Source organism: Sorghum bicolor, chromosome 3 (genome assembly GCF_000003195.3).
Source record: "Sorghum bicolor cultivar BTx623 chromosome 3, Sorghum_bicolor_NCBIv3, whole genome shotgun sequence".
Classification (NCBI taxonomy): domain Eukaryota; kingdom Viridiplantae; phylum Streptophyta; class Magnoliopsida; order Poales; family Poaceae; genus Sorghum; species Sorghum bicolor.
This window is the reverse complement of record NC_012872.2, coordinates 52,729,200-52,873,378: the sequence shown is the minus strand read 5'-3', so window position 1 is coordinate 52,873,378 and position 144,179 is coordinate 52,729,200. Positions and strand designations below refer to the sequence as shown.

Sequence of the window (144,179 nt, the reverse complement as noted above, 5' to 3'; positions counted from 1 at the left end):
CTCCACCACCTGCCCCGGCTGCGACCAGGCAGGCACCTACTCAGGGCACACTCCGCAAGCCAGCTGTGGGAGCCACCCGCGGCCGTCTCACACACCTGACAGCGCAGGACGCTCAGGACGCCCCCGACGCGGTGTACGGTATGTTTTTGGTACAGGGAGTTATGGCATCAGTTCTATTTGATTCTGGTGCAACTTGCTCATATGTATCCTCTAGATTCGCACGAGAGCACAACCTACCCGTGTCACCACGGAAGGTACCTATAGACACCATATCTCCTTTAGGCAACCTCAGATGCACCCAAAAATGTTAGGGAGTGAGTATCACCATTGAGGGTTACCCTTTTCTAGCCGACCTCACCTTACTTCCGTCAGATGGACTGGATGTCATCTTGGGAATGGATTGGCTGACCCAACACAAGGGAGTGATATCTTGTTCACCGAGGTATGTGGAGATAACGCACCCGAGTGGTCGTGTGCTTCGATGTGAGCCTAACCATGATAAGAAGGCGCCCATGATATGCGCCTTAGAAACCCAGTCAGTTGAGGAGGTGCCTGTAGTGAGTGAGTATCCTGACATGTTTCCTGAGGAGTTGCCAGGTATGCCACCTGACAGAGATGTGGAGTTCGTGATTGACCTTCTGCCGGGTACGGGTCCCATTGCTAAGAGGCCCTACCGCTTGTCAATCGATGAGCTGGAAGAGCTCAAGAAGCAACTCAAGTTGGCACATAAGGGGTACATTAGACCCAGTGCTTCACCATGGGGTTCCCCTGTCTTGTTCGTGAAGAAGAAGGATGGTTCCATGAGGATGTGTATTGACTACCGGAACTTAAATGTCGTGACGGTCAAGAACAAGTACCCTCTCCCAAGGATAGATGACCTATTGGATCAGCTAAAGGATGCCAAGTTCTTCTCAAAAATTGATCTCCGATCCGGGTACCATCAGATGAAGATCAGACCGGAGGATATACCTAAGACAGCCTTTGTCATAAGGTATGGGCAATATGAGTTCACCGTTGTGTCCTTCGGACTCACGAATGCCCCGGCTTACTTCATGAATATGATGAACAAGGTGTTCATGGAAGAACTAGACAAGTTCATTGTGGTGTTCATTGATGATATTCTTGTCTATTCAGCCTCTGCCGAAGAACATGAGCAGCACTTGAGAGTAGTTCTGGAGAAGTTGAGGCAGAACCAACTCTATGCCAAGTTCAGTAAGTGCGAGTTCTGGCTTGAAGAAGTCGCCTTCCTTGGGCATGTTCTCACAGCTGAGGGAGTTGCAGTTGACCCAGCCAAAATAGAGGCTGTGAAGGAATGGGAGCAACCCCGTAATGCGACTGATATCCGCAGTTTTCTGGGTTTGGCCGGGTACTATCGCCGATTCATTGAGAATTTCTCTAAGATCGCCAAGCCAATGACCAACCTCCTCAAGAAGACCAATGAGTTTGAGTGGACACCTGAGTGTGAGAAGAGCTTCCAGACCTTGAAACAGAAGCTTACCACCACCCCTGTGCTAGCCTTGCCTGACATTCAGAAAGACTTTGTAGTCTACTGTGATGCTTCGAGACAGGGACTCGGATGTGTTCTGATGCAGAGTGGGAAAGTCATAGCATATGCGTCGCGACAGCTGAAAGACCATGAGCAACGCTACCCCACCCATGACCTTGAGCTAGCAGCCGTAGTGCATGCCCTGAAGATCTGGAGACACTACTTGATCGGCAACAAGTGTGATATATACACTGATCACAAGAGCTTGAAGTACTTCTTCACTCAAGAAGATTTGAACATGAGACAACGTAGGTGGTTAGAACTCATAAAGGACTACAACCTGGAGATCCACTACCACCCGGGGAAGGCAAATGTAGTTGCTGACGCCCTGAGCCGCAAGAGTTACTGTCATAGCCTGTCCATGGAAGCCATACCGTCAGAGTTATGTCAGGAGATGGGAGACCTACAACTCAAGATCATACCAAAGGGTTTGCTCAGTGAGTTGCGGATACAATATGATCTAGAAGATCGAATCCGCAGAGCCCAGCAGGACTGTCCTGAGATCGAAGAGGTCCACGAACGCATGGAAGGGGGAAAGTGCCCTGAGTTCCGAATTGATGACAGAGGGACATATTGGTGCAAAAATAGAATTTGTGTACCTAGTGACGAGGCCTTGCGTGAACAGATCTTGTCGGAGGCACATGACTCCAAGTATTGCATACACCCTGGTAGTACTGTACGCTGATCTGAAGAAGGTTTTCTGGTGGAAAGATATGAGAAAAGACATCGCTGGGCATGTTGCTCGATGCGACACATGCAATAGAGTTAAAGCCGAGCACCAAAGGCCAGCTGGGTTATTAAAACCACTAGATGTACCAGAGTGGAAATGGGAAGGCATATCCATGGACTTTATCGTGGGTTTACCCCGATCCCCGAAAGGCCACGACTCAATCTGGGTGATAGTTGACCGACTGACCAAGGTAGCACATTTCATACCAGTCAAGACAGTCTATCGTACCGAGTAACTGGCAGATCTATACGTGGACCACATTCTGAGACTCCATGGTGCACCTACCAGCATCATATCAGACCGAGGGCCACAATGGGTATCCAGGTTCTGGCAGAGTCTGCACAAGGCCATTGGCACCCGTCTAGACTACAGCACCGCATACCACCCGCAGACTGATGGGCAGACTGAGAGAGTGAATCAGATCCTTGAGGACATGCTCAGAGCTTGTGTACTGAAGTATGGGACAGATTGGGAGAAGAGTTTGTCTCATGCAGAGTTCTCCTACAACAACAGTTATCAGGCCAGCATCCAGATGTCACCTTTCGAAGCCCTATACGGAAGAAAGTGTAGAACCCCGCTGATGTGGTCACAGGTGGGAGAGAGAGCGTTCTTTGGCCTTGATAAGATTAAAGAGGCCGAAGAAGGAGTCACCCAGGTGCGAGAGAACTTGAGGATCGCTCAAAGTCGACAGAAAAGTTACGCTGACAATAGACGGAGAGATTTGGAGTTCTATGTCGGAGACCACGTCTACCTCAAGGTCTCACCACTCCGCGGCACCTTTAGATTCCATGTGAAAGGGAAGTTGGCACCACGGTTCGTGGGCCCCTACCGAATCAGCAAGAGAATTGGGAAGTTGGCTTACAGGTTGAAACTACCCGAAGAAATGTCGGGAGTGCACCCGGTCTTCCATGTCTCCCAGTTGCGTAAGTGTCTGAAATTGCCCGAGGAAGAGGTACCTATCGAGACACTAGACTTACAGGAGACCCTGGAATATCGAGAGTATCCAGTTCGGATCCTTGACCGAGCAACCAAGGAGACAAGGAGTTCCACCATTCCCATGTGCAAGGTACTGTGGAGCAACCACACAGAAAGAGAAGCCACTTGGGAGAAAGAGTCCGAGCTGCAGTTACGTTACCCCTACCTCTTCGAAAGGTACGTCACACCTTAAATCTCGGGACGAGATTCCAATGAGGGAGAAGGACTGTAACGACCCAAAAATTTTCACAAATTACCAAAAAGACCACCTGAAAATTTTTTCTAAAAATAACCTTTGTTTGGTGAATTCATACTAGGAAAATCCCTTGTAGACGCACAAGTAGAGCCTATTTAATTTTTGAGCATATGCATATTTAATTCGATATGTGATTTGGCTCTTATTGATTTTATGTGATGATTAATAAAATCGACAACCTTTATTTAAATAAAGATTTCTCTTCTAAAGCCATCTCATGGCTTGTACCCATGAGAACCCTAGACCCCTAGAGGGCCCCCTTCAAGGGTGAAAACAAGTTGGTAACTAATTTATGCAGATTAGGGAACCAAGGAGTGGATAAAAGACTTAGCAGAAAATGGAAATAAGAATTGGGCTAGAGCTGGAAAAATGAAAAGCAGTTTCTGGCCCGAGTGCAGCTCGCAGCCCAGCTCGCAGCTCCATCCGTGCGCACGGCCCAGCACGCGCACCCCACCCACGCTCGCGTTCGCCGCGGCCCAGCACCGCCCGCGCGGCCCAGCACCGCGCTCCACACCGCGCACGGCCCAACCGCAAGCCGAGCAGCCGGCCGCGCCCAGCAACCACCCCGCGCGGATGACAGGTGGCCCCCGCCTGTCATCTCCCACCTTTTTCCCCCTGCCTCCTCTGCTTTTCTTCCCCCCCAACACCCCCTGCCATGGTGACGCCACCAGCGCCCCGTTTTGACCGGACGAGCGCGATTGGGAGGCGCCAATGCGTTCGCAACCACCCCGCGACCCCAAGCCCTAACCTAGAGAGCGCAGGCACCCTACACGTGTCCCGATCGCGCCCCTGCCGTCCGCCGCGACGCCATGGATGGGGATGGCTATAAAAGCCGGCTTCCCAAGCCCTAGCGCGCCCCAACCACTCTGCCACCACACCGCGGCTCAGCCGCCACGCCCCGAGCGCTGCGAGCAAGGGAGGAGCAAGGGGGAGAAGGGGCGACCGCGCCGCCAGGGACGCCCAGGACGCCGGAGCGGAGGAGACCGCCGTCGCCATCTTCTTCCTCTTCTCCGCGACGGTTTCCCGGCTCGACACTGCGAACACCGGCACGGCCCCGACTGGCCACGGCAACGCCACCCGTCAGCATTGCCACCACCGATATGCCCGCGACCACCGGCTGCGCTCACCACCGAGTTCACGTGAACACCGCCACGGCCACCGTCACAAGTGCACCAAGGCTCCGCTTTTCGCTTCCTCGCGTCCATCTCACGTCCGCACACCGCACGTATCACACACTCGGGGTTGGGAGCACCCCCCGACCCAGCTTAGCCACCACGGGGCACATCGGACACGCCGGAGCACGGGCGCCACGAACACGCCCTGGCGCCCGCGTTGCACATTGGGGAAGGTCCAAGACGCCACCTTGAACGCCCTTCGCGCCTGCCCACACGCCGTTTTGCGCGAACACCACCGTGCACACGACTCGGCGCGCCGCGCGCGCCTAGATCGGCACGTCCGTGCCATGGACGCCATGAACACGGGCACCCACCGCACTCACCCCGTTGTGGCTTAGGAGCAACGTTGGAGAATCCCGAAACCCAGCAAACGAGTTCGCCACACCCTAGAACGCGCCGTGCGCGCACTTCTAACAAGGAGAGGGACACGGAATCGCCGAGGGCAGGGCACAACCGCGCGCCGCCATGGCTGGTCTCCACCGCGGCGCAAGGCACCCCGGTCTGCTACCATCTGCAGGTGGAGAGGGAGCCCTAACTGCACTTGGTGCACCGCGAACCGAAGGAAGAAAGAGAGAGGGTGGTCCGAGTCCACCTAGACAGACCGACGGTCCACCAGCCCCTGCCGTGGACCGCGAACGGCTGTGCACCGCACCAGCGCCCCGCTTCCTGGCCGACTGGGCCGAGCCCAGCGCCAAGCCGCGGCCCAGGAGCGCCATCAGCAGCGAGCAGGCCCCCGCCAGCAGGCCGTCCGGCCTGTCCCGCCAGCCCGCGACCGTCGCGTCCCCCCCTGGCCGCTGAGTTGGGCCGAAATGAGGCCCAAGCCACAGAACCAGGTCCCTGAATTCTTTTCCTTTTTCTTTTCCAAGACTAAAACTTGCATAAATCATTTAAACCCCTAAATGATTTCAGAAAAATACGAACCAAGTATCTAAATTCTTCTAAAAACGAGCTCTACGTCTTAGGCCTATTTCTGAGTGCATTTGGTTCTTTCGGTTCTTCTATTCAATTTTTGTGATATCTATAGGGGTCGCTTATCGCTACCATATGTCTCGTTTGACAGACCCGGAGGAGCCGACGACTGAGGAGTACGACCCCAACTACACTGAGGAGCTCGAGGACGACTTGCCAGGTGCCACGTCCCACCCAACCTCGTAGAATCATATTAGTCATGCCATGAATGTAGAGGCTAGCGCTTTACTTTTATGCAATAATCTGAGATAGGATGCATGGTAGAAATGCTTGTGAGCCGTTACCTTGTCGCAACCTACTACCCTTGCTTACCCGTAGTTAGGTTAGAAGCTTGCATCTTACTACTGGTACTCTACTCTGCATTATATCTGTGATGTGATGCTTGGTGGACAGTTGTTGGGTTGGTCAAGGCATGGAATGCCGATATCGGAATTTGGGGGAGATCTTGGCGTGTGTTTTGGGTGTGTGGTGAGGGTTGAGTCGATCGAGCAGGAACGTACGACGAGTCTTGGGACGAGTCTTGCCGGGAGATGCTACCTGGGCGTTTCCCAAGAGAGATGCCTGTGGCGGGCACATGTGACAGGGAGAGGTCCCGGAGTGGAGTGTCTTCGTGGGACGAAGCGCCGGGATGGGAGGTGCTGTTTAGCACGGGGTGACTGGGTGTTTCGATGAGCGGGGCATCAGCCGACCCCACGTGAAGTTGTCCTGTTCGGTCCCCCTAAGGACTCATGAGTTCTGGGAACCGGTTCGTAGGAATCCTTACACCCTCACTCGCCTTCATGGGAGGGGGACGGATGTACGGCCAGCTAGGGCAGTGCCACTACTACTAGGTTGTTAGCGGATAGTGTAGGGAGGTACGGGCATGGGACCCACACCCTCCTAAGACAGCGTAGTGACCCTGGGGGCCCGGTACTACGTCTCACAGTCTCAGCATGCCGGTGGTACTCCGGCATGGCCCCAGTTCTGAGTGGTAGGGTGGCATCGTGTTTAGTTGGAAGGCAGCCCGGTATCAGCCTAGACGATGTACAGCGTCGATGATGGTGATCTTGTGGGTGGTGTAAACCTCTGCAGAGTTTCTAGTTGATCGATCGATACATATGCCGCTCGCGGCTATGGACCTTTCCTATGTTTCCGCTTCACTTAACTAGAGAGAGGAGTCCTTTCTACCTTCCCCTGGGTTTGTGTTGGATCCGGCGATGGCCGCTGAGGCAAGGTACGAGCGGGAGTCGTCCTTGCCGCCTAGAGAGTGAGAGTGTGGTGAGATGTGTGTGCTGGGATGGGAGAATGTGAGAAAGGAGTTGGTTTAAAAGTTGACTTATTATTATAAAATTTGGACTTATTTCGCATAGGAAGCTACAGCCATATATTAGGTCTTTTGATTCATCCCCTTGCATTCCACCTACCACAAAGCTTCGCAAAAAGCATAGGGTGGGAGCCAGTGGCCAGTACAAATCATACTGATACTTTGGCAGCAGGTTCTGAGCCTGAGTACGACTACACGGGCGACGATTGGGAGGAGTAGATGTCTCATCCTACGCTCAAGTTTGGAGGATCCGGAGTTCGCGCCTTCGCTATCTACCCGATGCTGTTCCGTATGCTGTGTGTGAGTGTGATTCCGCCAAGTGGCGATGTAATAATGAGTAAACCCCTCTTGTACTCTCTTTTGTTCGTGTATGACTTGTATAACAGCTGAAATTCGGGTATTTCGAATTGACTCCTTCGCGCGTTAATTCGTTTTACAATTCGAATCTGAGGATTTCCCTTCGTGGAAATCTAGATCGCTTCATACCAAAACCCCACAAGTTGAGAGGAGGAACCAGTCCTGACATTGCCGATGCCAATAGATCTGTAGTGAGCCTAATCTGCTCATCTGAAGTCGGTGGATTGGTTGTCATCGGCGTAGATTGTGTATTGGTGACTCCCAACGTGCTTGGAGGAACGGTAGTCTGTATTCCCGCAGCGGCTGTAGCAGCTGGTGGAGCTGTGACCACCGGTGACCCTGGCTGGTGATAAGAGGGGCCCACATAATCTGGTGGCAATTGTCCTTCCTTGAAGGTTCTGGCCACGACATTGAAAACCGTATTGGATAGTACACCAGCTTGGTTGATCAAAGCACGGTTGATAGCACAATCAACCATCTCTTGAAGTTTGCCAAGATTGGCTTCAAAAGTAACCTGCCGAGGCGTCGGCAGTGCATCCTTCTAGATCACTTCGCCGCTCCTGTTAATACTGAAGGACCTCAGGCATTGCTGCTTGTAATCCTCCATGGCTTTAGCAATAGCTTGCTTCTGGTCATCCTTGAGATTGGCTTCCGTCACGGGGATGACGTTCTCTTGATCAAACTCAGAAGTCGACATGTTGATCTTGATCTTGAATCTGTCCCACCGGGCGTGCCAAAAGATGTGTTGATGCAAAAGCTGATCTGCAAACACAAAGGGCTAATACCCGATTTAAACGTTAAGGCGTGCCAACCGATTTGACCTTACTATCGGCAAAGGTGGTAACTCGAATACTTTGGTCCCGACAACAGCGATGCGCCCGGATGTCACGGCCAAGAGGTATTCACGCGGAACTTGAGAACACGTCGAGCTTAAGTCGACGAATTCCTAAGAACTCGTAGTGAAAAGGAAAAGTATGACGAAGTCGTCGAAAAAGTAGATGCTTGGAATATGAGTAAAAACGTGTGTTTGATTGATTGATTGATTCATAGATTACAAGGCCCTAGGGTCTACATTTATACCCTGCTCAAAGAGCTACAACCAGACACGACTAGAATTCGAATTCCAAATTTAAACAGAATCCGTGTACAAAACGATCTAAATAACTAAGGAAAACGTAAAACCATCCTCACGTGACAAACTAGAACATCCCCACAAGCCGATCGGCAACTTCCAGGTTCTCCCTCTGTATCATCGGCAGACTCCTTTGTCATAGCCATCGGCACAAACACATCATCACCTATGGATTTGGTCACGTTCAACCATCCTTCCATCGGTAACCATCTTCATCAGCAACTCACCCTGTAGATCAAGCACTGCCGTCTTATCTTGCCGACCTACACTTTACCAATCATGGACACGTGCCCAAAAACGGTGTCAACAGCTCGTAACTGGCTCGGCTCAGCTCGACTTGGCTCGTTATGATAACGAGCCGAGCCGAGCTAAGATTTTAGCTCGTTAGCTATAAGAGCCAACTCGCGAGCCAAACGAGCTACAATATTAGAGGAAAAAATCATCATAACTTATATTCATTTTATATTACTTCATGTCTTACACTTTATAAATAGTTGATATGTTAGCTCATATGAATATTTTGTTGAACTTAAAACTATTGCATATATTATTATTATTGTATTATCAATGTTTTAAATAGTGGGCTAATGTGTTTAGCGGTTTATGTCTAAAACAACTAATAGCGGAGCTAAATCGGGCTATAGCGGCCATATTGTACATAAACACAAATAGCAACACCCTGTCTTAAAAGGCTATAGCGGGATATAGTGATAGCTATAGTAGGAGATTTAAAACTATGTGTATTATTACTATTTTCAAGTTTTAGATAAATATAAATATCATATTTTATGTACTTTTTATACCTGGCTCGCGAGCTTAACGAGCCATATAACGAGCCAAGTCGAGCTAGCTCGTTGTCCTAACGAGCGAGAACGAGTCGAGCCAAGCTGGCTCATTATCCCGTCTTACTAGGCATACAAAAGTTATGCCACTACAAGCTATACTAGTGAACTAAGCTACGCAAGGCAAAGCTAGCAGCTTAGACTAACTATATTAATTTGTGAGAATATAAATAGAGAGGATGTGATCTTTATACCGCCATATAGGGAATGAACCAATCATCAAGATATGAACCAATCAATCACCGAGATTGCTAATCAATCATAATTGAGACACATGATTTTTCTTCCAAGGTTCACGTGTTTGCCGCCATGCTAGTCCTTGTTGTGTCGATCAACACTTTGTGGTTCGACAACTAAGAGGTGTAGCATGAACCTTGTCCTCACATAGGACATCGCAAGAACCTACCCACAAGTGAGGTAGCTCAATGACACGAGCAATTTACTAAAATTGCCTTTGGCGCTCCACCGGGAAAGACACAAAAACTCTTCACAATCACCGGGAGATAGCCATGAACAGTCACCAACTTATGTCAATGCTCCTCCTTTGCTCTAATCTAGGTGGCAGCAACCACCAAGAGTAACAAGAACTCTGCAACCACAACGATCTCCAAATGCCGCTAGATGCAATCACTCATGTAAATGCACATAGAATCACTCCCAATCTTACAAATATGGTAAATCTATGAAGAAAATGAGTGATCTAAGCAGACAACTGACACACACTGGTGGAGAGAAAGATGGTGGGGCAGCAATCTAGCAACACTGGCTAATGGAGTTGTAGATTGACAAGTGGCGCTTGGCAGAAGTGGGGAGGACCGAGATGTGGGTGTGGACAAGAAAAGACACAAGAAGCTCGCCTCGGACCATTTACTGAGATGAACCATCTGGTTCATTTTTGAGAAACGTTTAAGCCATGTCTGGTTAGAACGGGGATTAATTGGGATTGTAGCACAACCCCAATGCTAGAAACTACAAATAGTTTGTATACTCATTAATTTTTATAGACACTATATATAGAAACTATGATCCCAATAGATAGTTTCTATAGAATATTTTTATATCCAATCACATTCGTTCTCTCTCTAATCTTAGCCAATCATATCACTTTATGTTTTGTATTTTGTGTAGACATGGTTTCTAACTTAGACCCAGTTTTTATGATTTTTACTCTCTCTCTTCAATAACTACATTGTCACATCAGCAAAATACTTAGGTGACACTGCAATTAATGTCTATAAAAACCACGATGGTTTCTGCATTGGGAGTGCCCTTAGCCCATGCATCGATCCTGCTCTAATACATTCTTGGCAAAACCCACTCACCCCACCTAGAATCAAGCCATTCCTAGGAATCCCCACAGAAGTGAGGTTGACGGCCGCACTGCTAGGTCCTCACGATGGTGAATCCCTATTTGCCCAAAATGTTTTGAGGAACAGGGGGATCAAGGGGAATAAACCCTACATCGATCAAGTGAGGTCACCGGGATCCATTAATTCTCTTTCTAAATTAAATAATCTCTTGGATTAAAGCTTCTCTAACCCTACAATTGTTCGCTTGAGTTTGTCGGCCAAATCTACCGGTTATTCAGCAGTGTATTTCTCTCACAAGAAATCAGCCAATGATACTTTCTGTCATGGCTTATCAGCCAAAGCCTTTTTTAGATGTGAAAAAATTTTGGATTTCGCTACTGTAGCACTTTCGTTTGTTTGTGCCAAATATTGTCCAATTATAGACTAACTAGGGTCAAAAGATTCGTCTCGCAATTTACAGGCAAACTGTGTAATTAGTTTTTGTTTTCGTCTATATTTAGTGCTTCATGCATGTGCCACAAGATTCGATGTGATGGGGAATCTTGAAAACTTTTTGGATTTTGGTGGGAACTAAATAAGGCCTTGTTTAGATGCGAAAAGATTTTGGATTTTGCTACTGTAGTACTTTCGTTTGTTTATGGCAAATATTGTCCAATCATAGACTAACTAGGATCAAAAGATTCGTCTCGCGATTTACAGGTAAACTATGCAATTAGTTTTTATTTTCATCTATGTTTAATGCTTCATGTATGTGCCGAAACATTCGATGTAACAGGGAATCTTTAAAACTTTTTGGTTTTTGGGTGAACTAAACAAGGCCTAAATCAGCCGTTTATCTTGATTCAAAAAAAAAGAAGTGTTTATCTGATCCCTGACATTTTTTGGGCAAGATGCCGGGCATAATTGTTGGGGTGGCGGGTGGAGGCCTTGTTTACTTTAAAAAAATTTACAAAATAGGAATAGTAGCATTTTCGTTTGTATTTGACAAATATTGTCCAATTATAGACTAACTAGGCTCAAAAGATGTCTCGTCAATTCCGACCATACTGTGTAATTAGTTTTTATTTTCATCTATATTTAATACTCCATACATACGTCTAAAAATTCGATGTGACAGGAAATCTGAAAAATTTTGCAAAAATTTTGGAACTAAACAAGGCCTTGGATGCTCCGATGGTTCGGTGTATGTTGGTTTGGTATTCGGATTTTGTTGGGCCACCATGAGCCACGAGATCAAGCACGATTAAGGCGTTGTTTAGATACACTCAAAAATCTAAAACTTTACAAGATTTCTTATCACATCGAATTTTACGGCATATGCATGAAACAATAAATCTATACCTATCTATAAAAAGAAAAAAACAGTCTGCCTTTTTCTATTCGTTCCTCTCCCATCGCGATGAGACAGGGTCCACGGGAACTTCACCTGGTTTACATTGAACTCACGCAGCCCCTCGTCTCTGCGGCGTAGGCAGGAGGACAGCTCCCTGCGGTCGTGGTCTGTCAGGACTCAGGAGCAGCTGGGCCACCTGCAGCGCTGCTATGGTTTCGAAGCAGCGGCCGCCTTCGTCATGCTGTATTGTATGGTGGTGATTTTTTATAGTAGAAAGATCTTGCGTTGCGTTGCACCCAACAAAAACCACCACCAAACAAGGAAATTGAATTGGAAACCGTACTCTGCTGCAGGCTAACCTTATATACAACGAGACGAGACAATGAAGATGGAGTTCGACATGGTTGCGGATGAATCCGTTTATTTTACTTTTTCTATGTGAATAAAAAAGAAAATGGAAAATGACAAGAGTTGTGAGAGAGAAAAAATCTGTGTTGAATAAAACATAATTATAAAAAACATATTTTTTAAAATTGTGAAAATTTTAGTTTACCAGTCTATCAGGTATTAGGTTCTTTAAACTTTCAGTGTTCGTATAAGACTATGATTATAATTACCTAAAAAATATATGGACAACTTTCGTCCAACCAAACATCGTGTGCGTGCCTCTCAGGAGTCCAGGTTAATCATGTGCATGCCTCCTTTATGGGCCCAACCACCAAGACTCCGAGACAAGTTCACATCGGTAAAAAAGAAAAATCATAGTGTGTGTGCTCCTCCAGGTTACTCGTGTGTATATGCCTCCATGGGCCCAACTACCACCTGTGCACAGGACCAAGATTGGGAGTCCGAGATGAGTTCACATCGAGTTCCGATAGCACAGAGACATGTTTTATAAAAGCCACTGGTCTACTGTGGTCGTGGTAAACTCATTCGTGTATTTACAAGATGCATGTAAGTCAAGAACTCAAGATCACCAAACCTTTTGCTTGTTCGTAGGGTTCAAGATAAAAAATTGCAAACAAGTATAATATAAGCAACAAATGAATAGTAAAAATCAATCTCAAAATTTACATAGACTTTAGCTTCCTAATAAAGTGTATTGTTGGCTTCTTGTCTTTTCATGAACAATACACAAATTAATAGAAACTTATACAATCTATGTAAAATCAAAATCAAATCTAGAAATTATAATTTAAAAGTTTATTAGGCTCCTTTCAACGAGAAAGTATAAGGTGACATTGCGCGTGAAATAAAAAATCCTAAAAAGTCTAAGATCATGTATATAAACTATATATGGACAGTCTACTTCAAAGTTAGTTTTAAAAGTTTAAAAATTGTCAAATTTAATACAAAGGATAAAATACAAATAAATATAACAAAATACTCATTTTCCACAAACGTCTATTTGCTCCTGTAGCAATGCACGGACATATTTTGCTAGTATAGATAAAAAAGATAACTAATTGCACAGTTTATTTGTAAATCATGAGACGAATCTTTTAAGCCTAGTTGCTCCATGATTGGATAATGTTTGTCAAATAAAAACAAAAGTGCTACAGTATCAAAATCTAAAAAAAATTTTGATCTAAACAAGGCCTAACAGCCCAAGGTGCCGAAACAAACTGCTGAGAGTGAGACGGCTGACGTGCCACGCTCGGATCTCACAAGCTGCTGCGGCAACGAGTCCCTTCTAATAAAAACGTCTCCGTGTTCTACCGCATCCGGAGACCGAGCGCGACCCCACCTCCCGGATCTCATCTTCGTCGACCTCCCTCCCTCCCGATCCCGCCTCCCCGCCGCCGGGCGCCGGCGCCTACCCCTCCGCCACTGCTGCCGTCTCCCCCACCGAGGTCTTGTCTCCGGCGAGCGAGCCGGAGCCCGCGGCGGCGACGATGTACGGGTGGGAGATGCTGTCGTTCAACATACACGATGGGTTCCTGGAGGCCATCGTGCGGGGCAACCGCTCGGGTCTCCTCACCGCCGCCGACTACAACAATCTCTGCCAGTGCGAGACCCTCGACGACATTAAGATGCACCTCACCGCTACCGAGTACGGGCCCTACCTCCAGAACGGTGAGATCCTCCTCAGGCCTCCTTGGGGTTTCGTTTGGGGTGGGGTGGGGAAGCTACCGTGCCGTGCGGCAGCTTCTCAGCCCGCGCTGGTATGCTAGGGTGTGCGATTCGCGATCTGGCCGGCGCGAATTGTGATCCCGGTTGGGGGTTTCGGGCTAGTGCTACTAGCATGGCTCATTCTCGCGCTAGAATGCTTCGCATTTGTTGTGACATTTTTTCCCCAATTCGCTGATCTCGGCAGGGAAGCAATCCAGATCACTTGCTGGTTATTTGAACTTTTGAACTACTCACGTAACACTAGGTCCTGTATAGCGAGACCAGCAGTCGGTCATTCAACAGATTGTTTGTGGAATCTTAGGTATACCATATCCATACTCACGAATTCTGTATTGATATGTTGTGTACATGTGAGCATACGAAGTTCCGATAAATTCCTGCAGATTAGATTACTCCTTCTGTAATGACTGTAAAAACACTATTTGACCTGCCTAAAGGAATTCGGCACTTAGGGGAATTAATTCCATGAATCCAGCACATTTTGGGTCAATTGCATCAGCGAAACCTGTTTAGCCGTTATGTTTCAGTCCTGCCTGGCAATAAAGTTCAACAATCTTCATCCCTTCACACTTGCTGTCCATATTGTTTTACGGATTTTGCAAATTACATTTTCATCTGTTTCTAGAAATTCATTTTACTGGGCTTCATATACTGTGTATAGAGGTTGTGCTACGTTCTTGCTTAGGGCTCTTTATCTGTATCATAAGTCTGTCTCTGTCACACCAGAATGTTAACATGTATAACTTATCTCTACCATGGTGATGTCGAATGTGTAAATTTTCAATACTGTACTATACTAAGGTATGTTGCACTCTATACAGTTTATTTGAACAACAATGTAATGAATTCTGCCTATTCACAAAGTTTTGTGTTGAGTAAACTTAATGTTGGCAATTGTTTTCATGAAAGTATTTTCACTGTATGCTTGCTCAATGCATTTTGAGACAACTGTACTGCAAACTTATTTTGGATGAATCGCAGAACCTTCACCCTTGCACACAACGACGATTGTGGAGAAGTGCACTCTTAAACTGGTCGATGAGTACAAGCACATGCTGTGCCAGGCCACTGAACCACTATCTACGTTCTTGCAGTATATAACGTAAGTGATGGAGTGTTGTTTTGATCCTTTCTTTTTTTTTTTATTGAAAATTGGAGCCGTTCTTCATATACTTCATTGATGCATACTAACATTTTCAGCTCTATTGCAGTAGTTTGATTCTAACAGAATGTTGTTTTTCACAGTTATGGCCACATGATTGACAATGTTGTCCTTATTGTAACTGGGACACTACATGAGAGAGATGTTAATGAACTTTTGGAGAAATGCCACCCATTGGGCATGTTTGACAGGTACTAGTGCACTGTAGTCTTTTTTTTCCTTTTTTTTGTCAATTGAGATGTGCGAAAAACACCAAATACTAATCATTATGTCTTGCTGATCAACAGCATTGCATCACTTGCTGTTGCTCAAAACATGCGTGAGCTTTATAGACTGGTTCTAGTCGATACACCACTGGCCCCTTACTTCTCAGAGTGCATTACATCTGAGGTAAACACTGCAGCTGATTATTTGTGCATTACATCTGTGCTCTAACAAATATCAACTCATCTTTGTTCTTACTTTTCTTGACAGCTAACATTGCCTTCGTAATGAGAACTGTTGGCCTTTTGTAGGATTTGGATGACATGAATATTGAGATTATGAGGAACACTCTCTACAAAGCATATCTTGAGGACTTCTACAAATTTTGCCAGGTAAGTAGTACTCGAGATGGTGGCTTTGATGATATTTTTCACAATAATCTTAATTGTTCTGTTGATAATTCGTTTATTCTCTAATTTCTAAATGACTATTTTGGTACAGAAACTAGGTGGTGCAACAGCTGAGATCATGTGTGATCTCCTTTCATTTGAAGCTGACAGAAGAGCTGTTAACATTACTATAAATAGGTAAAGACTGTTCGATTTTGCATTTCGAACTTCACATCTTCCAGCTTGTTGCATGCAAACTTGCCTTAAATGCTGTCCTAATTTCTATGTTATGTTTTGCAGTATTGGTACTGAGTTGACAAGAGATGACCGCAGGAAGCTGTACTCCAACTTTGGTTTATTGTGGGTTTTCTTTTAAAGAAACACTATCGGTATTTTTTCCGTTAATTAAGATGTCCAGTTTTCTCATGTGAGTTCAATTTTGTTTTGATGTCCTTCAGGTACCCATATGGTCACGAAGAACTGGCCGTTTGTGAAGATGTTGACCAGGTATGTCTCTAATTACGTTTGATGCATCATTCATTATAACACACCCTGCAATAATGTTTAATTCACGTCTTTTGATCTTTCGCGCTTGTTAGGGTTACCTTTTCCTTTTTGATGCCATATTATGGATTTTTCTTTACAACATGTTGTAGTTTTGTTTAAGATGTTACATTGTAGACTTCCTCACTTGAAAGTTAATGTCCTTCTATGGCCTGTTTGGATAAGAATATTTCTTTGGCAGTGTACTAGTAACATATATACATTGCTTTATGACAAATGTCATGCCTGTAGTGTAGGCCTCTAGCTCTCAACATGGACTGCATTTGCACTGGATGCCTGTGTAAATTGTAATTATATCTTTCATTTTGCTTGTTTGTCATGTAGGTTCGTGGTGCAATGGAGAAGTACCCACCATACCAGTCTATATTTTCCAGGATTTCATACGGAGAAAGCCAGATGTTGGATAAGGCATTTTATGAGGAGGAAGTCAAGAGGCTATGCTTGTCCTTTGAGCAGCAGGTATATATGTATATATATATTTTGCTTTGCTATGTTATAGCCTTATAGGAATCACTTCATGCTATCACAATTGTACTCCAGTAAATTCAAAACTATTCACTATTCATGGTGCTATCTTCTGACACATCTTGTATGGGCCTTGTAGTTCCACTATGCTGTGTTCTTTGCTTACATCAGGCTCCGTGAGCAAGAGATCAGAAACCTGATGTGGATCTCTGAATGTGTCGCTCAGAACCAGAAGTCCCGGGTCCATGACAGTGTGGTGTTCATCTTCTGAGAACCCCCACCGCTATATATGTACAAAATGCCTGCTTTGATGCTGGCACAATTGCTTGCCTATTATAAACCTGGGACTTATTATTATGCCCATTCCCTCTTGTTAGATGCCGACGAAAAAAAAGGGCAGACCTGGAGTCGATGTATTATTTGTTTTGTAGTCAAATAAAGGTGTGATTGTCTGGTACACAGAATAAAATCTTGTCTATTCTTTAGAATAAGTGAAATTTTGTGTATTTTGGGACAGACCTTCATTGTCAATGTGCAGTATGCTGTTAATCTTGTGTCGTTGCCTCTCTGCTTTGATATATGCTCCAGATGGTATTCTTAGTGTTGCAATGCAGCAGGATGTTTTGAAGCTAGTAGAGTAGTAGTATTGTTTATCTAGTTCTCGTCGGATTTCTCAACTAATAATGGGTGATAGACGCTTTGGTTGTCTGTGCAGTGGATGTGAGAAGCAGGTTTCTATATCTTTTTTCGTTTATGTTTCAGTTCTGGCGGTAGTCTGCGTTCATGTTTCAGTTCTGGCTGTAGTCTGTATTGGGCCTATTGGGCTGTGCTGCTGCAGTAGTTGCAAATAGAAGATGAACGACACAGACACACTGGGGCGCATGGATCTGAAATCTACCTGCTAAAGAACCCATTAGGTTCAATTTTGTGCCCAGATGCCCACTCAAGTCATGGGTACTCAATGTATCACTTGTACGTGCAACACAGCTAACCATCTAAGAGCAACTTCGCAACTTCGATAGATATGGTATTCATGTTATCTAGTCTATTTTTATATTTTCAAAGCAAAAATTAAAGTTCAATAGGTGTGCTATCTAGTTTGCTAAAATAGCAAGTTTGCTATTTCTAAACTTTCGTTTGTCATATATAGCATGTCGTACTCACTGCTATCCTATACAAAGGCTGTTGTAGAACTTTATGTTTTAAGTGAGTTTTTTATTTTATACAATGGCTAAATCTTGTAATTTAGAATATAGTTTTACCTAGTCTCTTGGAGATGTAAACACTTGTATTAAATACCACAAATGCATTTTTGGTTGCGTAGGCATAAGCATCCTTCATACATACCTTCGCTGCCGTCCGATCCCGCTCTGCACGTACCGTCCGTGTTTTAGGGAGACACGCCTCCCTCTCCACTCATGCCCCCAGCCTAGTCTTCTCTCTCTCCCAAAATTATATTTTATGATTTTTCTGTATTTAACTATGATTTTTTAAATATTTAGCCGAAATAAATAAAAAAGACAAAGACAAAATCTGTATAGTAAAAACTTTATACTAAAGCATACCATATTATATGTTCATTGTGTAGATCTATTTATGTGGAGTCCCACAAAATTAAATTTTCTATTTTATTATTTTCTATGATTTACTATGTTTTTTAAAAGATTCAGCCGAAATAATTAAAAATAAAAAGATAAAATCATCGTCACTATAGCAAAACCACTATTTACTGTAGCAAAACCACCTTCGAAACTGCTTCAGGGAGGTAAAATGCACGGTTTGAAAAGTTAAGGGAGGTGGTTTGCCTGGATTTGGAGTTGAGAGAGGAAAAGCGGACTTTCATAAAAGTTGGGGGAGGAAAAGTAGACTTTTTCCTTGTTGATATGGGATAAGCATATGCACGACTAGATGGATCAATGTAGTTGAGAAATTTAGGGTACCGTAAGTACATATGAGATGTTCTACTATGGTGGACCGGATTTAAAAAGTTCATAGGTTTATAGGTTTGGGTACTACACCTTCAAACCCATACCCGCCAACCCACGATGTAGCTTTTTTTATATTAACAAACCCATGGGTAGAGACATTGATCCATATTCTTATCTAATGGTAAAAGTCCATCGGGTTTTGAGTTTTGGTACCCATTGCTATCTCTCCGCACAACACAAAAGCTGATGTGGTAGTCTTGATAACAGTGTCATAAAATTCACCATTGAGACTAGCCTTAAAACACGTCTTTGCCCCCCTTAAAACATGTCATTTTATATCCATAATACGCTTGGAAAACTAAGATGTACACGCTGCATGGGCACAAATTGTGTGTCAAGTCCACGTTTCTGGAATCTACACCAAAACAAACACTAATGGTTGAGCCACTTTTTAGGAATGGTGGAAACTTAGAAACCTTGTTATTTTGTTATGATTATCCAGTACATGGAACTTACCTCCTTGGAATATACTTACCTCAATCTAAAGATATCTAAGCTTGTACCGCATGGTTCGAGGCAAGAAAAGCAAAAGCACCAATGACCTAGCCACCAATCAGTATCTCAAAAGGTTTTATAAAGCAACTCTTTCTTAGCTTATATAACTGCACTATACCAAACGTACGCTCATAGGCTCAACTATTAGTACTAGTGTAGGAACTCCGATTGGTTTCTCATAGGTTGGATCCAATAGTAAATAGACTTTATGGGTAAGGAGAATGAAGTTAGCAAAGCCAACCAGAGAGAGTTCTTCTTGATAGGAAGATCGAGATAAGGGCTTATTGATAGGAATAGAGAAGCACAAGAGGAGAACGGGTAGTTGGATAGTTATAGGTAGTTAAGTTTGGTATTATTCTTATGGGCAAATGGTCCTAGAATCTCTCTTTCCTTCTCTAAACTATAGCTTTATGAAACTAGAATATGAATAAATATAGAAATATAAAAATAAATAAGAATATTAAATAACCATGTATTAGTAAGGATAGGCTTTTGTGAGTAGTAGTTCTTGGCATTAGTAAGCTAGCTTCATTAGACTATCTATGATAGGAAATTGGAATGGACTTATCATTTCTACCGCCTGGGATGGGGGCCTTAGCAACTGATCCCAAGCAGACACAGCTAGTGGAGGGAGCTCCATTGGGCATCATTAGAGCTTGACAACTATATCTATGATGATGGCAGTTATATAGCAGCACCAGCTGCCAGAGTAGAGCAACAACAGGTTGCTGGTGATCAGCAGCAGGAGGAGGATAACAAAGCAAAGAAGAGTAGCAAAAACAACAACCGTTATGGTGGGTCATCGATGTACAACTACTAGATCAACACCAACAATAGCAACATGACAAAGGGGTAGTGTCCTACTGCTAGCTCCAGCCATAGGAGGCGAAGGTGCTGCTACAAACTGCCCCATCTCATCGATGTCCCACGTGTGAATTCTATAGCTTTGCATTAGTGTCTGTGATCTAAGTAGAGACAAAAACAATGTAGAAACTAAGATGCAAGGATGAACTTGATGATATGCCTATGGTACATGGTGTGTGTGTGTGTGTATGGATTATGTGTCCAACAAACTTTTCTAGATCTTACTCCAGAACAAATGCTAAAATGGTGGAGCCACTTTTTAGGAATGTCAGAATTCCTTCCATTGATCATCTAGTAAACGCATCAAACAATCAACTTGGTATGTTTTGCAAAAATTATACCAAAGTTAAACATAGTGCTTGTTACCATTTGAATCAAACAACAAAGGTTTGATGGATGATGGTATTATCAAATCTGCCTAGGATGGGGGCCTCAGCCACTAATCCCATGCATCTGCAACTAGTGGTGGGAATGAACGGTGTAGCAGGTGAGCTCTAGTGGGCATTATCAGAGCTTGACAACTACATCAACGACGATGACAATAATGCAGCAGCACCTGCCATTGGAGTAGAGCAACAGTAGGTTGCTGGTGATCAACAGCTAGAGGATAACAAAGCAAAGAAAAGCAGCAAAAATAACAACAACAACAACAACAACAACAATGGTGGGTCGTCGATGTACACCTACCGGATCAACACCAACAATAGTCATGGGGCATAGGAGTAGTGTCTCACTGCCAGCTCCAGCCACAGGAAGAAAAGGTGTTGCTGCAAACTCCCCCATCTGATCGGTGTCCCTTATGTGAAGAAAAGTGATATTCTATAGCTTCACATTAGTGTCTATGATCTAAGTAGAGATAGGAAGATGGTAGAAACTAAGATGCAAGGATGAACTTGATGATATGTCTACCATACACGGTGCATGTGGATTGTGTGTCCAACAAACTTTTCTAGATCCTACTCTAGAACAAATGCTAAAATGGTTGAGCCACTTTTTAGGAACGTGAAAATTTCTTCCCATGGTCATCCAGTACATGCATCAAACAATCAACATGGTATATTTTTCAAAAATAAGACCAAAGTTGAACATAGTGCATGTTACCATTTGAATCAAATAATAATGGTTTTTATGGATGATGGTATTATCAAATTCTAACTGGGATGGGGGCCTCAGCAAGCGATCCTATGCAAATGTAGCTAGTGGAGGGAATGAATGATTTAGGAGGCGAGCTCTAGTGGGCATCATTAGAGCTTGACAACTACATCAACGATGATGGAGGTTATGCAGCAGCACCAGCCGCCAGGGTAGAGCAGCAGTAGGTTGCTGGTGATCAGCAATCAAAGGATAACAAAGGGAAGGAGAGCAGCAAAAACAACAACAACAATGATTGTGAGTCATCGGTGTATAGCTACTATCAACACCAACAATAGCGATAGGGCAGATTAATGTGTCCCACTACCAGCTCCAACCATAGGAAGCAAAGTTTTTCTCTACAAACTCCTCCATTTGATTGATGTCCCATGTGTGAAGAAAAGTGATGTCATGTAGCTTTGTTTTAGTGTATGTGATCTAAGTAGAGACAAGGCGAGCATCAAAACTAAGATGAAAGAATGAACTTGATGATATGCCTAAGGTACATTTCAGGAATTGTGTCTCTAGCACACTTTTCTAGATCATACTCAACAAATGCTAAAATGGTTGAGGCACTTTTCAGGAATGTCAGAATTTCATCCCATGATCATCTAGCATATGCATCAAACAATCAACCTATTATGCTATGCAAAAATAAGACCAAAGTTGAACATAGTCCATGTTACCATTTCATTCAAATAACAAAGGTTTTTATGGATGCTACCTGGGATGGGGACCTCAACAACTGATCCCATGGAGATGTAGCTAGTCGTGGGAATGAATGATGTAGCAAGTGAGCTCTAGTGGGTGTCACTAGAGCATGATAACTACATCAACAATAATGGTAGTTATGCAGCAGCACCAACAACGGTGATCGGCAAAAGGGGTAGTGTCCCACTACTAGCTCTAGCCAAAGGAGTTGAAGGTGCTGCTACAAACTCCCCGATCTAATCGATGTCCCATGTGTGAAGAAAAGTGATGTTCTATTGCTTTGCATTAGTGTTTGTGATCTAAGTAGAGACATGAATAGTTTAGAAACTAAGATGCAAGGGTGAACTTGATGATATGCCTATGGTACATGTTGGGCATTCTTAACGTCACTACCAAAAGTAGACTTAGTTTTCTATTTTTGATAACGGCGCCAAAAATGCCAAACCTATCCCTCATGCCACTTAAGCCAAGTTGTCATCCCCAGCATGACATGAGAGACGCGGTATTGAAATATGCAATTGCTCTTCTAAATAAATAATAAATGAGATCTGCAAACGCACAGATTAATACCGATGTAGCATTTTAACTAGGAAGTATTCCAGATATCGTTATTTATATTTTTATCACTGCGAAGGGATTTCTAATCATCAATGTTGATTATGGAATGGAATATAGAATTGAGTATCTATCATTGCATGTATAATTGAGAGCATTTATCTATCTCTTTCATACAGGGATAAATGTCACATAAAATATAGATAAAGTATGAATGGTGACAAAGATAATTAATCTGATCAGCATAACTAGCCACATATAAATATGATAAGCACCTCAACAGATATTCTAGTAAGACATTAGCATGGAATTAGGATGAACTAAAAGAATATTTCCTAAGTTATTCTTAACTATAAAGTCTAGCATATCATAGTTAGTGCAATTATACTTGGCAATCATTGCGAGAAAGGACTACGCCCATGCATAGTGATATTATCAAGGAAGATGAGAAACATAGCAATCACTCCCCTGTAATAATGTTGCTCTGCCTGCCCTATACACGAGAGGGGGACTATATAAGAATCAATGGAGCTGTCACTGCCACGAACTACCCCGCGATCCGGTATATAGGGTACAATCGCAGATAAATACGGTATAGGCACCACGCCTACACAATACTTATCATTTACCCACTGTACACATGGATAAACGCTATACCATCCTAAACATGTATATAATTCTAATCTAACTAAGCCAAGCATATAACTATGATAAACTAAGAACGATATAATTGCAAATATAAACAAGTAGAGCAAAGTCATAATCAATATATTGAAGTAGAACAAAGTCATATTCATAATATTGAAGGACAATGATGAACAACTGAAGAACAGTAGAGGAATTACCAAGAATCCTCTTGACAGATCCGGAAACCAATCGAAGATTGACTCCTTCTAGTTCTAATCCTATGTAGCTATGCTAAACTAGAGATCTATTGATGTGGTGGCTCTAGGGCTTGATCAGAGACTTCTTCTCCCGAGATGGATAAATGAATTAGGGTTTCAGATGCTCTCTCCTCCAGGGGCCAGGGGGTCTGCTTATATAGTCCTTCCAAATGAATATGGACCGTCGGATCAAACCGACATTAATCGCACGGTTTTCCTTAATCCCTTAGGTCGGTGGAGCATGATCCGCGAGATTAATTCTGATTGGCCCTCAGGCCAGGGCGGGCGCCCTGCCCCCGGGTCCGCTCGGCCTCCCGCTCGTTCCCGTGGCTTCTGGACTCTTCTAGATGTTGGAATAATTGCGGTGCACGTTAATATCTCTATGTAAACCCGACGTGTGGGCCTTTTTTCCATAATTCCTGATAACCCCCTGCAGAAATAGACAAACACCAAAACTCGTGGAATTCTGTCAGATAAAACCCTAAGTCTAGATGTCGGTTGCATTTGGATCCTTTTCTCTATTTATTTGATGATTAAATTTGATACTTAAGGACCGTCAACAGTACACAATGCGTGTGTGGATTGTGTGTCCAACACACTTTTCTATTCTAGAATAAAAGCTAAACTTGTTGAGCCAATTTGCAGGAATGTTAGGATTTCTTCAATTGATCATCCATTACATGTTTCAAACAATCAACCTTGTATGTTTTGCGAAAATAAGACCCATGTTGAACATAGTGCATGTTACCATTTGAATAAAATAACAAAGGTTTTCATGGATGATGATATTGTCAAATTTTCCCTTGGACTGGAGCCTCAGCAAGTGATCCCATACATACACAGCTGGTGGTGGGAATGAACGGTGTAGCTAGTGAGCTCTAGTGGGCATCATCAGAGCTTGGCAACTACATCAACAATGATGGCAGTTATGTAGCAGCACTAGCCACTAGAGTAGAGCAGCAATAGGTTGTTGGTGATCTACAGTAGGAGGCTAACAAAGCAAAGGAGAGCAGAAAAACAACAATAATGATTGCCCATGAGACATCTTGCTCTAGGCGGTGAAGCCTAAATTAAGAGCACTTCACTCTGATACCAATTGAAAGGATCAAGATGCCCAAGAGGGAGGGTGAATTGGACTTCTCTACAAATTTAAGCAACCTATAAGCCTCATATTCAACCCTTGTGCCTATGTGTGTTCTAGAGAGCTACCCGATAAAATGTTATATGCTAATTTTGCTACCTCTTGGTTACCCCTTAGTTTCTTCGCTTGGCTTGGGTGTGGTTGATGGCCTAAAGGCTGAGAAATAGGTAGTGCTAATAGTCATCGGATTCAGGGACGAAGCCAGAAAAAAATTTAGGATGGGCTGAACAAAAGTTCTACATCAACTTAGCTCTACTATTACTCCTTGTAAATATAGATTAATGATGAAATTCACAAAGTATATCTAAAAAATAAAGTGTTCAGCCCACTCTATCTTATAAATTTGTGTCTAAAATTAGAAGGAGAGCACTAAAAATTCCACTGGACCAGTAGCGGTAGGGGGGTTGGAGCCCCCCTAGCCCCACTGCTGGCTTCGTCGCTGATCGGATTTGGAGGATTGATGTGCAGGCTTGCAATGCATTTATCTTAAACTTACAACAAGTACATACAATAGTTCACACATGTAGGATTAATCATTTACTATAGGGCTTGGAATTTATTTGATTTAAGGTTAGGGTCAAGCCCAATTAATAATACAACAAAAATAGTTAGCTCATTCATTTTTTTTTTGACGTGAAACAAGGGTATATTAATTAGCAGCAGGAAGCTGCGATAATGTTCGCCACGAACGCACTGACATGTTTGCTGCTAATTTTTTAAAAAATATATATATATTTCTTCCTCAACTATTCAAAGGTATTTCCAAGGTCCTCGGAGATACTACTAAGAAGATGGAAGCGTTATTCCAGCCTTGAACACGTTCAATAACAAGTGACAGGTGAAAGTACAAGACGCCCAAACGAACAAGGCAAAAGAATACGCACACCTAGTACTTCTTTAGTAGAATTTCCGTATATAAATAAAATGATAAAACCTACTGTAGAATACCAATTCGTACCCTATACGTACGGTGGAATGATAAATGGACGGAATCTAATCTTGACTGGGAGAAACAAGGCAAGTCAGAATTGCTTACCAGGAACAGGCCGACCAGAAACTCAACCTGACCGGCAGTTTGGGAAGTTTTCATGGGAAAGACCGAAAGAGGGAAGACGGAGTACGTACTAATAATGGTGTAATGCATGCTCCTACGTTATCCTTTCCTGTTCGTCAGCGCTTAACTACTTGCACCTGTGAGGCGCGAAAACAAAAACTTGACGACGACGATAAGCTGATGATCAACTTTTCATGTCGGGACAAAGTCAAATTCAGAGGTGAAAAAGGCCTCGATTCCTTGTACGTTCAGGGTTACAAGTCGCTCATCGTGACGTAAAACATTTTTGTGACGTAGACGGCACTGCTTTTACTTTTTGTTCTTCTGTTATTACCGAAGAGATGAAGACCGGCCGTAATATTATAGGTGCGCCTACCTAGTAGCTGCTAGGCGCATACTACATGCATGCACGTGTGGCGCCACCGACCGGGGTTCTATATATAATCTAAACCTTGTGCGGTTCGACTGTGACACGAAGAAGAATATCACGTTATGTTTGTACCCAGATTTGGTCAACTTCGTGCTCTAACCCAGAAGGCCACAACAGACCACGATTTACATTACATCAACCATCTTATACTCTTGACGACGACACGGGAAAATTCTTCGTGGCACCGTAACCGCAAATAATAAAATGTATAAGATGAAATAATTATTTATATCCTCGTTTCATTTATTTGAATGTCATGCCAAGAATTTGAATGTCTTGCCAAAACTTGCTGCCGGATGAGGACCGAGTTGACGAAGACCACATGCAAAGCAAAAATGCATGCATGCAGGCGCGCGCGTGCGCGATCGAGGATGACGAACCGTACCACATCCCACCAAACGTGCCGCGGACAGAAAGGAGAGAAAGCGTCAAACTCCGATGACCAAAGCAGTCACGTCTCCAGCGCCGAGATTAACGAACTAATCAATCGCTTAATAATACAAATTATACTAATGACGTTCGTTACCTTGCCGTGTTTTTTGCACTTGTTCAGGCATCTTCCCTTTCTTTTTTTTTTTAACTCAACAAGCAGCAGCGTGGTTACAGCTAAGAGTAGCTTATAAGTCAGCTTTTGACATTTTCGGGTACTATAGATAGGACCACACGGCACGGTTCATCTAATCTAACTGCCTATATATATAGACAGACAAGAGAGCCTGCAGGCTGCATATGCACAAAAGAGCAAAGCACAAGAGAAGTTACAAAGTGCTAGCTAGCTATATATATATATAGCTGTTCATGGAGCTCAAGACTTTTGTTTTCAAGGAGCTGATGAGAGGCGCAGCTGACAAGGTACTTAAAACTGCCAATATACCCATGTTTTCTCATTTTCTCTCTACAAACTTCACGTAGGAGTTGAGCTTTGTTCATGTTACTGAAAAATATATATGTGCATGTGTCCAGATGAAGTTGGGCGACGAACCGGCCGCCGGGCCATTTCTGTCACTTAGCCTCGGGCCGGCGAACGCGATCGGCGCAAGTCTCCGCACGAGAGGAGGGGAGGCGATCAATGCATCGCAGGCGCCACCGCACGCCGCCAGCAACGCCGACGACGGGATCGGTTTGGCCCTCGGGTTGCGCTGCGACAGCGATGGCGGCGGCGAGCCGGTCCTCGCCGCCGTCGTCGGCTCTGCTGCTGGCACCAAGCGGCAGAGGGTGGCAATACTAAGCGACGACAGCGGCGGCAATAGAGGAAGCAATAAGGCGCTGCGACTGCCGGCGCTGCTGGCACCACCGCAGCAGCAGAGGCCGGCGGGCCGCGTCACCTTCAGGGCGCGGTGCAGCGCGGCCACGGTGAACGACGGGTGCCAGTGGCGGAAGTACGGCCAGAAGGTGGCCAAGGGCAACCCGTGCCCGCGCGCCTACTACCGCTGCACGGGCGCGCCCGACTGCCCCGTCAGGAAGAAGGTGCAGCGGTGCGCGCACGACGCGGCCGTGCTGGTCACCACGTACGACGGCGCCCACAACCACCCGCTCTCGCCCTACGCCGCCGCCATGGCATCCGCCATGCTCGCCTCGTCGTCGTCCTCCTCATCATCTGCTACCGCCGCCAGCTGCGACGACGACGCGCCGCGGCTGGCCTTCCCCATCTCCGTGCTGCCACCGGCGCCGCAACGCTATTCGTGCAGCCGCGACGTGGCCATAGGCGCCGGTCCGCCGCCGGCTGCGCCTGCGGCGACGAGTCACGGCGACCTCGTCCCGATGGCTAACATCATGCAGAAGGCGGTCGGGGACCCCAACTTCCGCGCGGCGGTGATGGCCGCCGTCGCCAGCTACGTCGGTGAGCAGTGCGGTGGAAGAAATATCTCGACGACATCTTCACCTTGCCACCTCCCTGCTAATAACTGATGCATGGGCTCACAGATACTGCGTGAGGATAGGGAACAAAAAAATTGACTTGTACATTTATCCCATTCGATTTAATTTGTTCTTTGATTACCAGTAACCTACTTCAGGTTGTAACAACATTATTTTCATTTGCAGTTCTGAATTTGTCTTGTAATTAATAACAATTACTTTTCCGATGGAAATTTTCATGTTGGTATGAATTATATATAACATGAATCTCTTTTGGCATTAATTTATGTGATACTAATAAATTTGTCATCTACCTCAGTGAATTATGTTTTAGATTCATGAAATTTGTTAGGTTCTTCGTGGTGGAATTAAATCCATGATTCAACATGGAAACTTCACATCAATGACTGATTATTTTTTTTAATGTTAGGTAGCTTGCTGATTGACAGCAAAACACATAGCCTTTAGGATATGCTCACAGAGATAGAATAAGTGTGCACGTGTGTACATGAGTATTTGCGTTGTTCTTCGTTCATGGGCACAACCAAAATCTTCTGCTTGTGTGTATTGTTCTTAGATTTGTGTTGAAGGCAAGGTCCTCAATTGTTAACGATGACACGCTCTTTAGACGACTTAAGATTTTGGGTTTGGGTTGGGTTGTAGGAGTGGATTTTTCAATAGGAGCATCAGACCTCTAGAAAAGATAACCTGCGTGGTAGGGTTCTGGTGAAAAGCTATGTGCTATTAGAAATCGGGAGATGGGATGCCGCCAGGTATATGGTATGGTGAAGGATCAGTGGATTGAATGGTAGTATAGGATAGAGGTGCAATGATATGCTAGGTCAACCTATCGATTGGTCCAGGCAACAATGACAAATTTAGTGGCAAGAACGGGGAGGCAGGGAGCCACCAAAGACAATGAAGAAAGACAAGGAACAGTGCCAAGAACAATAGTGTCTTCAAGAAGTTCAATTGAGGAAATGAAGGGATAAAATGCCGGTGGCTCATCGGCTTTCGTATTCCTACTAGCAGAGGAGGAAGAAACAAGGATACGATTGTTATGAATTTGAAAATGTCAAATGAAATAAAAGAATAGTACTATCCAAACTCTACTGGCTAGGTAAAGTTCACGATTAATCAAAGGCAACTCTTGAATTGGTAAATGAGCTTTTTTCTAGACCAACTATGCTGAGGGGTCAAAAGTACTCTAGCTTCTTTTTTTATCGTATACAACTCGGATGTACACAACCCACACACTCTACAATCACAACACACATACACATGTGAGTGTGTTTTCTATATACACGGAAAGAAAACATTGGGAGACTCTCTAATCTCTAGTGCACGAAAAACGTATAGTACCACCGAACACGCACGCATGCGTGTATCCTATTTTTTCTTAAAAAAAATTAGAAAAAAGTGTGACTTACAATTGGACCACTAGCCCATGCGCAATACTCCAGTTTGTGCTGTGTCATTTCCATTCCTTTTAGGAAAAAAATAACAGATGAATAATCAAGGAAAAAGTCTACTTTATCTCTCCCAACTTTCACGAAAATCCGTTTTTCCTCCCTCAATTCTAAAATTAGGCAAACCAACTCCCTCAACTTTTCAAATTGTACATTTTACAAGATGATTTTGCTACAGTGAATAGTGTTTGCTACCATGACAGTGATTTTATCTTTTTCTTTTTTAAATTATTTCAGCTGAATCTTTGAAAAATCGTAGTACATCATAGAAAAATTATAAAATAAAAATCTAATTTTGTTAGACTCCACATGAGTAGATCTACACACTAAACATATAACATGGTATGATTTAGATTTAGTACAAAGTTTTTTGCAATGAAGGTTTTATCTTTTTCTTGTTTTATTTATTTGGCTGGATTTTTGGAAAAACATAATAAATCGCAAAAAATTTATAAAATAGAAAATCTAATTTTGTTAGACTCCACATGAGTAGATATACATAGTGAATATATAATATGGTATGCTTTAGTATAATTTTTTTATTGCAACTTTAGATCTATGTTTTTTAATTAATTAGAATAATTCATAGCTGCAGATTTTTTTCTTGTAGCTTTAGATCTAGCTTTTTGTAATAAATTAAAAGAATTTATAGCTGCAGCTTCTATAATTATTTTGTTGAACTAAGGCATACCATATTATATATTCATTATGTAGATATGCTCATTTGGAGTCTAAAAAAATTGGATTTTATATTTTATGATTTTTCTATAATTTACTATTATTTTTCAAAGATTTAGCCAAAATAAATAAAAAGAAAAGGACAAAACCTTCATAGAAACTCTATACTAAAACATACCATATTATATATTTGCTATGTAGATTACTCATTTGGAGTCCAATAAAATTGAGTTTTCTATTTTATGATTTTTCTGTGATTTACTATAATTTTTTCAAAGATTTAGCCAAAATAAATAAATAAATAAATAAAGATAAAACCATCGTCACTGTAGCAAACTGCCTTCAAAACTGCTCTAGGAAGGTAAAATGAATGATTTGAAAAGTTAAAGAAGATGATTTGTGTGGTTTTAGAGTTGAGGGAGAAAAGCAGATTATTGTGAAAGTTAAGAGAGGAAAAGTAAACTTTTTCTAATAATCAAATTAAGGTTCGTGTGTCGGGCCAGCCCAATCGTGGGCTCATAGGCCTGCTTCGACGTGATAAGTCCGGCCCAACAGTGAAGGGAAAGTATAGACGAAGGAATTCCCTATCCTGCTTACGTGGGCCCTACACAGCGTACACGTGGTGCGGTCGCCTCTCGCCATCTCGCGTTCGGCGACTCCAGTCGCGCCTCCCCTGCCTTCCCCTCTCCTCCGGGCTCCGTCCGGGCGCCCTGCCCCTGGATTTGGAACCAACAAAGAAACCTGCCGCCCACCGTTTCCGAATTCCCATGGCCGTCTAAGAACCGGAGGCACGGGAACAGGGATCGCAGATCCGCCAAAATCACACCTCCTAGTTCGTCCTCCGTCCCAATCTCTTCCCGGGCCAGTGAGGCGGCGCGACTTGGTGCCTGCATCGAGCCCAAGGTGATACAAAACTTGTGCTCTGGCGATCTATCTTCTTGTAGGAATCACTGAACCACTACGCCGATTTATCTGATTCCATGTGTAGGAAAAAGTCGATGGAGTTTTTGTTTGTGTTTTGGAATGGTTTAGACAGATGAATTCAAGTTCAAATCATTGCCTATAGGATGTTTGTTGTAATGCCCAATAGGGATGGCACCCTGTTGTTTTGAGAGGATACCTAATTAGAGACGAAACTGTGCGTGTAGTTCCTGCAATCAGAGTTCCTTATATATATGCTGGCAAACCTTATCTTGATGTTGCCTGCCCTGCATGTGTGATGTATTTGTTAGTTGGTGACAGTGTAGATAGCTGATGTCTGTTTGGTTAATTCTTCAACGATTTCTTGTAGACATGGAACAGCCTGAGGAGAACCCTGAATTCCCAAGCTGTGATGCCTACTTTCAAGCTATCCAGTCCAAGAAGAAGTTGCCACTGTCTTTGCAAGAATCGCTAACTGCTGCCTTTGCCCAGATTCCCGTCTCATCCTTCCCTGAGGTTCCAACTGGTCGAGGTACACCCTTTTGCGAAACAAAACTGCTCAAATCGTTTTTATGTGTTTCATCTCCTTTATTGTACATTTTGTAATCCTCAATGTTTTATATGCAGTCATTGAAATTCCCGGTGATACTTCTGTTCTTGACGCTGTAAGGACTCTCTCTGAACAGAACATAAGGGCAGCACCAGTGCTCAATCCAGAACCTGGGGCTCCTACTGATTGGCAGGGGAGGTACCTTGGTGTCATCGATTACTCAGCAATCATCCGTTGGGTACTAGAAAATGCTGAGCTTGCCGGTGTTGCACTCTCGGCTGCATCAGCAACTGCTGCCGGAGTTGGCATGGGTGCTGTTGGTGCGGTTGGGGTGGCAGCTTTGGGTGCAACTGGCCCAGCTGCTGTAGCTGGCTTAACTGCAGCCGCAATTGGGGCCGCTGTTGCTGGTGGATTAACTGCTGAAAAGGGTGTGGCGAAGGATGGGCTAACTGCTGCAGATCATTTAGGGGAGGATTTCTATGAAGTTTTGCTTCAGCAGGAACCTTTCAGATCAACAACAGTAAGCCATTGGCCCTGGCCTGAACAGTTATGCATGTAAACGCTGAATGAATAATAGTAAATCTGTTTTCTTTTGTTAGCATTGAACAAATTTAAGAATCCATCCACTCAAAGGAACACACTTGAACTAATGTTTTGCTGTGTGGCTAAACTGAAGTTTGTTTACCCTAGGGTTGAACCATATATTATGCAACCGTTGCCCCATGGTTTAAAGTTTAGATGTATCTTGACTTTTTTTTTATTGTTACCTGCACTGTGTTTTGTTGATAAGATCCAAGTTGGTTCAGACCCTTTTACTCTAGTTAAATATTGTTTGATGATCATCTGTTGTTCTTTTACTACTGCAGGTTCGATCAATTGTAGAGTCATATCACTGGTCTCCTTTCGTCCCCATTACACTGGACACTTCCATGCTGACTGTACTTCTGTTGCTCTCTAAGTACAGATTGAGAAATGTCCCTGTGATTGAGCCCGAAAAACCTATCATCAAGAACTTCATTACTCAGACTGGTGTTCTCAAAGGGCTGCAGCAATGTAAAGGAAGGGACTGGTTTGACTACATTTCTGCACTTCCTCTTTCAGACTTAGGACTTCCATTTATGTCCATTGATGAGGTTATTTTGTCTCCCTCTTAATGCTGTTTCAGTTGAATTCCACCCTTTTAATGGAAGAGCCAGTTTCCTATGTTCTATGATATTCTTTTAATTTACTTGTGCAGCCTGCAAAGCACTACATTATAATGTGTTTGCCTCTTCAACAGACACTGGTAAATGTTGATATGACAATTTTGTGTTTTTTCAGGTTATCACCGTCAACAGTGATGATCTAATCTTAGAAGCTTTCAAGTGCATGAAGGATAACAAGATTGGTGGTGTACCAGTAGTAGAAGGCCCCAAAAGAAAACTTGTTGGCAGTGTTAGCATAAGGGACATCCGCTTTCTGTTGCTTAGACCCAATTTATTTTCAAATTTCAGGTATCAAGCTATCTTATAGCGCGTGTCACTGTGTTCTTTTTTTTTTATAATGTATCCCTTATGTCTTTTAATGGTTTCTTGCATACAGGCAACTTACGGTCATTGAATTCATGAAGACTCTAGGCTCCACTCTTCCTGATTCAGGGAACAATTGCCTGGTGAAGCCACCACCCACCTGCACTCCTGACGCTTCCCTTGGTAGTGTTATTGACAGCATTGCATCAAGAATAACCCACAGGATATATGTAGTGGATGTTGACCTTGAGGTTGTTGGTGTTGTGACTCTGCGTGATGTGATCTCGTGTTTTATCCACGAGCCACCCGGTTATTGCGACAGCTATTTGACTTCAGCAATGGAGAAGCTTGACGGTAAAGGAGTCGGATCAGTGGAGAAACGTTGAGCTTTTGTGTAGCGTGAATGTTGAATAACAGGTGAGTATGTGAGGAAGGTAGTTGGAAGGAATGGTGCATTCATGCCGTGTTAATCCAGCAAATTCTGTATTAGATTAATTAAGAAGGCTTCTGTTATGTTTATACTATGCCATTTCTTTGGAAGTTTGGATAGTTTGCTGATCAAATGCGTGGTAACCATTAGGAGGCGATCATTTACCCAGGTTGCAGGCTCTGGATACACCTTACAGCAATTTTTTTTTTAAAAAAAGTCAAAGCTTCACGCCTTCACTTCTAAAGAACTCAGTTATCAACGTCCAGGCAGGAAACATGGTGCAGGGACAGCATGTTCGGTCGCTGTAGATGTACCCATCGAGAGATATGAAGCCCACGCACCTTGTCATTCTTCATTTCTTACTCATTTATCTTTTCTTTAGTCTGCCAAAATCTGCTATCTGCAGCGGGCATTTCCATCCCAACAATGTTCAGCAACAAACTCTGTTCCGGCGATTAGCCTGAAAGCAAAGATCAATTCTATTATGAATGAAGAACTTTTTGTTGCTATATAAGCCGAGGACTACCAGGATCAAAACTTCCGTCCCAACTCAACATCCAAATTTTCCAATTACTAGAAAGAACTAGCCACATCTGCTTAGCCACCGTACACTCCAAGAAGTGGTGTTGACTAGTTCTTTTTTCACAACAAAACAAATAGCTAGCATCATCGATGAAAACATATAGGCCTAATACGGTTTTGACGGTTTATGACGACACAACCATTGCGACTGGTAACGGCATTACTTAGTGATGTCACAATAATGCATATAAATTGGCCTCTTAAGGTTTTCATGCTCTTAATTATGGATCTCGAACATTTTTTAAAAAGATTTACTTAGTGTTCTGCTAACAGAACTCTTGTTAGCACTAGATTTACTTATGGATCTCGAACATTTTTTAAAAAGCTGGTGTTGAAATACACTTAGAGTAGCTAGATTCTTATTTTCTCCTTTGACCGTACTATGAAGAGAGGTATGAAGGGTAGCTTGATCTAAGCGAGTCTACTTAGGTCAATCTCAATGGGGGGTTTTATTAGAGTTTCATGCACATTAAATATACTGATATGACACTCTATTATTGAAGAGAGAGATGATAAGAGTTTCATGGGGAGTACAGAGGGTTTCATCCCCATGAAACTCTTCTGTATTGTTTCGAAAATATGGATGTGTTGGAAACTGGGTCATGAAGCCCCCACTGAGAATGATCTTAGCGCACACTTGTGAAAACTAGCAATGTAGTTCAGATGAAGCGTAAGGATGGATGAAATCTAAAGCCAAACTCAAAGGAATTGAATTGGAAGAGTTTCCATTGCTTTTATAGGCAATGAAGCTTTACGTTGTGTGCATCGGAGAAACCACTAGAGCTTCGAAAGAGTGCCTTGGGTAGGGTTTGCTTTGACTATGCAAGGCATAGTATAGTTATCAGAGTGAACGGCAGAGACGATATGCAATTGGCTGAGAGATGTAAAGGCACTAGAGATTACACTGTAGGTTTGGTATAGAGGGTGTATTTGACATAGCAGAAACAATGTCGTTGTAACTCTCTGCTACAACACTAGCTGGTTTTGAGTTCTGTTAGCACTAGAGTTTGTCGAGTTCCTCTCTGGTGGTAGCTACTGGAATTCTCCGATATAGGATATAATAAATCTGGTGCATTGTTTTTGGCTGACTAAAGTTCCAACAGCTATTTTTTTTTTCTTTTGCTTGGCCTACTTATAGTCCATCGTCGCATGCATTTGAGCACTATTTGGGTCAAAGAGAGTGTTTTGGCCTATTAGAGTGATTAGGAAGTGTTAGTTGAAGATTAAGGATTCAATTAGTATTTATAAAGTAGCAAGTGTGCATCTACTTTTCTCTTTAGGCTTACTAAAGCCTAAACCATTATTGAAAGATTTTGAACTAGGTAACTTGTTTGTGATCCCTTACCTATTATTTTTTTACAAGAATGCAAAAAAAATGTGGACAATAAAAAGCATTGTGATCTACAGTACCTAGAGACATTATGAACGTGTTTGTTCAAAGATCGACCAAGTTGTCTAATCCAAACATTTAGGCCATATTTAGTTTCCACCTAAAAACTTTTCACCCCATCACATTAAATGTTTGAACGCATGTATGAAGCATTAAATATAGATTAAAAAATAACTAATTATACAATTTGTATGTATTTTGCGAGGCGAATTCTTTAAGTCCAATTAGTCTATCATTGAACACTAATTACTATAGTTATAAATATATTACAGTACCTAAAAAATTTCTTTTCACGAATTAAACAAGACCTTAGTCTAAACATACGATTTTAAACGCTTATGATTGAAACGATGACCATAGGACAGGCTAGCGTTAAAACCAAACAAGCCATAGGAAAAAGTCTATATTTTCTTCACCAACTTTCAAGAAAATCCGTTTTTCCTTCCTAAACTTCAAAATCAGGCAAACCACCTCCCCTAGCTTTTCAGACCGTGCATTTTACCTCTTAAGAGCACTTTTAAAGGCAGCTTTGCTATATTGAATGGTGGTTTTGCTACAATGACGGTGATTTTATTTATTTTTAATTATTTCGTCTAAATCTTTAAAAAATCATAGTAAATCACAGAAAAATCAGAAAATAGAAAATCTAATTTTGTTGCATTCCCCATGAGTAGATCTACATAGTGAACATATAATATGTTATGCTTTAGTACCTTTGCTATGAAGGTTTTTGTTTTTTGATTTATTTGGCTGAATCTTTGAAAAATCACTGTAAATCATAGAAAATCATAAAATAGAAAATCTAATTTTGTTGAACTCCACATGAATAGATATACATAGTGAATATATATTATGGTATGCTTTATTCTAACGAAATAATTATAGAAGCTGCAACTTTAAATTATTTTAATTAATTACATAAAAGCATAGATCTAAAGATATAACAAAAAATTATATTAAAGCATACCATGTTCAATGTTTACTGTGTAGATATGCTCATGTAGAGTCTAACAAAATTAGATTTTCTATTTTATTATTTTTCTGTAATTTACTAAAATTATATTTTCTATTATATTATTTTCTGTAATTTACTATGATTTTCAAAGATTTACCTGAAATAAATAAAAAATAAAAATAGAAAACCTTCATAGTAAAACCTTTATAATAAACATACTATATTATATATTCACTGTGTAGATATACTCATGTAGAGTTCAATAAAATTGGATTTTTTATTTTATGATTTTTCTGTAATTTACTATAATGTTTTAAAGATTTAGCTGAAATAAATAAAAAATAAAAATACAAAACTATTATTACTGTAGCAAAATTATCTTTAAAAACGTTTTAAAGAGGTAAAATATACGAATTTGAAAAATGAAGGAAGATGATTTGCAATTTTGAAGTTGAGGAAATAGACTTTTTCCGGAGCCATATCTTCCCCGAAAGGCAGAAGTTGCCCCAAAGTGGGCTGCCCCACCTCTGCGGCCTGCCAGCCCCGAAAACCCAGTTCCTTGCTACTGCCGCGTTCTCGCAGCCCAACCAGCAGACCACGTCAGCAATCCGCGTCGAAACCCATCACAGCCGTCCACTTAAAGCGGCACCGATGTCTCGCACCTCTCCACGTCATCGATCCGGGGCACCTACCTTTGGACCAATCAGCGCCCGTCGCTTGTGGTCTATAAACCGATCACACCCTCCCCTCTTCTCCTTCATCAATCACAAGAAACCACAGCGAACTCCGCGAAATCCCCCCGACCCCGAACCCAACCGAGCAAAGCGCGAAGCCCCCCACCTCGAATCAAGCCGCAGAATCGATGGCGCCCAAGGCGGAGAAGAAGCCGGCGGCGAAGAAGCCCGCGGAGGAGGAGCCCGCGGCCGAGAAGGCGGAGAAGACCCCGGCGGGGAAGAAGCCGAAGGCGGAGAAGCGCCTCCCCGCGGGCAAGTCCAGCGCCGGCAAGGACGGCGAGGGCAAGAAGGGCAAGAAGAAGGCCAAGAAGAGCGTGGAGACCTACAAGATCTACATCTTCAAGGTGCTCAAGCAGGTGCACCCGGACATCGGCATCTCCTCCAAGGCCATGTCCATCATGAACTCCTTCATCAACGACATCTTCGAGAAGCTCGCCGCCGAGTCCGCCAAGCTCGCCCGCTACAACAAGAAGCCCACCATCACGTCCCGAGAGATCCAGACTTCCGTCCGCCTCGTCCTCCCCGGGGAGCTCGCCAAGCACGCCGTCTCCGAGGGCACCAAGGCCGTCACCAAGTTCACCTCGTCTTAGCTAGGTCGCCTCCCCTCTTGTTTGTACTGATTTCTGGTGGTGGTGGTACTAGCAGTTGGGTGCTAATCGTGGTTCCCTGTGTTAATTTATCTGGCAGTTGGAAGCGAATGGTTTAGTGTGTAGTTGGTTGTGCTTTCGATATATTGCTCCCTGATGGATCCCGAATGACGATAGTGCCTTTTCTATTAGCTCAGTTCAATAGAGTTCTGTGATTTTTGCAGCGCTATTTGTATAACATGACTTTGGCATGCAAATCATATGCTTGTTGCCTTGGATTCACCGTGAAACTTAGGTATAATTTCAAATGTGAAATTTCTGGAGATGCTCACTGCCTACGTGTCATTTCTTTTGTGAAATTTTGGTAATTATACTTTCAAATGTGAAATTTCTGGAGACGCTCACTGCCTACGTGTCATTTCTTTTGTGAAATTTTGGTAATTATACTTTCAAATGTGAAATTTCTGGAGATGATCATTTCTTTTGCACTTGTAGATTTGTAAGCTCTTCCTGTCTCCTGCAGCTGTACTGCTTTGTGAAGACTAGCAGTAATTATGGGCAGCATTTGTATTGTAAAAACTTGAATATGTGTAATTATGGGCAGCTTGACCTTTATAATTTTTTGATGTTCCAGAGACCATAACTGTGCTAATTGAATTGGGCCTTGTTTAATTACACCCAAAATCTAAAAACTTTTTAAAATTCTCTCCAATTTTATGACACATATATGTAGCATTAAATATATATTAAAAAATGACTAAACATGTATGTAGCATTAAATATATATTAAAAGAATAACTAATTGATAATTTGCTAGTAATTTATGTAATTTATGAGACGAATTTTTTAAGTTTATTTAATCCAATAGTTAGATAATAATTACCAAATACAAATGAAAATGCTATAGTATTAAAAAACTTTTCACTTAAGAACAGTTCATCCTAAAAACTAAAAACTTTTTAAGATTTCTTGTCACATCGAATCTTACGCCATATGTATGAAATATTAAATGTAGACGAAAACGAAAACTAATTGCACAGCCTATAAATAACGAGATAAATCTTTTAAGCCTAGTTAGTCTATGATTAGATAATATTTGCTAAATAAAAATAAAAATATTATAATACCTCAATCCAAACAATTTGGAAACTAAACAAGGCCTAAACAAAACCTTAGCTTATTCTGAATGCTTGTCGTTGGCATAAGAAGGAACTAAACAAGGTGTTAGCTTGTTGCTATTTTAAATGGTTGTAGTCGGCATAAGTAGTACCGTTTGGGCCCTGTTTAGTTTCTGAACCATTTTGCAAAATAGTGAAGATTTCTGGTCATATTAAATCTTGCAGCATATGTATGAAATATTAAATATAGATAAAAAAATAACATTGCATAATTCGTCGGTAATTTATAAGACGAATCTTTTGAGTCTAGTTAAGCATCTAAAAGGGTTTTGCATTGACTTGGTATTCGTTGTTGTTTGCAAAATTCTAAAACAAAATGCAAAGTCTAAAAATAAGCCATCGGTTTTGCATAATTGACTTGGCTTTTATCGAAAGTGGATCCGGATGCAAATTTTTTTCCATGTGGCGTGCGGTCATGGTTCCTTCCCGCGCGGTCGACTTCTTCACGCGCCAGGTACCCGCGCCGCTAGTACCTGGCGCGTGAAGAAATCGACCACGCCGCTAGTATCGCCGCGAGTTCTATCGCCAATCAGGTCACCGTCATTTCCTGTCTTGCTGCTCACCATAGCTGCTGCCCTAGGAAGGCATCGAGTGCTTCGCTGTTGCCCTAGGAACGTCGCTGCTGCTACTCCGTCGCCAATCGGGCGTCCTTGAACTCATGGCGTGAGGCGGCGGCGTGTGGAGGGCCACGGGGTTTCTGTCGCGATGAATGGAGCATATATGGCGCGAAGAAAAGTCCGGATCGCGCGGGGGACCGGGAGACGCGCGCGATCGGGCTTTTACCAAGCTACCCGTGGCTTGCCAATTATGTCAAGTTTGCCCTCTCATTTGCCAAATTGCTCAAAATGCAAACTCCAAATGCAAAACCATTGGATACCTCTTTTTGCGATTTTTAGCAAATTACAAGAATGCAAACCCCAAATGCAAAACCGTTGAAGACGATTTTTTAAGTCTAATTAGTTTAGTTGGACACTAATTGCCAAATAAAACGAAATCCATGTGAATAGATTTGTAGCAGAAATAGTCGTCTACTTGTACTATTGTTCCTGTGTTTCTTGGTGATGAATTGCAGAAGAAAACATAAGATGATTTTGATACAATTCATGTAATATAATTGCAGAATCACTTTTAGGCTTCCTGTTGCTGAGTGATACTATAAGTGGTTTGATGAAGAGGAATAATGGGCCGATTACTATTACTGCTAGCTCTAAACATATGTATTACCTTCACAACTTACGAAAATCTTTGGGAATGGAACAATTCATAAGTTGATGAGGGCTGACAAGATGGATGAAGAGGACGGCTTGCCAATATTTGGGAATCTAACCGTGACTATATTAACGTTTTTCAATCTAATGGAGTATGTTACTTTAATAGTAACACCAAGGCACCAAGCTTCTCAAATCATGCATGCATTAGTAATGAAGTGTTTTAACTTTTATTCATTCATTATTTATGTTACTGGGATGCTCAAAGTATTGTTTAATAACAAAATCAAGCTCAAATTATCGTTTATTATTGGGATTCATAAAAAGCTAATTTCATTTTGTGGCGGAACTTGCTGATTTGGTCATCTAATGTTCCTGAACCAGGTTTGAGTTGTTCTTTGCAGATATCTTTTGGTAGCTTATAAGATGCTTGGCTTCAACTGACATGTGCCATTTGCAGGTGTATGATAGCTTCCAACATCCTCATCGAAGATTCAGGTCGGTGTATTCTCAGCTACCATGCCCCCAGAGGCCCAGAGGCCCTTGAGATCATCCACAAGTTCATGAGCCTTTTAGGATTCTTGTCAAGAGAGATGAGCTCACCCTCGAGGGTATCAAGCAATTCTTTGTCAAACATGAGATGGAAGATTAGAAGCTCAACAATCTATGCGATCTGTATGAGAGCCTGGCATGCAGTTGTTGATAGTTCAGGCGCAAAGGAGGCTTGATGATGATAGCTCTTTTTTTGAAGGGCATATTTGGTACACCTCACGACAGTTTCATGAGCTGTTGTGAGCCGTTCTTTTGCCAAACACTTATTTCTAAAATAGCTTCATGGGTGAAGCTGTTTCTTTTCTCCTCTCACAAAGATATGAGTTGAGATGAAGCTAAAAAAAAGTAGCTTACTGCAGCTCTCTCCCTCATTTCTCTCTCTCATCTATGCAAGAAGTAGTTGATGAAGCTATTTTATCAAACACTTTTTTCAAAATAGCTCAGCTTCATCTAAAGTTGCTCATGAAGCTATTTTGTAAAAAATCAGCTTCACTAATAAAGTTGAGCTGTGCCAAACATGGCCTAAGAGTAGGAGCTCTATCATTCATTAGACTGTCTCCAACAGTCCTGATCCAAAAAGAAGATGCATTTTATGTTTTAGGTCGCCCACAGTTAAAGGGTCACGGATCCAAAACAGCACTTCTCCAACAAGCGACGCAAACGAGCAGCTCTGGTTGTCTGCTTCCTGTGGTGGGTCCGACGTCTCTGCGTGGAGACGCAAAAGGACCGAGCGAAGACCCATTTTTGGGTTCTACCTCAGCCTGGACGCAAAATGGGTTGCAGGTTTGCCTCCTCCGTTGGAGCACGTTTTGACTGATAAAAACACTGTGTGCAGCGTATTTTAGGTTTGGGTCACGTTATGCGTCCGCCGTTGGAGTCAGTCTTAAGGGGTAAAGAGGAGTTATATGTACTAGGGCCAAAAAGGGCAAGCAAACACTCAACCAAACTGTGGAGGCAAACTGTACACAGGGGGCTTTAGCCCGGCAGTAGAGCCTAATGACTAGGTGTTGATGATGATAGTTCAAATATTAGGAGGCTTGATGATTACTATACTGAACTCCACAATCTCTTGAAAGAATATGTATGCTATTATCAGACCTCTAAGTAATAGTGATGAACTCAATATTTCAATTTAAGTTCTACAAAATTGTAGTATTAAAATATTTTGGTCCTTCAATACCAGGAAGACGAGTGACATTTATTGTTTGGTATATTCAGTTTGAAAAGTGATGGTGATGAACTCGATATTTTATTTTAAGTTCTATAAAATTGTGTTATTAAAAATATTTTGGTCCTTCAATACCAGGAAGACGAGTGACATTTATCGTTTGGTATATTCAGTTTGGAATGATAGAGTCCTATAATAGATATATAATCCAATAATGCTACAAGATTATTGTAGCTCGTTTACTTAACGATAAAGGTGTCTGGTTAATGAACTGGAAAATGGATATTTTTCTCTTGATGGTATTAGGCTTTATGCATAGAAATTATATTGAAATAGCATTTCAAACACTGAGGGTCAAAACCAGTATGGGAGAACTACTATGGCATGTGCTTGGCAGTAAAAAATGCTATCTCTTGCCACGTTAGGCTCAAACTTTTCCTATTCAGAAAGTGTTCTAATTGTTCATCCTTACAATATTGATTTTTACAAATAAACAAGACAAACAGGGGTTCCAAAACCAGCTGAAATTATGAACGTACGCAAACTTCAACCGTATACACATATATTAGAGACTTATGTCGTGACATCACTTATGTTTTCAACGAGCAGAACAAGACGCTTATCATGATTGTTGCAGTGAATGTACATAGTCCTAGATGGAATGAGGATACTTCAAAACGAGGATATCTTATTCTTCTGCGTGAAATAGACCCTGCATATATTTATATGGACATACTTCGTTTTAAAGTTATGTGAGAGAATTTTCAAAACACACAGTAACACTAGTACATAGAAACTCTATACAGACGGTTCTAAATCCATTTGTACAGTCGTTTTTCATAACTATCAGTGCTAGGGGTCAATGGAAATGAATCTTTCCACCTGTGCAAATCAATTTCCACGTACGGTTGTGTTATGCCAACCGTACGTATAAATGCTTGTCTAGAAAATATAAATTGAGTTTTAAAATTTAGAAAAAAAATTAATCATAGGGAAATCACAAGTCGCGTATTTTTTTTGCATAAAATCCCGCGCTACATGACCGGTGGGATTTGAACCTTCGACCTCCCTCTTGTGTGTAGCCTGCTCTACAACTCCACCCATCACTCATGGTGTCTAGAGTTTGGTTTCCCACATATTATTCTAAACAGAGCAACATTGATTGTTTGAGGCCCTAAATGGATTGAAATAAAAAAGTTGTCAACTACAAAGTTACATAATTTTTTAAGATCTATAACTTTTATATTGGTAGTTTCTCCATCCGCGGTAATTCACAAAATTTGAATTTCAAATTTGATAAATTTGAGCGTAGTTTTCGATGACAAGACGATTTCAAATGAAAAAATTATCAGCTATAAAGTTTCATAACTTTTTGAGATCTACAACTTTTTGTTGTTTTTTCATATGTGGTTATTTGAAAAACTAAAAAAAATCAATTTCAAATTATTTCTACAGGCGGTTTTCTTAAGAAACCGCCACTAGAAATATGATTTTTAGTGGCGGGTTTTTAAGAAAACTGCTCGTGGAAATATATGATTTCTACAGACAGTTTTATTAGAAAAACTGTCTTTTAAAAATCTATTTTCACTAACAGAGAACCGTGAAAATGCACCATTTGTAACGATTTTCTTAAGAAAACCTTAGTGAAATTGTGTTTCCATTGGCGGTTTTTGAGTCGGGCTTGCCGATTTCTTTTCACAGATATTTTTTAATTGAAACCACCTACAAAAATTATACTTCACCGTCAGCGTAGAGCTTTTCTGTACTAGTGTATTACCCATGTGACAGGCACTATACATATATACTCGAACCTATGTACTCCCTCCGTCCCTAAATACTGCTATTACTAGCAGATTTAAGACAGATTAGTGTGACAAACAAAAGACCATTCTACCCTTAATTAATTTAGGTTCCACCATTTAATCATGCACGTTAAGCCATGATTCTCTGGTTCCAACGAGCTGCATTTAATGTCAACTGAATAGACTCAACCAATTACCATGTGCCAAAGTACTACTCCCTAGAAGAAATTAAATGAGTTGGTGAACCACGCAAGTTCCGAGGATAATTAAATGGGTTGGTGGACTGAGTATGCTAGTAGAAATAGCAGTATTTGTGGACAAAATTTTCTCCTAGAAATAGCAGTATTTAGGGACGGAGGGAGTACAGTACGGTGAAACTTATTTATGGTTTATTAGCACACGAAAGAAATAGATATCCGAGATTTTTTCTGTCAATATAAAATATTATCTTAGCTACATCATGGAAAGAACTGTACAGTAGAGTTTAGATTTTGTGAGCCTGCGATACCGCACTCTCCGTGACTATATTGATTTCACTAACTTTGTTTTTTTATTAAATGTCACTTTAATATCAGTATTTAATTTTATAGTATTGTTATCTTATCGTGTGATCCATATATTTTTAGTATAAAATGTTAAATATCCTATAGCAACACATGGACATGCTACCTATAACTTAAATTCTCTAACTTCATAGACTATAAACGTCCGCCTCATCTTGCATGCTAAGCTCAGAGGGCAGCAGGACGTGCAGCTCCTGGACTTCTAATTAGGCCTCGTTTAGTTTCAAAAAATTTTGCAAAACTTTTTAGATTTTCTGTTATATCGAATCTTGCGGCACATGCATGAAGCATTAAATATAAATAAAAGAAATAACTAACTTTACAGTTTATCTATAATTTGCGAGACAAATCTCTTAAGCCTAATTAGTCTGTAATTAGATAAAATTTGTTAAATACAAACAAAAGTGCTACAGTGTTCATTTTGCAATTTTTTTTTCAAACTAAACAAGGCCTTAATTAGTCCACCATCTCCATATAATACTACATATAACCTTACGAAGATATGCTTGCTCGTCATGGGCCATTAAGTGATTAATATGCAAGCGATCCCACTCCATGCTTACCTCTTGTTGTAATGAATAAGATCACCAACACCCTGTCATCAGGCCAGCTTCAATCTTCATAAGCCATAGCACTCTACTTTGGGACAGTTTTTAGTGTCAACAGATTTATAATTGAAAACCATAGGAGCAATAGTAAATCCATTTATTGAACTGATTTAGGCAACAGGGATATTCTTGAGATAGAAGTAGGGAAGGGGGTGAGGAGAGATGCAACTGGAAGAGCCCATGCGGTCGTGATCTGACCTCGAACCCTAACCAGAAAAAAGATGCGGAGGAGAAGCCAAAGGCTAGAAGGGGTGAGGTTCAGTGGCCCACCTGAGATTCTCATCTGGCTGCGCTTTGTTCCTCGTTGTCTGGTGGCCTAGCGGCCGGGTGCCTGGCACCCTTGCAGGCTAGGTGTAACATCCTAAAAATTATTTCCTTAGAAATAGAGCTAAAATAATTTATTTATAATTTTTGGTGCTTATAAAATATAGGAAAATAATTTTTTTATTAAAATAAAATTTATCATAGGATTTAGCAACATGGTTGTGCATTAATTTTTGGGTATTTACATTTTATTTATTGAGATGAGTGACTTTGTCAAAAATTCAAAATATTTTTAGAATGATTTAAAAATGGCTTGAAAGAAAAGAATTAAAAAAAACAAAAGAAAAAGAAAAACCTCTCCCTCTCTCTGTTTTGGCCCGACAGGCCCAACCCCTTTCCCTCCCGGCCTGTTCCCTCACCCTGCGCGCAAGCCCGACAGCAGACCAGCCCACACGGCACCCCCTCTCTCTTTGCACTCTCGCGGCCCAGCGGCAGCAGCCAGCCCAACGCATCTTCCCTCTTCTCCTTCTGTGCACAGCAGCTCGGCCCAGTTGGTCACTTGGCCCAGCGCGCTCTCTTTCCCTCCCCTTTTGTCTCGCTGCCAGCCTAGTCCCACGCGTCAGTGGCACCCCCTTTCTCCTACCTCGAGCCGGCAGCAAGCAGGACTCCATCCCGCCTTCCAAATCCCAATCTTCTCGGGATTTACTTGCTCTAGAGCCAAACCGAGCACCCTATAAGAACCGCGACCTTTCCTCGATGTCCCTTTTCCCATCTAGGAGTGCCTGGGAAGCCCTAGTCGCCATTGAAGCCGAAGATTGGATCTTGCCGAGCCAAATCCGCCTGCCGCCGTGAAAGATCACCCTTCGAAGCTTTTCTGTGGAAATCGATCTATTGCCGAGCTGCGTGAGGTCCTTGCAGAGATTCCGAGCCCCTTCTCCACCTTTATCTCGTCCTGGTTCAATCTCCACCTTTAATATTTTCAAATAGTTTACAAAATAGTTCAAAAGGGTTTGATAATATTTATGAAATATCTACAAATTCTAATCCCTTAAAAAGCCCATTTTCCTATTTTCTCTAATGGGCTTTAATATTTATTTAGACCCATTAGTGGCCAACATCAATTAGTATCATATTACTAGATGCGGAGGTGGTGAGTTCTCTTTCCTATATACTGCTAACCCCATGGGAAAGGCACACCAAACTACTATAGGGAGCCCCTTGTTTGGGAAACCCCAATGTACTAAATTGGTTTTTTCCTCTTTTGTCTATTGTGCTGTTTCGAGTGCCTCTATTAACATTTATTAATGTCATTACTAAATTTCCAAATAATGGTGCCTGGCGTGACTTTAGAAAGAATATATTTATATATTAGAGATTCTGCAAGCGCAAAAATTTACCATTGTACACCTAGGAGTATTCCATGTATTGTTATTTGTATTTTACCATAGGGAGGAGCATTGGCTATAGATACTGACAAATATAATACTTATGATGAAATCATTAACTAAAACACTTACTCTCAATAGGGGAAATCATTAACTAAACACTTACTCTCAATAGGGGTAAGCCAGATGCTATATAAATGATAAGTATAGGGAAATAATGATAATCCGGAGATAGAAATAGATACTCATAAGTATAGCTAGGCTAAATGATTAATTGGGAGAAAGATTGTTAAGTCATTCCTAGATACTTAGTCTTATGTACACCCTAAGCATACATACTTTCACCTATACCATAATTAACTCTTCATCTACGACATAATTAACTCTTCATCTACGCATAAGGACTAAGGAAAATCAAGAACAGAGCTTGATTCCTGAAAGGATCAAGATGCCCAAGAGGGGGGGTGAATTGGGCTTCTCTAAAAATTTAAGCAACCTATAAGCTCCAATTCAACCCCTTGTGCCTAGTGTGACCTAGAGAGCTACCGGATAAAAGTTTTGCAACCTAGTTCCAATCCTATTCTAGCATGACAATTCTAAGAATGTAAAAGCACAAAGTAAATGCTAGAATGTAAAGGAGTAGTGGAAGAAAGTGCTCGGCGATGTTTTGCCGAGGTATCGGAGAGTCGCCACTCTCCACTAGTCCTCGTTGGAGCACCCGCGCAAGGGTCTTGCTCCCCCTTGGTCCGCACAAGGACCAAGTGCTCTCTACGGGCTGATTCTTCGACACTCCGTCGTGGTGAATCGCCCAAAACCGCTCACAAGCTTGACACGAGCCACCCACAAGAACTCCGGGCGGTCTTCGTGCCTCCAATCACCACCGAACCGTCTAGGTGATGGCGATCACCAAGAGTAACAAGCAAAGAACTCTCACTTGACCCAAACAAGGCTCTAGAGAGTGGTGGATGCACACTTGACTCTTGGAATTCACTAGAGAAGGATTCTCTCAAGAAATCACTCAAATCTCAATCCTCTCTAGGCTCTTGCTGCTCTCTTGCTCCACAACAAGTTTCTCTGATGTTCAAATGGGCAAGAGAGCTCTCATGGACGAGGTGGAGGAGTATAAATACTACCCACGAAGTCCAAAGGTCGGTCAACCGTTTTCCACTGAAAACGGGGTCACCGGATGCACATTATGTTGCACCGGACGCACTGCACCGAGCGTCCGGTGCTCCATAACGGCTAACTGTACTTGCTTCTGACAGGTCACCGGACACTAACTTCCTGCGTCCGGTGCACCGTCCGGTGCTCTGGGAAGATTTACATGCTCCCTGCGCATGGGACCGGACGCTACCCGGTGCGTCCGGGGCTAGCGTCCGGTGCTCGGGGAAGGTTTACAACCTCCCTGGGTATGGGACCGGACGCTACCCGGTGAGTCCGGTGCCAGCGTCCGGTGCTTAACCCTAAGCACCGAGAAGTCCCAACGGCTAGGGACCTCACTGGACGCACTCACAGAGCGTCCGGTGCAGCGTCCTGTGCCCCATTGGGCACCCTAACTTCGTCAAAACACGATCGCTCCAAAACGAAGTTGGTTCCTCTCGATCTAAGGACTATCACTGAGCTGTCTAGTGCTAGGTTTACCAAGTGTGCACCACACCTAAACCTAAAGCCTTGCCTAAATCAAGCTACTAGATCAAAGCCCCTCTTAATAGTACGGTCAAAGGAAAACAAAGTCCTAAACTACTCTAAGTGCCCTTCTTCACCATATGGCACTTAGACCTAGTCTAGTCTTGACGATGTCCATCCATCCTTTGAAAACTAGAACGATTTCCACTATTAAGTAGGCATGTACGTCCCTGTCCATCGAGTACCTATTACCATGACCTTACCTATGACTTTGTCTCTGCAAAACACACGTTAGTCATAGTAATCAACAATGTCATTAATCACTGAAATCACTAGGGGCCTAGATGCTCTTTCAATCTCCCCCTTTTTGGTGATTGATGACAATAACCTCGAGTATGAAAAGAGTTTAGGTTTTCAAATGACTTGGTTTCAATAAGCATGATACAATAAGAGCAAAGGGATTAGACATGCTTATATCAACCAAGTCCAACATCCTGCATCCAAATAAGTGAGTGGTATACGGCAGGATATAACACAAGGCTCATAAGTATATCGGAGTAAAACGCGGAAGCAAAGGTAATATGAGCCAAACACATGACATTAGGATATCACAATAACCACAAGTCATGTCTCACAACCATAGTGTATCTCACACAAATGCAATGCATAAAAGTAAACGTGATGCATGATGGAGTAGCACACATAAGAGTATCTCAAAAGAATAAAAATCCCTCTCTAGCTCTCTAGCTCCCCCTAACTCCTAACTCTCATACTCACACTCTCTCCCCCTTTGGCATCAAGCGCCAAAAACCTAAGAAGACGGTGGAGGAGGCGGAGCAGTGGAGTCCCTCGGCACGGCCTCAAAGCGAGCTGCATCGTCTGAACCGTCGGCCGTCGAGGCGGAGGAGGTGGAGTGACCCTCTGAAGCTGCACGAGCTGGCGAAGCGGTCTGGGTCGGCTCTGGAGGCACTGAAGCTGTTACCGGCTGAACGGGCTGCTCAAGGCCTGCTGACGAAGCCGGCACGGACTCGGTCGCTGTAGCTGACGTCTCTGGCACGGTAGAAGACGGTGCAAGCTGCTCGGACGACGCTACAGACGACGACATACGCTCTGTAGTGGTGACTGACGCCATAAAGGCTGCTGGAGCCTGCAGAGGTGATGGCGTAGGGTCACCAGTCAGAGCACTGTAGGAGAAGCTGAGGTGCGGGTATGTCGACGAGTCCAACACTAGCTGTGACGCTGTAGCTGACTGAGGTGTAAAGCCAGAGCGGAGAGGCGTAAACTGAGGTACCTGCTCAAAGCCAGAGGAGATAGCACCCTGGGAGACCTGGTGCTGAGGCGTCGAAAACGGCTGACTCTGAGCGGGTAGCTGGAGTGGCTGCTGTGACTGGCTCTGAGTCTGTGGCGCTGGAGTGGGTGGCCTGACAGACGAAGTGCCTGGGAGCTGTATCTGCAGAATCTGAATCCCTGAGGCGGCCATGATAGCGGCCATCATCGCTGTCTGCTGGGCCTAGAACGCAAGCTGCTGCTCCTGAAAGGTGAGAAACTGTCGCTGGAGCTCATCCTGCCAAGCCTGCACGGCTGCATTGATGGCAGCCTGGTCCCTGTCTCTCCTCGCCTGCTCCTCAGCTGCTCGGCGCTGATCTGCCCTCATACCCTCTAATATAGCAAGCAAAGCGGGGTCTGAAGCACTCGAGGAGCCCCCTGCCTCGTGGTCGTGTGCTCTAGGGGGAGGTCTGTCACTGGAGGCCGATAGTCATCATCTGAGCTGTCCGAAGCGAAATCAAACTCTCCCTCAGCCTCAGCATCTGCAAAAGCTCCAATAGCTATGTCCTGTTGCTCCTCAGTCTCTGGAACTGCTGCTGTACTGTGAGTGCCCCTAGGAGAAGGAGGGGGCACCGGTCCACGTGGTGCACGAGGAGGTGGAGTAGCTCGAAGGTCGTGGTGCGCTCTCAACATCTGCCTGGGGTCGTAGTGGGGGAAGACAGTGTCTGAGTCGGTCAACTCCCTCTGCAGGTGAGCTGGCAGGGGCACGGGCCTAGCACAAAGAATAAGAAGAGTGATCCAGTGTGCGTACGGCAACTAACGCCATCCCCTGAAGCTCTCTGAAATAGTGTCCTCGATCTCTGAGACTATCAAATCCCACAAGTCAAAAGGTGTCTGAGAGATGAGGTGAGCTACTAGCCACTGCTGGATACGAGTAAAACCGTCTCTGTAGCCTGTCCTGGGGAGGAGTGTCTTCCTCAACACAAAGTCGAGGATCCTGGCTGGTCGTGTCAAGTCTCCCACTGTCCTGCTGGAGCCCTCTCCAAACGGTGGACGGAAACAGGGAGCCACGAAGTCAACTGGTGGTATCTCACCACCATGAGGACGACGAGGGGGCTCGAAGTTCCCGTAGCACAGCTGGTGAATCCTCGTGGAGTAGGCTCGCAGTCCAAGCACCTCTCTAGCCCTCTGTGCTGTGACCCTGTAATCAGTCCCTGCCAGTGCGTAGTGGATATAACTGTGATCTGGAGAAACCCACACTGACGCGTAGAACTCTCGAACCCACTGCTCACAGTAAGTACCAGGGAGTGCTAGCAACTCTGGGAGGCCGTGGAGGTAGGTGAAGTACTGACGGATATCTGCTCCAACCACGTTCCCGAGTATCTCTAGGTCAATAACTCTGTGCTCCCTGAACTGAGACTGCGAACGGACCAGTGCCTCGTAGATGTCCTCCTGGACCACTGTGTAGAACCTGGCACCGGCTCGGGGATCCCTAGCAGCTAGAAACCAGGTAGGAAACGGAACAAACCGCAGCTGCTGGATCTCTCTGGCTGACACAAGAGTGAGATCCCTATGAATCCTGGCTGGCCCCTGATGAGGAGCTGGTGTGCCTCTGGCTGGTGTAGCACGAGCAGCGGAGGTAGACTAGCCCTGCGCACGAGTCCGAGGAGTGGCCTGGGTACGAGTGCGGGTCGACCTCCTGAGGGGCTGCTCCTGTGCCTCTGCTGGACCCTCTGCCTGGGCCTCTATCTCTGTATCTGGATCCTCCTGAGCTGGATCTCTGACCACCAGCCTGACCCGCTGACCTCCAATCATAACGGTGCCTAGAGGGGATCCATGTAGTGCCTCTGTGTGAAGAACTACACGCCTCTGCTGTGGCGTGAGGTCATCACCGATCCTCAGAGCACCTGAGCGACCACCTCTCTTAGCTGCCTCGGCTGCTGCTGCAACTGCCTCTGCCACCTCTGCCTCTCTATCACTGGCCTTGCGCTTCTTCGTGGCTAGCTTCTTGCCCTTGCCTTTTTCTGCCGCTGATAGGCGACGGGGAGGATCGCCTCCAACATCACCTCCTGAGGAACCTCCAGTGCCAGCTGCCGGACCACTGACGTTCTTGCAACGAGCCATTGCAAGAACAAACGACTGAACGAACTACCGTCAAAGCAACCAACTGACAAAGGAGATCAACGCGCTGCAGAGAATAGACAAGATAGGGTATATATAAACAAACATAACAACTAGAGGTGAGAAAACCCTATAGATCGCAAGAAAGGATAAGGAACGAGCGCGAACGGCTTACGATCCAAGGACGAGACGCGTTCCGAATGAGATATCGCGATCGAAGACTGCCGGAGATCACGAAACCTCTCCTTAAGGTGTTGCACATGGGGAACGGAGAAGATCAAGGTCAAAAACCTTTTTCTAATCCATTGAGACAATAACTCAAACACCTTAAGGGCATGGATCAAAGGACTCACCCAAACCCTTGAAATCTCGCGAGATTTGATCCACGCGAGAAGAGAAGGGAGAGGAGAAGACCGGGGGCGGATCTGGCGCGGGGGCGAGGTCTGAGGCCGCCGGGATCAAGGACGACGACGGTGGCGGCGGGTTCACCGAGTTAGGGCACGGGGGAGGCTCGGGCGAAATCCAGAGACGAAAAGAAAACCGCCCGCGAAACCCCCTGGGCGCGGGCTTTATGCGCCCACCGCGGGGTCACCGGACGCTCTTAATGTGGCACCGGACGCGTCCGGTGACCACCGGACTCATACGCAGAGAGGTATGCAAATTTGCATCGCAGCGGACGATGGCCACCAGACGCTGGCTTTAGCGTCCGGTGCCATAGGGCACGCTTGGTAAGCACCGGACGCACATCACCGGACGCTACAGGGACACTGTTCCTGCGTCCGGTGAGTGCAGTCTGGCACACTCACCGCACCGGACGCACTGAGACAGCGTCCGGTGCATCGTCCGGTGCTGCTCTGAGCACTTTTTCAACTTAGCACTCCGTCCGACTTTGACCCAACCAAGTTCCATTTTCAAAGACACATAAATAAACACAAAATGGAACTAGTATGAGTGATTTCTCTCAAACCCTCAAAATTTTCACAAATATTTAGCCATAGGCTTAGTAGTTTTTATGAAAATAATTCAAGAAATCACCAAGGAGCATCATGTGGCCATAAATCTAGGGGTTTTAATCACAATGAGCTTTGAATGCTCCCCCTATCTATGGACGAACACAGCGGATGCTCAAAGAATAACCGAAAAGAAAACAATCAACTAGCAAGCATGCATATGATATGAGGTGTAATGCAATAATTGAAAGTAAACTAATGCTTGTCAAGTTTGATCCAAGGTTAAGCTTTTTCACACACACAAAGGGGTTATCTTAACCATGTTAGACAAGCCCTACATGCAAGTTTTGTATTTTAGTTTTAGTATGCATGATATGCAAAGCAAAAGCTATTCAACACACAACTTTTATCTTTTAGTGAAGTTAGAGAGGTCAAGCACGTTTAGTTCATTTCTCAACATACAAAACCTAGCTTCATCTAGGGGTTTTGTGAAGATATCCGCCAATTGATTTTCCGTTCCCACATTCTCTAGAGATATGTCACCTTTAGCAACGTGATCCCTAAGGAAGTGGTGGCGGATGTCAATATGTTTTGTGCGGGTGTGTTGAACCGGGTTGTTTGCAAGTTTTACGGCACTTTCGTTATCACACAACAAAGTTACTTTGTCTAGTACTACATCATAGTCTAGCAAAGTTTGTTTCATGTAAAGTATTTGTGCACAACAAGCACCGGCGGCAATGTATTCCGCCTCGGCCGTTGACAAGGCAACACTATTTTGTTTCTTTAACATCCAAGAGACAAGTGATCTACCAAGGAAATGGCACCCTCCGGATGTGCTTTTTCTATCAATCTGGCACCCGGCATAATCCGAATCGGAATAGCCTACAAGTTGGAATCTTGCACCTTTGGGATACCATAAACCTAGGCAAGGTGTGTATTTTAAATACCTAAGAATTCTCTTGACGGCAATCAAGTGAGATTCCATAGGCATTGCTTGATATCTAGCACACATACACACACTAAACATGATATCAGGCCTAGATGCGGTGAGGTAGAGTAGACTTCCTATCATGGAGCGATAGAGAGTCTTGTCAATTTGGTTACCTCCCTCATCCAAGTCGAGATGCCCATTTGATGCCATGGGAGTCTTGATTGGCTTGCAATCCATCATCTTGAACCTCTTGAGAAGATCTTCAGTGTACTTCTCTTGAGAGATGAAGACTCCTTCCTTCATTTGCTTGACTTGAAATCCTAGGAAGAAGGATAGCTCGCCAATCATGGACATCTCAAACTCCTTGGACATCAAATCACAAAATTCCTTGCAAAAATCTTCATTAGTAGAGCCAAAAATAATATCATCAACATAAACTTGGCAAATGAAGATTTCCCCATTCATTTTCTTGGTGAAGAGTGTTGTGTCAACTTTCCCAATCTTGAAGCCCTTCTCAATGAGGAAGTCCCTAAGCCTCTCATACCAAGCTCTAGGAGCTTGCTTGAGATCATAGAGAGCCTTGGACAACCGGTAGACATGCTTGGGGTACCTAGGGTCTTCAAAACCGGGGGGTTGCTCAACATAGACAAGTTCATTAATATATCCATTCAAAAAAGCACTTTTCACATCCATTTGAAATAACATGATATCATGACTAGATGCATACGCAAGTAGGATACGGATTGCTTCAAGTTTTGCCACTGGTGCAAAGGTTTCACCAAAGTCAAGACCTTCCACTTGTGAAAAGCCTTTTGCCACGAGCCTTGCCTTGTTGCGCACCACTTTGCCTTGATCATCCTTCTTGTTCCGGAAGACCCACTTTGTTCCAATCACTCTTGTATCTTTGGGTCGCTCTTCAAGTGTCCACACTTGGTTGCGAGAGAAGTTGTTCAACTCCTCTTGCATGGCCATGATCCAATCCGCATCACGAAGAGCTTCCTCTATAGTCTTTGGTTCATCTTCAAAAGACACAAAAGCGTGATGTTCAATAAATAAAGCATGTCTAGAACGAGTAGTTACACCACGTGATGGACTCCCGATGATGAGATCTTGAGAGTGATCTTGGAGGAGATGTGATGTTTTTCTTGGTGCCACTTGAGGGGTTGGTTGGGGAGCATCAACGTCTTGTGCTTGTGCCACCGCTTGTTCATGAGTGACTTGAGTGTCTTCATGAGCATCTCTCACATCCTTGTCTTCATCTTGTGGATCATGTGAGGTGGATGGTGGCTCAATGACTTGCACATCATCATCATTTTCTTTTGGCTTGATGTCTCCCACCGGCATGTTCTTCATGGCATCCCTCAATGGTTCACCACCTACATCATCAAGATTATCACTTGCTCCTTGAGGGCCATTAGTTTCATCAAATTCAACATCAAATGTTTCTTCAACCATGTTTGTGGCATGGTTAAAGACCCTATATGCCTTGGACTTTGATGAATAGCCAACCAAGTAGCCAATGTCACATCTTCTTTGGAACTTTCCCAAGTGTTGGCGCTTCTTGTAGATGTAGCATTTGCACCCAAACACTCTAAAGAATGAGACATCAGGCTTCTTCCCATTGAGCAACTCATATGGTGTCTTCTCTAGGAACTTGTCAGGAAAGAGCCGATTTGAGGCATAGCATGCGGTGTTGATTGCCTCCGCCCACATCTTCTCCGAAGTGTTGTACTCATCTAGCATTGTTCTTGCCATGGTGATCAATGTCCGGTTCTTTCTTTCTACAACCCCATTTTGTTGTGGTGTGTATGTTGAGGAGAACTCATGCTTGATTCCCACTTCATCACAATACTCTTCAATGTTGGTGTTGTCAAATTCTTTGCCATTGTCACTTCTAATCTTCTTGATCTTGACATCAAATTAATTTTGGGCATTCTTTGCAAACTTCTTGAATATTGATGCAACTTCGGCCTTGTCTTGCAAGAAGAATGTCCAAGTGTACCGGGAGAAGTCGTCAACTATGACCAAGCAATATTTGTTGCCTCCAAGACTAGCATATGTGGTTGGTCCAAATAAATCCATGTGAAGTAGCTCAAGCACTCTTGAAGTAGAGAGATAGGCCTTGGTTGGATGAGTGTTTGCCACTTGCTTGCCGGCTTGACATGCACTACAAAGCTTGTCCTTCTCAAATGTCACATCCTTCAAGCCTCTAATCAATTCTTTCTTCATCAACTTCTTGAGTGTGCCCATTCCAACATGTGCTAACCTTCTATGCCACAACCACCCAAGTGAAGTCTTGGTGAATAAGCAAGTCTTGACATCAACTTCATCGGATGAGAAATCAACTACATATAGGTTGTTGTGTCGGAAGCCTTTGAATATCACTTCGTTGTCATCTTCCTTGGTCACAATCACTTCCTTCTTCTTGAATAGGCATTCAAATCCAAGATCACAAAGTTGTCCAACCGAGAGCAAGTTGAAACTCAATGATTGCACATAGAGCACATTGGTGATGGAGTTGTCATTTGATATAGCAACCTTTCCTAGCCCCTTGACCTTGCCTTTTGAATTGTCACCAAATGTGATCTTCTCTTGGTTGTCAACATCTTCATCAAGAGAGGTAAACATCCGGGGATCTCCGGTCATATGTTGAGTGCAACCACTATCAATTACCCAATGTGATCCACCGGTCTTGTAGTTCACCTAGACACAAGAGATCAAGCTTGAGATTTAGGGACCCACATTTGCTTAGGGCCCTTGACCTTCTCTACTAGTTGCTTTGGCACCCAAATCTTCTTTGGCCTTTGCTTGTTGGGCGGCCCCATGAAGCTAACCTTGACCTTGCCACACTTGTCTTTCCTTACAATGTAATGAGCATTGAAGGCAAATGGTCTTGCATGCTTGGGCAAGGGTGGTGGTAGTGGTGCCTTACACTCATGAGCAAAGTGTCCTTCTTGGCCACACTCAAAACATCTCTTTGGCTTTGGCTTGCTTGGTTGATCATGAGTGGCTAGTGACATGATGAGCTTTGTTTGATGAGCCTTGTAGCAAATCCCACTCTTGTCCATCTTCATGACGGTGTTCATGAAAAGCTCACTTTGAAGGTCCTTCCCCTTTGTGAACTTAGCTAACCCCATGGTTAGGTGTTCCTTCTCTTTCTTGAGCTTGTTGTTCTCTTGAGTTAGCTTTTTGATGATTGGGTCATTGTTGCTAGCTAACTCATCCAAGATGAATGTCTCATCCTCTTCTTGCTTGTCATACATCAAACCAAGCTTGAGATATTGATTTTCTTCTTTGAGTAACTTGTTCTCATATGCAAGCTTCTTGTCTGATCAAGTGACTCAATCACTATTGTCTTGTGCTTGGCTTGTTCTTGCAACTCTTTCTTGAGCATGACAATTTCATCCTTGAGCTTGATAGTGTCCCCATCGCTCTCGGCCACTACCACTTTCTTGCCCTTGCAATCAACACATTTGCTTGTGCTCTCCACAAGTAAGTCATCACAAGATGTGGCTACATCAAGCTTAGCAACATTGTTAGTTGCAACATGTGTTTCATCAATTGCAAGTTCATAAGCAATCTCAAGATTGTCATAGTTTGCTTTTAGAGTTGTCAACTCTTCTTTCATTGCTCTACATCTAGTGATAAGCTCATCATGAACACTCTCAAGTTTATCATGTTTTTCTTTGAGCTCTTTTAAAGAGAGTTTGAGCTCCTTGAGCTTAGTGGTCATGATTTCATTTTGATCTCTAAGCTCATCACTAGACTTAAGCTTTGCTAGAAGTGATTCATTTTCAAGTTCAAGCTTTTCATTTTCACTTCTAGATTTTCTTATGACTTTTGTGTACTTGTTAAGCAATTTTACAAGTTCATCATAAGAAGGTGATTCGTATTCACTATCACTTTCACTACTCTCATCCTCACTTTGTACCTTCCGGTCACCCTTATCCATAAGGCATAGGTGTGTAGAGGATGTAGATGGTGGTGAAGATGATGGTGAGGAAGCATCAATGGCAATGGCGGCCACCTTCTCATCATCACTTTCATTGCCGGAGGAGTCACCACTTGAGCTCTCAATGTCGGTGAGCCAATCACCAACAATGTAGGCCTTGCCATTCTTCTTCTTGTAGTGCTCCTTCTTCTTGCCACCTTTCTTCTTGTATTGCTTCTTGTCATTCTTGTCATCATCACTTGAGTCATCTTGCTCTTTGTTCTTCTTCTTGTATTTGTCCTTCTTGGGCTTTGGACATTGATGAGCAAGATGGCCAAGCTCACCACAATTGTAGCAATCCATCTCGGAGATGGGCTTTCTCTTGCTACTTGTGAAGAACTTCTTCTTCTTAGAGTCAAAGTTGACTCCATTCTTGTTGAGCTTCTTCAACATCTTTGTGGTTCTTCTCACCATGAGGGCAATATATGCATCATCATCACTTGAAGTTGATGACTCAACTTCAATCTTCTTGGCCTTGCCCTTGTGAGAAGCCTTGAGAGCCAAGTCCTTCTTATCCTTCTTGGCCAATGAGGAGTCATCTTGGGGGTTCATGTGCATGTACATCTCATAAGCATTGATCTTCCCTAATATGGCGGTTGGTGTAGCGGTGGAAAGATCGCCTTGATGAAGCACCGTCACTATGTGCCCATATTTCTCAATGGGAAGCACACATAGTATCTTCCTTGCTACATCCGCCACACTCATTTAAGTGAGCCCAAGTCCATTTAGCTCCTCAAAAATGACATTCAAGCGAGAATACATTTCATTAGCATTTTCTTTGGGAAGCATCTCAAATGTATTTAGCTTGTTCATCACTAAGTGATAGCGTTCCTCGCATTCACTCTTTGATCCCTCATGGAGCGCACAAAGTTCCTTCCAAAGAGCATTGGCGGTTTTGTGGCTCCTAACGCGGTTGAACACCTCTTTGCAAAGGCCTCTAAAGATGTGGTTTTTGGCCTTCGCATTCCACTTCTCGTTTTCTTGCTCTTGTGGAGTAAGAGTGGTGTCTTTTGCCAGAGGGGTAAACCCTTCGGTCGCGGCTTTTAGGCACTTTACATCGCATGCCTCAAGGTATGACTCCATCCGTATTTTCCAATACGGGAAGTCATCCCCATCGAACATGGGTGGCGGTCCATCCCCGTTAGACATCTTTTCTCTAGGCGGTGAAACCTAAATAATGAGCACAAGGCTCCGATACCAATTGAAAGGATCAAGATGCCCAAGAGGGGGGGGTGAATTGGGCTTCTCCAAAAATTTAAGCAACCTATAAGCTCCAATTCAACCCCTTGTGCCTAGTGTGACCTAGAGAGCTACCGGATAAAAGTTTTGCAACCTAGTTCCAATCCTATTCTAGCATGGCAATTCTAAGAATGTAAAAGCACAAAGTAAATGCTAGAATGTAAAGGAGTAGTGGAAGAAAGTGCTCGGCGATGTTTTGCCGAGGTATCGGAGAGTCGCCACTCTCCACTAGTCCTCGTTGGAGCACCCGCACAAGGGTCTTGCTGCCCCTTGGTCCGCGCAAGGACTAAGTGCTCTCTACGGGCTGATTCTTCGACACTCCGTCGCGGTGAATCGCCCAAAACCGCTCACAAGCTTGACACGAGCCACCCACAAGAACTCCGGGCGGTCTTCGTGCCTCCAATCACCACCGAACCGTCTAGGTGATGGCGATCACCAAGAGTAACAAGCAAAGAACTCTCACTTGACCCAAATAAGGCTCTAGAGAGTGGTGGATGCACACTTGACTCTTGGAATTCACTAGAGAAGGATTCCCTCAAGAAATCACTCAAATCTCAATCCTCTCTAGGCTCTTGCTGCTCTGTTGCTCCACAACAAGTTTCTCTGATGTTCAAATGGGCAAGAGAGCTCTCATGGACGAGGTGGAGGAGTATAAATACTACCCACGAAGTCCAAAGGTCGGCCAACCGTATTCCACTGAAAACGGGGTCACCGGACGCACATTATGTTGCACCAGACGCACTGCACCGAGCGTCCGGTGCTCCGTAATGGCTAACTGTACTTGCTTCTGATAGGTCACCGGACGCTAACTTCCTGCGTCCGGTGCACCGTCCAGTGCTCTGGGAAGATTTACATGCTCCCTGCGCATGGGACCGGACGCTACCCGGTGCGTCCGGTGCTCGGGGAAGGTTTACAACCTCCCTGGGTATGGGACCGAACGCTACCCGGTGAGTCCGGTGCCAGTGTCCGGTGCTTAACCCTAAGCACCGAGAACTCCCAACGGCTAGGGACCTCACCGGACGCACTCACAGAGCGTCCGGTGTAGCGTCCTGTGCCCTGTTGGGTATTCTTAACATCATTACCAAAAGTAGACTAAGTTCTCTAAATCTAGTAACGGTGCCAAAAATGCCAAACCTATCCCTCACACCACTTAAGCCAAGTTGTCATCCCCAGCATGATATAAGAGACGCGGTATTGAAATATGCAATTGCTCTTCTAAATAAATAATGAATGGGATCTGCAAGCGCACAGATTAATACCAATGTAGCATTTTAACCGGAAAGTATTCCAGGTATCGTTATTTATATTTTTACCACTGGGAAGGGATTAGCAATCATCAATAGTGATTACAGAATAGAATATGAGATTGAGCATCTATCATTGCATGTATAATTGAGAACATTTATCTAACTCTTCATACAAGGATAAGTGTCACATAAAAGATATATGAAATAATAATAGTGACAAGGATAACTAATCTGATCTAGCCACATAATAAATATGATAAGCACCTCAATTAGATACTCTAGAAAGTCATTAGCATGGTATTAGAACGAACTACAAGAATATTCCCTAAGTTATTCTCAACTATATAGTCTAGCATATCATAGTTAGTGCAAGCATACTTAGAAATCATTGCAAGACAAGACTACGCCCATGCATAGTGATATTAGCAAGGTAAATGAGAAACATAGCAATCACTCCCCTGTAATAATGCTGCTCTGCCAGCCCAATACACGAGAGGGGGACTATATAAGAATCAATGAAGCTGTCACTATCACGAACCACCCCACGATCTGGCATATTGGGTACAATCGCAGATAAATACGGTATAAGCACCACGCCTACACAATATCTATCATTTACCCATGGATCCGATGGATAAACGCTATATGATCCTAAGCATGTATATAGATCCAATCTAACTAAGCCAAGTACATAACTATGATAAACTAAGAACAATATAATCTTGAATATAAGCAAGTAGAGCAAAGTCATAAGCAATATATTGAAGTAGAACAAAGTCATATTCATAATATTGAAGAACAAAGATAATTAGAAGAACAATTAGAAGCACAATTAGAGAATTACCAAGAATCCTCTTGACAGATCCGGAAACCAATCGAAGATTGACTCCTTCTAGTTCTAATCCTATGTAGCTATGCTAATCTAGATATCTAATTGATGTGGTGGCTCTAATCTTGATCAGAGGCTTCTTCTCCCTTGAGGAACAATGAATTAGGGTTGAGAGGCTCTCTCCTCCAGGGGCCAGGGGGTCTGGTTTTATAGTCCCTCCAAGTGAATATGGGCCATTGGATCAAACCGACATAGATTGTATGGTTTAGATTCATCCTTTAGGTCGGTGGAGATCTCCCACGAAGCAGAGTCCTGATTGGACTCCCAGAGGGGGCGGGCGCCCAAGGCAGGAGGGCGGGCGCCCTGCCTCTGGCCCCGTTTCGCCTCCGCTTCGGTCTCGTGGCTTCTGGAGTCTTCTAGATGTAAGATAATTGCGCGGCACGTTAATATCTCTATGTAATCCCGACGTGTGGGCCTTTCTTCCGTATTTCCTGATAACCCCCTGCAGAAATAGACAAACACCAAAACTCGTGGAATTCTGTCAGATAAAACCCTAAGTTTGGATCTTGATTTCATTTGGATCCTTTTCTTTATTTATTCGATAATTAAATTTGATACTTAAGGACCGTCAACATGCCCCATTGGGCACCCTAACTTCGTCGAAACGCGATCGCTCCAAAACGAAGTTGGTTCCTCTCGATCTAAGGACTATCACTGAGCTGCCTAGTGCTAGGTTTACCAAGTGTGCATCACACCTAAACCTAAAGCCTTGCCTAAATCAAGCTACTAGATCAAAGCCCCTCTTAATAGTACGGTCAAAGGAAAACAAAGTCCTAAACTACTCTAAGTGCCCTTCTTCACCATATGGCACTTAGACCTAGTCTAGTCTTGATGATGTCCATCCATCCTTTGAAAACCGGAACGATTTCCACTATTAAGTAGGCATGTACGTCCCTGTCCATCGAGTACCTATTACCATGACCTTACCTATGACTTTGCCTCTGCAAAACACACGTTAGTCATAGTAATCAACAATGTCATTAATCACCGAAATCACTAGGGGCCTAGATGCTCTTTCAATTCCCTTCACAATTGGGTCCTACTTGTCATATAGATGGGGAGTGGACTGTAAATGACTCAACGAGAGTGTCACACACGCGATCTACCACATGGCCCAGAATGTAGGGTGCATCCACAAGTAAACAACATATAAGCGCCAAGCTTAATGTTGGCCACTTAACTCACTCAAGTACTGAGCTAAGTGCTATGCAAACTTATGCATAATCTATCTTAATTATAACTATATCAAGCATACTACCAAAGTAAACTAAGAACATAATAGATAGAAACATAATATACAAAGCATAAAGTCATGAAATATAGAGGATATAATGGCTATACCAGCCTCTAGATGATGAATCTAGAATCCTGAGCAGTAGCCCAACTCTACTTGAATCTACTAGCTAGCCTATACTAGAGCTTTGAAGAATTGGAGATCTATTCTATTCTCTCTAGTGGATCTTCTCAAATAATTATGGTAGCTCTAAAGATCGATTGATCAACTCATGATTGATGCCTCAAGGGGTCTGGGGTGATATATATAGTGGGAACCATCAAATCTGAGCCTTTGAATCAAACCAACCTTAAGCAATGGTCTAAGATTGATCCTCCGAGGTGGTGGAGAATTGACGTTGAAGCGGAGGTTAACATGTGAGATCCATAGGCTGGCCACCCTACAGGTTGGGCCAGTCAACCCCACATATCATCCTCACACTTTGCTTTGGTGGTTTGACTTCTGGAGTGTTCTAGAGTATTCTCAAGTCAGTTTTATCATGGATAAATGTGATAAAAAATCTGATGATTAGGTCCACCTTGACAATTTTTTGGATAAACCCTACTAAAGACATAGATTCACCAAAACTTATGAAATTTGTTAGTTTAGCGCTCCTAAACCTATGTTGGTGATCATTTTCTTGCATTTATATAAATCATGTTGATGGTTTATGATGAGTGTTAACTGTCGTCAACAACCTCACCTATGGCACATCCATGTCAATGATTTCTAGGAGGAAGAAGGTGACTGTTGATGGTCATTAAACCCAATTTTGACCATCAACATTCCACGAAACTAAAGGTAAATCAAGTACAAGTTATTGTTTATAAATGATCTAGTTCGATTTGTACTAGGAAAATATTTGAATGCAATGAAACTTGGTAAATTTTGTCAAATTCAAGTTTAGGAGGTTAGTGGACATGGTAGGTGGTCAAGGCCCACTTGTGAGGTTGGCCAACCCCACTTGGCAACGCCTGATGCCCCACCTAGCCTTGCCAAGTCACTAATCCTTGCCAAGGGGAGAAAACACACTTTAGAGCAATCAGACACATCGTTTTGATGTCAATTGCATCCAAAAGCCTTAGTAGAGATGCACATGGATTGAAGGGCCACCTTCTAACTTTGGACAACTCCCACATCTACCATTTTCTATAGTTCAATTGCCAACCACCTAGGAGGAACCATGTGGTGTAACCTTCACTACTACAGGAAGTCTATTCACCACTAGGACTTTCACCAACGGTTTTGAAATAACTGGTGGTCATACATATCACCACCGGCCCATTTGAAAGGTCCTAATATGGCTAGAGAGGGGGTGAATAGCCTATTTAAAAATCTACAAAGCACTAGAGCAAAGATTAGTACAACAAAAGGTGTAATGCAATTTTGCTCTAGCTCTACAAGAGTTGCAAGCCACCTATCTAACAATTCTAGTTTCTAAGATCACTAAGCATACAAGAGATATGTCACTACAAGCTAAACTAGTGAACTAAGCAACACAATACAAAGCTAACAACTAATACTAACTACACTACTTTGCGGGAAAGTAAGTAGAGAGAAAGTGATTTTTATATCAACGTGTAGAGGCAAGTGAACCAATTAAAGTAATGAAGACCAATCACCAGGAGAAATCCAATCAATCACAAGACATGAACACAATGATTTTTCTCCCGAGGTTCACGTGCTTGTCGGCTTGCTAGTCCCTATTGTGTCAACCAACACTTGATGGTTCAATGGTTAAGAGGTGTTTCATGAACCTCATTCACAAAATTAGACACAACAAGAACCTACCCACAAGTGAGGTAGCTCAATGACACATGCAATCCACTAGAGTTGCCTTTGACAATCCACCGGGGAAGGCATAAGAACCCCTCACAATCACTGGGAGATGGCCACGTACAATCACCAACTCATGTCAATGCTCCTCCGCTGCTCCAAGTCATTGAGGTGGTGGCAACCACCAAGAGTAATAAGAAATCCACAGCTCAAACGATCCCAAGTGCCAATAGATGCAGCCACTCATGCAAATACACTTGGAATCACTCCCAATCTCATAAAGATGGTAATCTGTGAAAGAGATGAGTGGGAGGTATTTACTTAGGCTCACAAGGATGTCAAGAATGTCAAAGTGCTAAGAGAGAGCCCCAAGCCAGCCAACACGTATTTATAAGCATCCTCAACAAATAGCGTTGTTACCCTCTGAAAAGCACCTCTGTTGGGGGCGTCGGACACGCCGACGCTTAGGCATCAGACTCTGCCCTGACAGCAGCTCTGGATCACTGCCACGTGTCCTCAGTCAAATGTGACCTGTTGATCTCCAACGATCACTTAAACATTAAAGCATGAGTTAACACTCATTGGACGTGTCAGGTGTTACGCACCGAACGTGTGACCCTCACACCAGACACTACTTAGAGAGTTTAGAAATTGCTCGGGAGTGCGCCAGACACTTTCAACAGTAGTCCATCGGACGCTTCTCAGCGTTCGATGCTCACTACCGAATCCTTGCTCACGACTAAAGATGACGTCACTACACCGGACGCTGGAATAGTGTCCTGGCCGCATCTGGAGACTGAGCGTCAGACGCACCGACGCTCTGCTCAAAAGCATGACACACGGCCACAATGCACCAGACGCTGGGCTAGCGTCAGATGCCTCCTCGGCCAGCTTCGAGCACTCCCGCAACTTTTTCAAAACTTTCTTCCGGCGTAATAGAAAATATGCATTTTAGTTTCTTAAAAGCATCGAGAGAGACCCAACTCTTCTCCACCTCTTCATCCCTTGCTCAAATTTGCTAACCACCAAGTGTTTCACCTTTTGCACGTGTGTTAGCATATTTTCACAAACATTTATAAGGGATAAGTTATCACACTACGTTCTAAATGCATGCACATAAATAATGTCACCTAGTGACACATGATAGACCGCTTAGCCAAAGAATTTCCCTCTTTATAGTACATATATCTATCCTAAACGTGATCACACCTCTATAGTGTCTTGATCACCAAAACCAAAACCAAAACCCTAAGTAATACCTTTGCCTTTATCTCCATGAGGTTTTGTTTTTCTCTTTCTTCTTTCTAAGTTGAGCATTTGATCATCTTGTGGTCATCACTATCATCACCATGATCATCTCTTGCTCTATCACTTGGCATGTACCCACCTCATCTAATTCACACACTTAGCATGAAGGTTAGTACTTCGGGTTTCATCAATTATCCAAAACCAAACTAGGGCTTCCAATTTTCCCCTATTTGGTAATTGATGACAATAAAGATTTTCAATAAATTTTTCTTGGATTCATGTTAATGGCTTGCTCAAGTATTTTACCATGTGTAAAGGTTATGGACAAGTTTCATAAACCCAAATTGGTAGCAATTGCCCCCTACATATGTGCTAAGACTTTGGATTTAAAAGCTTGCACATATGCTTGAATAGGAAAGATAGGAGTCAATTTCTACCAAATGATGCTAAGGTCTAAAGAATAGACCTTTGAAGCGTGAATCGGAGTTGCCAATATACACCATCCTTAGCACCATTAGTAACTAGACATTCATAAAACTAGAACACCCTATGGGATCAACATTATAAACAAAATTCTAGTACCACTTGTGAAAGCACAAAAGTCTAGTTACGCTTCCTATGCATGCTAGTTCTTCATTTCATAGCCGGCCTCACGGGGTATCGGAGAAAACATTAAAGATAATGCAAATGCAAGCAAACATATGTAATGTATATTCAAATGCAACATATAAGTTAGCTTGCTCCCCTTACTTATGTGCTTCAAAAATTTTAATTGATCTCCTTCCCTTATCATGTTACTCCCCTTTATTTTCTCCCTCTATCTATCTTTGTAATTTCTCTCCCCCTTTGTCATCAAAGACCACAAAAGGTGTGCTCAAATTTTAGATAGGTTAGTGTGAAACTATGTGAAGTGGGATCATTTTCCCAAACTAGTGTTGCCGTCCCAATCTAATGCTAAGATGAGGGCACTAATGAACCTGATTACGAACAAGGCTTCCCGATGCATGAGCACAACAAGAAGACAAGTTGTGTTTAGCGTGTTGTCCAGAACGCAGTCAAGGAGTCCCTCCCACTGTAGTTCCGCCTTCTGAGCACATCCTGCAAACTGAAACGGATTTCAACAACGGCAAACGCTACCGAGAAGAGAACCCTAAGGTTTATCCAACGATCAAAGTAATTAGGTTTCTCTATAGTCTATACCTTTAAAGAGGCACTCACCCACTAGTGTTTTGTGACAATCCCAATCACCCTAGGTCACCACAGCGAGGTTGCCTCCCTTAGCCCCATGTTCATCGAGCCACTGGTCGTGCATCTTTAGTGCACCGTTGTCGATGTCGGTTGCCTAATCCCCATGAGATCACGGCAGAAATCATTGAGTTGGGGATGGTGTACTAGGCGGAAGACGGATAGGATACGGCCGGTGGCGCCGTCCACAAGGATGGACCGAAACTCGATGATCTCTAGTAGGTAGATCACCGAACCTTCTTGGCACGTGGCCTCAAAGTCGATGACCATGAAGTGGTTAAATATCTTGACAGTGGCGGTGGACGGCTAGGGCTAGGAGCTGAGCATACCAGAAGGGGGAGCGGGGAGCTCGAGGGGGTGACAACAGGGGAAATCGGTCAGTCGATGTCGATTTGAATTTGAGTTAGGAGAGTCGTGCGTTGCAGGATGATGCAGAGGAAGGCAAGAGCAATAGATTAGATAGATCATTCGATTGGATTGGAAGGAGAAGTTGACCACGGTTAGGGATTTAATTTTATTTTCTTTCTAGGCGGCGGCGGCGGCTCCTATCCGCCCGCCCCCCTTATCCACGCCGGGCCGAGCTAGCGTAACGGGCCCGAGAAACAAAAAGGCCGGCCCCTTTAGATCATGGGCCTGACTTCTGAGGGATGTTTTCGTCCTTCAAGTCCTTTTCAGGTTCAGACTCCAACTCCAACTCACAGGACGCTTTTTCCAATCCGGATTGCGAACTACGTATTGGAGTCGATTCCGAATCTGTCCGTGGATGTGTTGTCTTGCATTGCATAGCAGTATGTACCACGCCCATATAGTGCTCTATAATCTCTGCGCTGCATCCCCTGTCGCTTGCATTGCATTGGTTGATTAGACGATGGACACGAGCGGCAACTCGCTGCCGTCCCCGTCGTGCCCCGACGGCAAGAAGCGGGAGGTGTGCTACTACTACGACGCCGGCATCGCCAGCGTCGACTACGGCGAGGACCACAGCATGGTGCCCCGCCGAGTCGACATGGCGCACGCGCTCGTCCGCTCCTACGGCCTGCTCCACGACATGAGGCGTCTTCGCACGAGGCCCGCCACCGTCACGGAGATTACCGGAGACTTTCATGAGCCCGACTACGTTCGTTTGCTGCAGAACCTCACCCCGGAGAGCTTCTACGCCGGCGGCGCCACCATGAGCGCAGCGAAGGCGCACAATATAGGCGTGCTCAAGGAAGGCGAGACTTTCTACGACAACCCTCCCATCGCCGGCCTCTGGGACTACTGCCAGCGCTACGCCGGCGGGTCGCTGGCCGCGGCGCGCGCGCTCGGCGAAGGCAAAGCCGACATCGCCATCAACTGGTCCGGCGGCATGCACCACGCGTGCAAAGCGGCGGCCAGCGGCTTCTGCTTCGTCAACGACATCGTGCTCGCCATCAAGGACCTCCTCCACCACTTCAGGCGCGTGCTGTACGTCGACATCGACGTCCACCACGGCGACGGCGTCGAGACGGCCTTCCTCGACTCCAACCGTGTGATGACAGTGTCGTTCCACCAGCGCACCAAGAATTTCTTCCCGGAGGAAAGGGGACACGTCAACCACGTCGGCGAAGGGGCCGGTCTGTACCGTGCTTTGAACGTGCCGTTCATGGAGGGCGTCGGCGACGAGGGGTACTGCGAGATGTTCAAGGCCATCATGAAAAGGGTCGTCGACGTGTTCCAGCCGGAGGCCATCGTGATGCAGTGCGGCAGCGACTCGCTCTCCGGCGACAGGCTCGGCCAGCTTAACCTGTCCATCGCCGGCCACGCCCAGTGCGTCAGCTACATGCGGAGCTTCAACTTGCCGCTGCTCCTTCTCGGCGGCGGCGGATACACCGTCAACCACGTCGCCGCCTGCTGGTGCTACGAGACGGCGGTGGCCATCGGCAAGGAGATCGACGACAACATACCGGTGCACTGCTACGACACCTACTACAGTGGCCAAGGCTACAAGCTCCATTACCCGGTGGACAAGCAACTCAAGAACGAAAACAAGAGAAGCTACCTAGAACGCACGATGACCGCGGTCCTAGAGAACCTCTCCCATCTCGAGGCGGCGCCGAGCGTGCAGTTCCAGGATCCGCCCGGGCCCGGCGGAAGCGGAAGCACCAATACCGAGCCGCTATTCTACGAACAGGCCCCGCGAGAAGACGACGACCCCATGGAGAGGCTGCATCGGCTTTGTGGCGAGAGGGACGAGCGCTGCTTCTTCAGAGAGTTGGGAAAGAAGCGACAGGTAGCCAAGGATAGAGAAAATGGCGGTCATCACCAAACGTCTCGGCCCGAACCGGTCAAAAAGTACCGACACGAAAAGTTCCATTTTAAATGTTGATTAGGAGAGTCGTTGATGGTTGATTCTTTCTTTTCTCAAGCTAAATATAATACTCCCTCCATTTTAAACTATATGACATTCTAAAAATCTTAGAGAGTCAAAACGTTTTAAGTTTGACAAAATTTATAGAACATCAAATAGGTATACTATGAAAATATAAATAATAAAGAATCTAACGATACTTAGTTGGTATCATAAATATTATTATCTTTTTCATATAAATTTAGTCAAACTTGAGATCCATTAACTGTCCAAGATTTTTTAAATGTCTTCATTTAGAATGGAGGGAGTATACGGGAACTACGCCCTACGTTGGACTCTCTCAAGAACAAATTAAGGGTGTGTTTGGTTGGGCTGTGACTTTTGGAAAAGCTACTGTGAGCTTTGAGCTTTTGAAAAGCTGCTGTGGGATGTGGGCTTTGAGAAACTCAAAAGTCATTTCGTTGGTCACTCGTGGCTTTTGAAAAAAACTAAACGGATCCCAAAAGTCAGTGAAAGCAGGGGGTGAGGTGCTTTTGGATTTGTACTACGAGAAAAGCTGCTTTTGGGCAAAAGTACTTGTGGCTTTTGGGCCCTTTGGTTGGCTTTTGGCTTTTACAAAAGCAAAAGTAGGTTCAAAAGCCCAACCAAAGGGACCCTAAAAGGCACATTTTATTAGACTAACAAATACATCCATGCGTTTTAGCAGGAGAAAAAAAGTATCCAACGGTTACGTAAACGGCAATAGGGATACTATATATCTATTTATGCTTTTCCTTTTCTACAAAATTTAAAATCTATAATTCTTTTTTCTGATAAGCATAGCATCCACAACATAAGTTCATTGACAATAATATGATAATAATATAGTATTAAGTCTATATTAAATTAAAATACAACCTTGATATATTTTTTCTTTCGTGCAACACAAAATATTAACTCATAAATATATCATAAAAAATGAATTTTCATTTTATCAATATGTTGGTATCAAGTTTTGTGACTTCCTTTGATATAAGATAGATACCCATACTACAAGTATAATATAGGGCTTTATATTTCACTAGGCATGTGGTGATTACAGAAGTACAAATGGCTAGGTTAATAAGATATATACCCGTACTACCATTCATACTCTCATAATAAATCAGCGAATAGTACTTTTAGCTATGCCTTTTTCAGACAAGCGAACATGCTCTAGATAGAGGGATGTGCAAATGTGATTATCTAGTGCCACTTGAATTATCTAACATTGCATATATGTGCGCGCGCGCCCACACACACACACTAGAGCTCAAGTGAAGCCTCACTCACATTTGCTTACTAGTTATTGCATCTTTGGAGAGATTGGGGGTGATCTTAGTATATTTGTTTTGAGAGATTGCATTGAGTCGCACTAGAGATGATGCGATCATCTTTATCAGCCCAAAGAACAGTGAGATATAAGCCACGGAAATAATCCTAGACGTTGCTGGTAAGGCTATTGGTATATGCATTAATCTTGAAAAAAGGTCCATACAGACAATAAGATTTGACAGAGGACCTTGATCATGTGCTCCATTAGTCCATTCATCCCCTAGGACCAGAGTCCGGAGGCACTTTCTCATGCGTGATTTCATAATTTGGATGTGGACAACCGACAAAGGTGTACAAGTGATGGAGAGTACAATTCTCCACACGCTCAGCATACTGTAACGACCGAGCCTAATTTCGGAAGCACACACAAAAAAACTAGTGCAAAATTTTTTTACTTGCACTCATACAAAGGAAAATACTCACAGCAGATGTAGCCTGCAACTAAGAGAATGACCACATTAGGAAAATTGTGTCCTGCACTTATATTTGCTTTACCCTTTTGCCGAAAATCGTTTGGAAACAAGTTTTGACTTGGGAACACTTCGATGTGATCTAGCATGATGTTGACCCCTTGCAGATCAGCATTTTTTAGGGGAAATTAGACTTCATTAATTGGTGTAAGGCGCTGGAAGGGTTCCGAATGATCAATAGTGGTATTTCAACGATATGGTCATCTACATAATGTAGCCTTGTAAGGGAAAGAAACCGTTGATTTTTTTTTAAAAAAAAAAACTTCAAAACGACACAGCATAAAAGCATCAGATATCGACCTACGCAAGAGGCGTTTGTTGATGTGGAGTAGACCAATTTGCTCTTTTGTTTTGCTGATTTCCCTTAAAAGGTTTTCAGGGCACGCACCCTTTCTCTAGGACTAAGGATGTCTTGGCTCCCTAAAAACTTTTGATCCTCTCTGTTTGTAAACTGTCCTTAAGAGCATCTCTAAGAGTTAAAATTTTTAGCAAGAATAGAAAAAACCAATTCAAAGGCCTTGTTTAGTTCACAAAAATTTTTGGGTTAGTCCAAAAAGCTAACACCTAATGATTGGTGCCCAAAAACCTGACATCCAAAATTTTTTGGTTGTGCTGTTCAGTTGGCAAATTTTTTTGCGTGAGCATTAATGTGCCTCATGCAAATTGTTGCATGCACATGCAAAACCATGTAACATATGTTGCAAATGACATTACTGCATTCATCTCCAATCAAAAAACTTTCACATAACATTTATTCAACACAATGTCTACATTATTCAAACAGTTGCTGTCCTCACACATTTACAACAACAAATCACCTGTAATCATCAATAAATCTATCCACATTCAATCACTGAAACCAAAACTGCAGAATTACAAATACAAGTGCCAAGACAATAACAAAACTGTCAGGCACGGTTGACCAAAGCCAAGGCCATGGAGTTACGAAATGCATTCATAAGCTCGGACTCATCAGGCACAACCTCTGCTTCAGGCTGGTCTTCATATGCTTCTTGGGGCACAAAGTTCTCATCATTGTCACACCTAGCAAAGTGTCTATCCTGGATACCACTTGTCCTAATGAAATTGTGTAGAGCACAACAAGCTACTATGATTTGGCTTTGGTTATGGGTTGCATATGAAGGAATTTCACGTAAAAATACGCCACTTCATTTTGAGCACTCCACACCTTTCAATCACATTCCTCAGTGATGAATGTGCATAATTGAAGGTTTTCTCTTTACCTTCTGGTTGGGGCCCCTCGCTGTACTCCTGCAGATGATACTTTGTTCCCTTGTACGGAGCTAGGTAACCAGGTCGGTTAGCATACCCCGAGTCCACCAGGTAATATTTTCCTGCAGCATTGCAACACCACCTGAGTATCTCCAACTTCAACAACTAATGACAACTGAATGAATTAAATGCAAATACGAACCTGTTTGGCGGATGAGGGAACGCATGCCCGAAGCGTGTCGTTGCATCCCTGAATACTCTCATGTCATGTGCAGACCCGGGCCATCCAGCAAGGACAAAAGTGAACCTCATGTCGAAGTCGCAACAAGCCAGGACATTTTGTGTGGTCATGCCCTTGCGGCACAAGTGCTGCATAAACTTGTCTTGTGGCACGACGCAAGGAACATGGGTGCCATCTATAGCCCCTATGCAGTCCTTAAAGTATGGATGGAACCTAGGCTGCTGTAATTTAGGATGCATTGTTCTAAATTCTGGATCAGCAGGCTTTATAATGTCTGCTGCTAGCTGGACAAGACACTTCAAAACTTTGTGGAACATGGCTGACACAGTTGCCATTGACCTCTCAAATCTATCCTCAGCTTGTCTAACAGATTGAGGTGCACCTACCATCCAAAGGAACATCCCTAGCGCCTCTATTGAGCTCGACTTAGTCGTAGACTTCAGGCCATAAGACTCTACCAACACGTCATGCAGCCTATAGAACATAGTTGGGTTCATCCTAAACATGTTGTAGCATTGCTTCCTATCACCCAGCTTGGTGTAAACCCATTCCAATCCAGTCAATGCTGGTTTCCTGTACTCACTCCTAGTCAAATGCTTGTCTATGTGCAAGGCATACTCATACATACCTTGAAAGTATGCATCATCATCATCAGACTCAGCCAGGTCATTGAACATCATGTCGATGGTGTCATCATTAGTCTTCCAAGATGTTGGAAGGTGCTGAAAGGAGCTCTTCCTGTGTACACAAATAATCAGTTTCCTCAGTCATCAACCACACTGTTATGCAGTGAGATTGTAATGTAGTTTCACTAACACATGCCAGTTCATCCTCATGCATGCAAAACTTACTGCAAATGGCCACCTTCATTGATAGTCAACAAAGCTTATTACATTCAAATAGTTCACACAACTGACATCACAAACATAGTTCGAATTAAAGACAATTACACACCAGTAAATTAGACAAACTCAGTTCGTACTACGCCATTACTACATGATCTTCAAAATAAAACTGAAAGAAAGGGACGGGCTCTAGTTGTCCACCCCGGCAGCTTGCTGGAGGAGGGCCAGCCTTTCTTCATGGTCAAGTCTGAGGAAGAACTTCATCTCAGCATCACTCTAGATGACCCTGTACAACCCTCGGAAGAGAGTAGGGGTCTTAGCAGATACACCCATGTCATAAGCTATCTAAGTAACCAGCTCTATCATGTACTGCGAAGCTTGGCGAGTCTCTTTCTTGAACTCCAACATGTTCTGCATCAAGTTGATCTTGCGTGCCGCTATGTCGTTGTGCGCCTGCATGTTTGTGTCGACCACCCTGGCAGCAGGGCTCCTGGGCTTCTTGTTGGGGCTTGTGGCCGTCGTGCTCGTGCTGCTGGCTCTCTTGGCTCCACTGCTTGGACTGGTGCCTCTCGTCGTCTGCATGCTGGGCAGTGTCACCTGGTACTCGGGGTCATCTATAGGCTCCTCATCACAGCTTCCTGCATCGGCCACAAAAGAGTATGGCTGACCAGCACAGAAAGCGGTTGTCCCATCGACGGTGTTCCCTGTGAACATCGTGTCCATTTCGTCCAGGTACTCAGGCAAACCGTCCCTGAATTTCTTCCAGTCTAAGTGATCCTGCAAGAAGAGAACAGCTAGGTAAGCACGGTTGCAGGAACTATGTTGGCAAATTAGGAAACAACATTTTTGACGAATGCACCTTTGTATTTGTTTCCCACCAGTCATCGTCTGCATCTACAGAGCCATCTTGGCGACATCCTAAGCTAGAGTCGTAGCGTAGACGGTTACAGAACTGCCACTGCGCTTTGAGCTGCCTAATCCTACTTGCTATCTGATCTCTGTCATGGAGCAATCTAGTGGCAGCTTGGTACCTCTGGACAAGGTCCCTCCATCCAGTCTTACTCATGACCCCCAGACACAGTTTCCAGTTGCAATCTACTGGCACCAAATCTCACAGAATATTTTTGTGTTCCTTGCAGACCAGTTTGTCTTGTCTTTGTGCGTCTAAATGATTATTAAAAACAAATGCAAGCATTGACATTGCATAAAGAATGCAGTTGGCACAACATGAACTAGACCGTGACCTAACAAATGTTTGTATGCTATGGTAAATACGAAGAAAGGAAGTAGTCTTACTCGTAGACAACCGGCTTCAGAGTCGTCGACAACGTCCGAAGAGGACCGGCGTGTACGCTGGCTGCGGTTCCTCCCACGGCGAGCAGGCGGGTTCGGTGACTGCGTTGGTGCACAAGGCCAGAACGAGCCTCCGAGGTCCGCGGAGACACCCGGATGTCGAGGAGGCCGAGGCGGGCTGAATGCGCCTCCAATGGTCACACAGGTGGGGGCCGCATGCGGATGACTCCATGGAGGGGACATCCCAGATCCGGCCTGTGTCATCGGCCTTACAGGGACGCAGATCGGACGAGGTGCCGTGGGAGGCACCTCGTTGAACCCAGCAAGGTAGTCGGGGTACGCGCCGCCGCCGGTCCAACGGCCGCCGCTGTTCAGATCCAAGGAGTCCAACCCTAACCGGTATAGTCAGGTGGCTGGAGCCGCCTTCCTCGGATGCAGGGGGCCTCGACCGGGTTCAAACCAAGCCGAGTCGCCGTGGGGGAAGATGGCGTCGCGGTCCTCGTCGACGCCGTCGGCATCGTAGCCGCTTCCGTGGTGGGGATCCATGGCCACGAGGTCTCGGGGGGAAAGGGGAGCGACGGATCGGGACCGCCTAGGGTTTGGCTGCGGGTGCGGGAGAGCGAGCGGCTAGGGTTTGCCTGCGGGTGCGGGAGCGGCTAGGGTTGCAAATGGCGGCCGGCAGCAGGCTTTTATGCGGTTCGCAGCGGCGGCGGTAGCAGGCCGAAATTTTAAATGAACAGTAGCAAGCCAAATGTTTCGGCAGGCCGTTTAGTTGCAAAAGGCCAAAAGGCCGAAATTTTTGCCTTGGGCCAAAATTTTCTACGAACTAAACCAGGCCAAAATAGTATAGGATTCTTAATGTAAAATTATCTTATATAAACTATTGAAGATGATCTTATTTATTCCTCCCAATGCGTTTTGACAAGCTAAAACACTATGGTTTTGGAAAGAACTTAGGAACTCTTGAATATGCTCTCATCTTTTAACTGAAAGACGGAATTCATTGCCAATCATTTAAAAACAATGATGCCAAAAGTATGCGACAAAAAGTGTTTTCAAATTTAAAATACTTAGAAATTCGGCCACGCTCTCGATTATAACTGAGAGAGATAAGCGGACGTGGGGATGGAAACGAGGAGCCGTCGATCAAGAGAAGTCTTCAAATACAGTAACGAATCTTTATAAAAAAATAACATGTTCAAGTCGAACTGACACATGTAGAGTCCGAAAAAATTACAACAATAGCTAGACTAGAAATAACATCACATCTCATATTACAGTTCCAAAGTTAACCTAAAGCAACAGAAGACTAAGTAGCCAAAACCAGTGCCAACCAAAGAATGTTCTTTCAGGTATCATATACCATGCCATTAAGACCGCCACCAAAGCACATGAACTGGAGGGTGAATTTCAAAGAAAATGACCAGTTTCAGACAAGGCGACTTACGTGCGTTAGTCAATGGTGGTCATTTGTACAGTGATATGCCACGGTTGATGGCAGAACAATCACTTGCTTATTGTACAGCAGTTTGCTTCAGACTATCCTGTGGCAGCTGAGCACACATGAAGCAAGATCAATGCCCAGGCTACACTCTACAGAGTTTCAGTTCACAAGTAATTGCTCTGATCAGCTAAGTCCAACATGTTGCTAATTCACTCGCTTGCTTTGGCTCCATCAGTTTTCTTTGCATCAACATCCTCGGCAGGGGCTTCCTTGACTGGTTGCTGCACATCAGTGTCATGGGCAACTTGTTCGGAAGAAGCTTCCGAGTTGGCAGGCTCACTACCATTAACAGGAGCTGGCAAAGCTACAGAGACAGAACTGTCCAAAGATGATTCTGCCGGTTCATCCACTGTTCTTTCTGCCTCCAATGGTTCATCTACTGTTTTTTCTGCCGCTTTCTCAACCGATGGGGCTGAAGATTCTGCTGCAGCAGAGGCAGCCTCATTTGTGCATATGTCGGTATCATTATTTGAAGCATCTGGATGCCGCTCCATCCCTTCTGTATTTTTCAATCGCTCATCCTCAGTACAACAGTTTGCCTGTTCAGTACATTCTGCTACATCTTTTACCTCCTCAGCACTACCATTTCCAAGATATACTGTTTCCATTTCATCCTCAGTGCCAATTACTTTACCATCATCAGCTTCCTCGGTCTCTGGTGAAATCTCCTCAGAATTGGGTGATGATGAAGGAACAGAGGCAGATGTACGGTCATCAATGCCTCTCTCTCCATCAAATGTGAACCAGTTTGAATTTGTAAAGAGGGAGCTGCTTATAAACACACAGACGCATAATCTATCAGCTATCACATAAAAACTAAGGGTGGCAACATTTCAAGATAGTAAATTACCCGTCCTGGTCATCTCCCAGTCGCAAAGAAGATATCACCACCTCAGCTGATTCATCATCAAAATACACATCCTGTACATGAGACAGTTCATATTTATTGCACTTCATATCCAAAATGGCCAAATTGCCACAAAAAGAAAAGGTTAATTATGTCTCTCCTTTCTACATAAAAAAGCTGATAGCATCAAATTCTTTCATATTCAGGAAACTGCAGCTTGACATTGCATGTCACAACTAAAATGAGCAGGATAGCAATAAACAAGACAGCTCGTCCTCAAGTATTACCTCATCATCTCGTTCAAGTGATCCTTGTGCCTGCATTGACAAAACCAACATGTATCACTAATATGTAGCGGTACTCTAGAATGTCTACATTTACGAGAAAATTACAAAAGCAAACATCAAATGGTTAGCACCATCATACAGCCTATCCCCCCCCCCCCCCCCAAAAAAAAAAAAAAAAAACTCATTGGCCTTGCTTATATGAGATACAGGAGAATCAATCTATTCCCCTCAGGACAATGTCATACATTAAAAAATAGGCACTGGGAAACATGTATGCCAGTAGCAACAAGCTATTTACTCTAAAAGCTATCACCTCTTCAATGTCATCATTGCTGTATATCCCATAACGAAATGCCTGACTTAAATTATTAGCAAGAGCTGCCACATCGTAATCCCTGTCCCGGAAGTCATCATCATCACTGTCCCTACCACGGTCATGTAATGATGTCGGGCGCCTGTCACAGCAAAGCAATGTTTAGACAAAGCAAAAGGGATAGCAGATATAAGATACAAGAAGAAAACAGAACGTACCCACAAGCCCAATGATAAACATTCTCCACTTCATTGCGTTTGACCAGCACATTTGTTTGCCATTCAACCCACTCATTATTTTCCTATTAAAACAAAAGAAATAATCAAACACAATAGTCAGCAGAAAACCATAGATACCGTAAGGCAAAAAGATTTGTCAAAGGAAAGCTAACCCATAAGTGAGCCTGGATTGTGTTGTTACTGTTGCCCAACTGAATAAGCTTATTGGCTATTCTCGTCATGTGACCAACATTTCCAATTCTTGGAGGTGTTTTCCCTTCAGAGGGAACAGTAGGCTGAGCATAGAAGACACAAAAGATGGAAAAAAGAATTAGGCCTCTAGGATAAAGTAAAAAAAAAAGGTTACAGTGTACTGATAACTTACCCCATTAGACTCAATCGACAAAGATGAAAGCCTTTCTGAAACAAGAATTTTACCAACAATATCACATTCATGAAGAACATGATCAACAACTTCAGGTCTTTTACCCTCAAGGCAAGAAACGATTATATTCTCAACATGATGGTGCAAAAAGTTGTTATATGGATACCTGTGTTACAAAAGTATAAAAAGGGGGCTTTTGATCAGAGAAACAAAAGAGTTCCAAAATATAATATCCGCACTTACTCAAAGAATAAATCAATCGAGCGCTTTATTGCTGACTGCCTAATTAGCTCTTTTTCAGCAGTCTCACTTCCAATTGTAAGCAGCACAGAGATGAATTCTACAATCTGAAAAAAATACAAGATCAAATCCAGATTAGCACCAAATGAACAGGAAAAATGGGAGGCACAATAACATTAACAAAATGATGAAAACCAATAAAATGTCATCTAGCAGAAGATAGCCTCACACTTGATGCCAACAAAACATGTATGCCATGGATAGACGCCAAGCAAAAGGAACCACAAGCATGTGCAGAACATCCAAACCAATCCAGTCCCTCAATCATCCAAATAATTCCCAATGACGATAGGGTTGGCCACGCGATGGCGTCATGGCCAGGGGGGCTGGAAGCCAAAGGCACACACATGCACGCCGCACAAGGTGGCACCACAATGGCACGTGAACCCTGTCAGGCACATGCACTTTCCAGCAGCTGCCAGCACCTGCAGAGTCCGTTGCCAAAGTTGAGCTCAGGAGAGACCGCGTCGACAACTGCACCCCATGACCACTGCACCTGCTGAAGAGGAAGACTGGAAGGTTGACGGGGTGGGAGGTTCTGGCGCCACACCTGCTGGCTGCTGCTTGTTCAGGTCACCATGGCACTTGGAGTGTGGGTCCAGCGTGTTGGGGCTGCCAAAGAAGCCACAGCTGCTGGCGCACAGGCAGTGGCCCTCCTGCCACCTCCTCTATTGCTCCTCAACCATGGCCGCCGGACCAAATCGAGGGAGCGCAAGTACCATGATATGCCGGCCGCCAGAGGATGCTGCTGCCGGGCAGAGGTGGGGTGGGGGGACGAGAAGCGGAGGGCGGAAGGGATTAAAAAGGCATGGCGTAAAGGTGTGCCAGCCTAACAAAGTGATGAAGCCATGATATGCCGGCCACCAGAGGATGCTGCTGCCGGGCAGAGGAGGGTGGCAACAAGTGGACACAGCTGCTGCCTGGTAACAAGTGACTGCCGCCGCCACCAATGTGTCCAACGAAGTCCAATGGATTTGTGGATATTTCCTTCTGGTATCCAAATGCATCAGGTTGTTTTGGGTCTTGTGGCAATGGATATCTGGATCTGAACAGCATCCATCCAATTAAATCGGGCTGAGTCCATTTGGATTTTGGATGATCCAAGTCCATTCTCAGGTCTAGCCATGGATTTTGGATGAGCCTTTTTTGTCAAAATGTTCAGGCACCCATATACATGGTCAGGACTCAGTACACTGTCGAGATGCGCTTGAGGTATGTTTGCTTAGTAATCTAGACAAGCAAATGCTAATGCAGCCTTGATCTTCCCAGAAGCACATTAGGCTGAGCCAGGTGGCCAAAATCTAGCACCTGAGCTAGATGACAGCACCATCTTCAGTGTACCTAAATGATCTTAGTTGAAACATTAACACATTTTCCGTCACCTCAGTATGCATCAGTGAAATCCAGGGTCTGCTACGTGGAGCCACAGCAGCAATAGTCTCCATTGTTCAAAGCCATGCTATCAGGCACAGAGCCTTCTTAGCCTCCATGAAGGTATAAAGCTGTGTTCCTTGCTTCATGCTTTTCTACTTTTTAGAGATCCAAGGATCCTTTTTTCTTTTAGTGTTCAACCGCTCAAGGCTTAGTAAAGAAGCATACATAGACAGAGAGGGTAAGGAAGGTGGATCGGATAGGAGTGAATCACTGTAATTTCAATTGAATATTTGCAGTACTGCTTTTCTTGAAGAACCACTCAAGCACTTCTACTGATCTTTCTTTAGTTAAAAGGCACAAAAAACATAAATAAAAAAGAAATTTATATTTAAGAATTCTTGGGCAGTGGGCACAGGGCAACAACTAAACAAGGTGATATCAGGCAGGCCTAATCAACCTTCTCACCTGAGAGAACCAGCTGGTGCTGGGTCAGTCAGCTGAGCGTGCGCTCAGGCTGCCCACCCGGGTTCGAGTGCTGATACTCGCCCGGGTGTCTCACCTAGGGTATTTATTCCCCGTTATTTTCAGTTGCCTCGCACAGATGAACCACCACTGTCATATTCCTCAACCGTGTATGCTTAGCCTTAGATATAGCCATATAGGTTGTAGATCTAGCTTACGCACTAGGGGTGTGAGTGTTAGAGTGTGTGTCTGGGTGTGAGTTGGTGCGTGGGTTCAGATGCTACAACTTGTACTCGAAGGTTGAGGCAATAAAAAAAAACTTCTCACCTTGAAATCATTAAATCTCCAATAGCGCTCAAGCTCTTTTTTTTCTTACCAAAACTACTAAAAACGGAACCAACCCAACATCTCACCCAAAACAATGTCCAGAAGAAGTACAAAATCATAGCAGAACTATGGTGAGCATAGATAAGTAAAAGATAAAACTGAATACATGTAACATGTAAATCCATTCATATGAGAAACAAAGAGTTTATGCAATAAGATTTGGTCACTGAAGTCCATGGTTAATTGTAAAAGAGCAGTGCATCATCTTGTACCTTCAGACGATGTTTCCCAAGAGGTGGGCGTAAACATCCATAAGTTGTTGGCAACACGCTTTCAGCAGCCGAAGTGTCCAATAACTTCAGCAAGTTGCCTAAAAACTTATGTTAGTCATACAAATAAATCAACAAATATAGAATATGAAACAGTGTCTAGCATATATTTCTAAGGCCTAGAAATCATAAAGCAAGATAGTATATGATTTCGTAAAGGCCTATAAATTATGAAGCAAGATGTCCAAAACCAAATAAATATGCATGAAATATCCAACACTCACCTAGACTCTCAAGCATACCGTCAACTGTCTCTGGACTGGCCGTGACCAATGCCCCATGAGTTAAGTTGCTTCTGAATGCTTGATACGAAGCTGATGCTAGTCTTTTCGGATCCAGCAAAGATATGCACACTGACAGTGAATGAACCAGAACAGATTTGGGTCTTGATTCTTCAAGAGCATGATGGAACAACCTCCCAACAAAACTGTAATTTTCATAGAACAAATATAAAAAGACTCAAGTCATGAGAAGGGAACTAAACAATGAAATGCCCACTTGTATGGGGTGAGGCTTCTACAGATATATAGTTACTGCATTTTAGACCTCTTTATAACTCATGGAGCATACCTTTCAGTACACTACAGGATATGTACATTGTTTCTTGAAAAAAAGAAAATCCCGAATGAGTAACTTGTGACAGTACAACCAAGTTAGAACTTAGAATACCTTGGACTGCATATTTTCGCAGCAAGAGATGGAGGTGCACACCGAGTAACTGCACATAGAATTTCCGCAGCATTGGCATGAACTTCAGGAGAATCCTGCTTGGCAATAATACACATGAACTTTTCCGCTAGGAAACATTTCTACCAAGATCTTTCTTACAACAAATACAATGAACTTGGGCAGTAATAGTGTTAACTATACAATATTGATGGGAGGAGATAGTATGTAACTATGTATAACCCTGTCAAATGTCATAAAAGTCTAATTTTCATCCTCAACTATCAAAGATGGTATCTAATAATCTCCAAAAAGTATGTATTCCAGAACAAGAAAAATCTTCCAAAATAAAATTCCAGTACAAATAACCCCCCTAACACTACCAGTTCGTTTTGCTGCTAACGTACCATCCTAAATGCTCACATGCTTACTAAGGCATTTCAGTTTTCTTAGTCAGGGGAAAAAGAAATCCCTCTTTTACCATTCCACCTTCATTCTACCTCAGCTGGGAGACTTAAATACATTGGCCATCATGGATGGCCACTGCCCACCACTTACCTTTGGAGCTATACAAGCAACTTCTCTCATCTACAAACCTCAGCTCCTCAGAGCCAGCATCAGCAACTGGTCAGGTTGCATTGAATGAAACAGCAAAAAAGAATGGTCAAGCAGAAACGGTGCATCCAGATCAACAATGTGTCGTTGCACATGCTGTACATGCTTCAAGGTTCCCCTATGCCAATTTGGTTGCACTGGTAACTGAATCAAGCTATCAGCAAGGTGGTTAAGGATATCTGGACATGTGTGCAATTTGATGGGGAGTTAAGTGGACAGGGAGACTATCAATTTGAGAAGAAATGACAATGGTTTATGGCTTAGCTGCAAGGTGCATTAGGGAAATATAGTAACAGAAAAGACTAGGAAGAAATGACTGTTCATGGAATGGGCTTTCAACTCTGTCCCAAAACAATAAGCATATTTTGATAAGGGAAAAGCAACGAAAAATAGATTTTGACCCTAATTTCTCTTTAAAATATTGTCATCTGAGCAAAAATCAATATCACCTCAGAGGCACTTCGAATACAAATCTATTGATGCAGGTTCTGTCCTAAACTTGTACATAATTTGAATAATTCTTGGTCAAGGTTCATAAGTCTTTTCCTATACAAAGTATGCTTATCATTCCGGGAAGGAGGGAGTATTTATTTTAATTGGGTGTCCAAATCAACGCATAGTATTCCTACATGGAAAAGCAACCTACAAAAACTGTTACAACTTAAAGGAAATCAGTCACCCAAGCACCCCCTGCCACCTAATACCTGATAAGAGCCTAGCCTACCAATCTATGATTAGGCACTAAACCATATAGTGCACAGCCAAAGCACTGCCTGTAAAACTAGATTAGGAATGAAGGTTTCATAACTTTTAGATGTTTGGAGGGTTAAAGAAATTTATTTTCCAATTTCAATATATATATATAGGACGCATTTTTTCTACACGCGTGTGTAGTTACTCTCATCTCTATATCTCTAGATTTAAGATGTATATTACCGGACGAAATGTATATAGACGAAGTATATGGTTATACTAGACCATCTAGGGTGATATGTATGTTAAGTATGCATGCATACATAGAGTATGTCGTTATACTTATTGTATATAATATAATAGTGGCATTTTAGTAATATATTAAAAATATCAATTTCTTTGAAAAAATTTTGTGTGGTAAGATCTAGGGTATCTTAATATAAGTATATAAACATACTCAAACCGATAAACAAGTATGAACACATACACAATGTGGTTTATTGAAGATGAGAGTAATACGAATTTATGCATGCAATTTAAACATATTCCTGTGCATTAGAGCTTTTTTAACTTACCGATGAGCTAAACTTATCTGCAATCATTTCAAGGACATCTGTATTTTCTAACCACTGTAACGTATCACCATAGTTTGAATATATGGCCTCATCAGCACCAATCAGTCGTATCAGCACCTAAAGAATTCAGGGGACAGCATCAACCAAATGCACCCAACAATTCATTAATTAAAAACAATTCACAATAAACTTACCTCCATGATCGATGTGATGCCAATCAGGTCAACAAGCTGGACAACTATCTCTGGATGCCCCTGTAAAAAGCAATAATAAAGGTACCATAAGTCCATTTGAATGTTGAGTTCAACAGAAACTATTAGCTTGTAGACACAGTGAAAGAGTACCACAATTTGCTTAAGCAGATTTCATACAGGTAAAGAGTATAGGTGAAAGCTAAACCGAGTGTTAAAAAAGACAAGCAATTAAACAAACCATGTGAACATAAAAGCATGAGAAAAGAAGAAGTGTGATGCAAGACTTTGTATTTAAATACATAAAATAAATTATTCCTTTCCTTTTCACAAAAAGATACGGGGAATACCTGAACATAACTCATAAGTGGAGCAGTCTTCCGCAGCATCAAACATATTACCACCTACAATACATAATTATATATTTTAACTGAATTCAGTTTCAGCATAAAAACTACAGAATAAAGTCTAGCTCCAAAATGACAAACTTCTCCAAAAGACAAACACTCTCTGATGTGATGATTCAGATAAACCAGGTTTTCTTTCACAATGTCACTCTATGATGATTCAGATAAACCAGGTTTTCTTTCACAACGTGGCTGACAAGTGCAGCATGTGGTGTCTAGATGGTGCTTCTGCCCTCCAGGTGCTCTTCATGACTCATGAGGTCACTCACCCCTGACCTTTGATGGTCTAGTGGGTTGAGAGGGTTGCGATCAAGTGTTTTTGTTTATGGGACTTGTTTTTTCTATACCCATGGAGTAGGGTGTGTTGTGGGGTGGGGGCATAACATCGCTCCTGTTCTCTGTACAGTTGGTGCAGTTTATTTCCTGTATCTTAACATCATGACGCACAGTTCTCCTTTGTTATTTGAGAAAGAAAATGATTCAGATTGACTTAAGTTACCTTACTGAAGTAACCAGACAATAATGTACTATGCGGATGATCAGGTTTCACAAATGAGAAAAGCAAGTCCATTAGCTGCAACACAGACAGGGAGAAAAGGAAAATGAAGTAAGCTATAATGCAATAATCTACAGCTAGAAATTTTCCAAGGAAATATCTCGAAGGGCAAATATATGACGAGAATGCCAACCTCTTCATCCTCTACTAGGGTCCTCAAAATGACATCGATTTCGCAAGTAAATATTTCGCAAGCAATAAAAGGGAACCTACAAGGAGAAGTTTGAATGAATGGGGACTTCAGGGTTTTACATAAAATGACAACACTAGTGATCAATGTTCATACTTGAAAGAGCGCTTCCTTTCAGCATCCTCTGGAACTTCTTCCACAACATAACGAAGCAACTGTTCCACCTGGGCCTTGTCACGTAAGCTACACAATAGCAATGCTTAAGGAAACCCGGATAGTAAGGCTTATAATAATGCATACAGCAATATCCTCCAACAAGAAAATGTGTTGTGGTCCACTATGTTCAGTAATAAATTAATAATACTCCCACCAGTGTGTACGTAATGTTTTAGACAGAATGATTGAACTGCATGCAGTATTTCTGTATTCTTTTGTTGTCTAAAACATCATGTATAAGTGAGTAGAGGTAGTAACACATTTTGGCCCAAAGACAAAAGCATACTTCTTCGCAGATAATACAAACTATATATAGAACAGCACCAATAAATCAAATACATAGAGTTAACTTATGTATAATTTCACGTGCATATGAGTCAGGACCTTTGCAGGAATGATAAGTGCAGAAGAAACACAATTATATCATACAAGCATACTTATTGATTATTATTATTATTATTATTATTATTATTATTATTCTCTAATAGGCATTTCGTTTGCCACCACAAACACTCCACTGTATGTCTCAGAAGTCACAAATAAAGTTATAATAAGACAGCTCACACAAAAATTAAATACTAAGTTAAGTTTCATCAGTAGATCGAATATGCTGCTAATATCACATAAATCAATAAGAAAATTACAAGTTTATGAGTCGCGAGTTCAGTGCTTTGCACTCCTGAATAATTTCATCCTCGTCAAGAAGTTCTTCCAATGTAAAATTTTCTTTGTCCAGAATTGTATCCACCTGGAAAAAACAATAAGTTAGCACAGTAATAAGAATGATTCACGTTGACAGTGATCAAGTTTGGAAATCACTTCAAAAAAGAATTTTTTTCGGATGTACATTAAGTTGTACACAAAGTTAGCACCGAAACAAAATTACAGGTGTCACACCATTTTTATACCCTATACATATATTATGTGACTATGCAATGGCTAGAACAGAATTCAATTCCAGTAAATCCAACCAGGACATTCCCATGAACAGAACTATAAAAAGGAAAATATTGGGAAGAGCATATTGCAATGGTACACTATTCCAGCATGAAATAAAAATCCTTTCTGCAGCAACAGCAGTGCCCTATGCATAACAAACAATTGTGTACAGCAAAAGCTCATAAAACAGAATGCCACAGGATAATGGGTTCAGTACAACAAAACAAACACAGCCTCCTCTTTGCCATAAAATGAATCTACTATCAAACATCCCCGAAACCTAAACCCAACCAGAACCAAGGCATATCATTCCTTTCAGCAGCAAACGCTATGATCCACTGGCACCCTCAAATCCAGGGGAACAGCATACACGCACTCATCAACGCAAAAGGCACACATCCCGCAGCCACAGCACACTCGTGCACTAATTCCAGCACGAAGCTCCAAGGGAAATACTCAGAATAAGCGAGCATTACAAGTTTACAACACAACAGCCGAATCCAGAATCCAATCCAGCGACCCAATCCAAAACAAGCAAACAACCAAACAAACCACACCCACGCAGCTCTCTGTCACAGCACCCGTGCGCCCACGCTCCCGACCTGAGAGAAGCAGCAGAGGTGTGATGAGGAGCAGAGGAAGGGGGCACTCACGGGCGAGGCCGCGGAGAGGCCGGTCATGCGCCAGAACATGGCGGCGGCGGTGCGACGAGCGGCGGCGGATCTAGGGTTTGGTGGCGCCGGGAAGCGCGAATCTGATGCGGCTCCGCGCGAATCCGAGCAGCGGCGGCCGAATTGCCCGGCCGCGGAGGGCGGGTCGGATCGGGAGAGCAGGCGAGCGGATCGAATTGGGATCGCGAGATGGGGGAAGCAGGCGCACGCTCGCACACACACGAGAGGATGAAAAAAGAGCACGCTTTTCTATTTGGCTTCCGTTTCCTTCCTCCGTTTGGGGAAGTTTGATTTGGGCTGGATTGGGGTTAATTGGGATTGGTTTTGGTCTTTAGCCGTCATGTGTTTGTTCTGCGACCGGGCGCTGTTACTTTCATCGTGGCAGGTAGCCGGTGGCACACATGCATGAAAATGAAAATGATACCGATATTTTCTATATCATATTCGAGAGCGAATTAACACATGCAAGAAAATGAAAATGATACCGATATTTTCTATATCGTATTCGAGAGCGAATTATTTAGAGTGTCTGTATCGAGTTCGGATATTCAATATAATATTGTATCTATATTTAGATATTCAAATCACATAATAATGTCAATATCTAATAGTATTCTATTCGGTATGGTTGAAACTATCCGTATTAAATCTGAATTTAGGTAAAAATATAAAAACAAATATAATATCAGTAATATCCATTTGTATCCGATCCACTTTCATCCTTACACAGGTGAATGATTTGGAGAGTTTTGGCTGGGTTCCTCTTCCTATCTTGGAAGACTTAGACAAGGAAATTGGTTTAAAAAAAACTACCCATTTTTTCCGTTAAATTGCTTTCGTATTTGAAGGCATATAGAGAGAGAATACTCAGGAGTAGTTACTCCCATGTTTGTATCTCTAGATTTAGGGTGTATATGACCGAACGAAATATATGTAGATGAAGTATATGATCATACTAGACCATCTAAAGTGATATGTATGTTAAGTATGTACGCATACATGGAGTATGTGGATTTCTTCAAAAAAAATTGTGTGGTACGATCTAGAATATCTTAATATGAGTATATAAACATACTCAAACCGATAAACAAGTATGAACACATACGTAATGTGGTTTATTGAAGATGAGAATAACTACTCCTGAGAGTACGAAAAATGCATCCTATATATATATACACACACTTATTTGCATTATAGTATGTTAACATTGTTCAAATGGCGTTGGTGTACTTTTAAATTCGATGATAAATATACATATATATGTTGTATGTTAGTTTTACTGTTATATCAAACTTATCAAAAACAATAACCTATATAATTTATTTTCAGTACAACACTGAGACAATCTAATTTTTGCGACTATGACTATAACAGCTGTGACTAAACATAGTGCCATATGTGTCTGCAACAGCTGGCATTTTATCACAAGAGAACGCGATCGATAAAGCTTTTCTACTAGTTGTAAGGATGTTATTGTTTCCGCAGAAATCACAAACAAGAACCGAGAGACAGGGGCGGAGCTAGAATTTAAACATAGGGGGGGCCGTGCAAACCAAGAAGAATCATGTGTGTTAAAATATTACATGATAAAAGTGTACATAGCAGCAAAATAAACGTTTGCGTTACGATAAAAAAATAAAAACTAAAAAAATAAAGATAAATTAATTAGTCTTAGGCCTCTAACCTTCACCTAATCAATCTATTTCTTTGGCCAGGAAAAAAATCACAATAAAACAAGTAGTTAAACGGGGGCAACATTAATTAGCACTAGATCCTAACATTGAATGACAAACAATTAGTTGCATGTCGTTTAGCCTCAGCCAAGACGATCACTTAAACGGGTAAAATGGTCATTTAAATAGAAGGTTAAAGAAACATCACACCACTGTTAGTGTTTAAAAGTTGAGTACACGAGCTAAATAACCGTTTAGAGTTTAGACAAATAATGACAAAAACTTAGGAGATAAGAAAGATAATAGAAAGACTAATGCTAAATAATATAGATTCTATTGTTGGGGATCAATTAGGAAGGATTAAACAAGAAAAACACTGATTTTTAATTAACTAGCTAATTAGAGTATGTAGTAGGAGACAAACTAATGTTTGATAGGCAATAATAAGAATAAAAGATATGAAGAAAACATTAGAAAGATTTAGATTTTATTTGTATAAGAAACTATTAGAGATTAATATATAATAAGAATAAAAATCTTAGTACAGATAATATTATTAACTAGTTAATTAGACAATTCAGCATCTAATCTATGTGATGTATTAAGGGAGTTATGGGAAGGTTGGGGGTGCCAGACCCCCCTCAGCCCCCCTTCCCTCCGCCACTGCCGAGAGAAGTCATCAACTTTTAAAGCAAATATGTTCCGATCTCAACTATGTTTTCATGTATATAAATTGCCTCACATTTCTTCCTTTTCGTTATATAAACAACAACATTGGTAACAACCACAACGAGGCCATCGACTAACAAGCTTGGCTGAAAACGAGGCGGTTGTTCGCTTAGCTAAAAAGTAATAATAGAAAGTAATATTCGATGATTTATTGTGAGAGAAAAAACACTGCTAAATGACTGACAAATTTAGCTGATAAGCTCAAGCGAATGCACAACCAAATGGCCGCCGAAAATAATCGCGCATATAAAAGTTCTAGGTAGGTTTACCTATCATGCACCATTTCACTTCTTTTTCTTAAAACCATCACTGGTTATGTCATTTAAAATGAACTTTTTTTCATTCATAAAGCACGCTGAAATAATTTAGAATTGTGAAAGTAAACTCCCATATACTGCGCAAAGATGGTGTAACATAGTAAATCATTTGGAAAAAGTAAAATATTGTTACCCCAAATGCTCCATGATAGATGGTCCATCCAAACTTTTACGCTTGTTTTCCATCCCTATCCTCGTCCATATTCCCAATTCCCACTGATATGATCTTGCACTGAAAACTCAAAGTACAAACTATTCTCTTTGTTCTAAGTTACAAGTTGGCTTTTCTAATTATGGTTTTTGCTATACACTTAAAAATACTATGTCTATATACACAGTAAAAAACATTGTATCTAGAAAGGTTAAAACGTCTTATAATTTAAAATAGAGAGAGTATATCATTGAGTTTATTAGTTAAGATTATTCAGATTTTTTAATCATTTTACAGTGCTAGCTTCCTATGTGACTAATAGTGTAAGTTATTTGTTTTATACGCGATTGGCCCTAAATACCATATTTACCTTTTCACTTAGTTTGCAGTTTATCATCTTCAAATATATATGCGGATGCCTACATTTGATCTCCATTCCAAATTATGACATTTTTTTAAATAGATAGCAAAATGTACTTAGATATACATTATGTCTAGTTACATAGTAACAAGAATATATCTAGAAAAAACTAAAATACCTTTTAATAATTTGGAACTAAAAGAGTAGTATTTAAGGAATGACTTTGACAGGCAGTTTTCTTGTAATAGTAGTTAAGGAGGAGAAGTACTTTGCACATGTATGTGCGTTTTACAATGTGCCATATTACATATGCATGAATTAGGGGCATTGTGCAACTGAAATCAGATGCATAGATTCAGAGTATGTAAACCATAACAATTATATATAAATATAATATAAAGGGAGAAAAACACTGATTCCGTCAAAATGCAAATGATTATGTACAGAGTAGTACTTCTCATGCAATCACAACCAAGCATTGAGATTGTCTGTCGGTTGTGAATTTGTGATCCAGGGCAGTTTCTGGTCATTGGATTTTTTTTAGGAAAGACATTGGTAAATATTGAGATGTAGAATTATCATACCACGAGAATTTAAAGTCTGCATGAATCCTTTCCAGAATTTAAAGCCACATATGTTTTATGATACTTCATATTTCTACCACTATCCTCAGAGGTAACCATCTCTTCTCAAATTGAGACTTTGTGATCTATTCAAGACTATTATGCCTATATTGACTTCACATAATCCGCCGAAAACTATTCAAGTTCTGGAAATTAGAAGCGAAGGGTATTCACGTGGAACCAGTTTATACTTTGCCTACTTACAATGAATAATCACAGTCATCGAACCAAGGTCACGAGCAAATAGCAGGTGAAGCCGCTCCGGAGTGAATAACAGCAACTTCACTGCATCTGCTGATACCTTCAAATGCCTGCACACACATTCCTGAGAAGCCCACCAGAGCATGGAACACATTTGGAAGGCTTGTCTGCAGATTGTTCAGTGTCATGGCTCGGCTTACTCTCACAGAGGTTAGGTATCTGGCCTTTTCCTCCTCAACCTGCTTTCTAAATGCATCCAGTTTCGTTTCATTCTTTGATACTGAATAGTGATTCTTATTTGGAGGCTGGGCTGAATTTTGCATTGCATTTTCACTGTGTTTCTCTAACTGGGTCTGGAACTTGCTATCCATGTTATCTGACTTCTTCTTTAGTTGGCGCTCCTGACTCTGCTGTACAACTATAGAGTGTATGATTGACATAAAGGTCATTATTGCTTCAGCTGCTATCTGTTTGTATAAATAAGGAACATCTTTTAAAGAGGGATAAAATAGATAAATGGTAAGCACAACAAAGTTTGTGAAAGAATACACTAGTCCTTCAGTTATGAATAAGCCACAGGTTTCTTATTCAAAGAAAAATTATATATCCTTAACCAAAAGTTGCTGAAAGCTGGGTTTCAATGGAAAGAAAAGGGCAAAGTTGGATCTATCATACCTTCTCTGGTAGCCTGTCAAGAGCACGCTGGAGTTCCTCAGAGAGGCTACGTATTCCAGATGAACTTCTCATTAAGCCACCATCATCTGGAAGGCAGTCTGTGAGACCAATCCATTGGTTAAGGATGCTAATGTATTCACGCTGCAATGTGATGAGATTGCAGAAGGCATTGTGCCATCCAGACACCTCAATTTCCAGCTGAGATGTTGCCTGGCAATGAGTGTCACTTGTTGGTTCACTCCCAGGTATGTTGCCAAGGAGACTAACTTGCTGGGCAATATGGTTCTGGACCTGATGGCACTCGTACATGTTTCTCCACATATGCACAAGCCTAGATCAGGAGAAGAAAGTTCAGACAAGGTAACATGAATGAAATAGTACTGTGATAAGGACTCAATGCATAAAAAATGTAATGTTTGAGGCATTGACACCGAGCTGCAATGATAACTTGCTACGCGCATTCATTTATTATTAATCCAAGAGCCACATTCCAAGACAAAAGTCACATTATGCATGAGGTAACTACTATCGAACATTCTAATTACAAAAAAGCTCCAGTATGACAACGCTGAGCATGTGACTTACAAGTTAATAAGCCATATCTAGGAGTTCCAAATGAAATTATATGCTAACGTTAATACAAGAACAAGTACTAGTGGATGTTTCTTTTAAAATAGCAGTTTTTAGTATTATAGTTAGCTAACTTTTGGAGCTTACCCAGCAGATAGTTCAATAATCTGAGGATATAATTCCTCATCTCTGAGATTTGATATGGAAAAACACGCCAAACTCACAGCTTCCTCCAATGAGATTATCCGAGTCTGCAGTTCTTCAATAGCATCCCGTACTCTTTCTGCATGCAGTCTATCATGTTCCCCTGATTCTAGCTTTTGTAGCACTGAGACATGTTTCTTATACTGAAGCCTTGCAAATTCTTCATCCTTGCAAGATAAAAATAGTAATAATCAGCAATGTGTTGACTTTTGGTAAAGCAATAAAGTGGAAATATTTAAATATTTTGCCATCATGCTGTCATGCTCTCTTGTTAATAGAACAAGAAAAACACTGCTCAAGAAGTAATTTACAGATAAATTGACTCGTCAATTTGTAGCTAACAGCCAATTATTCTACTAGTCCAAGGGTTCACCTTGATTAACTTGTAGAGTTTTTGCTCCTCATCATAAAGCTTCTCCAGCGTCTTGCCATGGTAACCATATCCAGAGGAATCACTAGAATTCAGAACTGAGGATTCGCTGTTAGCCTGCTGAGATTTAAAAGACCAGCTCCAAGAAAGCGTGGAGAAAACCTTCGCAGATTTGGAATTTTTTCCCGCACCTGGAAACAAACAACACTATTCAGGAGTGTCTGAACACCAAGAAAGACAATGCTTCTGCCCTTTCATTTTTACTCCACTGTAACAGAGTAATGTAGTGATGCACTTGATCATGAATTGGTTTCTAATATTGGTCACTTTCCAATGTTTCCATGGATGTTGCAATACATTTACACAAAAAAAAGCATCAGAGAACCAAACAGTGTATAGACCAGAAGGTCCATATACAACAACTAAATCAAATAAAAGATTATACATTCATAAGCCTGAAGTAACTTCTCCTAAACAGGACAAATTAAGACAGATTCTGTATAAATGATCTTCTTTGCAGTTCTTCTGAGGATGCTACAATGGTTTCAAACAGGACATTTCACACTTTTGAGTCATGATTCTAAGAGAACAGCAGAACAGTGATATGAATTAATATTGTCAAAAAGAGCAAACCATGAAATGGAGACACATTAATCAATTCAATTTCAAAACTAGTAGATGGATTCTAGATAGATATCTTGTTGTCAATTTCATTTTCCATGACAGAACACATTTTCATACACCAAATATCAAACTACTTAAATTAATGATCCATAGAATTTTCCAAAAGACCATTGATACGGCACCCCCAAAAGAAAGAAGATTCTAGAGCAGAAATATCAAAAATATGTACATAATGATAGTACATGGGCACATATTACCTTTCTTTGCCTCTATCTCTAAGGCATCAGGCCGCCCACCAGCAGAGTCCAAAAGAATCACAACGTCTTTCCCACTTGCTGCTGCTTTCAAGAAGTACTCATCAATCTCCTTAACAATCTCAACAAGTGACTTCTTACTCCTCCAAGGCACCGCCATAGAGTCTGAATCCTTTGTCACCCTGCTCACCATTGAAGAGTTGACATCACCCAGAGCCCTACCCTTGGCTGGATTCACATGGACCCTGTCCACAATGCCATCATCAATGCCAAGCACACTTGCATCCTCCTCTCCATCAAATTCTGTGTCTACCTCAGGATCATTGTCCATGGTAACCTGTGAAGCCACTTCTTTATCGTTCCTATCAGCAAATGGAGATGGGAAACTCAAGGGGCGCACATTGTAGGGATCCAATTCCTCCCAATCTATGCCGGGTGGCAGGGGTGGTGGTAGAGGAGTTGAGCAGCTGTCGGTGTCATCATCATCATCAGTAAAATCACCCCCATGGAGCTCATCATCCCTCTTTCTTAATCTTATTGGACTCAAAACCAGAGGTGGTGGTGGCAGCTCATCATCTCTCTTCTCCATCTTCCTTATGGTGGTTATTGGACTAAAAGGGAGAGGCGGCGGGGGGCGTGGCGAGGGTGGCAATGAGGATGTGACTGAGGGTTCAGGAGGTGGTGGTCGCGGCGGCGGCTGTGGAGCAGGCGAGGGCGGCGCCGCAAGGCCTTCAGGAGGCTGCTGTGACAGTGCAGACTCCAGCTCCACAAATTGCCGGAGAGTGGCTCCTGTGTTGCGGAGGGCGTGCAGGTATGCAATGTGCGCAGCTGCAAGCTCAGGACGGCGGCGCACAAGCTGCTTCATGAGCTGCTTCCTGTCCTTGGAGCGCCTCACGGGCTCCTCATTGTCCACTTTAGAGTTGGAGCAACCCATCTGCCACCAAGGAACAAAAATTCCCCACTGATTGCCTTGGAAGAATGCAGACAGCAGCACCAGCTGGAACTCCCAAATTGGTACTTTCCCTGGGCTTGATCAAAATTGACTGAAACCGGTAACAATTCGCACTAAAACTCCAGAGCGTAGGCACTGTCCAGACACAGCTCGTAATCATAGGAGGCGCAAGAAAAATTCTCCGGATGGGTTTAACGGGTTCCTACAAAATTGGCTGAAATTGTCCTCAATCTGGCTAAAAGGGAGGGGGGCACACGCCATGAAATTGGTTCCTGCTCTCCAACCACCAGTCGCAACAGCCTGCCAAGTCCTCTACTCTTGCATCAAAACCCGATGGAACCGGCGCTGGAACCAATTAAACGAAAGAGATGATTCAGAAACGATGAATCAGCCACGAGAGGGAACAAAGCCAAGAGGACGACGCGGACAAACAGATTCTTGAATAGAAGTATGCTTTGGTGGTTGCCTTACCAGAGAATGACCCGTTTGAAGAAATGCTCCGTGGTCAGCAACTTGGACCGTTGGTGAGATTGGAAGCTAAGCCGGGCCGAGGAAACAAGGATCTAGACAGGCGGAGGAGAAGAATATGCCGCCCACAAAAAGAGAAGAGAGAAAGATGGAGGTAATTGCATCATGTGATCCTTACTCACTCCCAAGAAGCCATCTTTCTTTTCCCACTTCCTCCAGCAGGCAACAATGGGGGTGAGAGAAAGAGGAGCAGCCGGCAATTGCGGCTTGTGGTAAGAGAGGGAGAGGGATCAGCGGCGGCAGCCAGCCGGCAGGAGCAGCAGGGTGCGTGAGAGGAAGGGGAAAGAAAGAGAAGAGAAGGCGTGGGATTCGGTTTGTGCAATAAAGTAGTAGTGGGAGGAAAATGTGCACCGCAACGCAAGGGCAGTTGGATTGGAAGGGTGGTGGTGCCGTGGACGGTGGACCCGTGGTGGTGGCGGTGGTGTAGGAGTAGGAATGTGGCCTCTAGCTGCTGCCTGCTGCCACTTTCCACCACTGGCACCGAAACTACAGGCCTGCCTGCCTGCCTGCGTCCAGAGCTCCCCTTCCCTTGTAGCTGTTGTGTCCTTGCTTTTTCGTTTTGCCCTCCCTCTCGCCTCTTTGCTGCTATACTATTGTTTAGGTCCACACTCCACTCCATCTCCACCCACCATCACGGATAAGGATTAAAAACAGCGTAATGATGCTAATTAGTGCTGCCGTATCTGTTGAAATGTTGAGAAGGCCTATGGCGTATGGGCTATTGACCACCGGTGTGTGTGTCGACGGACTACAGGGGTGGTTTCAGAATGATTTGAGTCTAATGATGATGCATCTGTATTTAATTTGAAGGAAACCACGATGCGTGCCAACCTATATTTGTTAATGAAAACAGAGGACCTTCTGGTTTTGAGTACCATCATGCCATGTCGCCATGGAAATGTGCTTTATAGAATAGAACCATTATTATTAGGTGAGAGACAAGTTTGGGTTTGCTTGTAGGGTGCCACTACCAGTTTGTTTGTTCAGGCAGCTTTTTTTTTCCTTTTGGTCGAGGCAGGCTGACTCAGCAACAGCAGATACGATACGAGAAAGATGGGGGTGGAGCACCGTCTGCACCGAGCACGCACGGCACGGCATCTGTTTGGCTGTACAGACTCTATCTACTAGTACAGATAGGATTTCAGATAAACACAAGCCACCAAAACAGATGAAATGGGTGTTGACACAGCCAGCCACCTGCTGGCTGCTGTTGTGGCTGCACGTTGTCAAGCTCGTAACTGCCACCGCTCTTCACCTTGAAGCTAGTGTACGGCTCCTTGCTCCTATACTCACAATACAACACTCTGTCACAGAGTCAAAGACAATTAATTACATATTATTTATAATATTTTATTGATGTGGCAGCATATTTATTAAAAAAAGAGGTAGAGAATATAAGACTTCAAATCTTATTTAGACTCTAAGTTCATATTATTCGAGATAATAAATAACTTTAAATTTTATAATAAAATATTTATTGTGAGTGTCCTTACGCTCGGCAAGATTTTTTTTTTTCAGCGGCTGCTCAAGCTGTGGTTGTGGCTGCCTCGCACACAGGAGCACGCATCCTTAAGATCTGAGCACGTTTTCTCCAAAGAATAAAAATCTAGGCATGCACACTATCCGTCTCAAAATAGATGTCATTATCATTGAGAAATCAAATATTTTTAACTTTGATCAAATATATTAAAAATATTAATATTTATAATACTCCCCAGTCTCTAAAAATTTCAATGCCTATAGTTGTCTTAAGTCAAATTTTTTAAACTTTGATCGAATTTCTAGAAAAAATGCTAAGATTTATATTATCAAATTAGTATCATTAGATTTATTATAGAAAATATTCATTTTATGTCATAGATATTGATGCTTCTTTTATAAAGTTCGTGGATTCTAGAAATTGAAGCTTTTAGGGACGGATGAAGTACACAATTAGTATCATTAGTGAGATAATTGAATATACTTTCTTAATAAATGTATTTAGAGATAAAAATGTTGAGAAAGTTTAACCTATATGTATCCTATGGCTACTTCTATTTTGAGACAGAGGGAGTACCATGGGGATGGTCATTGAAAAAAAGCACCAATATACTTTACAAACAAAAATACAAAATAACATATCCAGAGATATCTCCTATTGAGATGCATTTGAACATGAATATGTAAAGTGCTAAATGTACCAACAAATTGGTGAATTTTGTCTCTGAAATTTTAAATCCTCTACTTAATAAAGGTGTTTATATTTTTTTAGATTTATTCTAGATTAACAGTGTTATTTTTATAGTAATACCTGATATGTTCGTAGACAACAATATACTTATGATAACTTCATCAATCTCAGGATATACTGGCATAGTCTCCAAGAGTTGCTTATATGGAGGATAAGGTGGTGAGTTTACAATGATTGGTTAAAAAAAATGATATATAAGCGTTAGAGATGACTTAATTGTTCGAAGAAGCTTATATAAATGGTAATGATGGGACCTGAGCGTCCGACTCATTTATTCATACTAGTATAATGCTCGTGCTAACGCCACGATATCACATAACTAGCCAAATCAAATAACTAAAAGACGTATATGTTAAGCTATTAAGCATGACTTATTTCCGCACTCCTAGGAGTAGTTACTCCTACCTTCAATAAACCACATTGTGTATATGTTCATACTTATTTAACGGTTTGAGTATGTTTATATACTTTATATTAAGATACTCTAGATCTTATGACGTGAAAATTTTTCGAAGAAATCTATATTTTTTAATGTATTACTAAAATGACACTATTGTAGTATATATAATAAGTATAACCACATACTCTATGTATGCATGCATACTTAACATATATATCACCCCTAGATGGTCTAATATGATCATATCTTCGTCTACATATATTTCGTCCGATCGTAGGATATATCTTAAGTCTAGAGATATAGACATGGGAGTAAGTCTAGAGATATAGACATGGGAGTAGCTACTCCTAGGAGTACGAAGTAATTTCCATATATTTATACCCTAAGTCTACATGTACACAAGAAGAGATTAAATGTTCCGGCCACATATTTCCACAAGGCAGCTAAGACTCTTACTACACCCCGCAACACCAAATTAGCAGGCAAAAAGACAATGCAAAGAGAAATACATTTACAAGAACACACACCTTGGCAGCAAAATGTCTTCAGCAGGTCTTCAAGCTCCCCTACATTTAGAAGCCGCCCTCAGAGCTGCCAACAATCAACTGGTGCATGATCTTCTGGATGTACAATGCACTCATCTGTTTAGCCAAAACACACTTTAGGTAGAGGTGGTGAATTGTTTCTTCTTTCTTGCGGTGTTTCAAAAATCGAGTAAGGCCTTGTTTAATTTCCAAAAAATTTCAAGATTCTCCGTCATATTAAATCTTGTGGCACATGTATGAAGTATTAAATATAGATAAAAAAGATAACTAATTGTACAATTTACCTGTAATTTGCGAGACGAATCTTTTGAGCCTAGTTAGTCTACAATTGAATAATAATTGTCAAATAAAGCCAAAAGTGCTACAGTAGCGAAATTCAAAAATTTTCGCGAACTAAACAAGGCCTAACAAATCTTTGTGAAGATCAATATAGGCTTGAAGAAATATAATAAGTAAATAACCCAAGAATTTACCTAACATCTATCTAGCAGAAGTATTGGAGGACTTGAAATGACCAAAGAGGTTACAACATCAGCTGCTATTTGCAGGTGCTCTCGTGGGTGTCTAGTTACTGGAGCTTGCTCTCAGTCAGGAGACCCAGGTTCGAGCCCTGCATCCTCTTAATTAAAAAGCGGGGGGTGCAGTCTGCTCCTTCATGTCATTTTTAACATCAACTGCTATTTGGTTCTATAAATTAAATGATAATTGAAAATTATTAAAGTTGAGCATTCAGCCCGCGGGCCAAAGGCACGACCCAAAGCACGGTGATTTGGCTCAGCCCGAGCACGGCACGATCCGATCCTAACTGGGCCCGGCCCGGCCCGAAGCACGTAGCGGGCCGTGCTTGGGCTGACCCCTTAGCCCGCTGGGCGGCACAACACGGCCCGCTTTTAACAGTAGGAACGGTAATGGCCCGGTATCAGGACATTTGTGAAACTTGAAGTATCAGGTTTTGTGACTTGTAAAACTTATGAATTTTAGCAAGTGAAATATGATCTGAGAGTATATTGTGTCATGTGAATTGTGAAGTATTAATATATGTGACTTGAATGTAATGTACTTATGCTTTGTTAATTTTATATTAAATTTGATGTTTTTCATATAGCGGGTCATGGGCAGGTCCGAAGGACTATTGGGCCTCGTGCTTTTCGGGCTGGGCCGGCTCGAAAATCAGCCCACGAGCCATGCCTGGGCCATCAGGCAGGCACGGTGGCCTGTGGAGGCATGGCCTAGTGGCACGCGCGCCATACGGGCCCGTGCTCTATCGGGCCGGGCCGGCCCGTTGCTCATATTTATAGACAATGCAATATCCTGGCAGAAAAAAATGACATCGCATACCCAACAAGGTGTTGACTAATCTAAGTATAAACACTCAAGTGGACCATGGTGCATGAAATAAAAAAATACAGTATGTATGTACCTATCTAAGATCAGGAATGGACAGAAAAATCCAAAAATACTATGCAGTTCGAACAAACTGACTCCAACTTTAACCAAAGGAGAGTCCTCTTTTCACTTTCTACAAAAGGAGATAGGCAAACTATAGAATCGATAGCTCAAGCAAAAGGTTTCTGATTCTTCCTCAACAGCTCAAACAAATATATACTAATTAAGAATCTAATTATCCAGAGATTAAATGATTAATATATGCAGCATTAGTGAAAACAAAAATACAACTTTTGTCAGCTAATTTTAAAGCTGGTCAACCTTCCTTCTATGATGAGCAAATTATTATCCCTACAGTAAGAGAGCAAAATAATCAGTAAAAACTTACCATAAAAGAACTTATATAACTATAGTAGGAACCATCCCAATGAAACAATGGGCATGACCCATCGTACCATTAGCAAGGTGCAAAAATCAGCAATAATGATTTGAGTAAAAAAAAACTTTTGTTTGTGCACCTTTGCCAGAAAGCGTCTCCAATGCAGTATCCTCAGAAGCCCTAAACCAGTAGTTTAACAGACAAAATGCTCTCACAATTAGCAACTCTAAAATAGCTGGCATGCAATCCAATATATTATAAAGCTGGAAAGACAGTACAAATACAAAACAACAGACAGATTTTAGGATTTTATTGTGCAAATGACTGAACATGCACTGAGCCATCTTCAGTATTGGTGAGGCAAGAGCTAGGCATCAGACACAAGTATAACAAAAATAGTTAACTGATCACTCTGTAAAATACTTAACAAAAAAAATATTTAAAAGGTCTCATATAATACCTTAAATTCAGAACTTGCGTAAATGAAAATATATATTGTTCTTTGTTCCTGAACTTCCTAACAACAAAAAGAGAAGCAGATGTGAGGCAAGAGCTAGGTGTCAGTTAACTGATAAGCTAAATAGACACAGGTATAATCAAAATACTTAATTGATCACTCTGTAAGATAGTTAACCAAAAAGATATGTTTAAAAGGACTCATATAATACCTTAAATTCAGAACTTGCGTACATCAAAATATATATTGTTCTTCATTCTAGAACTTCCTGACAGAAAAGCTAAACTACAAGGACATATCACATATCAGTAATTCAATTACTTCTTTACTAATCTAAAGCCTTTACACTTTCTCAATGAACTCAAAAGGCTCTTCACCGTCATGCTCTTTCTTTACAAAGACAGTACCCCTCCAATTTCCCAATAAGCCTTACAAAACACTGCACTCCGAAGCGATCAGATCATCACAATGGATACATATATATTAACTACATCAACAAGGGTTGCTGCCGATTCAAAAATGAAACAAAAGAAAGGCCTAATTACAATTGACAGCAAGGACCTTTTGACCCTTCTTCATGGTCACATGGCTTCATGCAATAGAATTATAGAAATAAATGAATCCTACAACAGATTGTCAATTGATGAGTTCTAGAAACACGATATTGTGAGTATTGAGAGCAGTACTTCTTTTTCCTAGAAATGGAAAGGGAAACAAATAAATCTATATATCATTGGGCATTAGGGCATCAGAAACTTGAATTTTCATCTTCCATTTAGATGTCCTGAAGGGGAATTAATCTGTGTAACCGAGTAAGAGCATCTCCAACAGTTTTGCATATTGCTTTTCCATTCTTGATTTTTGCCAAAATTCACAAAAATACCTCTCCATCAGTTTTGCATATTGGTTTTGCATTTTTAGAAACTTGGCAAATTCTAGAGGAGGCTTGGCATTTATATAAGTCCGTCCGCGACTTGGCAAACACCGATCTGCCGCGACTCCCACGCGCGATCGGAAAACACCGACCACGGCAGCAACAAGATGGATCAGCGATCGTGGTTCAGCGGCCACCGGTCAGCGGCGATCGTGGACTACTTGCCAATCATCATTTACAGAGCTGCAAGCCCAGAATGTTGTCACAAGATAACAGTCCAATATAAACAAAATGTTGTGGACTGAATCTCGAAACAATAAATTTTGGTTTGTAAATAACACTACATAATGCACTTGGATGAACAAATAACACAAGCGATATCTATCCAATAAAAAAAATAAAAAGAAGGGACATGACTAAGCAGTCGTGAACTTGAAACAGAGACATGCTTTGACTGTGACTCCGTCATTCCAGCATCAAAAACTCCAATGCGATTAGGAACCATTCAGTCGAAGAAGCTTGGGGTTTCTGGAAGGGAAAGGGGAAGGGACTCAAGTGAACCTATACATTGGGGAAGTCAGCGCAGGAGAGGTAGCCGTCACAAGCGAGGTGGTCGAAGTTGGCCTGGACCTCGATCCAGGCATTGCTGGCCTTGTTGCTACCGCTGATGAAGAGGGGGCCGCAGATCGCGTGCTGCGCGCCGGACTTGGTGCTGTCGAGCTGCGCACGACGGCTAGGATGCACGTAGATAGGGTCTCCGGTGCAGGGACGACACAGATCGGCTGAACAGGAACTCCTGTAGGATCTTTCCTCCTCCGGATTGCCTGTGAAGCTGCCGTCCATATGGTACCAGAAATCAGAAGGAGAATGTTTTTTGCAAATCGCAAATCAGGAGTTGAGGGCGACGCGCGGGATCGAGAGGGGATTCATGTTTTGCGTGGGGCGCAGTGCGGGATCACGCATGGCCGGAGTCGGGCGGAAGCTTGCGTTGAAGCCAAAGCCTGGAAGCGGCCATGCCCCTAGGATCGTGGGGAAGTCTTGTTAGTATAGATCTGGGTCATTGATTTTCACATGGGGTTTTTAGGTGCACAATCTGGTGTGCACGGAAAAACATCATCCCCGTGGGGGATAAATTTTTTGTGTGGATTTAGTATAATTTTAACTGTTTCATTATAGATAATAGATCAGAGACGCAGGGACACGGGCCATGTGACACAACCACTTCACCGCTTATCTGATCAACTGCCGCAACATCTTTCCATCTCCGCTTCGTCGCTCTCACCTTGCTACTCCTACTGCCTGCCCCGTGCATCCGTGGCCGTTGCTCCACATCCACGCTCGTAGCTCTACCACTGCTTCGTGCGCCCACTTCCATTGCTCCTGCCATTGCTTTTGCTTCGCCACCCGTGTCGTGCCTGATGATGCTAATGGCTTGGGAGATGACACTGATGGCCTAGGAGCAGCCCACGGGCATCGAGGTGGCCTGGGAGACAATGCTTCTCGATGGATCTAAGGCCGCCTCCTCTTCCTCCTCCTCCTCCTCCTCCTCTGGATCTGGATCTAAGGCCTCCTCCTCCGAATCTGAGCCCTCATCCTCTGGATCTAGATCTAAACCCTCTTTCTTCTTCTCTTCCTCCTCCTCCTCTGCAACTAAGGGATACGACGGTGGCTACGGTTCCAACGGTCTCTCGGATCAGATCTCCTGTGTTGCAGTTGTTTTTTTATGTTGCGTTGGTTTTCTTCGAATGTTGCAGACTGCTTGAGATGTTGCAATACATTTTTTTGAATGTTGCAGCATAATTTTTCGATGTAATAGTACCTATTTTTTGATGTTGCAATATATATTTTTCAATATTATTGTACATATTTTTTGGTTGTTGCGATAAATATTTTTTATTATTGTAGTAGTTTTTATCGATGTTGTAGTGCATGTTCTTCAATATTGCAGTAGATATTTTTTTGATGTAGCAGTACATATTTTTCATTTGTTGTACAAACCTTGCACTACTGATTATGTAAATTTGTACATCGCTTATATCAAGAATGTCGTCAATCTACGAAACCCTGACAACATCACGATATGATGATCGTCTTATTTGGAAGATCCAATTATTGAAAACTTAAATTCTATCAACTAGAACATAGTACGCATAATCAAATATGCATGGCTTGCTAGTGACTAGAATGCCAAACGTATAACACATTTCATGTAAAGTTTTATGCCTATTTCTTGATTGCAAGTTGAAGAAAAAAGCAATAATAATGAAGACATCAGTATCATAAACTATTGAATTGCATGTCATGTCCCAGATGTCAACTTTCAAACTTTTTATAAATGTTATGAATACAAATTTCATACCTCGATTGCACGATGAGTGGAGTGGTCACATGCACGACATAGAGAGAGCTTGGTGGTGCCTCACATTGGGTGAAAAATAGGTTACACTCATTACGAGTAGCAAGAAAATGGGTAGTACGAATGGTAAAGAATTGTGTTGCAAGCAATAACTTATGATATGCACATGTTTGTAAGTGAAAGAGTTGGCAATATTTATAGGGAAACAAAGATGAGAAGTAAATTCACTTTTCCTACAAATCTGCTGTCGTAATAAGAAGTTGTGCATAATTTGTGATGCTAGGAATTGACAAGTCGGTTGATAATAAGTAAATTTATTTTCCAACTTGAATCAATAACTTTTCCCACCAAATAATTTGCTAAAAACTAAAACCGCTTTCACATTGAGAAGTTTGTATTAATTTGTGACTTTATAAACTACAATGACAATTAAAATTATAGAAAATAATAATGACAAGTAAATGCACTTTCCTTGGAAAACTTGTAGAATAATCAAAAGCATTACTTAATTTGTGATGCTAAGAATTAAACCACTAATACAATGAGACGGGTGTCATAGTTTGTGGCTTTAGGGACTAAAATGCTGATAAGAACTTTTGGGAAACAATAATGACAAGCTTTTTGCATAATTCGTCCTACAAAGAACTAAAATATTTCACTAGAAAAGTAGAAATATAGAGACACACTACTGAAAGTCTCAGTTTGGTTTTGGCAATTTAGTAACAAGGTTAGGTGGACTAATGTGAGTTGTGCGAGATACACAGGTGTTTAGTCCACATGTACACTAGTGTGTGAAAGACAGGGAACCATGGTGTTGAAAAGGATTTGGCATTGATGGTAATGCTCAACTAGTGACATGATGGAGGTCATTGCACATTGACACATGACATGGTGCCATGTGTTAGGAAAATGGACCCGATGGGCCATTAAGTTTGATTTTGGTGTTTGATAAAATAGCATGACCATTTGGACTAACAAGGCTTGCTGGTATAGAAGGTGTTTTGCGGTGCAAGGGAACCTCAAAGGCCAAGGTCAAGGTGCACCTGATGAGCGACACGCTAAAGATCGTGTTGGTGAGGGGGACATCGAGTGGCCAGGGCTGCTTCACGAAGATGAGCTCCTTGATGCACTTGTTGATGAGGAGGTCGAACAAGCACACGAGTTCAATGTGGTGCGTCACTATGGAGCCCTAGGTGTGCCTCTACAACCTAAGACACTGCTGTAGTGATCATGCCTAAGTCAGCATCACGAGCTAGGCTCTGGCCGTGGCCAGCATCCAGGATGTGGAGGGCAACGATGAGGACGAGTGGTGTGGAGCACCAAAGCACATGAGCTAGCACATCAAGAGCAAGGCGGTGCATGCGACATCCTTGATAGGAAGACATGAGATGATGCCCCAAAGGATATTGTTAGTGAGTGCTAACTTGGTCCTCAATAACGTGCCCACCGGCTGGGATGTGAAGTAAGAGGAGAGCTAGCTACCTTCATAGACAAGCAGGTCCAAGATCTAACAGCTCAGGGAGTCTCTCATGGTGGTGCTCATGGCTAGGTCCAACAAGTGTGTGTTCATCCCTTGCCTCTTCATCTAAAGAAGCATAACCTTCATGGTTGTACCCAGAAGGGACATAAAAGAGCGGTGATGGGTTTATGGAATTTTGTTGGAGTGGTGGTGATGCAGATGGTGATGAACTAACTCACCAGTCCAAACTATTTATTGCAAACTGAAAGAATGGAAAGGATATGTGTTCAATCAGTTAGCCACCTTTCCTGCTAGCAATTGACATCAAAATGATATGAATCTAGCTTCTCCAAAAAGGTTCTAGTTCTAACTTGTTTGCAAAAGCACCCTCTACGCTGAAATTGAAGCTTTCTAAGGTAAAATGACCCTTTTTCAAAAGAAGGAAGAACGAATAGAAGAGATCAAATCTAGGGTATCTCCCGACTTGCACATGAGAGGAAACCTCAGTGGCATTTTCGTATTATTCATATGAACTTGATCACCATTTCCAAATTTATGAACGTAAAGGCCTGAAAGATGCCAAACAAAGCCCTGTTCATGCAGTTTGGCTTGTTCTTCTTGGCATCAGAAGCCACTTCATATATATCATTGGGTACAACTTCTAATTAATCCCATAGAAAAGCTGGTGCAAATGTTGTGCCAAAAGGCTGGTTTTCCACCATGGTACTGGTGGCTGTGTGTAGCAAGGACACAGTTCCATTACTCATAACTATCCCAAAATTATATCTTGTGACGACACACAATTAAGGATGCTCATTTATACTACATCTAATTTGTGTATAGCAAGAAAATGGGTTGTGCATGCATATGGTAAAGAATTGTGTTGCAAGCAAAACCTCTAGTCATGAAGGCACTACCTCTCTTTTAGCAATATTGTATAATATACTTTGTGTTGCTGCACATGTTTGTAAGCAAAAGAAATAACTATATTTATTCAGAAACAAAGGTGAGAAGTACATTCATTTTACCAGTAAACATACTAGTGGCATAGTAAGAAGTTTTGCATAATTTGTGATGCTAGGAACCGACATGTCGATTGATAATGAGAAGTAAATTACTTCTCCCCTTAGTATCACTAACTTTTACTCTAAAATCATTTGCTGTGAACTAAAACCGCTGGCTAAATGCAATAATTTATGGCTTTATGAACTACAATGGCAATTAAACTTATAGAAAATAATACTGAGAAGTAAATATACTTTCCTTGGAAAATCGATGGAACAATCAAAAGCTATACTGTGATGCTAAGAGCAAAAACCACTAGTACAGTGAGATGTGTGTTACACTTTGTGGCTTTAGGGACTAAAATACCAACTAGATCAAACTTTTGGGAAACAATAATGATAAGTAAATGTTCCTTTCCTAGGAAACCATAGCACAGTTAAAAGTTTTTCCATAATTTTTCATGCTAAGAACTAAACTATTTGACTAGGAATATAAGGAACAACAAATAAAAAGCTCATCCACAATTTATTGCAAAATATGGTGAGTACATGGCCCATAGGTATCATCACGAAGGTCAAAGCCACCACGAGTGCTTAAAGCCGTCTAGATACAGACGATGTATATTTGAGGGCCTCTCATTTACTTGATATATGCAAGGCATACATACATGTGCAAGTTAATCATTTAGTCACATCTCTCTATAACACTGTCAATATACTATTAAGGCAAGGTAGGGATCCTCTAATAGATACCTCTAGCAACCCTAGGACTTGCCATTTTTGCATCTAAATTGTAATCAATGTATCACACATAGTAGATCATACGAGTATCAATGTAGCACACACAACACATTTTTATACTAGTTCAAGTATGGGTTACCCTACATCCAATATAGCTGAGGAACATGTTTCTTGTATCTCATGCATTGGAGGCTGGTTATGACTACGGAGATTGCAACTATGTAATTGAGGATCTACTAGGATTTTTTAATGAGATGCACCCTACAAAAATTCTCGGTTTGGGTTTGGTAATTTAGTGACAACTTAAGTTGGACTAATGTGATTTATGTGAGATACACAGGTGGCTAGTCCACATGTACACTAGTGTGAGAAACACTTTGAGCCGTGGTGGTGAACTGGCTTTTGCGTGACGCTAATGCTCAACTAGTGAGATGAAGTAGACATCGAGCCATGGTGGTGAACTGGAATGTGACATGTCTTGGTGTCATGCGTGTAAGGAAAATGGACCCTATGGGCCATTGAGTTTTGATTTTGGTGTTTGATAAAACAACAAGATCATTTGGACTAACGAGGTTGGCTATTATACTTGATGGCGAGAAGGTAGATCTAGCGCATGGGTTTGGCATGGTGCATGGCCATGGAGCCACTAGTGAGTTCGATGCAATGGAAGGGGCCCGAGTGTGCCTATAGGACCTAAGACACGCTGCAATAACCATGATGGAGCAGGGCCGTCTCTAGAATTTGGAGGCTCCGGTTCGAACTGCAAATTGGGGCTCAAATTTTTTTCACACTTGGTCATAAAAAAAATTTATATAGGTACATCCGACATCACAATTTGGCAACACTTGATTTCAGATGATTAAAATTCACTCATTAATCAGATTGGGAATCACCTGAGGTCCTATGTGCTTGCTTGCATGCCTACGGAGCCTGGCGGTCTGGTTTGTACCTGCCCTCACAGTTTATGCGTTGCTGGTGCTGCTGTGAGACCTACAGTCTGGGTCTAGCCTTTGCTGATTGCTGAATGTTGAGTTAGCTTTAATAGCAACAACACACGACGAAGAGTCGAAGACGAGAGGTCGTGGGAATGGTAGTCGAGCGAACACATGCTGGTGCTTGCAGCTAGGCTAAGGTTCTAACATTGTGACTTTTTATGAATCACTGTGTGCTGATGTATGTGAGATGGGGGCCCATGTTTTATGGGGCCCCTGTTCTGTCGCCCACCTCGCACCTGCCTATCGACGGCCCTGTGATGGAGCCGACATCATGACCTAGGACTTGTAGGGCGTAGATGAGGATGAGCAGCATGGAGCACCAAAGCGGTGTTCTTGATAGGAAGATGTGAGATGATGTGCTGTAGGATATGGTCGAGGCGCGCTGACTCGATCCATGGCAATGAACCTACCAGCTACAATAAGAAGTCAGTTGAGAGGAAGGCACTAGCATAGACGAGCAGGTCCAACAGCTAGGAGCTCAGGACGTCCCTCATGGTGGTGCTCATGGTGTGGTCCATAAGGTGCATGTTGATGCCTTGCCTCTTTATCTAGAGGAGCTTACTCTCCATGGTTGTATCGGGAAGAGACACGGAAGAGCAGTGAGGGATTTGGAGAATTTCATTGGGGTGGTGTCGTGATGATGGTGTCAAACTGACACCGCTAGTACACCAATATTTGTTGTAAACTGAAAAATAGAAAGGATATGTGTTCAGTTAATTAACCACCTTTCCTGCTAAGCAATTGACATTAAATGATAAGTATCTGGCTTCTCTAGAAAGGTTCTAGTTGTGACTTATTTGCAAAAGCGGCTTCTAGGTTGAAGTTGAAGCCCAAACAAAGTCACGTTTTGGCGGCTTGGGCTTCTAAATATTAAATGACTTTAGCTTATTTTTTTTGACATTAGAAGCCATTTCATATAGAACGGTGGGCACAATTCTAATTAAGTACACAGAAAAGTCGGTGCAAAACTTGAGCCAAAAGGCAAGTTTTCTGTCATGGTACGCACCTCTAGCTGAGTGGCGAGGACAGGGTGCCGTTACTCACAACTGTAGCCAAAAATTTATATTGTGGCAACATGCAATTTTGGCTGCACATTTACACTACATCTAACTTGCGAGTAGCAAAAAATGGGTTGTGCATATGGTAAAGAATTATGTTGCAAGCAATAACTCTAGCCATGAAGGCACTCTCTCTCTTTTCATTGTTAAAACAATATCCTATGATGTACTATGTATCACTGTGCATGTTTGTAAGAGAAAGAAATTGCTATATTTATAGGAAAACAAAAGTGAGATGTACATTCACTTTACCCATAAATATTAAAGATGGCAACGGGCACAAATACCCACATGCCCACAGGCAATTGACCCCCTGGGCAAGGATACGTGCGCGTGAGTCTGCCCGCAGGCACGGATGCAGGTACATCCCCAAATCTGACGGATATCGTTCTATACACCCACAAACTAGCTCTTGGAACAACAACCCCTCTTTGTATATACACGTACTCAAATCCCTAGGGTCCAAAAATTCGCAACTCCCTCCCACTCCCACCTGTTGTGCAGCCGCCCGTCTCGCTCTCTACTATTCACACCGCACGCACACCGCCTCTTGCGCCTTTGCAAGTGGAGGACCGTCGGCTCCACATCGTACTCTGCACGCCGTCTCCTACCTCCACACATTGCCTCTCTTAGAACCTCACGTAGCATGACATGGACGCACGCAGTGAGTCACACTCCTCCTTCTCCAAAAGTCTGCATCCTGGCACTTGTCCCTTGGTCACAAACAACTCCCCATAGGCGGCACCCTTGTCTACACGTGGCTCCCAATGATGGTGACGGTGGCGTCCGTGCACAGCCCCCTAAAGACAGAGGCAACGACATTCACCTAGTACAACGGTAGTGATACCAGCACATTGGCTTGCCCGCAGATAGCGGGCAAAGGATGGCACCCATGGCAGGAGATGGGTGCAGGCACAGGCACAAAATTTTGCTTGCGGACAACGGCACATGACCATAGTACGAGCTTTTTTCGTGTTGCCATCTTTAGTAAATATGCTGGTGGCATAGTAAGTAGTTTTTCATAATTTGTGATGCTAGGAACAGACATGTCGGTTAATAATGAGAAGTAAATTACTTCCCCCAAGTATCACTAACTTTTCCCCTAAAATCATCTGCTAAGAACTAAAATCACTGGCACAATGAGAATTTTGTAATAATTTATGGCTTTATGAACTACAACGGAAATTAACCATACAATAAATAATAATGACAAGTATATTAGGTATTTTTAAAAAGATTTTGAGTGATTGAATGTAAAAAAACTATTGATCATTTGGTCTTGTAAAAATGTATTTGAGTGGCTTCACAATTGAATAAATACCCCTACATAGCCTTTTATTTATATATTAATTACTCTGACAACAAATATTTTCTCATCTTATTTTCCTCTACATGTAGTAGATGTGGTCATGAGTGTCACATTAGAAGAATGGTGCACGTTGTGGAATTCCCTTGCATTGGTGATGCACAATCCTTTTTGGTGATGGTTCTTCATTGTTGTGGTCGCAACTAATTGTCAGACTTATTACTTCTTTTGTACCTTGACAAACTTAATATTTGCAATGCATAATATCTTACATTGCATCCAAGAGAGGAAATGTGAAATGCATCAAGCAGAGGACGACCACACATCTCAGAATTGTGTTAGGATGGTGAAGTTGCTTTACAAACTGAGATACCACAACTACAGTGTTGTGGCCGCTTGTTCAAGAATACAACCCTTGCACTACTGATTATGTAAGTTTGCACATCGCTTATATCAAGAATGTCCTCAATCTATGAAATCCTGACAACATCATGATATGATGATCACCTTATTTGGAAGATCCAATTATTGAAAACTTAAATTTTATCAACTAGAACATAGTATATGCCCTCATAATCAAATATGCATGGCTTGCTAGTGATTAGAACACGCCAAACGTATAACAATTTCATGTAAAGTTTTATGCCTATATCTTGATTGCAACTTGTAGAAAAAGTAATAATAATGAAGGCATCAGTATCATAAACTATTGAATTGCATGTCATGTCCCATATGGTCACATGCACGACATAGAGAGATCTTGGTGGTGCCTCACACTGGGTGAAAAATAGGTTACACTCATTACGAGTAGTAAGAAAATGGGTAGTACGAATGGTAAAGAATTGTGTTGCAAGCAATAACTTATGATCTGCACAGGTTTGTAAGTGAAAGTGTTGGCTATATTTATAGGGAAACAAAGGTGAGAAGTAAATTCACTTTTCCCATAAATCTGCTGCTGTAGTAAGAAGTTGTGCATAATTTGTGATGCTAGGAATTGATAAGTTAGTTGATAATAAGTAAATTTATTTTCCAACTTGAATCAATAACTTTTCCCACCAAATAATTTGCTAAGAACTAAAACCGCTTTCACATTGAGAAGTTTGTATTAATTTGTGACTTTATAATCTACAATGACAATTAAAATTATAGAAAATAATAATAACAAGTAAATGCACTTTCCTTGGAGAACTTGTAGAATAATTAAAACCTTTACTTAATTTGTGATGCTAAGAATTAAACCGCTAATACAATGAGACGGGTGTCATAGTTTGTGGCTTTAGGGACTAAAATGCTGATAAGAACTTTTGGGAAACAATAATGACAAGCTTTTTGCATAATTCGTCCTACAAAGAACTAAAATATTTCACTAGAAAAGTAGAAATATAGAGACACACTACTGAAAGTCTCAGTTTGGTTTTGGCAATTTAGTAACAAGGTTAGGTGGACTAATGTGAGTTGTGCGAGATACACAGGTGTTTAGTCCACATGTACACTAGTGTGTGAAAGACAGGGAACCATGGTGTTGAAAAGGATTTGGCATTGATGGTAATGCTCAACTAGTGACATGATGGAGGTCATTGCACATTGACACATGACATGGTGCCATGTGTTAGGAAAATGGACCCGATGGGCCATTAAGTTTGATTTTGGTGTTTGATAAAATAGCATGACCATTTGGACTAACAAGGCTTGCTGGTATAGAAGGTGTTTTGCGGTGCAAGGGAACCTCAAAGGCCAAGGTCAAGGTGCACCTGATGAGCGACACGCTAAAGATCGTGTTGGTGAGGGGGACATCGAGTGGCCAGGGCTGCTTCACGAAGATGAGCTCCTTGATGCACTTGTTGATGAGGAGGTCGAACAAGCACACGAGTTCAATGTGGTGCGTCACTATGGAGCCCTAGGTGTGCCTCTACAACCTAAGACACTGCTGTAGTGATCATGCCTAAGTCAGCATCACGAGCTAGGCTCTGGCCGTGGCCAGCATCCAGGATGTGGAGGGCAACGATGAGGACGAGTGGTGTGGAGCACCAAAGCACATGAGCTAGCACATCAAGAGCAAGGCGGTGCATGCGACATCCTTGATAGGAAGACATGAGATGATGCCCCAAAGGATATTGTTAGTGAGTGCTAACTTGGTCCTCAATAACGTGCCCACCGGCTGGGATGTGAAGTAAGAGGAGAGCTAGCTACCTTCATAGACAAGCAGGTCCAAGATCTAACAGCTCAGGGAGTCTCTCATGGTGGTGCTCATGGCTAGGTCCAACAAGTGTGTGTTCATCCCTTGCCTCTTCATCTAAAGAAGCATAACCTTCATGGTTGTACCCAGAAGGGACACGAAAGAGCGGTGATGGGTTTAGGGAATTTTGTTGGATAGTGGTGATGCAGATGGTGATGAACTAACTCACCAGTCCAAAACTATTTATTGCAAACCGAAAGAATGGAAAGGATATGTGTTCAATCAGTGAGCCACCTTTCCTGTTAGATATTGACATCAAAATGATATGAATCTAGCTTCTCCAAAAAGGTTTTAGTTCTAACTTGTTTGCAAAAGCACCCTCTTGGATGAAATTGAAGCTTTCTAAGGTAAAATGGCCCTTTTTCAAAAGAAGGAAGAACGAATAGAAGAGGTCAAATCCAGGGTATCTCCCGACTTGCACATGAGAGGAAACCTCAGTGGCATTTTCCTATTATTCTTATGAACTTGATCACCATTTCCAAATTTACGAACGTAAAGGCCCAAAAAATGCCAAACAAAGTCCTGTTCATGCAGTTTGGCTTGTTCTTCTTGGCTTCAGAAGCCACTTCATATATATCGTTGGGTACAACTTCTAATTAATGCCATAGAAAAGCTGGTGCAAATGTTGTGCCAAAAGGCTGGTTTTCCACCATGGTACTGCTGGCTATGAGTAGCAAGGACACAGTTCCATTACTCATAACTATCCCAAAATTATATCTGGTGACTACACGCAATTAAGGATGCTCATTTATACTACATCTAATTTGTTTATAGCAAGAAAATAGGTTGTGCATGCATATGTTAAAGAATTGTGTTGCAAGCAAAACCTCTAGTCATGAAAGCACTACCTCTCTTTTAGCAATATCGTATAATGTACTTTGTGTTGCTGCACATGTTTGTAAGCAAAAGAAATAACCATATTTATTCGGAAACAAAGGTGAGAAGTACATTCATTTTACCAGTAGAAATATTAGTGGCGTAGTAAGAAGTTTTGCATAATTTGTGATGCTAGGAACCGACATGTCGGTTGATAATGAGAAGTAAATTACTTCTCCCCTTAGTATCACTAACTTTTATTCTAAAATCATTTGTTGAGAACTAAAACCGCTGGCTAAATGCAATAATTTATGGCTTTATGAACTACAATGGCAATTAAACTTATAGAAAATAATAATGACATGTAAATGTACTTTCCTTGGAAAACCAGTGGATCAATCAAAAGCTATACTGTGATGCTAAGAGCAAAAACCACTAATACAGTGAGAAGTGTGTTACAGTTTGTGGCTTTAGGGACTAGAATACTGACTAGATCAAACTTTTGGGAAACAATAATGATAAGTAAATGTTCCTTTCCTTGAAAACCATAGCACAATTAAAAGTTTTTCCATAATTTTTCATGCTAAGAACTAAACTATTTGACTAGGAATATAAGGAACAACAAATAAAAAGTTCATCCACACTTTATTACAAAATATGGTGAGTACATGGCCCATAGGTATCATCACGAAGGTCAAAGCCACCACGAGTGCGTAAAGCCATCTGGATACAGATGATGTATATTTGAAGGCCTCTCATTTACTTGATATATGCAAGGCGTAGATAGATGTGCAAGTTAATCGTTTAGTCACATCCCTCTATAACAATGTCAATATACTATTAAGGCAAGGTAGGGATCCTCTAATAGATACCTCTAGCAACCCTAGGACTTGCCATTTTTGCATCTAAATTGTAATCAATGTATCACACATAGTAGATCATACGAGTATCAATGTAGCACACACAACACATTTTTATACTAGTTCAAGTATGGGTTACCCTACATCCAATATAGCTGAGGAACATTTTTCTTGTATCTCATGCATTGGAGGCTGGTTATGACTATGGGGATCGCAACTATGTAATTGAGGATCTACTAGGATTTTTTAATGAGATGCACCCAATAAAAATTCTCGGTTTGGGTTTGGTAATTTAGTGACAACTTAAGATGGACTAATGTGATTTATGTGAGATCCATAGGTGGCTAGTCCACATGTACACTAGTGTAAGAAACACATTGAGCCATGGTGGTGAACTGGCTTTTGCGTGACGCTAATGCTCAACTAGTGAGATGAAGAAGACATCGAGCCATGGTGGTGAACTGGAATGTGACATGACTTGGTGTCATGCGTGTAAGGAAAATGGACCCTATGGGCCATTGAGTTTTGATTTTGGTGTTTGATAAAACAACAAGATCATTTGGACTAACGAGGTTGGCTATTATACTTGATGGCGAGAAGGTAGATCTAGCACATGGGTTTGGCATGGTGCACGGCCATGGAGCCACTAGTGAGTTCGATGCAATGGAAGGGCCCCGAGTGTGCCTCTAGGATGTGAGACATCTGCAGTAACCATGATGGAGCAGGGTCGTCTCCAAAAATTATAGGCTCCAGTCCGAACTGCAAATTGGGGCTCAAATTGTTTTCACAGTTGGTCATAAAAAAATTTATATAGGTACATCCGACATCACAATTTGGCAACACATGATTTCAGATGATTAAAATTCACTCGTTAATCAGATTGGGAATCTCACCTCAGGTCCTGTGTGCTTGCTTGCATGCCTAGAGAGTCTGGCGATCTGGTTTGTCCCTGCCCTCATAGTTTATGCGTTGATGGTGCTGCTGTGAGACTGAAAGCCCTAGTTTGGTTTTGGATAATTGATGAAACCCTAGTACTAACCTCTATACTAAGTGTGCGCAGCGACTTAATGAGGTTGGTACATGCCAAGTGATGGAGCAAGTGATGATCATGGTGATGATGGTGATGACCCCAAGATGATCAAGTGCTCAACTTGGAAAAGAAGAAAGAGAAAAACAAAACCCTATAGAGATCAAGGCAAAGGTATTGCTTAGGGTTTTGGTTTTGGTGATCAAGACACCATAGAGGGTGTGATCACATTTAGGATAGATAGCCGTACTATAAAGAGGGGAATTCTTTGGCTAAGCGGTTATCAAGTGCCACTAGGTGTCATTGTTCATGTGCATGCATTTAGAACCTATTGAGCTAACTTAAATCCTTCGAAGAAAATGTTTGTGAAAATGCTAACACACATGCACACTTGTTGGTACACACTTTGTGGTGTTGGCACACTTTGAGAAGGAGGTGGAGTTTGAAGGGTAGAGAGAGGATGGGTTCCTCTCTCCCTCTCGCCGAGCTTGCGAGGCGGGATTCGGCGCTTTTCGAGAAAATGAAGTGCATATTTTCTATTGCGCCGGTGGGAAATTTGGAGAAGTCGCGCTGAGAAACACTCACCGGACACTGGCTTCTGGAGCACCGGACGCTGTGTCTGAGCGTCCGGTGCAGACAGTGCCTGGCCCAGCTAGGGTAAGGCACCGAACGACAGGCACCGGACGCAGGCCTGTGCGTCCGGTGTGCGGGCGTTTTGCGACCCTCTCTGTGCATGGGTCCGGTGAGCACCGGACGCTACCGGTGCTTAGCGTCCGGTGACCCGCAGGTTTGCGGAACTCTCTACGCATGAGTCCGGTGTGCACCGGACGCGTCCAGTGCTATCTTGCTCAGCGTCCGGTGCACTGCAGGTGACCGTTAGACTCTGACACGTGGTTGACGTTGGAGCACCGGACGCAGGTGTTGAGCGTCCGGTGCCCCTTTAAGAGCGTCCGGTGACCCCGAAGTTTGCCCAGTGAAAAGAGCCAACGACTCTATTTGTTTGAGGGGCTATATATACGTGTTTGGCCGGCTTGGGGCTCACTCTCTTGGCATTCTTGACTACCAGACATCCTTGTGAGCCTAAGCAAACTCCTCCCACTCATCTCCTTCATAGATTAAACATCTTTGTGAGATTGGGAGTGATTCCAAGTGCATTTGCTTGAGTGATTGCATCTAGTGGCACTTGGGGATCATTCTAGCTGCGGTTTTCTTGTTACTCTTGGTGGTTGCCGCCACCTAGACGGCTTGGAGCAGCGGAGGAGCTTTGGCACGAGTTGGTGATTGTTCGTGGCCATCTCCCGGTGTTTGTGAGGGGTCTTGTACCTTCCCCGGCAGAGAGCCAAAAGGTAACTCTAGTGGAGTGCTCGTGTCATTGAGTTACCTCACTTGTGGGTAGGTTCTTGTGGTGTCCTAGTGAGAACGAGGTTCATGCTACACCTCTTAGCCACCGAACCACCAAGTGTTGGTCGACACAACGGGGACGTAGCGTGTCGGCAAGCACGTGAACCTCGGGAGAAAAATTGTGTGTCTCCATTGTGATTATTCATTGGATTTCTCCTGGTGATTGGACTTCATATTATTGATTGGTTCATCCCCTCTACGCGGCGTTATAAAGTTCAAGCCATCTCTTTTACATTCCCGCAAACTAGAGTAGCTTACTTACTTGTATAGAAACTTTAGGTAGCTTTCTAGTGTAAGTAGTGACATAGCTCTTGTGTGCCTAGTGATTATATCAACTAGAATTGTTGGATAGGTGGCTTGCAAACACCCCATTAGAGCTATAGCAAAAAGCTTCGCTTTGTTATTTACTAACCTCTTGCTCTAGTGAGTTTGTAGAATTTTTAAATAGGCTATTCGCCCCCCTCTAGCCATATTAGGACCTTTCAGAGACCTGCAGTCTAGGTCTAGTCTTTGCTGATTGCTGAATGTTGAGTTAGCTTTAATAGCAACGACACACGACAAAGAGTCGAAGACGAGAGGTCGTGGGAATGGTAGTCGAGCGAACACATGCTGGTGCTTGCAGCCAGGCTAAGGTTCTAACATTGTGACTTTTTATGAATCGCTGTGTACTGATGAATGTGAGATGGGGGCCCATGTTTTTTGGGGCCCCTGTTCTATCGCCCACCTCGCACGTGCCTATCGACGACCCTGTGATGGAGCCGACATCATGAGCTAGGCTACTGCCAAGGCCAGCACCTAGGACTTGTAGGGCGTAGATGAAGATGAGCAGCATGGAGCACCAAAGTGGTGTCCTTGATAGGAAGATGTGAGATGATGTGCTGTTGGATATGGTCGAGGTGCGCTGACTCGATCCATGGCGATGAACCTACCGGCTACAACAAGAAGTCAGTTGAGAGGAAGGCACTAGCATAGACGAGCGGGTCCAACAGCTAGGAGCTCAGGACGTCCCTCATGGTGGTGCTCATGGCGTGGTCCATAAGGTGCATGTTCATGCTTTGCCTCTTTATCTAGAGGAGCTTACCCTCCATGGTTGTACTGGGAAGGGACATGGACGAGCAGTACGGGATTTGGACAATTTCGTTGGGGTGCTGTTGTGATTATGGTGTCAAACTGACACCGCTAGTCCACCAATATTTGTTGTAATTTGAAAAATAGAAAGGATATGTGTTCAGTTAATTAACCACGTTTCCTGCAAAGTAATTGACATTAAATGATAAGTATCTGGCTTCTCCAGAAAGGTTCTAGTTGTGATTTATTTGCAAAAACGGCTTCTAGGTTGAAGTTGAAGCCTAAACAAAGTCACGTTTTGGCGGCTCGGGCTTCTAAATATTAAATGACTTTAGCTTATGTTCTTTTTGGCATTAGAAGCCATTTCATATAGAACGGTGGGCACAATTCTAATTAAGTACATAGAAAAGTAGGTGCAAAACTTGAGCAACAAGTCAAGTTTTCTGTCATAATATGCACCTCTAGTTGAGTGGCGAGGACAGGGTGCCATTACTCATAACTGTAGCCAAAAATATATATTATGGCAACATGCAATTTTGGCTGCACATTTACACTACATCTAACTTGCGAGTAGCAAAAAAAATGGGTTGTGCATATGGTAAAGAATTATGTTGCAAGCAATAACTCTAGCCATGAAGGCACTCTCTCTCTTTTCATTGTTAAAACAATATCCTATGATGTACTATGTATCACTGTTCATGTTTGTAAGAGAAAGAAATTGCTATATTTATAGGAAAACAAAGGTGAGATGTACATTCACTTTACCCATAAATATTAAAGATGGCAACAGGCACAAATACTCGCATGCCCACAGGCAATTGACCCCCAAGGCAAGGATACATGCACATGAGTCTGCCCGCAGGCACGGATGCAGGTACATCCCCAAATCCGATGGATATCGTTCTATACACCCGCAAACCAGCTCCAAGAACAACAACCCCTCTTTGTATATACATGTACTCAAATCCCTAGGGTCCAAAAATCCCCAACTCCCTCCCACTCCCACCTGTTGTGCCGCCGCCCGTCTCGCTCTCTACTCTGCACACCGCACGCACACCACCTCTTACGCCTTTGCAAGTGGAGGACCGTCGGCTCCACATCCTACTCTGCACGCCGCCTCCTACCTCCGCACATTGCCTCTCTTAGAACCGCACGTAGCATGACATGGACGCACGTAGTGAGTCACGCTCCTCCTTCTCCTAAAGTCTGCATCCTGGCACTCGTCCCTTGGTCACAAACAACTCCCCATAGGCAGCACCCTTGTCCACACGTGGCTCCCAATGATGGTGACGGTGGCGTCCGTGCACAGCCCCCTAAAGACAGAGGCAACGACATTCACCTAGTACAAAGGTAGTGATACCAGCACATTGGCATGCCCGCAGATAGCGGGCAAAGGATGGCACCATGGCAGGTGATGGGTGCAGGCACATGCACAAAATTTTGCTTGTGGACAACGACACATGACCATAGTACGAGCTTTTTTCGTGTTGCCATCTTTAGTAAATATGTTAGTGGCATAGTAAGTAGTTTTTCATAATTTGTGATGCTAGGAACTGACATGTCGGTTAATAATGAGAAGTAAATTAATTCCCCCCTAGTATCACTAACTTTTCCCCTAAAATCATCTGCTAAGAACTTAAATCACTGGCACAATGAGAATTTTGTAATAATTTATGGCTTTATGAACTAGAACAGAAATTAACCATATAGTAAATAATAATGACAAGTATATTAGGTATTTTTAAAAAGACTTTGAGTGATTGAATGTAAAAAAACTATTGATCATTTGGTCTTGTAAAAATGTACTTGTGTGGCTTGACAATTGAATAAATACCCCTACATAGCCTTTTATTTATACATTAATTACTCTAACAACAAATATTTTCTCATCTTATTTTCCTCTACATGTAGTAGATGTGGTCATGAGTGTCACATTAGAAGAATGGTGCACGTTGTGGAATTCCCTTGCATTGGTGATGAGCAATCCTTTTTGGTGATGGTTCTTCATTGTTGTGGTTGCAACTAATTGTCGGACTTATTACTTCTTTTGTAATGCATAATATCTTACATTGCATCCAAGAGAGGAAATGTGAAATGCATCAAGCAGATGATGACCACAAATCTCAGAATTGTGTTAGGATGGTGAAGTTGCTTTACTAACTGAGATACCACAACTATAGTGTTGTGGCCGCTTGTTCAAGAATAGAACCCTTGCACTACTGATTATGTAAGTTTGCACATCGCTTATATCAAGAATGTCCTTAATCTATGAAATCTTGACAACATCATGACATGAGGATCGCCTTATTTGGAAGATCCAATTATTGAAAACTTAAATTTTATCAACAAGAACATAGTATATGCCCTCATAATCAAATATGCATGGCTTGCTTGTGATTAGAACGTGCCAAACGTATAACACATTTCATGTAAAGTTTTATGCCTATTTCTTGATTACAACTTGTAGAAAAAGTAATAATAATGAAGGCATCAGTATCATAAACTATTGAATTGCATGTCATGTCCCATATGGTCACATGCATGACATAGAGAGATCTTGGTGGTGCCTCACATTGGGTGAAAAATTGGTTACACTCATTACGAGTAGTAAGAAAATGGGTAGTACGAATGGTAAAGAATTGTGTTGCAAGCAATAACTTATGATCTGCACAAGTTTGTAAGTGAAAGAGTTGGCTATATTTATAGGGAAACAAAGGTGAGAAGTAAATTCACTTTTCCTATAAATCTGCTGCCATAGTAAGAAGTTGTGCCTAATTTCTGATGCTAGGAATTGTGTTAGGAAAATGGACCCCATAGGCCATTAAGTTTGATTTTGGTGTTTGATAAAATAGCATGACCATTTGGACTAACAAGGCTTGCTGGTATAGAAGGTGTTTTGCGGTGCTAGGGAACCTCAGAGGCCAAGGTCAAGGTGCACCTGATGAGCGACATGCTAAAGATCGTGTTGGTGAGGGGGACATTGAGTGGCCAGGGCTGGTTCACAAAGATGAGCTCCTTGATGCACTTGTTGACAAGGAGGTCGAACGAGCACACGAGTTTAGTGTGGTGCGTCACTATGGAGCCTAGGTGTGCCTCTACAACCTAAGACACTGCTGTAGTGACCATGCCTAAGTTAGCATCACAAGCTACGCTCTAGCCATGGCCAACATCCAGGATGTGGAGGGCAATGATGAGGACTAGTGGTGTGAAGGACCAAAGCACATGAGCTAGCACATCAAGAGCAAGGCGGTGCATGCGACATCCTTTATAGGAAGACATGAGATGATGCCCCAAAGGATATTGTTAGTGAGTGCTAACTTGGTCCTCGATAACGTGCCCACCGATTAGGATGTGAAGTAAGAGGAGAGCTATCTACCTTCATAGACAAGCGGGTCCAAGATCTAACAACTTAAGGAGTCTCTCATGGTGGTGCTCATGGCTAGGCCCATCAAGTGTGTGTTCATCCCTTGCCTCTTCATCTAAAGATGCATAACCTTCATGGTTGTACCCAGAAGGGACACAAAATAGCGGTGATGGGTTTAGGGAATTTGTTGGAGTGGTAGTGATGTAGATGGTGATGAACTAACTCACCAGTCTAAAACTATTTATTACAAACCGAAAGAATGGAAAGGATATGTGTCCAATCAGTTAGCCACCTTTCCTGCTAGCAATTGACATCAAAATGATATGAATCTTGCTTCTCCAAAAAGGTTCTAGTTCTAACTTGTTTGCAAAAGCACCCTCTTGGATGAAATTGAAGCTCTCTTCGGTAAAACGGCCCTTTTTCAAAAGAAGAAAGAATGAATAGAAGAGGTCAAATCTAGGGTATCTCCCGACTTGCTCATGAGAGGAAACCTCGGTGGCATTTTCCTATTATTCTTATGAACTTTATCACCATTTCCAAATTTATGAATGTATAGGCCCAGAAAATGCCAAACAAACTCCCGTTCGTGTAGTTTGGCTTGTTCTTTTTGGCATTAGAAGCCACTTCATATATATCATTTGGTACAACTTCTAATTAATCCCATAGAAAAGCCACTGCAAATGTTGTACCAAAAGGCTGGTTTTCCATCATGGTACCTCTAGCTATGAGTGGTGAGAACACGGTTCCATTACTCATAACTGTCCCAAAAATATATATTGTGACTACACACAATTAAGGATGCTCATTTATACTACATCTAATTTGCGAGTAGCAAGAATATGGGTTGTGCATGCATATGGTAAAGATTTGTATTGCAAGCAAAAACTCTAGTCATGAAGGCACTACCTCTCTTTCATTCTTAAACTCTAACACTTGTTATTTTTACATCTGAATTATAATCAATGTATCACACATAGTAGATCTTAGAGGTATCAGTGTAGCACACACAACACATTTTTATACTAGTTCAAGTATGGGTTATCCTACATCTAATATAGCTGAGGAACATGTTTCTTGTGTCCCATGCATTGGAGGCTAGTTATGAGTACGGGGATCACAACTATGTATCTACGGATTGAGGATCTACTAGGATTTTTTGATGAGGGGCACCCTACTAAAATTCTCGGTTTGGCTTTGATAATTTAGTGATAACTTTAGATGGACTAATGTGATTTATGTGAGACACATAGGTGGCGGGTCCACATGTACACTATGAGAAAGACATAGAGCCATGGTAGTGAACTGGCTTATACGTGATGTTAATTCTCAACTAGTGAGATGAAGGAGACATCGAGCCATGGTGGTAAACTGGAATGTGACATGACACGGTGTCATGTGTGTAAGGAAAATGGACCCCATGGGCCGTTAAGTTTGATTTTGGTGTTTGATAAAACTACAAGATCATTTGGACTAACTAGGCTTGCAATTTTACTTGATGGCGAGAAGGTAGATCTAGCGCATGGGTTTGGCATGGTGCACGACCATGGAGCCACTAGGGAGTTTGATACAATGGAAGGGGCCTGAGTGTGCCTCTAGGACTTGAGACACACTGCAGTAACCATGATGGAGCTGACATCATGAGCTAGGCTCTCGCCATGGCTAGCACCCATGACTTGTAGGGTGTAGATGAGGATGAGCGGCATGGAGTGTCAGAGCGGTGTCCTTGATAGGAAGATGTGAGATAATGTCCTGTAGGTAATGGTCGAGGTGCATTGACTCGATCCACAACGATGTACCTAGCTACCGGCTACAACAAGAAGTCAGCTGAGAGGAAGGCACTAGCATAGATGAGCAGGTCAAAGAGCTAGGAGCTCACGATGTCCCTCATGGTGGTGCTTATGGCGTGGTCCATAAGGTGCATGTTCATCCCTTGGCTCTTTATCTGGACGAGCTTACCTACATGGTTGCACCGAGCAGGGACACGGAAGAGCATTTAGAGATTTAGGGAATTTTGTTGGAGAGGTGTCATGATGATGGTGTCAAACTAACACCGCCAGTCCACCAATATTTGTTGTAAACTAAAAAATGGAAAGGATATGTGTTTAGTTAGTTAATGACCTTTCCTTCTAAGCAATTAACGTTAAATGATAAGAATCTGGCTTCTCTAGAAAGGTTCTAGTTGTGACTTACTCCCTCCGTATAGGAAAAGGAAGACGTTTAGGACATGAGTACAATTACCAAGGGGTGATTAAGGAAGGGTTAGTTTTCCTGTCTTACCCCTATTAAATAGAGCTGAGTGTAATATCTATACAACAAGATATCGTAGACTGGCTGGTAAAGGCTTCGTTGCCCAAGGCCAGAGCTCCACATTTCGAATCCTAGCAGCTGCAGAATTTTTTTTTTGGCCACGCGGCGCGCATGGGAGGTCAGTTGATGCGTTGTGCAGACGGACAGACATTAATCGCGTGTGGCCCAGCAGGGGCAATCGCGTCCAAATTGCGTTTACAAAGTGCGGACGTCCTCTAATCGCGCAAATGATTTTGGCTCCCAAAACGTCTTCCTTTTCCGATATGGAGGGAGTATTTGCAAAAGTAGCTTCTAGGTTGATGTTGAAGCCCAAATAAAGTCATGTTTATGCGACTTGGGCTTCTAAATAACAATTGAATTTAGCTTATGTTCTTTTTAGCATTAGAAGACATTTCATATAGAACGGTGGGTATAACTTCTAAGTACATAGGAAAGTCAGTGCAAAAGTTGAGCCAAAAGGCAGGTTTTCTGTCATAGTGCGCACCACCTGAGTGGCAAGGACACGGTGCCATTACTCATAACTGTAGCCAAAATTATATATTGTGGCAAAATGCAATTTTGGTTGCACATTTACACTCCATCTAACTTGCGAGTGGCAAAAAATGGGTTGTGCATATGGTAAAGAATTATGTTGCAAGCATCAACTCTAGCCATGAAGGTACTGGTTCTCTTTTCATTGTTAAAACTATATCCTATGGTGTACTACGTATCACTGCGCTTGTTTCTAAGTGGAAGAAATGGCTATGTTTATAGGAAAACAAAGGAGAGATGTACATTCACTTTACCTATAATTAAAGATGGCAACAGGCACAAATACCCGCATGCCCACACGCAATTGTCCCCTGGGCAAGGATACATGCGCGTGAGTCTGCCCGTAGGCACGGATGCAGCTACATTCCCGAATCCGACGGATATCATTCTACACACGCCTGCAAACTAGCTGTAGGAACACGTCTATTTGTATATACATGTACTCAAATCCCTAGGGTTTTAAAATCCCCAACTACCTCCCACTCCCACCTACCGTGCCATCGTCTCTCTCGCTCTCTACTCTGCACACCGCACACACACCGCCTCTTGTGCCTTTGCAATTGGAGGTCCGTCGGCTACACATCTAGCTTTGCACGCTGCCTCCTACCACCGCACGTCGTCTCTCTCAGACCCTCACGTAGCATGACATGGACTCACATAGTAAGTCATGCTCCTCCTTCTCCTAAAGTCTGCATCATGGCACTCGTCCCTTGGTCACAAACAACTCCCCACAGGCAGCACCTTTGTCCACACATGGCTCTCAATGATGGTGACAATGGTGTCCGTGCATAGCCCCTAATAGTGGAGGCAACAACGTCCACCTGGTCCAATGGGTGGCAGCGATACCGGAACATTGGCATGCCTGTAGATAGCGGGCAGAGGATGGTACCCAGGTGATGGGTGCGGGCACAAAATAGCCATAGGCATTTTTCCTATTGCCATCTTCAGTAAATATGCTAGGAACTGACAGTCGGTTGATAATGAGAAGTTAATTAATTCCCCATAGTATCACTAACTTTTCCCCTAAAATCATTTGCTACGAACTAAAACCACTAGCACAATGAGAATTTTGTAATAATTTATGGCTTTACGAACTACAACAGGAATTAACCATATAAGAAATAATAATGACAAGTATATTAGGTATTTTTCAAAAAGACTTTGAGTCATTGAATGTAAAAAAACTGTTGATCAATTGGTCTAGTAAAAATGTTTTTGAGTGGCTTGCCAATTGAAGAAATACCCCTACATAGAATAGGGTACTTTTATTTATACATTAATTACTCTGACAACAAATATTTTCTCATCTTATTTTCCTCTACATGTTGTAGATATGGTCATGAGTGTCACATTAGAAGAATGGTGCACGTTGTGGAATTCCCTTGCATTGGTGGTGAGCAATCCTTTTTGGTGATGGTTCTTCATTGTTGTGATTGCAACTATCTTTGATACAAGCATTACTGGAACCAACATTATTTCCACCATGGCTAGCATATCCATATCCTCTTTTGTTCCTTTGAGCTACATAAAGTGATAATTTCAAGTGTCTAAATTAGTAAAATATGATTTGTAAGCTAAACTACAATGATTGTCAAACTTATTACTTCTTTTGTACCTTGACAAACATAATATTTGCAACGCATAATATCTTACATTGCATCTAAGGGAGGAAATGTGAAATGCATCAAGCAGAGGACAACCACACATCTCAGAATTGTGTTAGGATGATGAAGTTGCTTTACTAACTTAGATACCACAGCTATAGTGTTTTGGCCGCTTGTTCAAGAATACAACCCTTGCACTACTGATTATGTAAGTTTGCACATCGCTTATGTCAAGAATGTCCTCAATCTATGAAACCCTCACAACATCCTGATATGATGATCGCCTTATTTGGAAGATCCAATTATTGAAAACTTAAATTTTATCAACTAGAACATAGTATATGCCCGTATAATCAAATATGCATGGCTTGCTAGTGACTAGAACACACCAAACATATAACACATTTCATGTAAAGTTTTATGGCTATTTCTGGATTGCATGATTAGTGGAATGGTCACATGCACGACATAGATAGATCTTGGTGGCGCCTCACACTGGGTGAAAAATAGGTTACACTCATTACGAGTAGCAAGAAAATGGGTAGTACAAATAGTAAAGAATTGTGTTGCAAGCAATAACTTATGATTTGCATAGGTTTTTAAGTGAAAGAGATGGCTATATTTATAGGGAAACAAAGGTGAGAAGTAAGTTCACTTTTCCTATAAATCTACTGAAGTTGTCCATAATGTGTGATGCTTGGAATCGACAAGTCAGAAGATAATAAATGAATTTTGGAATCACTAACTTTTCCACCAAATTATTTGCTAACAACTAAAACTGCTTTCACAATGAGAAGTTTGTATAGAAAATAATAATGACAAGTAAATGCACTTTCCTTGGAAAACCAGTAGAATAATGAAAAGCTTTACTTAATTTGTGATACTAAGAATTAAACCACTAATACAGTGAGAGGTGTGTCATAGTTTGTGGCTTTAGGGACTAAAATGCCGATAAGAACTTTTGGGAAACAATAATGACAAGTAAATGCACCTTTCCTTCAAAACCACTTGAACAGTCACAAGTTTTTTGCAAAATTCATCCTACAAATAACTACAATATTTCACTAGAAATATAGGGAAACAACAAATAAAATGTTCATCAACATTCCTGCAAAATTAGGGGAGTATAGGGCCTAAAGGTATCATCACTAAGGTCAAAGCCACCATAGGGCAGGGGTAGGTTGAGGCGATGTATATTCGAGGGTCTCTCATTACTTAATATATGCAAGATATAGGTGGATATGGATGTAAACCGTTCAGTTAGATTTTGTTGTAGTAAACTAGGAAACACATCTGTAATCCAATCATGATAAAATCTCTCTATAACTCTACCTCTATACTATAAAAGGCAAGGAAGGGAACCTTCAATAGATACATTTGGCAACCTAACCACTTGTCGTTTTTACACCCGACTAGTAGTCGATGTGTCACACATAGTAGATCAGACGGGTAGCACACATGACACATATTTATATTAGTTCAACTATGTTGTTCCCTACATCAATATTGATGAGGATCTTTGTTGCTTGTGTCCCATGCGCTAGGAGTTGGTTGTGAGTTGGGGATCGCAAATATGTGTCTATATGGATTGAGTATCTAGTTGGATTTTCTAATCATGGATACCATACTAAAGTCTCCATTTGGTTTTGGTAATTTAGTAACAAGGTTAGGTGAACTAATGTGACTTGTGTGGGATACACATGTGTTTAGTCCACATGTACACTAGTGTGTGAAAGACAGGGAAGCATGGTTTTGAAAATGTTTAGGCATGATGGTAATGCTCAACTAGTGACAAGATGGAGGTCATTGCACATTGACACATGACATGGTGCCATGTGTTAGAAAAATGGACCCTATGGGCCATTAAGTTTGATTTTGGTGTTTTATAAAACAAGATGACCATTTGGACTAACAAGGCTTGCTAGTATAGAAGGTGTTTTGCAGTGTTGGGGAACCTCAGAGGCCATGGTCAAGGTGCACCTAAAGAGCGACACGCTAAAGATCGTGTTGGTAAGGGGGACATTGAGTGGCCAGGGCTGGTTCACGAAGATGAGCTCCTCCATTGTTGTACCTAGAAGGGACATGAAAGAGCGGTGATGGGTTTAGGGAATTTTTTGGAGTGGTGGTGATGCAGATGGTGACAAACTAACTCACTAGTCCACCTTTCCTGCTAGCAATCAACATCAAAATGATATGAATCTAGCTTCTCCAAAATGGTTCTAGTTCTGACCTATTTGCAAAGCGGCCTCTATGATGAAATTGAAGCTCTCGTTCGTAAATGGCCATTTTTTAAAATAAGGAAGAATGAATAGAATAGGTCAAATCCAAGGTATCTCTCGAGTTGCACATAAGAGGAAACCTTGGTGGCATTTTTCCTGTAATTCATTTGAACTTGATCACCATTTTCAAATTTATGAATGTATAGGCCCAGAAAATGCCAAACAAGTCCCATTTGTGTAGTTTGACTTGTTCTTTTTGGCATTATAAGCAACTTCATATATATTGTTTTGTACAACTTCTAATTAATCCCATAGAAAAGCCACTGCAAATATTGTGCCAAAAGGCTGGTTTTCCATCATGGTACCTATGGCTATGAGTGGCGGAGACGATTCCATTACTCATAACTATCCCAAAATTATATATTGTGACTACATGCAATTAAGGATGCTCATTTATACTACATCTAATTTGCGACTAGCAAGAAAATGGATTGTGCATGCATATGGTAAAGATTTGTATTGCAGGCAAAAACTCTAGTAATGAAGGCACTATCTCTCTTTCATTCTGAAACCAATATCGTATGATGCACTTTGTGTTACTGCACATGTTTGTAAGTGGAAGAAATGACTATATTTATAGGGAAACAAAGGTGAGAAGTAGATTCATTTTACCTGTAAATATACTAGTGGCATAGTAAGAAGTTTTGCATAATTTGTGATGCTAGGAACCGACATGTCGGTTGGTAATGAGAAGGAAATTAATTCTCCGCCCCAAGTATCACTAACTTTTACTCTAAAATCATTTACTGAGAACTAAAACTGCTAGCACAATGAGAAGTTTGCAATAATTTATGGATTTATGAACTACAATGGCAATTAAACTTCTAGAAAATAATAATGACAAGTAAATGCACTTTCCTTGGAAAACCGATGGAACAATCAAAAGCTTTACTGTGATGCTAAGAGCAAAAACCACTGATATAGTGAGAAGTGTGTTACACTTTGTGGCTTTAGGGACTAAAATGATGACTAGAACAAACTTTTGGGAAACAATAATCATAAGTAAATGGTCCTTGATAGGAAGATGTGAGATAATGTCCCGTAGGATATGGTCAAGGTGCGCTGACTCGGTCCATGTTGATGCACCTACCGACTACAATAAGAAGTTGGATGAGAGGAAGGCACTAGCATAGATGAGGGGGTCCAAGAGCTAGGAGCTCAGGATGTTCCTCATGGTGGTGCTCATGGCGTGGTCCATAAGGTGCATGTTCATCCCTTGCCCCTTTATCTGGAGGAGCTTACCCTACATGGTTGTACCAGGAAGGGACACGGAAGAGCGGTTAGAGATTTGGGGAATTTTGTTGGAGTGGTATCATGATGATGGTGCCAAACTGACACCGCTAGTCCACCAATATTTATTGTAAACTGAAAAATGGAAAGGATATGTGTTCAGTTAGTTAACGACCTTTCCTTCTAAGCATTTGACGTTAAATGATAAGAATCTGGCTTCTCCAGAAAGGTTCTAGTTGTGACTTATTTGCAAAAGTAGCTTCTAGGTTGAAGTTGAAGCCCAAACAAAGTCACATTTATGTGGCTTGGGCTTCTAAATATCAAATGACTTCATCTTATGTTCTTTTTAGCATATAACTGTGGGTATAACTTATAATTAAGTATAGAGAAAAGTTAGTGCAAAAGTTGAGCCAAAAGGTAGGTTTTTCACCACTGTACGCACCTCCACCTGAGTGGCAAGGACACGGTGCCATTACTCATAACTGTAGCCAAAATTATATATTGTAGCAACATGCAATTTTGGCTGCACATTTACACTCGATCTAACTTGTGAGTAGCAAAAAAATGGGTTCTGCATATGGTAAAGAATTATGTTGCAAGCAACAAGTCTAGCCATGATGGCACTGTTTCTCTTTTAATTGTTAAAACTATATCCTATGATGTACTATGTACCACCATGCATGTTTGTAAGTGAAGGAAATGGCTATATTGATAGTAAAACAAAGGTGAGATGTAAGAGTTGTTTGTGACCAAGGGATGAGTGTCAGGATGCAGACTTCAGGAGAAGGAGGAGCGTGACTCGCAACGTGAGTCCATGTCATGCTATGTGAGGGTCTGAGAGAGGCGACATGCGGAGGTAGGATGCGGCATGCAGAGTAGGATGTGTAGCTGACGGTCCTCCACTTGCAAAGGCACAAGAGGTGATGTTTGTGTGGTGTGCAATGTAGAAAGCGAGAGAGACAACGACACGATAGGTGGGAGTGGGAGGGAGTTGGGGATTTTTGGACCCTAGGGATTTGAGTACGTGTACATACAAAGAGATGTTGTTCCTAGTGCTAGTTCGTGGGGGTGTGTACAATGATATCCGTCTGATTTGGGGATGTACCTGCATCCGTGCCTGCGGGTAGACTCACGCGCATGTATCCTTGCCTAGGGGGTCAATTGCCTATGGGCATGCGGGTATTTGTGCCTTTTGTAGCACCCTTGTCAACATGTGGCTCCCAATGATGGTGACGGTGGCATCTGTGCATAGCCCCTAACGGTAGAGGCAACAACGTCCACCTGGTCCAATGGGCCGCAATGATGTTGGCACATTGGCATGCCCACAAATAGCAGGTAGAGGATGGCACCCATGGTAGATGATGTGTGCGGGCACAGGCACAAACTTAATATTTGCAATGCATAATATCTTACATTGCATCCAAGAGAGGAAATGTGAAATGCATCAAGCAGAGGACAACCACACATCTCAGAATGGTAGGATGATGAAGTTGCTTTACTAACTGAGATACCACAACTACAGTGTTGCGACTGCTTGTTCAAGAATACAACCCTTGTGCTACTGATTATGTAAGTTTGCACATTGCTTATATCAAGAATGTACTCAATTTATGAAACCCTGACAACATCATGATATGATGATCGCCTTATTTGGAAGATCAAATTATTGAAATCTTAAATTTTATCAACTAGAACATAGTATATGCCCGTATAATCAAATATGCATGGCTTGCTAGTGACTAGAACACACCAAACATATAACACATTTCATGTAAAGTTTTATGCCTATTTCTTGATTGCAAGTTAAAGAAAAAAGTAATAATAATGAAGACATCAGTATCATAAACTATTGAATTGCATGTCATGTCCCATATGATAACTTTCAAACATTTTTTTAATGTTACGAATACAAATTTCATACCTGGATTGCATGATGCGTGGAGTGGTCACATGCACGACAAAGAGAGATCTTGGTGGCGCCTCACACTGGTTGAAAATAGGTTACACTCATTACGAGTAGCAAGAAAATGGGTAGTACAAATAGTAAAGAATTGTGTTGCAAGCAATAACTTATGATTTGCATAGGTTTGTAAGTGAAAGAGATGGCTATATTTATAGGGAAACAAAGGTGAGAAGTAAGTTCACTTTTCCTATAAATCTGCTGAAGTTGTCCATAATTTGTGATGCTCGGAATCGACAAGTCATAAGATAATAAATGAATTTATTTTCCAACTTGAATCACTAACTTTTCCACCAAATCATTTGCTAACAACTAAAACCACTTTCACAATGAGAAGTTTGTATAAATTTGTGACTTTATAAACTACAAAGACAATTAATATTATAGAAAATAATAATGACAAGTAAATGCACTTTCCTTGGAAAACTAGTAGAATAATGAAAGCTTTACTTAATTTGTGATACTAAGAATTAAACCACTAATACAGTGAGAGGTGTGTCATAGTTTGTGGCTTTAGGGACTAAAATGCCGATAAGAACTTTTGGGAAACAATAATGACAAGTAAATGCACCTTTCCTTCAAAACCACTTGCACAGTCGCAAGTTTTTTGCATAATTCATCCTACAAATAACTTAAATATTTCACTATAAATATAGGGAAACAACAAATAAAATGTTCATCAACATTCCTGCAAAATCAGGGGAGAATAGGGCCCAAAGGTATCATCACTAAGGTCAAAGCCACCATAGGGCAGGGGTAGGTTGTGGCGATGTATATTCGAGGGTCTCTCATTTACTTAATATATGCAAGATACAGATGGATACAGATGTAAACCGTTCAGTTAGATTTTGTTGTAGTAAACTAGGAAACACATCTGTAATCCAATCAAGATAAAATCTCACTATAGCACTACCTCTATACTATGTAAGGCAAGGTAGGGAGCCTTCAATAGATACGTTTGGCAACCTAACCACTTGTCATTTTTACACCCGACTAGTAGTCAATGTATCACACATAGTAGATCAAGCGGGTAGCACACATGACACATATTTATATTAGTTCAACTATGTTGTTCCCTACATCAATATTGATGAGGATCTTTGTTGCTTGTGTCCCATGTGCTGGGAGCTGGTTGTGTGTAGGGGGTCACAAATATGTGTCTATATGGATCGAGTATCTAGTTCGATTTTCTAATTAGGGACACCTTACTAAAAGTCTCCGCTTGGTTTTGGTAATTAGTAACAAGGTTAGGTGGATGAATGTGATTTGTGCGGGATACACAGGTGTTTAGTCCACATGTACACTAATGTGTGAAAGATAGGGAACCATGGTTTTGAAAATGCTTTGACATCATGGTAGTGCTCAACTTGTGACATGATGGAGGTCATTGCACATTGACACATGACATAGTGCCATGTGTTAGGAAAATGGACCCCATGGGCCATTAAGTTTGATTTTGGTGTTTGATAAAACAACATGACAATTTTGACTAACAAGGCTTGTTGGTATAGAAGGTGTTTTCTGGTGATAGGGATCCTCAGAGGCCAAGGTGCGCCTGATGAGCGACAGGCTAAAAATCGCGTTGGTGACGGGGACATCAAGTGGCCAGGGTTGGTTCATGAAGATGAGCTCCTCGACGCACTTGTTGATGAGGAGTTAGAATGAGCACATGAGTTCAGTGTGTTGCGCCACTATGGAGCCCTAGTTGTGCCTCTACACTGTAGTGGCCATGCCCAAGTCAGCATCACAAGCTAGGTTCTATGCACGGTTAGCACCTAGGATGTGGATGAGTAGTGTGGAGCACCGAAGCACTGGAGCTAGCGCAGCGAGAGCAAGGTGGTGCATGCAACGTCCTTGATAGGAAGACATGAGATGATGCCGTAGAGGATATTGTCGATGGGCGCTAACTTGGTCCTCGATAATGTGCCCACCAGCTGGGATGAGAAGTAAGAGGAGAGGAAGCTACCATCATAGACAAGTGGGTCCATGAGCTAAGAGCTTATGGAGTCTCTCATGGTGGTGCTCATGGCTAGGTCCATCAGGTGTGCATTCATCCCTTGCCTCTTCATTTAGAGAAGCATACCCTCCATGGTTGTTCCCAGAAGGGACATGAAAGAGCGGTGATGGGTTTGGGGAATTTGTTGCAGTGGTGGTGATGCAGATGGTGATGAACTAACTGTAACACCCAGAGTCCAAATGACTCAGATCCGCTCTGCATGCTGAGCAAACCACACCTACCACCATCCCACTTACGTTTTTGTCCTCGCTTTGCGTAAAAGCGGCCTCTAGGATGAAATTGAAGCTCTCGTTCGGTAAATGGCCATTTTTAAAAGAAGGAAGAATGAATAGAAGAGGCCAAATCTAAGGTATCTCTCGACTTGCACATAAGAGGAAACCTTAGTGGCATTTTTCCTATAATTCTTTTGAACTTGATCACCATTTCCAAATTTATGAACATATAAAGCCAAACAAAGTCCCGTTCATGTCGTTGGCTTGTTCTTTTTGGCATCAGAAGCCACTTCATATATATCATTTGGTACAACTTATAGTTAATCCCATAGAAAAGCCAGTGCAAATGTTGTGCCAAAAGACTAGTTTTCCATCATGGTACCTGTGACTATTAGTGGCGAGGACATGGTTCCATTACTCATAACTGTTCAAAATTATATATTATAAAATGGCCCTTTTTGAAAAGAAGGAAGAATGAATAGAAGAGGTCAAATCTAAGGTATCTCTCGAGTTGCACATGAGAGGAAACCTCGGTGGCATTTTCCTATTATTCTTATGAACTTGATCACCATTTCCAAATTTATGAACGTAAAGGCCCAAAAAAATGCCAAGCAAAGTCCCATTCATGCAGTTTGGCTTGTTCTTCTTGGCATCAGAAGCCACTTCATATATATCATTGGGTACAACTTCTAATTAATCCCATAGAAAAGTTGGTGCAAATGTTGTGCCAAAAGGCTGGTTTTCCATCATGGTACTGCTGGCTGTGAGTAGCGAGGACACGATTCCGTTACTCATAACTATCCCAAAATTATATCTTGTGACTACACACAATTAAGGATGCTCATTGATACTACATCTATTTTGCGAGTAGCAAGAAAACGGGTTGTGCATGCATATGGTAAAGAATTGTGTTGCAAGCAAAAACTCTAGTCATGAAGGCACTACCTCTCTTTCAGCAATATTGTATGATGTACTTTGTGTTGCTGCACATGTTTGTAAGCAGAAGAAATGACTATATTTATAGGGAAACAAAGGTGAGAAGTACATTCATTTTACCAGTAGACATATTAGTGGCGTAGTAAGAAGTTTTGCATAATTTGTGATGCTAGGAACCGACAAGTCGGTTGATAATGAGAAGGAAATTAATTCTCCCCCTAGTATCACTGACTTTTACTCTAAAATCATTTACTGAGAACTAAAACCACTGGCACAATGATAAGTCTGCAATAATTTATGGCTTTATGACCTACAATGGCAATTAAACTTATAGAAAATTATAATGACAAGTAAATGCACTTTCCTTGAAAGACGATGGAACAATCAAAAGCTTAAACTTATAGAAAATAATAATGTGAAGTAAACTCACTTTCCTTGGAAAACCGATGGAACAATCAAAAGCTTTATCGTGATGCTAAGACCAAAAACCATTGATATAGTGAGAAGTGTGTTACACTTTGTGGCTTTAGGGACTAAAATGCTGACTAGAATGAACTTTTGGGAAACAATAATGATAAGTAAATGCTCCTTTCCTAGAAATCCATAGCACAGTTAAAAGTTTTTCCATAATTTTTCATGCTAATAACTAAACTATTTGACTAGGAATATAAGGAACAACAAAGAAAAAGTTCATCCACACTTTATTGCAAAATATGGTGAGTACATGGCCCATAGGTTTCATCACGAAGGTCAAAGCCACCATGGGTGAGTAAAGCCGACTCGATACATACAACGTATAGTTTGATCTCTCTATAACACTGTCGATATACTATATAAGGCAAGGTAGGGATCCTCTAATAGAAACCTCTAGCAACCCTAGCACTTGTTATTTTTACATTTGAATTGTAATCAATGTATCACACATAGTAGATCATAGGGGTATCAGTGTAGCACACACAACACATTTTTATACTAGTTCAAGTATGGGTTACTCAATATCCAATATAGTTGAGGAACATGTTTCTTGTGTCCCATGCATTGGAGGCTATGTATCTATGGATTGAGGATCTACTAGGATTTTTTGATGAGGGCACCCTACTAAAAATCTCAGTTTGGATTGGTAATTTGGTGACAACTTTAGATGGACTAATGTGATTTATGTGAGATACATAGGTGGTTAGTCCACATGTACACTAGTGTGAGAAAGATATCAAGCCGTGGTGGTGAAGTGGTTTTGCGTGATGCTAATGCTCAACTAGTGAGATGAAGGAGACATCTAGCCCTGGTGGTGAACTGGAATGTGACATGACATGGTGTCATGTGTGTAAGGAAAATGGACCCTATGGGCCATTAAGTTTGATTTTGGTGTTTGATAAAACAACATGATCATTTGGACTAAGCAGGCTTGCTATTATACTTGATGGCGAGAAGGTAGATTTAGCGCACAGGTTTGACGTGGTGCACGGCCATGAAGCCACTAGTGAGGTCTTCATAATGGATGGGCATTGGCTGTGCCTCTAGGACGTGAGACACGCTGCAGTAACCATGATGGAGCTGACGTTGCGAGCTAGGCTCTCGCCATGGCCAGCACCCAGGATTTGTAGTGCGTTGATGAGGATGAGCGACATGGAGCACCAGAGCAGTGTCCTTGATAGGAAGATGTGAGATGATGTCCCGCAGCATATGGTTGAGGTGCGCTGACTCGGTCCATGGTGATGCATCTGTCGACTACAACAAGAAGTCAGCTGAGAGGAAGGCACTAGCATAGATGAGCGGGTCCAAGGGGTAGGAGCTTAGGACATCCCTCGTGGTGGTGGTCATGGCATGGTCCATAAGGTGCATGTTCATACCTTGCCTCTTTATCTAGAGGAGCTTACCCTCCATGGTTGTACCAGGAAGGGATTTGGTTAATTTTCTAGGAGTGGTGTCATGACGATGGTGTCAATCTGACACTGCCAGTCCCCTAATATTTGTTGCAAATTGAAAAATGGAAAGGATATATGTTCAGTTAATTAATGACCTTTCCCGCTAAGCAATTGACATCAAAATGGTAAGAATCTGGCCTCTCTAGAAAGGTTCTAGTTGTGACTTATTTGCAAAAGCGGCTTCCAAGTTGAAGTTGAAGCCCAAACAAAGTAACATTTATGCGGCTTGGGCTTCTAAATGTCAAATGACTTCAGCTTCTGTTCTTTTTGGCATTAGAAGCCCTTTCATATGGAATTATTGGTACAACTTCTAATTAAGTACATAGAAAAGTCGATGCAAAAGTTGAGCCAAAAAGGCAGGTTTTTCGTCATGGTATGTATCTCTAGCTAAGTGGTGAGGACACGGTGTCGTTACTCATAACTGTAGCCAAAATTATATATTGTGGCAACTTGCAATTTTGTCTCCACATTTACACTCCATCTAACTTGCGTGTAGCGAAAAAAATAGGTTGTGCATATGGAAATGAATCATGTTGCAAGCAATAACTCTAGCCATTAAGGCATTGTCTCTCTTTTCATTGTTAAACCAATGTCCTATGATGTACTATGTATCACCGCGCATGCTTGTAAGTGAAAGAAATGGCTATATTTATTGGAAAAGAAAGGTGAGATGTACATTCACTTTACCTATAAATATTAAAGATGGCAACAGGCACAAATACCTGCATGCCCGCGAGCAATTGATGAGATGGACTCATGTAGTGAGTCACGCTCCTCCTCACAACTCCCCATAGGCGGCACCCTCGCCCACACGTGGCTCCCAATGATGGTAATAATGGTGTCCGTGCATAGCTCCCTAAGGGTAGAGGCAACGGCGTCCACCTGGTCCCATGGGTGGTAGTGATGCCGGGACATTGGCATGCCCATGGATAGTGGGCAGAGGATGGCACCCATGGCAGGTGATGGGTGTGGGCACAAGCAAAAAATTTTGCTTGCGAACGCTGGCACATGACCCTAGTAGCCACGAGCATTTTTCCTATTGCCATCTTTAGTAAATATGCTGGTGGCATAGTAAGGAGTTTTTTATAATTTTTTATGCTAGGAACTCACATGACGGTTGATAATGAGAAGTAAATTAATTCCTCCAGTGGCGAAGCCAGAAGATTTCAAGAGCCCGGGCAATTCTCATTAAGCAAAAATATTTAACTATAAAATCACAGAATTTTATATAAATATAAAGAAGATTTCTTTTGTATTTTGGCGAGGAGCCCGGCCGGCCGCCCGGGGTGGCCGGGCGGTGGCTCCGCCAGTGAATTCCTCCTAGTATCACTAACTTTTCTCTTAAAATCATTTGCTAAGAACTAAAATCACTGGCACAATAAGAATTTTGTAATAATTTATGGCTTTATGAACTACAAGTGAGTTAACCATATATATTAACTAATAATGACAAGTATATTAGGTATTTTTTAAAAAGACTTTGATGATTGAATGTAAAAAAACTATTAATCATTTGGTATCGTAAAAATGTTTGAGGGGCTTGCCAATTGAACAAATATCGCTACATAGAATAGGGTCCTTTTATTTATACATTAATTACTCTGACAACAAATATTTTCTCATTTTATTTTCCTCTACATGTAGTAGATATGGTCATGAGTGTCACATTAGAACAATGGTGCATGTTGTGGATTTCCCTTGCATTGGTGATAAGAAATCCTTTTCGGTGATGGTTCTTCTTCATTGATGTGATTCCAACTATCCTTCATACAGCAAGCAGTCCTGGAACCAACATTATTTCGACCATGGCTAGCAAATCCATATCCTCTTTTAGTCCTTTAAGCTACATAAAGTGATAATTTCAAGTGTCTAAATTAGTAAAATATGATTTCTAAGCTAAAGTACAATAATTGTCAAACTTATTACTTCTTTTGTACCTTAACAAAACTTAATATTTGCAATGCATAATACCTTAAATTGCATCCAAGAGAGGAAATGTGAAATGCATCAAGCAGAGGACAACCACACATATCAGATTGTGTTAGGATGATCAAGTTGCTTTACTAACTGAGACACGACAACTATAGTGTTGTGGCTGCTTGTTCAAGAATACAACCCTTGCACTATTGATTATGTAAGTTTGCACATCGCTTATATCAAGAATGTCCTCAATCTATGAAACCCTAACACGTCATGATATCATGATCGCCTTATTTGAAAGATCTAATTATTGAAAACTTAAATTTTATCGACTATAACATAGTATATGCATGTATAATCAAATATGCATGGCTTGCTAGTGATAGGACACACCAAATGTATAACACATTTCATGTAAAGTTTTATGCCTATTTCTTGATTGCAAGTTGAAGAAAAAAGTAATAATAATGAATTGCATGTTATGTCCCATATGTCAACTTTCAAACTATTGAATTGCATGTCATGTCCCATATGTCAACTTTCAAACTTTTTCTTAGTGTTACCAATACAAATTTCATACCTGGATTGCATGATGAGTGGAATGGTCACATGCACGACATCGAGAGATCTTGGTGGCGCCTCACACTAGGTGAAAAATAGGTTACACTCATTACAAGTAGCAAGAAAATGGGTAGTACAAATGGTATAGAATTGTGTTGCAAGCAATAACTTATGATCTGCACAGGTTTGTAAGTCGGTTGATAATAAATAAATTTACTTTCTAACTTGAATCACTAACTTTTCCCACCAAATCATTTGCTAAGAACTCAAAATACTTTCACAATGAGAAGTTTGTATTAATTTGTGATTTTATAAACTAAAATGACAATTAAAATTATTGAAAATAATAATGACAAGTAAATGCACTTTCCTTGGAAAACTGGTAGAATAATCAAAAGCTTTACTTAATTTGTGATGCTAAGAATTAAACCGCTAATACAGTGAGAAGTGTGTCATAGTTTGTGGCTTTAGGGACTAAAATGCCGACAAGAACTTTTGGGAAACAATAATGACAAGTAAATGCACCTTTCCTTCAAAAATGCTTGCATAGTCACAAGCTTTTTGCATAATTTGTCCTACAAAGAACTAAATTATTTAACTAGAAATATAGGGAAACAACAAATAAAATGTTCTTCAACTTTCCTGCAAAATCAGGTGACTACATGGCCCAGAGGTATCATCACTAAGGTCAAAGCCACCCTAGGACAGGGGTAGGTTGAGGCAATGTATATTCGAGGGTCTATCGTTTTCTTAATATATGCAAGGTATAGATTGATATGGATGTTAACGATTTAGTCATATCTTGTTGTAGTAAACTAGGAAACACATCTATAATCCAATCATGATAAAATCTCTCTATAACTCTACCTCTATACTATATAAGGCAAGGTAGGGAACCTTCAATAGATACGTTTGGCAACTCAACCACTTGTCATTTTTACACTTGACTAGTAGTCGATAGGTCACACATAGTAGATCAGACGGGTAGCACACATGACACATATTTATATTAGTTCAACTATGTTGTTCCCTACATCAATATTGATGCGGATCGTTGTTGCTTGTGTCCCATGCACTGGGAGCTAGTTGTGAGTAGTGGATCACAAATATTTGTCTATATGGATTGAGTATCTAGTAGGATTTTCTAATCATGGACACCATACTAAAAGTCTCCATTTGGTTTTGGTAATTTAGTAACAAAGTTAGGTGGACTAATGTGATTTGTGTGGGATACACAAGTGTTTAGTCCACATGTACACTAGTGTGTGAAAGACAGGGAAGCATGGTTTTGAAAAGGCTTAGGCATGATGGTAATGCTCAACTAGTGACATTGTAACACCCTAAAATTTACTCCTTTTGAAATATAGATAAAATTATTTAATTTTGTATTTTTGTGCTCATAAAAATATAGGAAAAATAATATTTTCATTAAATTAAAATTTATCATAAGGCATAGCAATATTATTATGCATACATGCTGGTGCATATGTTTTGATGTGATGCTTGTTGCTCCTTTATGTGTTGATAGTAAGAAAAATATTTAAAATACGTTTAGTACATCGATCCTCCTTATTCGGCACGTATTTATCTTTTATCTACAACCAAATTCCTTGTTTCTAAGCTCAAATTTTTATTAGAACCTTCCTAAAATATTTTCTTTATCACTCAAAGCACTTCTTTTAGTTCCTCGTCCATCAAGCAATCTCTACAAACTTTTCGGAAATTTTTCCATCTTCTGTTCTCACTTTTCTCTGAGCATGATCTAATTTTTAGATGCTCTAAACAATCTTATCATGAGCTCTAAAAACTTTATTCGGGTTCCCCATGTTCTATAATATCTCTGAGAATTTTTCCCGAATTTTCGGAGCTTTCGGAGTATTTTTCGTGGCTTAACTACTAATTCTAAACTTTTCTAGAATTATTTTATCAATGAAAATAATTAATTCCGAAAATAATAAATCTCTTATTAGTTTTTCCAACGTCAAAGCCCATAATAAATCCCAAAAACCATATAGTTATTTACTAATGGGCTTTAATAATTAATTAGGCCTATTAGTAAAGATGAAGGTTGCAAATCAATTAGTACCATATCGCTAGTTGACGTGGAGCTGTGGAGTTTCTCTCCCTATATATTTGTACCAACCCTTAGGTTGAGCACACCAAATACTACCATATGGGAAGCCTCTAGTTTGGGGATTCCTAAGGTAGTAAAATTATATTTTATCCTTTCTCTACACGTTGCCCCTTCGTCATCAGAAGTCGAGCACCATGCCCTGGTAGCACACGACACCGTTCGTCTTCCAATGTCGTGGCTTGCCATGCTAGTTCCTTCCGCGAGACATGGCTGAAGTCGTTGTTGGCACTTGAGTTGTCCATGGACGGTACATATCTACTCATCTCCTTTAAACCTCTGTTTTTCTTGCTAACTCCCAATATTTATAGTTAATCCCGCTTAAATCATTTGGCGTTGATCTTTGTAGCTCCGTTTTGCTCTGTTCGTTAGTTTCATACGTAGCAGCAATGTTAATTCGTCACATGTTTTATAATTTAATTAGTAATTGTTATGGGTACGATTAGCTTTCTATTTTTTTAAAAAAAAATAATAACATATGAGTTACACTTCAATAAGTTATACGCAAGTGTGAAAACAATTTGATTGCTATCACTAATGTGTTCTGAAATTAAAATTTGATTAAATTAACTCACGTCATATGCAATTGAAATGGATGCTTTCATATATTTATTTTCTTTAACAACTTAAGTTTAACTAATCTGAAAACTACTTAAATATTTTTAAATAAAATATGATTAGTTTTACCTTGGCTTTCTAAACATAATTTGACTTAACTCAATTTAGGTATTTTTCCCTGTAGTATCTTATACATATTATATATATATAAATAAAATAAATAAAACTCGTAGTTTTCTTTTTCTCGTAAAATAAATTTTATGGTAGTCGTTTAGTTCTATTACGCTCTCATTAGCGTGCTTTTTACGTCTGTGTGCTGGTGGCGATACGTAGATTAGTTTCAAATCTTTTTATTGTTTGGTGTTTGTTCTAATTTAGTTCTATTATTTGCTTTGTGTATGTTTGGCTCCGATTGCTTGTGTGTTTCTATTCGATGATCGAGTTTAGTCGGTGAGCAACTCGTGGTGATCAAGAGCGTTTCGGTGATCAAGATCAAAGCTTTGGCAACAAGTGAGACCAGCAGGACCAAAAGGATAAGCAAGAGCAATTGGATTGAGGCAAGTATAGCATTTGGGTTTTATTTCTGTGACCATGATCCTGTGACTAGATTAATGTTAAGTAATAAATAATAAAAATGACTTTTTAGCCACTTGATGATTTGTCTGTACGTGATCACCCGGGACAACAGTGCAACCATGAGGGCTATAATGGCTCTGGCTTTAGCTCAGTATGAAGACCTTTTCTAGCTTGTTAGAGGTTACCCGAAAGGGCGGAGGGGCTGAACCGTTTTGGGTATAGTGTGGCCTCTGTCTGTATGTGTATAGGCTGCGAGTCATTGTGCCATCGGAAGGGGGGCTCTATATCTGCGCGCAAAGGAAACCTTGCGGCCCTAACATGTTAGACGAACTTTTGAAAGGCTTCATAGTGATCCCTGCCGACCTTCCTTGGTAGTGGGTTAAGAGGTCGACGGGCCTCGGGCGAAAGGGTAAATCATGACTCATGGGTAAAGATGTACAACCTCTGCAGAGTGCTAAAACTAGTATACTAGCCGAGCTCACGGTCAGGAGCGGCCTTGGGGACATCTACATTAAGGATGATGATTCTTGTGTGTTAAATATGCTCAGTGTTTATTGTTTAATGCTTTACATTATTTATGTCACACTGATCATGAGATTGTGGGAGCTATACAATCTAGTTGCTATACTTGTTGAGTTCGACATGGACTCACTCTTGCTATTTCCCCAAACCTCAGGAGAAGTTTAGGCTTGTGATCAACCAGTCAGTTGGATCCTGTAGAGAGAAGTTAATACCCGAAGTTTGGAGTTGTCTATCCGCTGTTTGCTATCACAGGTTATATCTTTTATACTAAGTACGTTATATATTTATGCATTGTCTTTTGATATTACCCCTTATTTGTAGCTATATGTGGGATTTGACTTCTAAAACTCACATATGGTGCGTATCTGATTTGTCCTTAAAATCGGGTATTACAGACATGATGTAGGTCATTGCACATTGACACATGACATGGTGCCATGTGTTAGGAAAATGGACCCTATGGGCCATTAAGTTTGATTTTGGTATTTGATAAAACAAGATGACCATTTGGATTAACAAGGCTTGCTGGTATAGAAGGTGTTTTGCAGTGTTGGGGAACCTCAGAGGCCATGGTCAAGGTGCGCCTGATGAGCGACACGCTAAAGATCGTGTTGGTAAGGGGGACATTGAGCGGCCAGGGCTGTTTCACGAAGATGAGCTCCTTGACGCACTTGTTGATGAGGAGGTACAACAAGCACACGAGTTTAGTGTGGTGTGCCACTATGGAGCCCTAGGTGTGCCTCTACATCCTAAGACACTATTGTAGTGACTGTTGACGGTCCTTAAGTATCAAATTTAATTATCAAATAAACAAAGAAAAGGATCCAAATGAAATCAACATCTAGACTTAGGGTTTTATCTGACAGAATTCCATGAGTTTTGGTGTTTGTCTATTTCTGCAGGGGGTTATCAGGAAATACGGAAGAAAGGCCCACATGTCGGGATTACATAGAGATATCAACGCACCGCGCAATTTTCTACCATCTAGAAGACTCCAGAAGCCACGAGACCGAAGCGGAGGCGAAACGGGGCCAGGACCTGGGCGCCTGCCCAGTTTCCTTGGGCGCCCGCCCACCTGCCGAGCCCAATCAGGACTCTTTCTCTCGGGAGATCTCCACCGACCTATTGGATCCAGAATAACATAGTACCACATCGCCTACCGACCCAAAAACGCATAGAAGGGGAGGACTATATAAGGAGACCCCCCTGTCCCCTGGAGAAGACATGAAGAAATTATCAAAGAGATTGAGGGGTGCCCTCGAAGGAAAACCTCTTCTCTAATTAATATTTCTTTTTAGGCTTAGCAACCAATGTAAAGTAGAAATAGATCTTCTAGTTTCTACTAGATTGAGAGAGATAGAGTGGAGGTGTTGATTGGAGGAAGCCCGGCCTGTCGGTGTCTACTCCAAGCTTGTACCTGCGGGATCAAGTTCTCCTAACCCGAAGCTTGCTCCTAGGATTCTTCAGTATTTCGACTTCTAAATTCTAGTAAGTTCTTGTTTTATTGTTCTTATGGTTTATGAGTTTACTTTAATCTCTTCGCGTAGAGTTTAGAGTAATCATTACTGGCGTAAACGTGGTGTTTAGGCAGGGGTACTCATAGATATTCCCTGACTAGCTGGACCGTGGTAGTAGTGAGGAACGTGACAATTCCGAGTTACCTTTGCAGACCACATCTCGTTAGCAGGAAGGATAGGGTTTATAGGTGCGGGTTGAACATCCTTTGTGGTGTCTAGATTCTGTTAGCCTCCCCATTAGAACAGTAGATCATCCTTACCAAGGTTAGAAGGAGACTACGGTTGCAGTCTTCTCTATTTATCACTCACATCGAGAGACATTCTTTGTAGCCTAAAGGGGTAGTAGCAATAGATTTGGTTAGTCAGATGCACCCTTTCTCCCAGTGGTAAAAATATAAATACGATAACTCTGGATAACCTCCCGGGTGAAATGCTCACCGATATCCGTGCGCTTGTGGATCGTTTCCTTATTGCGTTACCAAATATCAACAAGCATTTCTGGCGCCGTTGCCGGGGAGAAAGACGGTTTGCTGAGATAACTTTGAGTCTTGCTATTATCTTGTATTATACTTTTATACTTTTATTCTTTTATCTTTTTATTTTTATCTTTATGGATAACTCAAATTCCATACCTATTATTAAATTCTTTGCACCTTCGGAAACCAGCCATAGACCATGGGAGTCAACACGTCCTGCCCCTAATTATGATCTGTGTCCGGAGTTGATTGCAATAGGTCAAAACCAACCCTTTTCTATAGCTGAGGTCCTATCTTTTAATCAAAAAGATAATGCACTTTTAGCTACACCTAGGGAATCTTTTAATCTTTCTATAAATTCTGGTTTAGACCTAGCCCTACAAGACCATGTTTTTCCTAGATATTTTCACATTGGTCTTAATCATATAACCTTTGGTAGAGTCCTTCTTTCTTTATCTATTAGTAAAGGAAGGTATGTCTTCATTCGTGGACATCCTTCTTGTACTAGTCTTCATAGAATAATCTTAGAGATAGAGAAGGAATCATCTCCCAGACGAGGAGAGGAAGTTTCAATAGCCGATTTCCAAACATTTCAATCCCATAATTCGGCCATCCAACCCATCCTTGAGCTTAATAATTTCTACTATGCTTTTTCTCTTGAACCT

General features: G+C 42.1%; 8 protein-coding genes and 2 pseudogenes across 10 annotated transcripts; 5 read left to right on the top strand and 5 right to left on the bottom strand.

Moving 5' to 3' along the window:
• Positions 13,595–17,399, top strand: LOC8078231 (probable V-type proton ATPase subunit d). Its single transcript, XM_002458013.2, has 10 exons — positions 13,595–14,004; positions 15,043–15,163; positions 15,307–15,414; positions 15,511–15,613; positions 15,739–15,819; positions 15,929–16,014; positions 16,117–16,176; positions 16,275–16,323; positions 16,705–16,839; positions 16,985–17,399. Exons 1-10 carry the CDS (start codon positions 13,824–13,826, stop codon positions 17,114–17,116), a joined length of 1,056 nt encoding a protein of 351 aa, XP_002458058.1. The 5' UTR covers positions 13,595–13,823; the 3' UTR covers positions 17,117–17,399.
• On the top strand, positions 26,847–28,174 carry LOC8078230 (probable WRKY transcription factor 47). Its single transcript, XM_002458012.2, has 2 exons — positions 26,847–26,950; positions 27,062–28,174. The coding sequence occupies exons 1-2, from the start codon at positions 26,897–26,899 to the stop codon at positions 28,004–28,006; spliced, it is 999 nt and encodes a 332-aa protein (XP_002458057.1). The 5' UTR covers positions 26,847–26,896; the 3' UTR covers positions 28,007–28,174.
• On the top strand, positions 30,726–33,621 carry LOC8078229 (SNF1-related protein kinase regulatory subunit gamma-1-like). The gene is made up of 6 exons (XM_002458011.2): positions 30,726–31,005; positions 31,394–31,555; positions 31,651–32,093; positions 32,440–32,706; positions 32,894–33,066; positions 33,155–33,621. Exons 2-6 carry the CDS (start codon positions 31,396–31,398, stop codon positions 33,465–33,467), a joined length of 1,356 nt encoding a protein of 451 aa, XP_002458056.1. The 5' UTR covers positions 30,726–31,005; positions 31,394–31,395; the 3' UTR covers positions 33,468–33,621.
• Positions 37,196–38,084, top strand: LOC8078228 (histone H2B.1). The gene has a single exon (XM_002458010.2). It carries the CDS (start codon positions 37,301–37,303, stop codon positions 37,760–37,762), a length of 462 nt encoding a protein of 153 aa, XP_002458055.1. The 5' UTR covers positions 37,196–37,300; the 3' UTR covers positions 37,763–38,084.
• LOC8078655 (histone deacetylase 19) lies at positions 67,158–71,082 on the top strand. The gene is made up of 2 exons (XM_002458009.2): positions 67,158–68,540; positions 71,062–71,082. Exons 1-2 carry the CDS (start codon positions 67,158–67,160, stop codon positions 71,080–71,082), a joined length of 1,404 nt encoding a protein of 467 aa, XP_002458054.2.
• LOC8078653 (serine/threonine-protein phosphatase 6 regulatory subunit 3) lies at positions 75,212–86,369 on the bottom strand. 2 transcript variants are annotated; one of them, XM_021456381.1, is made up of 19 exons: positions 86,041–86,369; positions 85,093–85,196; positions 84,389–84,475; positions 84,236–84,311; positions 84,046–84,120; positions 83,490–83,543; positions 83,143–83,202; positions 82,949–83,065; positions 81,069–81,163; positions 80,624–80,826; positions 80,343–80,440; positions 77,851–77,954; positions 77,608–77,773; positions 77,396–77,518; positions 77,223–77,305; positions 77,005–77,146; positions 76,692–76,721; positions 76,408–76,478; positions 75,212–76,328 (listed from the first exon to the last, which is right to left on the bottom strand). In XM_021456381.1, exons 1-19 carry the CDS (start codon positions 86,077–86,079, stop codon positions 75,707–75,709), a joined length of 2,349 nt encoding a protein of 782 aa, XP_021312056.1. In that variant the 5' UTR covers positions 86,080–86,369; the 3' UTR covers positions 75,212–75,706. The 2 variants fall into 2 exon arrangements, with proteins under 2 accessions (XP_021312056.1, XP_002455854.1); XM_002455809.2 differs by having other exon boundaries at positions 75,212–76,325; positions 86,041–86,368.
• On the bottom strand, positions 89,846–94,773 carry LOC8078227. Its single transcript, XM_002455808.2, has 6 exons — positions 94,234–94,773; positions 92,814–94,107; positions 91,936–92,123; positions 91,506–91,729; positions 90,789–91,119; positions 89,846–90,580 (listed from the first exon to the last, which is right to left on the bottom strand). Exons 2-6 carry the CDS (start codon positions 93,742–93,744, stop codon positions 90,146–90,148), a joined length of 2,109 nt encoding a protein of 702 aa, XP_002455853.1. The 5' UTR covers positions 93,745–94,107; positions 94,234–94,773; the 3' UTR covers positions 89,846–90,145.
• Positions 95,618–101,676, bottom strand: LOC110433587. Of its 2 annotated transcripts, XM_021456020.1 has the most exons (4): positions 101,129–101,662; positions 99,691–99,747; positions 99,370–99,410; positions 98,843–99,202 (listed from the first exon to the last, which is right to left on the bottom strand). In XM_021456020.1, the coding sequence occupies exons 1-3, from the start codon at positions 101,402–101,404 to the stop codon at positions 99,402–99,404; spliced, it is 342 nt and encodes a 113-aa protein (XP_021311695.1). In that variant the 5' UTR covers positions 101,405–101,662; the 3' UTR covers positions 98,843–99,202; positions 99,370–99,401. The 2 variants fall into 2 exon arrangements, 1 of the variants encoding a protein (XP_021311695.1); XR_002451069.1 differs by adding an exon at positions 95,618–97,561 and having other exon boundaries at positions 97,750–99,202; positions 99,370–101,676.
• LOC110433796 lies at positions 109,596–117,545 on the bottom strand (annotated as a pseudogene).
• Positions 124,442–136,207, bottom strand: LOC110433719 (annotated as a pseudogene).

What these genes read in the sequence shown, in the direction of transcription:
- LOC110433587 (XM_021456020.1), bottom strand. Translation starts at nt 101,404, where the DNA reads ATGGACGGCAGCTTCACAGGCAATCCGGAGGAGGAAAGATCCTACAGG. An exon ending in CCTGCGCTGACTTCCCCAAT is followed by an intron (nt 99,748 to 101,128) that starts GTATAGGTTCAC and finishes TTTTGTTGTTAG; the next exon opens with GAAGTTCAGGAACAAAGAAC.
- LOC8078653 (XM_021456381.1), bottom strand. Translation starts at nt 86,079, where the DNA reads ATGTTCTGGCGCATGACCGGCCTCTCCGCGGCCTCGCCC. An exon ending in GCCTCTCCGCGGCCTCGCCC is followed by an intron (nt 85,197 to 86,040) that starts GTGAGTGCCCCC and finishes TGTTTTTTCCAG; the next exon opens with GTGGATACAATTCTGGACAA. An exon ending in GAAAGGAAGCGCTCTTTCAA is followed by an intron (nt 84,312 to 84,388) that starts GTATGAACATTG and finishes TTCTCCTTGTAG; the next exon opens with GTTCCCTTTTATTGCTTGCG.
- LOC8078655 (XM_002458009.2), top strand. Translation starts at nt 67,158, where the DNA reads ATGGACACGAGCGGCAACTCGCTGCCGTCCCCGTCGTGCCCCGACGGC. An exon ending in AGTTGGGAAAGAAGCGACAG is followed by an intron (nt 68,541 to 71,061) that starts GTAGCCAAGGAT and finishes TGTGCTGTTCAG; the next exon opens with TTGGCAAATTTTTTTGCGTG.
- LOC8078229 (XM_002458011.2), top strand. Translation starts at nt 31,396, where the DNA reads ATGGAACAGCCTGAGGAGAACCCTGAATTCCCAAGCTGTGATGCCTAC. An exon ending in TGAGGTTCCAACTGGTCGAG is followed by an intron (nt 31,556 to 31,650) that starts GTACACCCTTTT and finishes TTTTATATGCAG; the next exon opens with TCATTGAAATTCCCGGTGAT. An exon ending in AACCTTTCAGATCAACAACA is followed by an intron (nt 32,094 to 32,439) that starts GTAAGCCATTGG and finishes TTACTACTGCAG; the next exon opens with GTTCGATCAATTGTAGAGTC.
- LOC8078227 (XM_002455808.2), bottom strand. Translation starts at nt 93,744, where the DNA reads ATGGGTTGCTCCAACTCTAAAGTGGACAATGAGGAGCCCGTGAGGCGC. An exon ending in AGAGATAGAGGCAAAGAAAG is followed by an intron (nt 92,124 to 92,813) that starts GTAATATGTGCC and finishes GTTTGTTTCCAG; the next exon opens with GTGCGGGAAAAAATTCCAAA. An exon ending in AACTCTACAAGTTAATCAAG is followed by an intron (nt 91,730 to 91,935) that starts GTGAACCCTTGG and finishes TTATCTTGCAAG; the next exon opens with GATGAAGAATTTGCAAGGCT.
- LOC8078231 (XM_002458013.2), top strand. Translation starts at nt 13,824, where the DNA reads ATGTACGGGTGGGAGATGCTGTCGTTCAACATACACGATGGGTTCCTG. An exon ending in ACGTTCTTGCAGTATATAAC is followed by an intron (nt 15,164 to 15,306) that starts GTAAGTGATGGA and finishes TGTTTTTCACAG; the next exon opens with TTATGGCCACATGATTGACA. An exon ending in CCATTGGGCATGTTTGACAG is followed by an intron (nt 15,415 to 15,510) that starts GTACTAGTGCAC and finishes GCTGATCAACAG; the next exon opens with CATTGCATCACTTGCTGTTG.
- LOC8078230 (XM_002458012.2), top strand. Translation starts at nt 26,897, where the DNA reads ATGGAGCTCAAGACTTTTGTTTTCAAGGAGCTGATGAGAGGCGCAGCT. An exon ending in TGAGAGGCGCAGCTGACAAG is followed by an intron (nt 26,951 to 27,061) that starts GTACTTAAAACT and finishes GCATGTGTCCAG; the next exon opens with ATGAAGTTGGGCGACGAACC.
- LOC8078228 (XM_002458010.2), top strand. Translation starts at nt 37,301, where the DNA reads ATGGCGCCCAAGGCGGAGAAGAAGCCGGCGGCGAAGAAGCCCGCGGAG.